Below are 127,579 nucleotides of genomic sequence, written 5' to 3' on the forward strand. Positions count from 1 at the left end.
AGAGATATTCATTTGGGATTCATTGCTACGTAAATTATACTGAAAGTACTGAATTTCACTGAGTAAAATCACAAAGTGAATGTGTGAGATATATGGAAGAAAAAGAAGACAGTGTTTTGGAGAAAAAAGAAGACTGTGTTTTGAGGAAAAAAAGGAACAAACACAAAAACAGAAGGAGCAATCAATGAGGTAGGAGGAACTCTAATCAATGTAGTTTCCTGGAAGCCAAATGAAAAAAAAACTTATAATCAAGGAAGAAGGAATGGTCAAATGTGTCCAATCCGGCTGAAAAAAGCGAAGAGCTGACCTTTGTGTTAAATAATATAAACCATTGTTCAATCCAAGGACTTGTCTGTAACTCTTACAAGAGCAGTTTTTTTTTAAATATTTTTTTATTTCTAGGACAGAGAGAGAGACAGCGCGAGCGGGGGAGGGTCAGATAGAGAGGGAGTCACAGACTGAAACAGCCTCCAGGCTCTGAGCTGGCAGTCAGCACAGAGCCCGACGCGGGGCTCGAACCCACAAACCGCGAGATCATGACCTAAGCAAAAGTCGGACGCTTAACCGACTAAGCCACCCAGGCGCCCTACAAGAGCAGTTTTGATGAGTGTAAAGTGTGATTGGAGTAAATCATTCCCAGTCTCTGTTTCAGAGCCATGTTCCCCAACCTATTTCTGTCTGCCTTGCTGTTTTCTCATTTCTGGCTTCATATCAGGTTTGATTTGGTGCTTAGTCCCTTTTGCATTGTTATAACCTGATTCCATTAAATAATGACTGTGTCTCAGCCACGTTGCCTCCAGATGCCTCAAATATAAATCCCTCCCAGCTCTCTTGGACCCAGACCCTTTCTACTCTGACATTACCCTCATGGTTTATTGCTACTGGATTTGTCGTGGCTTTAGGTTCGAGGAGAACAGACACTATTGTCAAAGAGCTTCCCACAGACTGAGGTGTTGGAAAATCTTGGTGCAGGGATCTCACCAAGCTTCTTCTTCTTTTAAAGTTTATTTACTTATTTTTAGAGAGAGAGAAAGTACTCGTGCATGTGTGCGTGTGCATGTGCGTGTGTATGTTTGAGTGGGGGAGATGCAGAAAAGGAGAGAGAAGGAGAATCCCAAACAGGCTGTGGATTGTCAGCAGGAGACCCTAAAAGGGGCTTAGGCCCACAAACCAACTGTGAGATCATGATCTGGGCCTAAATCAAGAGTTGGATGCTTAACCAACCGAGCCACCCAGGTACTCCCCGACCCCTTGACCATGCTTATTCCCTGCAACTCAATCTCTTTCATCTTTCCCAAGGCCTAGATGTAACAATTGACTCTGTCCTTCTGGGAATCTAGGACCCTTTGTGTTTTGAGCTGGCAACAAGGTCTAGTTTCTCTTAGTAGCCATGTGGCTTCCATGGAGCGTTCTACTTCCCTGGTAGCTGTCTTCCTCTGAAGTCCTTCAAAACTACTTTGGAACTTTCCCTTTCAAAACTTTTAAACAATTTAACTTTTAAAACATTTCTTTTAATCTTTATTTATTTTTGAGAGAGAGAGAGAGAGAGACAGAGAGAGAGAGCACAAGCAGGTGAGCAACAGAGAGAGAGAGGGAGACACAGAGTCAAAAGCAGGCTCCAGGCTCCAAGCTGTCATCATAGAGCCGGGTGTGGGGCTCGAATTCATGAAACTGTGAGCTCATGACCTGAGCTGAAGTCAGATGCTCAACCAACTGAGCCATCCAGCTGCCCCTGGAACTTTCTCTTTCAAAGATCACCCAAAGATATAGGAACTTCTACTAAGTTCTTGTCACCAAGAGCAGCTTTAATATTCATCTTATTTGCATTAGTATCTGACAGACTATGCTGAATGCTAGGGACATACAGGTGAAATAAGGCCAGGAGGGATTCCTAATTAATATTTGTCGTTTAAGAAACATAATAAGGAATATTGTTCAGGGACTTATATTGGCCACTACATTTGTTATGGCTCCATTCAGAACCCAAATGGGCCATGATGATGTTGGTGGTGTGATAGATCCCAGGATCTAAATTTCCTTGACAGATAGAAGAATGATAAGGATGAAAGTTTGTTGAATAATGTTTATTAAAAGATACTATCCAGAGAGAAAGTTTAAACTAATTCTCTTTGTTCATGTCCTTTAGTCCAAACATTGTGTGAGAGATTCCTGAAAATAAATACAGTAATATCTCAGAATGGCCATGGTGATTAGGTTAGGCATCCAAATAAAAACTGTATGTAGGGGTGCCTAGGTGGTTCAGTCAGTTAAGTGTCTGACTCTTGATTTCAGCTCATGTCATGATCTCTTGGTTTGCGGGTTTGAGCCTCATGTTGGGCTTTGTGCTAACAGTGTGGAACCTGCTTGGGATTCACCCTCTCTCCTCTTTCTGCCCTTCCCCTGATTGCTCTGCTCTCTCTCTCTCTCTCTCAAAACAAATAAATAAACTTAAAAAAAAACCCTGTGTGTAAAATTCCCCATTTACTTAAATTGACAATGATGAAAAATTCTGCAAGGTGTCTGTGGTAGCCAGCCTCTACTGTTGCCTCTAATGATCTTTTCCTTCTAGTATTTATTCACACTCTTGTGTCCTCCCCTCCTACACTGTGATCAATAGAAGTATGTGACTTCCAAAACTAGGTCATATAAGGCTTCCTGGCTTCTGTCTTGTTCTCTTTCTTAGGATCACTTGTTCTGGGGGAACCAGATGCCATGTTAGGAAGACACTCAAGCAGCCCTATGGAGAGACCTACACAGTCAGGGATTAAAGCCTTCTAACAACTGTCAGTAAGGAACTGAATTCTTTTGCCAGTGTGTGGGTAAGCCATCTTGGGAATGGATTCTCCAGCCCCACTAAGTCTTTCCATATCTCCAGCCCCCTCCAACGTCTTTACTGCAACTTCATGAGAGATCCTGAGCCAGAACCCTTCAGCTAAGGAGTTTCCAAATTCCTGACCTGAAGAGATTGTGTGAGATCATAAATATGTGTTGTTTTAAGCTGCTAAATTGTGGCATAATATGCTACTCAACAATTAACAATAAACACAGGGTCACGTGGAGCTTTTTGAAGGTGCTATCCGCCACTTGAGCCCTAGAGTGCTAAGAAAATCACCAACTTAGTTTGTCTCATCTCTTTACATTTAATTTAATTCCCATTTAAAAATGTTTTCAGAGTTCTGGCATTTTATCCCCTAACTTTGATATTTACAGGATTTTAGAAATAGAGCTTAGTGATTCAGCAGTTGTTCTCTCTCTCTCTCTCTCAAAATAAATAAATAAACTTAATAGAAAATCTCCATATTTTCAACTTGCAGGTGAATTCCTTATTAGGTAAAAGACCCTTTGCATTTCTATGTTATAATGTTCTCAGTTATTACCCTGTATTTCTTTTTGTCTATGTGTAATTTCATCTACTGTAATCATAATTTAATTTTGCAACATTTCTATTTCTCTATCTTGTTTGCTCCTTTTTGTATAGCCCACAATAAAGCAGGCATTTTGCAGGTGTTCTCATGATAGAAACGTATGACTGAGTCCATTAAGGTACAATTTTAGCAATAGATCTAACTTGGCTTTCATTATTCTTTTTGCTGGTAGGTGACCTATTATTAATAGATATTGAAAATGCATAAATTGTGGGGCGCCTGGGTGGCTTAGTCGGTCGAGCGTCCGACTTTCGCTTAGGTCATGATCTCGCGGTTCGTGGGTTCGAGCCCCGCGTCGGGCTCTGTGCTGACTGCCAGCTCAGAGCCTGGAGCCTACTTCAGAGTCTGTGTCTCCCTCTCTCTCTGACCCTCCCCTGCTCACGCTGTCTCTCTCTCCTAGAAATAAATAAAAATATTTTTTAAAAAGGCATAAATTGTTCAACTATTCAACTTTTTATGGAGATGTAGAACTATAGCTTTGGTCACATATCTGAACACTTTATGGGCTTAGTTAAATCTCCCCAGTAGGGTTAATTTAAAAAGCTACACAGATGAGCACCGGGTGTTATATGAAAACCAACCTGACAATAAAATATTTAAGAAAAAATAAATAAAAGTGCCAGTCACAGAAAAAAGAAAAGAATACTAACTATCTGTCACATTTTATTTCAAATACATTTCCATATTTTTTCATTTAAAAAATAAATAAAAAGCTACATAGAGTTTACATTCTTTTCTTAAACGTTTGTTTGTTTGTTTGTTTTTGAGACAGAGAGAGACAGAGCACGAGTGGGGGAGGGGCAGAAAGAGAGGGAGACACAGAATCTAAAACAGGCTCCAGGCTCTGAGCTGTCAGCACAGAACCCAATGCAGGGTTTGAACCCACGAACTGCTAGATCATGACCTGAGCAGAAGTCAGATGCTTAACCGACTGAGCCACCCAAGCACCCAAGAGTTTGCATTCTTTAAAGGAGAATGGGCTGTGTTTCAATTTCATGGTTAAATGTGATCTTGGTTTTCCTTTCTCCATAGAAACTGATGAATGGGAGGAGAAGACCTATTGTAGGCTAGACCTACTGATAGTGACATGTATCTGTTGTCTTGGTGCATCTCCTGTTCTCCATTTTATTGGCTTTACAGTAAACAGCTTGAACTAAATGACCTACATATTTAGTCTTCCTGCAGATTTCTATTCATCCTCCAACAGGGAAGTCACAAGCCCACTCCTTTTCCCCCTGAGGCTATCAAAGATGAAAGGCTTAGCTGAATCTTTGTTTCCAAAAGAATATCTAGTATTAAAGGTGATCTCTGCTTGCCTTTTATACATACCTTTGAAGTATCTTGGGTTAGTAAGTTATGAAAACCCATGAGATAGTTCCAAAAAGATCTAAACTCATTCCCAGGATGCCTGTTGTCATGAGCCAACAATAGAAGCAACACCAGAGGAGTACTCTCTGTAGGCTGGACAACATTTTAAGCACTTCACGTAATACACCTCTCTTAACCCTTAACCCTCCCCCTGACCCTATTAGCTATTGTTACCACAGTTCCAGAGTTGCCTGGTGTCTCATTCAGAGTGTTCTACATTCTCTACTCACCAGACACAGGGAAGAACATTCTTAGTCTGTCCACGGAGTCCTCAGTATGGTCTTCTTTGTTGCACCAGCTGTCCAAGCTGAACTTTGCAACCCTGCACAGTGAGAACTGAGTAAGACACACCCCATCCACAGCAAAAGGGTGACTGTGTGGCCAGAAGTCCACTCTGAGAGGTATAACGTTTTGCTTAGAAGTCATGAACTCCAGTACCCCCCACCCTCCACTGACCCCGCACATACAAATACATACAGACATGAGGCATTCACTTCAGCTGCTTCAAATAGTTTATATTAGCTTGCGTGCGACAATATCAGAAATGGAGCATATTTTAAATTTCATGGCTTTTAAAAATTCAAATACTACACCAAAAGTCAACCAAGTGGGTGAATCATTGCATAGAAGAAAGACAACAAATAATAGGTAGGGATTTGAAAAGATCAGGCTGTGGCTGGGAAAGAAAAAACAGCCAGACTTTTAGACAATCAGATGAGTTGGTAGTGCCCAGATGTAGGTTTCCTGTGAGTATTTAATTTTTCTAATTAAGGTTGTTAGGATCCATTAAGCTTTGTCCATGGAAACAGTATCCAAGATACACAACTGGTTCCAAATGGACTTGTTTCAAGCACAAAGCAGGAAGCAAGACTTCAGGATAGAACTCAGAGGCCAAAAAGTATCTCTAACGTCTAAAGGTGAGAGCGTTCTTGAATTCAAGTTCATTTGAGTTATAAAAATTCAACCACTCTGCTGGGGTGGTAGGCTGGGAAATAACATGTTATCAAATGTTATTCTGTATTGTATATAGAATAAGCATGTGCATTTATATATTACATATTGTACATAGTTATAAAGATTCACCTATTATATTTTATAGGTTGTATCCTCAAAACCCTGAAATCAAACTTTATAAGCAACTTAAAGGACTTCCAGGGGTGATTTTGACCCTACTTGTCCTTGACCTTGAGCACAGTCTTAGAAGCCCAAGCAGCCTGTGACTCCTCTGTGAATTAAATGGCCCTTCAGAGAGAAAGAAGGCCCACGGGATGGATGTCCCAAGAACTGATCCAAGTCTGATTGCTGCTAAGGTGGGGTCTCTATCTGTCAGGTCCTGGAATTCACTAGGAATAAAGAAGGAAATGATGTTAGAGTGATTCAGGAGCATTTTTGATCAGTCTGTTCTATTTTATCCAGAACACATTCTAAAGTCAGTGAGAGAATGTTTTGTGAGCTGTTGCATTAGGAGTGTGTTGTGTTGAACGAGAAATGGTTTTCTTGCCCATAAGTTTGCTTCCCTAGCCATTGAAGGCAGAGAGGATAGTTCACCAGAGTTAGCCGAAAAAAATTCTGGGCACCTACTTCTATTCTTAGAGGCTGTGTGTGTGATAACGATACAGAGACCCATTCCAGTCTTATGGAAGGGGGTATATGTTTACAGGGACTAAAATAGTAGCACATTAAAATCAGGCAGGTGCTGATTGGGGAATGCAAAACCATCTTCTCAAAGAGGCTCTGGAAGTTTTTGTTTAAATGTTTTCAGCAAAATAAGCTGTTACTAGGAAAACATGTTGTTATAAATATAAGGGTCCACAGGCTTGAAATGTATCTGGCTGATTTCTCCTTCCTTGTAACTCTGCTAAGCCTACATGCTCAGCAGTGAAAGTTGGATCTCCTCGTGCCCTTGATCACCCCTGGCTGCTGGCAGAAAATGGTCAGCTTTCTGAGCTTAAAGCAAAGTCTTTTTCTTGATTGATGACCCCTGATATTTTAGAGTATGTATTCAGACAAATCTTTGGACCCAGGAGTCTCTTGCATGATATAATGGGCCATCTTACATTCTGGGTGTGAGGGAAAAAAACACATGAAAGTGGACATAAACAGTAAAAGAAGAAACAATGTATTAGTCCAGAGAGGAATTATGGTGGTCACATAGAGTAAGAGTCACTTTGTGACAGTGTTGATGGCCGAAGGACCATAGATGGGAGGTGGACCGGGGTTCAGAGGGACATTTTGTACATAGGTACATACTTATTTCCAGGAGACTTGTCCAATTAAAATTGTCAGAGTCTCAAAGGGTTTTGTGAATCAAGAAAGATTGGAAGCATTGCCCTAGGAGATCAATTTAGTCTCAGTCTTGAAAGATTCCTTAAGTTACAGAAGGTACAGAGGAGGAAGGCTCTCTGAGGAAGTGGGAAAATGCAAGACATAAGCAAAGAAACACTCTGAGAAAAGTGCAAGGCATACTGGAAATGGCGTTAGACCTGCGTGATAGGGACAGGGAATTAATACAGAACAGTGAAGAAACTGAAGCTGGAAAATAGGTAGGAACTGAAATGGGGACAATCTTAAATGAACACTAAGGAGGCTGGACTCCCTCCTACACACCATGGAGAATCACTAGCTCCAATTCAACTGAAAAACTACTGGGCACCTGATATGTATAAAGCAGTATGTGGTATCCTGGTTTGGGGGATGAGGATGGGACAGACATATGTAAGGGAGAAAGGTTAAATTTTGCTCACAGCGTAACAGTAGTTAGCAGTAATTAACATTTATTCCCACACTTACTATGGGCCAGTCCCTGTACTAAATGCTTCAAATGGATTATCCGATTTAATCGTCAAACCCCTATTGTGGTATACCCTATTGGGGTATAAGGAAGTTACATTACTTCTCCTTAGTTACAGCTGGGAAAGGTGGAGTCATTGTTCAAACGCAGGCAGTGTAACTCCATTGTCCAAGCTCTGGAACACTCTGCTGACTGTTCTGGAATATCCTGACTGCAGCCAGAGAGGACCATCACCCCAGGCCTCTCACCAATACCAGGGTATTGGCCCTTCTCAAGACTTCCAGAGTTTACCCAGTGCTATGTGAAGTGACAAAATAAATATTGCATATTTCTATAAGCAGTCAACTGTATTTCAAGACTTGAAAAATATATAGGTGAAAATAGATATGGGTCTATTATGCATGTAAAAACAACATTAATTTTCTAATGAACATATTACATAACCTGTGTACAGAAAAGTGAACACTTATAAGCATACAGCTTGCCATACTTGCACACAGTGGAGGCATCTATGTAACTGGCACCCAGCTGAAGAAGTGGAACACTCCCAGAGTCCCCATGTGCACCTTCCCTGGCACTAGCACCTGGAGTAGCCATCATGAAGTGATGTGCAGCCGGCTTCTTTTCCTAACATTGTGATTGTAAGATTCATCTATATCGTTGCAAGTGGCAGTCGTTTATTTATGTGGCATTCTTTCTTAAAGTAAAACTTGATACCACGATGAAGTTATTTGCATTTTTAGGGACTATTCTCAAGTTTTTTGAGAATGAAGTAGAGTCTCTTCCGTTTGGTCACTTGAATGATCAAGTTTGAGCAATACAGGAGAAAGCACTAAATTTTGTGTTGAGAGAAAGGATTCTAGTCTTCCTCCACCACTCACTGCTGTGTGACCTTGGGCAAGTCACTTACATTCTCTGAACTTCATTCCCTATATTAATAAAGTAAGGAAGTGAGAGTAAAATGTCTCTTGGTCTATCCTCATATGAGAATGGGCTTAACTTAAGAAGGGTTTATGGATGAAATAAAATTTCTCTAAAATAAAATTATTTTTTCTATTACAGAAGAAAAGCATATTTGTCATAATAATTCAAACAACACCAAGCTGTCTGAAGGAAAATTTGATAATAAGTGTTCAATCTTGCCTTCCTAATACACAAAAACAATGTAGTTTGGTATCTATACATCTATACATTTTCTGTTGATACAACCTATGTTCCCTTACTGAGCTTTATGATTGCTGTTTTTTAACGGAATCATACTAATACATTTTATTCTGCAATTTTCTTTTCATGGAAATTCTTTCAAGATTGAAACATATGTTCCCGATCATTTAATGTCTGCAGAATTAATGTGTGCACAGTGTGCCATTGGTGCATGTATGGTTATCAGTCATTCCTCTACCGATTGATACTCAGGTGGTTTCCAATTTTTTTGCTATCACAACATGCTGCAATCAACATCCCTGCACATATACTATTAAACTCTAATGTTCTTATTCTGTATGATAGCTAGAAGCTCTCAGATTGTTTTGTTAAAAAAATCGCTTAGTTTGCATCTCGAAAGTTGAGTTTTGAGCAGATCTGAATGTGAGGTTTGAAGCAAGGAAAGAAGTGAGCTCTTAAACACTTCTCCTAATAGTCCAAATAGTCATGGAAAGTAGAAAGCTGAAAAATAAAATATGAAGTGAATCTTTTTTTTTTAAATGTTTTTTATTTATTTCTAGGAGAGAGAGAGACAGCGTGAGCAGCGGAGGGTCAGAGAGAGAGGGAGTCACAGACTGAAACAGGCTCCAGGCTCAGAGCTGGCAGTCANGCACAGAGCCCGACGCAAGGCTCGAACCCACGAACCGCGAGATCATGACCTAAGCGAAAGTCGAACGCTTAACCGACTAAGCCACCCAGGCGCCCCTGAAGTGAATCTTTAAAGGCTCATGTTTGAAATTGCGGAAGGCTGAAACCAGAAATGTGGGAAGGGGAAATATTTCCCAAAGGAACACTAAACAGAAACATGATTTAATGAAAAATTAAAAGACAAAAAAAAAAATTCCTGCCTAAAATCACAGAAATAAGTCATTTGTGTTATTCTGCAGACAGGCAACTGAGTTGACTGTTTATTTAAATTGGGTTCCACACTAACCTGGAGAAACTTTCCAGTAACTTTTAAAGCCTAATGAGGCATCTTCCCTGACCTGCTGTTCCAGACCCTTAGCAAACCCCCCCCCCCCCCCGCCCAGGGGATCCTGCCTCCTGCAGGCTGGGATAACCACTAGCTGACTCTGGGGAGATGGACAGAGTTATGCTATTTGAAGTGATCAGTATTACACAGAAGAAGATTTATTTCTCCTGTCACTGCTTCACTTTGATGCTGGTCTGGAAAGGATACTTTTCCCTTATCCAGTAATATCTGAAACACCAAAACCTCTCCTACTCCCTCATGAGAGAACCAGATGAAAGCTATTGTCAGGAGCCAAGGGGAAGAAGGGAAATGGGGTGGGGAAAGGGAGGGGGAAAAGGGAAAGGGTCTCCTCTGGAGACCATTGAGAGAGGAGAGGGGGAGGGCGGGAGACCAGAGGGGAGCAACTCCTTGATACCCATCCTGATTGGAAGGAAAAAGTAAGGAAGCTTTTGGCACCACCGTCTCCCTCTGGGTGCAGGCTTGAGTGTCAAAGTTTTATTTCTGGTGGTGAACTGTGTCTTCCTGTCCTTCCAAGTTTTAAGGGCACAGCTAAGGGTTTGCATCTACCATGTGCATGGCACGGATCTACAATAACGTGCTCTTCTTTGCACAAGGAGATAGCGCTACTTATTCATCCTCAGGGAACATGCTGTGTTTTATTCACAGGGATAGTTTTACACTAATGCTGCCACTCTGTTTCCTTGGACTCTGAAGTGACCAGCTGGTCCCACGTGCAGGCAGCTGGTCGGGGCTGCGGAACAGCTAATTGGCCGGCAGAGGGAATGAACCTGTGACCTCCACCTCACACGCTGAGCGCTCAGCAGAGTGTGGTGGGCTCGAGTCACTCAGGGCTGGGCGGTCAGTGCTCTAGCACTGTTAGTTGTGACAAGTCCTGTAGCTACATATCTTCACTAACCTCAATTTTTTATCCGTGAAATAGGAATAACCATTGCTCTCTCGTGGTGTTTTTGAGAGGATTAAATAAGCCAAAGCACATATTTACCTCAGGAACTAAATAAATAAACGCTTTTTAGCACCCTCCAAAAAAATAATAACGTGGCCCCTTTCCTTCGGAGGTAATTCTTAGGTGTGTCCACCCGGTCCAGGAAGCGGAACAGCCAGCCACACTCTGGTGTTAAGCAGCGGTCAACGGAAAAGCCTCCTTCATATCAGTGTGTGTGTGAATACAGAATTTACACAGCATTTAAAGGAATCAGAAAATATCTCTCTTCTACTGCACCCTAGAGAATCCTGAGAATGTCTGAGTTTGGTAAATCTTTTGTCTGACTTCTAGTTTGCATCCCCGTTTAAACCTATCTCTTTATTTCTGGTCTAGTAGTCTATATCTGCTAACGTGCTAAAGTGTTCTTCCCTTTAAATGATGTATTTGTCTATTATGTTGTGCCTTTGTTGGACACCTGAAATATAACCATATTCTTTTATCAACTAGTGGATAGCCTGGCCTTCTTTCTCAATTTCTTTCATCATGTTAAAGTTTTTCATACCATGATACATTTCACAAGACTTTTAGAGAATGCTAAGAACTTTCTCTGCAGAGATAAAAATAATGACACTGAGTCATTTCCTTTGTTGCTCTTTGAAATCCCATATAAAGTTATCTACCAAGTATACCTTGCTTGGTCTAGTAAGCATGCTTGCTTAACATGGGTTAAAGCTAGTGACATGAGTCACTGTTAATTGCTCAAGAGTTGAGATCAGGTAGGCAATCACTGAGTTCATGTGTACCAAAAAAAAAAAATGACTGTAGTCATTTTAAGGAATAAAAGGCACTATGGATACCAAATGAGTGTTTCATAGCATAGTAACATACACTGACAGAGAACCCTGAAAATGCAGAGGCCAGGCAGTTTGGGGTTCTTAATTGTGTTGACTTTCCCTTATGTTGGTCATTGTTTTCTCATTTATGAGTTTCTTTCTTTTTTTTCTTCTTCTTTTCCCCCCAAGCTTTTAATAGAGTCTGTCCTATTCTGAATTCTCTGCTTGTCTGATTTTTAAATAGAATTTGTGGTTTGAATTAAACCTTAGTTTCTGGAAACTGACTTGATTTGAAAGAGATTTTCTTACAAGTTTTTCCTACACTGGCATTCATTTAGTTAGAAAAGAGAAAAAGCTGCACAGAGAAATTGGAGGTAAGTACCTCTTTTAGGATAACCCTCTTTTGTCTCTTGGGGAACTTTCACTAGGACTGTGCTTTCTGGAAGAAGCAAGACTCTAGAAGCAGGTTTTCATAACTTCAGCCATTAAGCAATTATTCTTTAACCTACACCCAGGGCATCTGACCTTCCAATTTTGTGCTTTGCCAACTGCAGGGAGAAACTGCTGAAATATGTCGAGTTATCATGACAGACAAGGCCATATGGAAAGTGCTGGAAAATTCCTCCTTAGACTATAATTGCCTTGATGGGCAGGAATTCTGCCTTCTATTCAACTGTGGAGTGTGTATGGCCCTTAGTGCTTGAGGCAGTGTTCAGGATTTATTGTCCAAGGTTTCAAAGCAAGATTAAAATGGGGCATTGAAATTACTTGCCTGAAGCAACCAATTATATTTTATTTCATTTTATTTATAGGGTCATGTTCCTTAATCCCTGAGTATATAATGTATACACAGGTTGATAATATTTAAAAAGAAAAAGGCAGAAAGGGATATGGTTTGTTTGTGGTCACGCAGATAAAATTGCCTAATGGATGCGTTGCTTCCTTCTAATTGAGCACTTGGTGTCATGGAGAGCGAGCAGAGAGGCCAGCAAACCTCTCTCTGCAGCATAATGCTTCAGGGTAAAGTTCTTTAGCCAGACTGCTTGGGTTGGAGTCCTGCTCCGTAATTTCTTAACATCTCTATGCCTCAGCTTTCTTATCTATAAAAACTGGCCCTAACTTATCAGGTTGCTATGAGGATTAAATAAATTAATACATACACATGTAAAGGTGCTTTACAGAATGCCCCCCCCCGCGCCCCCCAGTAAGGCTATGTAACTCTTAGTTGTGATTATTATTTAACACTCTTCATTGTCATTAAAAATCTAGGAATTTGTGCCATTGGGTCTGGCTCTCCATAATCAAAAAGTTGGTTGAAAATTTAGCCGATTTTCTCTTTTCTTCTTGTTCTTTCATTCCCTTCCTCTCCCTCTGCTTCTTTCTGTTTCCTTTTCTCTTTCACTCTCCACCTAGTGCTCTGGCTTTGTATCCACACCCTGATACTTGATATTTCCAGTATCTCCTTATGTCATGTTTTTAATGGCAATGATGTGGGCAGAAGCAAGTTGTCATGGGGAGAATGGCCGTGCTGTACTCTCTGTGGCTCGAGTATGGGAAGGTAAATGCTTCAGTTATTAGGGGCTCCCACTCCATACCCACCCCCACACCTATATCCAGAGGAAGGAACATTTTTCTGTGCGGGGGTGGCATTCACGTTGGAAGGGGATGGGTGATGATGTTATTTTTGTTCCCCACAAATGTGGATGTTTAAAATAGTGCTTTATTCAATCGGTGTAAGTGACACATAGACTATGTATAGTGGTGAAACTGGGCCTGGCAGGTGATGAGGGCCAGATACAAGAAAACCAAGGGTCGTGGATCTCCACTGATAGCACCCAAGGATCTGCTCTGAGAGTGGCCAGCAGAGAACCCCCATTCGTGGGCTGCCTGGCAAATTCACTTGCACAACTACTGAATTATCTGAAATGGATGTACCTCAGAGCCAGTGAACTGGGACTTTGGCTCCATTTCCATGGGGCATGCCAGCGGGTCACATTTCCTCTCTGAACCTCCCTCCAAGCTGCACTGTACTCATGAAGGGTAAGTGTATTCGTTGTTCTTTTGTGCCTTTTGACTCCACGCCCTGCAGGTCTGGAATTCAGCCAGCGAAACCAAATCATGAGGCTCCAGCTCAGGCTATATTTAATTGAAGGTTTATTGTCTTGCCACGGTTTCAGAAGTTTAAGGAACTTTTTTTTGAGATCGAATGGATACTGTAGGAATTTGAAGCAGTGTTAATTTTGACCCCATGTGCTCCTTTTTAGTGACTACAATGAAAAGTTTATTTAAAGTGTTATGTCTGAAGTCTTTGAAAATTGCTCTTTTATATACTGCAAGTCCGCACGGTAAGGATTCTAGAAGGGTTTCTGTTTTGAAACAAACAGATTATGTTTTCTAGAGTGTCACTCTGGAGAAAGAGGGATGGCATATTTTATTCCTATGAAAAGTTTCATTACCAGAACTCATCTGATTTGAGATGGAAGAAGAAGAAAATGCATACATTTTGAGGCAAGCATAAAGCCTCCCATATGTGTAGGAGGGATTTTGAAATCTCTCTGGATTGTCCTGAATTCATTTGAAATGCAACGCGGAATTTGAATTTTGTTGAAGAACAAGGGGGGAAAGCCATTTGATCAGATTGGGGAGTGAAAGATGGCAGTGAGTAAAGACTAATTTCATACTTGCTAGACATGGCTATAATAGATTACATAGAGCATTTGGTTGATTTGAATGAGAACCCACATGCCTCCTCCACCCTCCACCTTCCCTTTTCATCGCAGAGCCTCCCTCTCTCTATCCTCAAGTGTGGTTTCAGTATGACTAGGGAATAGACACTAAAAATATTTCTGGAATGACGTGACCCACTCTCGCCCCATCCAGGAAAGGGACAAGGCTTCACAAGAAACAGCACATGCTTTCCTTTCATTTCTGGAAGTCCCTGGGTCGACCTACAGATGCTGCTCCTTCCGTGGCCGATGGCATTCAGACTCCTGGCCGCAGAGGGTGCCAGACAAACAACTGGACGGGACAGCTCCGCCACGGGAAGCCGGCCACAGTCTCGGCCGGAGCAGCAGCCCCCCGGGCCCAGCCCACCTCTGCCACCCCGGCCAGGAGCCTTCCCGCCTCCCTCAGTCCTGCCCCCGCCGCGCCCCAGGGGCTGAAGACCGCGGTGGGGCCTCCAGCCTTGGGGCCGGTCCAGGCACGTGGGGCCCTGCTCGGGGCCACTGTGCAGCCCCTCCGGGGCCAGGGAGGGGCCCGGGACGGCCCCAGCGCTCACCGCTGTCTCTTCCTGTCGCTGAAACTTAGGCAAGGGCTCCGAATGGAAGCCGCCGCTCCCAGGCCGAGTCCGCAGGCCGGACCGAAGGAGGTGGGCGACGACCGCCCGGAGAGCGGAGCTCAAGACCCGGAGCTCAGGCAGCAGCTGCGGCCGCGGCCCAAGCCCGCGGCCTGCTCGCAGCGAGCAGCCAGCTACGTGGAGCTGTGCGCCTCCGCTGCGGCCCAGGGGGGCAGCGCCGGCGCCGGGGGACTCGCCCTGGAGCGCTGCCCCGGAGATCAGGGGGCTCCGAGGAGCCCCAGGCAGGAAGCCCACGAGGAGCAGAGCCTGGGAGAGAGCGAGGCTCCGGCCCCCCCGAGGAATCCTGCTGCCTCGGAGCTCTGCAGACACCAGCTCTCCCGCACGGATGCGAGCAGCGACGGCTCCCCTTCCTCCCCTTCCTCCTCCCCGGTGGACAAAGCAGAGGAAGGTGGCCTTTCCAAGATGGAGGACACCACGACATCAACAGGGGCGCTGGCCACCTCGTCTTCGTCTTTAGGCTTTGAGAGTGACAGTGGCGAGAGCGCAGTGAGCTGCCAGCCCAGGGGGGGAGGAGGGGGGGCCAGGGCAGGCGGCGGCGGAGGGGGAGGAGGAGATGGAACAGAGTGCAGGGACATTATTGCCAAGTCTCAGGGCTGCAGGGACCCCCCCCAAAATGAGGAGGCCCACTACATCACCACCCACGAGATCCAGCTGAGTGAGGTGGAGCAGGACATGGATTTCGACGTGGGACTGGCCTCCCGCTGGGATTTCGAGGACAACAACGTGATCTACTCCTTCGTGGACTACGCTTCCTTTGGTGGCAGCGACGAGACCCCGGGGGACGTCAGCACCGCGACCGAAGAGGACGACGACAACAGCTGCTACCTCAGCACCACTCCTAGCACCCACGCCGCCCGGACCCCGAGCCCCACCAGCAGCGAGCCCGCCCGCCCCAGCGCCGACAGCAGCGGCCGCCACACCAGCAGCACGGAAGTGGGCAGTGGCCCCTCTGACAGTGACCCCACCCCCCCACCCACTGGGCCTGGCACCGCCACCCCGCGCGAGCCCTTGCACGAGCCCCCGGAGGCAGCTCCAGGGGCGGCCGCCGCCGCGAGCAGCAGCTGTGGGAGTGCAGCAGGCCAGATCCTCCTATCAATCAAGCCGACTTCCCGGGCTATAAATGAGCCTAGCAACGTGCGTGCAAAGCAAAACATTATTTATGCTGCCAAGCATGAAGGCGACATGAGCCTCCGCGTCTCTACAGCTGCTGAACACAATTCAAGTTCACTGAAGCAAGACCCGGCTGCAGCCGTGGCTCAGGACCATGCGAAGAAGTTCATCGCCGTGCCTGCCCGCCTGCAGACCCGGTGCGGGGCCATCCGGGCCAAGGAGCTGGTGGACTACTCGAGCGGGGCCTCCAGTGCCGTGAGCGAGCTGGACGATGCCGACAAGGAGGTGCGGAACCTGACCGCCCGGGCCTTCCGGAGCCTCGCCTACCCCTACTTTGAGGCCCTGAACATCAGCTCCCGGGAGTCCTCCACGCTCTCCGAGGTCGGCTTTGGGCGGTGGTCGACCTTCCTGGACTTGAAATGCGGAGGCGTTGGAGCCAGGGTGGAGCAGAGCCTCCTGCGGAGCAGCGCGGCCTCCGTGGCCGCAGGTCTGAGGAAGGGCGGTGGGGCCGGGGCGGCCGCAGACCAGCTCTACATCCAGGCCAGGAAGTCCCAGACCAAAGCCTTGGAGTTCGTGGTCAGCAAGGTCGAGGGGGAAATCAAGCATGTGGAGACCCCGCTGTGTTTCCAGAAGCAGGTGCAGACGGGCTCCCGCGTGGTCACCCTTCTCGAGCCCACGAATTGTCGCAGCGAGAGCAAAGCCAGTTCAGCCGCCGGGCCCTGCAGGACGGCCAAGGGCTGCAGCAGGGGCCCCGGGTCGGTGTGCACTGACGACGGCGCAGAGGCCTCGGAGAGCAGCAAGCCTGCCTCCCGCGCCGACGGCCCCCGCAAGAAGTCCAGGTTTGCCTCCAGTCTGCTCAAAAATGTCATCTCCAAGAAGATGCAGCGGGAGCACGAGTTCAAAATGGAGAGGGGAGAAGTCACCGACACGTCCCACCATAACCTGTCCGGCACCCCCAGGGAGGCGGCAGAGGGCCCCGCTCGGGGCGAGAAGCAGCGGGAGAGGGGCTTGCAGAGGCAGAGTTCTCGCCACTCAGAGGCCGGCTCCGAGTACACGGTGGTCAGTGTGTCCGACGCAGGCGCGGAGGGGTCCGTAGCCGAGTCTAAATCCCCAGTTTTCAAAGCCAGCGCTCCTCGGGAGAGCAGTGCAGTCTCCGGGCGAAGTTTCCCGGATGGACAGGAAGAGGTCTGCGAAATTAAAAAGAGTGCATCAGAGACCGTCAAAGGCATCTTCCTCCGGAGCCAGAACAGTGCATTCCGGTCCTGGAAAGACAAGGAGGCCGACAAGCGGGAAGAAAAAGCCCCCGTCGGGAAGCTGAAGCTTCCCAAAGGGGGCGACTGGAGGGCTGATCTTGGAGAGATCTCTGCCAGCAAGTCCACCATCATGTCTCGCCTTTTCGTCCCCAACATCCAGCAGACGCCCAAGGACAAGCAGCCAGGGAAGCAGGCTACCAAGTATCCTGCTGCCCAAGCCACCTCCACGGCAGTGATTCGGCCCAAGGCTCCCGAAATCAAGATCCGCCTGGGGAGCGTGCAGCAGCCAAGCTCGGACTTCAACATTGCCAAGCTGCTCACGCCCAAACTGGCCAGCGGCAGCGCTTCTAACCTCTTCAAGACCGCCGAGGACAACAGCAGAGCACAGCAGAAACCCTTCCGGGGAGACAACCTGGAAAAAGTGCCCCAGTTCCAGGTGAGAGACGTCAGAGACAAGTCCAAGGCCCAAGGCCCCCTCCACCAGGTGAGAGACGTCAGGAAACTAATCAAAGGGTCAGGGGATAGCAGTGACAAGGGCAGTGTTACCCCAGAGCAGGGGCTGACGGGGCCCAAACCCAGGCAGCTGGCTGCTGCAGCTGGCGGATCCAAATCCCTTTCCCCCATAGTGATTACGTGCCAGGCCGTGGTGAGCCAGAGGGAAGACGGCATGGACCGAGAGCCCAGGGAGAACACAGGCAAAGGTGGCAGCGGCAGGGTCTTGAACTCCACCTCACCAGAAGGGACCGTCTTGGTCCATAGGGCATCTGGCAGGCTGCCTGTGGCCACCATTGCCCCCAATAAGCCTGAGCAGGGGTCTTACCTGCCCGTCCTCAAGATCGTCTCCAAGGCTTCTGCTCAGAAGACCCCAGAGAAGGCCAAGGAGGAGGAGGTCAAGGAGGAAGGGAAAGCCCCGAAGCCGTCTCGGAATGCTCTGGAGAAGCTGACTGCCGCCGTGAGGTCCATGGAAGAGCTGTACAGCTTCAATAGGAACGAGTGGAAGCGCAAAAGTGACCCTTTGCCCGTGATGATGGACAGCCATGTCCTGTCGCTCATTGCCAGTGAGGAGAGGGAAGGGACTGCGGGGGCTGAGGGGGACCCGGACAAGCTGGCCAAACGACTGGGGGAGCCGGAGGAGCGGGGCGCAGGAAACAAAGGCGGTGTGGTCCTGCGTGGGGGCCCTGCCGAACGTCTGCAGCGGAGAAACTCCAACCCTAGCATGGAGAGCGTGTCTGCCCGGGCGGCCGCCTTCGAGAACCTGGCCAGGGAGAGGCCTCGATCACTCTATATCCCCCCAGTGCACAAGGATGTGGAGAGAACCCAGCCCCTGCAGCCGCTCCCCCCACTCCCCGGCAACCGCAACGTGTTCACGGTAGGTGCCAGCAGCACCCAGAAAACTGGGGGTGTCGCTGGCAAGTTCCCACAGGGGCCTTCGCCAGAGAGCCCTTCAGCAGCAAAGGGCATCAAATCACAGGGACTCCGGTCCCTCAAGATCTCTCCTGCCACGCGGGCACCTCCCGAAGAGGTGGCCAATAGGAAAGCTGGCAGCAGTTTGGACAAGAACAATAGTGACTGTGAGAATTACCTGACCATCCCCCTTAAAGGAAGCTCTGCAGCTGCAGAGCTCCAGGGCAGGCCCGGGGCAGGCAGGGAGGGGCCGCCCGCCTCCTCTGCGGCCACTCTCTGCAGCTTGCCCCCGCTCAGCGCCCGCAGCCAGGTCCCCAGTAGTCCCAAAGGCTCTCAGGTCAGCGCAACAGGCCGGCCAGCTTGGCGTACCAAACCCGACAACCCCAGGGAGACAGTAGCTGCCCCCGCAGGGCCCCAGAGCCCCGAGCATCTCCCCACCGCCATCTACCACCAGCAGCCACTGCCCTTCGCTCTGCAGGGAGCCCAGCCCCAGGTCCTCTGCTTCTCCCCACCCAGCATGCCAGCCCCAGCTCCTGCAGGCCCGGCCGCAGTCCCCACAGACCCCTTCCAGCAGCCACAGCCTCAGCAGACCCAGCGCAAGATGCTCCTGGACGTGACAACTGGTCAGTACTATCTGGTGGACACACCAGTACAGCCCATGACCCGAAGACTGTTTGACCCTGAGACAGGGCAGTATGTGGATGTGCCGATGACCTCCCAGCAGCAGGCTGTGGCTCCCATGTCCCTCCCCATGCCTCCTTTGGCCCTGAGTCCTGGGGCCTATGGACCCACCTACATGATCTACCCAGGTTTTCTGCCCACCGTGCTGCCCACCAATGCCCTGCAGCCCACGCCGATTGCTCACACTCCAGGGGGCAGCGACCTCTCCTCCATGGCGGCAGAGCCCCCCAGCAAAGAAGCAGCTGCGACATTCACTGAGGCCCCGTACTTCATGGCCTCTGGTCCGTCTCCTGCGTCCTCTTCCTCCTCGGCCGCAGCAGCCACATCCCAGCTCGTGGGGGCCAAGGGCTTCGCCCAGCTGCACGGCAAGCCTGTCATCAGCATCTCTTCACAACCCCTGGGGCCGAGGATCATTGCCCCCCCCTCCTTTGATGGCACAACCATGAGCTTTGTGGTAGAACACAGATGATGCGCAGTCACCAGAAAGCAGAATGGAGCAGCTGCTGGTGAGTGGATGTTACTCTGATAATCAGTTGTAAGGGATTAAGAACAATCCTGTTGCTTTGTGTTTGAAGTCACAGAGGAGGCGGTCTGTAGAAAGGGGCATTTGGGGAGAAGAGAACAAATCCCTACCTAAATTATTAAGGAGCTAATTTTCTTACCAAGTTTCCTCTACTTCCCACAATCCCCACAGCCAGCCTTTCCCCCTCTGACCTTTTCAAACTGCCTGAGTGTTTTTCCCACCACTGAGTAGGAGGGAAGTGAACCTTAGATCTGTCAGGTTAGCCTTTGGTAAGGATTGGCGGGGGGAAAGAAATGAAAACCCGGTGTGGATTGTGTGGAGTGAGCTTCCCTCTATTCCTGGCAGCCCCCATGACAGAAGGCATGAATATTCTGAGATCACTGGGAACAGTGGTACTCAAGTAAGAAGAATCACACTGACATGTTCTCATTTAGGAGGTTCCCTAAAATCTGTAGAAAGGCTTCTCTCCCCCATCTTCTTTCTCTTGAAATTTCTTATATAAAGGGACTCTATTTTTTAAGCTCTTGTTTTTCTGTTTTCAGATAAGTAGAGTACTTTTTTGTAGGAGGAGTTCAAGGTGTTTAACATACTTAGACGCGCGCGCGCGCACACACACACACACACACACACATGCAAACACTCGACCTCTGTGAAAAGGGGGATATTCTCCAGCTGCAGTGGCTCCTTGGATGGGCTGCTGGGTTTGATCCAGTCTGATCAGACTGAATCCACTATGCGCAGCTGCTAATTCCCGTAAGACACTCACTTTCACATCGGCATTCTGTCCCTTTGGAAAATAATTAACCTCCGCTTGCCCCTGCCCAGAAGAAATCAGATGAAGCAGATTCTTAATATGTGAATTAGTCCAAATTCAGACAGGGATCTTTGCTGTAAATACACTCCATGGAACTTGATAGGAAAAGTGAGTCTGGCTTGTCTGAACCAGGACATTTCAGGTCAAACACATCAGACAGGAACAGCGTTCATTGCAGCGCAGAGGTGTCAGCAGTGTGGGGACAAATTTGCCCCCTCATTTTCCTCTTTGCTTCAGTTTAGGATGTGTTGGCATCACATACTCTTCTAGGCCTTTCACTTTTTGGTAAGATCATCCTGAACCCAAAAGGGAGGTGGAGAGGAGAGAAGCCATTTCTCTGCCTATATGAAAGAAAGAAGCCATTTCTCTCTTTTCTGAACTGAAAAGGAACAGAGGAGCATTGCTTCTTTGTGCCATGAAAGGGACATGTTAAGTTAGGAAGTAGGATCATTGAAATAGGTTCACAGTTTCATCTTCTCACCAGCTGTGTGTTCTTGGGGATGCAAACTCTTCAGCACTCATGACACTCATGTGTCAACAATATCTATCCTTAGGGGCGCCTGGGTGGCTCACTCGGTTAAGTGTCTGACTCCTGATTTAGGGTCAGGTCATGGTCTCATGGTTCGTGAGATTGAGCCCCACATTGGACTCTGCGCTGACAGAATCCTTAGGATTCTTTCTCTCCCTTTCTCTGCCCCTCCCCCACCTCTCAAAATAAAGAAATAAACATTAAAAAAAAATATCTTGGCATGCCTGAGTGGCTTAGTTGGTTAAGCGTCCGACTTCAGCTCAGGTCATGATCTCACCATTCATGAGATCAAGACCCGTGTCAGACTCTGTGCTGACAGCTCAGATCCTGGAGTCCTTTCTCTCTGCCCATCCCCTACTAGCTCGCTCGCTCTCTCTCTCTCTCTCCCCCTCTCAAAAATAAATGAACATTAAAAAAAATTTTTTTAAATATCTACTCCATAAAATTTACCTGAATGTCAGGTGACATAATAGTATATTGCAAAGGATGAAACATTTTTCAAATTCAGAGATTGTTACTATGCATTACATTTATTAGACTTGTAGACATTAGGCCATTGTTCAAAACATCCTTGGGTCTTTCTGTAAAAATTCTCTCGTTTTCCTTGCACTCTAGAAACCGAGAACTTGAATTCTTCCTCTCTGTGCGTTTGCAACAGGCGTTTGATGATCACAAAGAGAGGGGGGTGGGGATTAAAGGTAAATAATGCCTCTTTTATTCAATGTAAAAAAAAAAAATTCAGTCTGCATATGGAAGAGGCTCAGAATTCGACTGGTAGTTTTGCAGAAAGAAAAGAGTAGCCTCTAGGCAATAATGTTTTAAGCCTCTGGACAGGTGGTGTGTTTACCTAAAGCTATTTTGGGGCAGCTAATCCTGTGAGGCCTTTGTGTGAGCCCTGGAGGTACAGAAGCCAGGGGAAGGGAGGACAGGCCCCAGAGGAGGGTACCCGGGCACACGCCTGCATAGTGTCCCTGTAGCAGCTGCCTCTGGCTTCACTCCTGCCTGCTGAGTCTGGAGAGATTAGGCATGGAGTTGTTTCCATCAGACACAGATAGAAATCATAATTTTTAGTGTTTGAGATCTGAACAGTAATTTTTTAAAAAAGGTTATCCCTTTTGAAAGCATGGTCTTTTATTTTAGTCCACAGCCCTAAAGATAGAAATGCAAAGCTGGCTGCTCGATTTAAGAAGACTTTGTCAGGAACTAACCATTAGCTTTTTGTATATAGGCAAAAACCTAATATCCAAACTCAGATGACTAATATCCTTCCAAACTCATCTTCCTGAAAGTCCTTTCCTGTACTATCAGTCAGAGCCCGACTCGGGGCTCGAACCCACAAAACGCGAGATCATGACCTGAGCCGAAATCAAGAGTCAAACCTTACCTAACTGAGCCACCCAGATGCCCTACCTTCCTAAAAGTTCTATGCCACCTTCCACAGTAAGTTAGACACATAAAAAAGAAGTGTGCTGTTCTTTTTGGTGTGTGAAAAAAATTATAAACATTGTTCAGATATATCACAAAAATTACATTGTACACATTCATCAATGGATACTCATATGGATGGTCAGGGGGAGAAGTCTTGGGAGCTGGTTTCAATTCAAGGTATCCTTTGAATTTGATTTAAAATTCAGAAATTTTCCTCCAGGTAGAGTAGGATTATGGCCCTTTTATAAAAAAAAATTTTTTAATGCTTTTTATTTATTCCTGAGAGACAGAGACAGCATGAGCAGGGGAAGGTCAGAGAGAGAGGGAGACACAGAATCCAAAACAGGCTCCAGGCTCTGAGCTGTCAGCACAGAGCCCGATGGGGGGCTTGAACCCACGCACCATGAGATCATGAGCTGAGCCGAAGTCGGACACTTAACCGACTGAGCCACCCAGGCACCCCTATGGCCCTTTTTAACTAAGACGTCACACAAAGGATTTGATCTGGTCACAGCATATCACAGAGAAGAAAAGTGGGGCTCAGAAAGAAATGGATTTGCTGAGGTCCCCAGGGAACAAGACAGCCAGGATCTGCAGAGGGGGCTCTGGGCTCTCAGCTCACAGCATGCACCCTGGGGACTAACTCTGTCTGTCCCCTGGCCAGAGGTCTGGAGCCAAGGAAGGATGGCAGAGAGGGATAATGACTCTACTGGCAGCCAGGACACCTGGGCTCTCTACTCTGTGCCTCTCAGGGACTTTTGTAAGATGAATGTTTGAACGAAATGTGCTAATTCCCTCATTCATCCAAGGAACATGAATCTCGTGTTTACGTTCCACCAGCCCCAGTGTGCTCTGCAGTGGGGCTGTCACCCCACGGGTGACCTGGTCCCACGAGCACAGATCCGTACCCGCAGAACTGCGAGACCAGGATTCAGGTCCTGTCTTACTTAACCTTTAAGATTCCTTCCAGCTCAAATAATAAGTATTTCATCATCTATTTTTAGCTGCACCGTTGTACCAAGGAGCCCAGGGAGCTTTGCTCTCTCCTCCTGTGTCTATCTGAGCACAACCAGCTCTCATTATCTCTGTCTGATTATTCAGTTATGAATGTCCCTTTAGTTTTGCTTTCACAGGTGGGTCCTTCTGCTTCTGACCTTCCTGTGGTCACTGCTGCAGCGCTCCTCAAACTTGGTCATGTCACAGCCCGGCTAAGGAGATAATGAGCAGTGTTATTTATTCTTTCCTTACTTGGTAATGATGTCACACACTGCGATAAATGGATGAGGCTGTTCCCAGCCAACGGCCCAGAGGCTAGTAGTCACGACAGGAGCCCACGCACGACACGTGCGAGGCACACCAGTTGCAAAACTTTGCTATTTCCTCCTTTCTCATTAGGAATTTTCTGTTTTAGATCTTTGTTGTTTGTTGACTTTTGATTTGAGAGTCCCTTTTCCACAGGATCTTTGATGCTTTTTCTGATGACATTATTTTTGTTTTAGTTTTCTGTTACTTGACACATGTAGCTGTATTTTTCCTTCACTGACACATGCCCTCTGCTGCTTTCTCCTGCCTGCCCACTTAGATACCATGTTTTTGTTTTAAAATTTTAATCGAGACTTGATCATAAGTACCATTTACAAGAACATTAAGATGAAGTAAATATGTAATAATAACAAAAGAAAACTTCAGTTGGCTTCGTGCCTCCTACACAGCTTTTAATGCAATTATTTTGTTTCATTGAATGTCTTCCCCCCCCCCCCCCCCAGAAGACTTGATCTATCTGTCTTCTCATTTCTGAGTGTGCTTTATGTTGCTTCTACATGTTGGTCTCTCTTTTCTTCTTACTTCTTCCAGGTTCTTTCTGCCCGCTCAGTAGGGCCCCAAACACCAGCAGCTGAAGTGGAAAGAGACAGGGGCTGGATGCAGGGACAGCTATTTCTGTAAAGTCTCCTAAGGAGTCCCTAGAGGGGTCCTCAGATGACCCAACCCTGTCTCTTGCACTGAAATTACAGGAGGAGCGAGGGGCTCAGAAGGTTAAGTGACCTTTCAAGAGTCACAGTGCCCCCCCCCGAGGGCAGAGTTGGGACTAAAACCCCAGATTATCTCATACCAGAGTCTTCTTCCAGTTTGCTTCTTTCTTGCTCTTCATTTCTCCCTCTCCTTTTCTCCTTTGGTGGTCCCAGCTGCTGGTGTCTGTCCAGTCAGTTCACTCCCCATCTCTTTCTTCCTTTACCATTGGTCTGAGAAGTTAATTTGCTTTCTGTTCTTTGCTTTTTGTCTGTTTCTGTTGTACGATTTTATTTTGTTTTATTATTTTGAATATGTATTTATTTTGAGAGAGAGAGAGAGAGAGAGAGAGAGCAGGGGAGGAGCAGAGAGGGAGAGAGGGAGCGAGAGAATCCCAAGCAGGGTCTGCGTTGTCAGCGCAGAGCCTGAAGCAGGGCTCGAACTTGAGAACCACGAGATCATGACCCGAGCTGAAATCAAGAGTCAGATGCTTAACTGACTGAGGCACCCAGGTGCCCCTGTTTGGTGATTTTATTCCCTTTTATGGTCTCTCTTTTCCCATTCACTTCCCGTTAATTTAGTTGGATGTTCTACCTTGCATCTTCCTTTCTCCTCCCCTTTTCTTTCTGTGGCTTGTTTTTATCCCCAACTGCATGGCCTGAAGGACACCCCCCTGCCTGCTCACCCACCTACACATTTCTTTGCAGCTTCGTGTAGGAGGCCAGGTGGCGGGGCTGCAGGCCATAAGCACGACATTTTCATTTGCACTTCATTCTATAATCGCATTCCTGAATCGATTCGTTCATTCCTATTTTCTCCCTAACTTTGCTGTGGCTTCGTCTGTTTTTATGTATGGCTGCTCTTTTGTTCGATTACCTTCCTAATGTCTTTGCCTTTCCTCCCTTTCTCTTTTCTTCGATTGTAGCTTCCCTCTAGCCTATAATTTGGTGCCTTCCTCCACAATTGTATTGCCTTTATGTTTTCTTCTCTACTATCTATAAAATTAATAATAAATGAAAAGTAATAGCTAACGTATACTAATCATTTTTTTTTTTTTTTGTATATCAAGACTTCATATCAGGCCTTCTGATTCTGAAAGTAAGTAGGTACTATTTTTAATTTCTGTTTACAAATGAAAAATAACTTCTCCTAGATCCACAGATCAGCTTAAATCCAGGCCCTTGGAGCTCTGCAGCCCATGCTCTTACAAATGACCCCTTGTATGCCCATTTCTTTTACTCTCTGCCCTCCAGGTCTGTTTCTGGTTGTGAATTGTCTCTCTTCGCTTATCTGGGGGAAAAGAGAAGAGAATAAGGGTAACAAATTGACCCTGAACTGTCAATGTCTAGCATATACTAAGTCTCCATGTGTGTTTTTCTTTCGATTTAAAAATTAGCTGTCCTTAGTTATTAGAGTGTCGTATGCCTCAAAGAGAATTCAAGTCAGTTTCAGAACTTCTGGGGGTGGCTCTGGCTCCCAGTGAGCAGGGAGAGGGAGGTAATTGTGGTATGTGGGGGAGGAGTGGGTATAGGTTGTCCATGTGAGAGTGGGATCCCCCCCGGATGCCAATGGATTTGTGCATTTTACTTGAAGAAGGACTGTGCGGCTTTGACTGAATAAAGGCCGAAGAGGTGCACCTTGAAGTCAGGCAGCCCTGGCTTAAATTCCGACGCTCGAATTACTTTAGAAAAGTGATTTGTCATCTCTGGGCCTCAGTTTCTTCAACTGCAAGGAAATACCTTGCAGGAGTGTTGGGAAGAATGAGTTCTAAAACCATTACAAAGGACACAGCAAACAGCTCAGGGCGCATAGTCAGAGTTCAATCTCCCTGGGAGACTAGAACCTTATAAGTGCCTCCCAGCCCCCTCATCTTTCAGGAGCCCTCACTGGAGCAGAAAATTGGTCCTCATCTACGCAGACTTCCAGGGCAACGTCAGGGGCCTGTATCTAGGATTGCTTCATATTTCCCACAACTGAAGGCAATGCCCACAGCCCCGCAGTCCCCGCTGACTTATCTCTTAGGGAGGCCAGTTGGCTGTGGGTCAGGGTATTCTAGTACCAAGGCCTTCCAGAATGTTATACAACTCTGCAGATAGCTTGCCAGCTGCATGTGGAGATTTTCCTCTCTGTCTGGGCACAGGTCTGTGTGAGCAAGGGAAAATGTGACCCAGCCTCACTGCTGAACTCTGTCATGTGTTCTTCTAAAACCATGGGAAGTCCTCCAACCCAAACTGCCCGGTGACACAGTGCAGTCACCCTCTCATCTCTACTGGCTTCTTCATGATCCTCTGACAGGTTAAACTGGTGGGTTTTCTTACTTGACCCTTACTTAACAAGAATCAGACTAACTTTATTATTTGCCACATTTCAAGTACAATTCCTCTGAAGTTAACTTAAGTAGAGCCAATGTCCTGTGAATGAATGAAAAGGTGATATCCGGACTCTGGGTCCCTAAAAATGGTCCCAGTAGATTGCATAAATAGGTTTCTCCTCTGTCTCTCAGACTGTTCTCACCACCCTGGAGTACGCCTCCCACCCACCCCACGGCTGTCCACGCCGCCTGCGCCCGCCTCCACTAACACCACCACCTTGTGTCTTCTCAGCCTGCTCAGGGAATCTTGGCAAAATCTTGCCTCACGATGGACTCAGCCTGTGTGGTTGTCAGATCCTTGGATCCTTGAATCTCATATTCCCCTTCCTGGTCTTCTATTTTCTTCTCCCTCCCTTGTAATTAGATTTTCTTTTCCAGTTGCTGCTTTGTATGTCCTGAGGTAGAAATACCTAAATTTCACAAAATGAGAAGTCTCCAAACCCACCTCGGTGTCTTTCATCCTGGAGCTCATTCCTCACTATAGAATACAAAGGAATAAAATAAACAAACATGAAGTATATGCCTATGAAATCATAATTATTCGTAAAGACTTTTTTTCCCTTATGTATTTAACACAAGTCAATTTTTAGATGACAGGATTAAAATAGCCTTGTCGAGCTACTCTGATTGCATATAATTGATTAGATAGCTGTTATCTGATACTTCTCAGAGGTTATTTTTCGCATGACAGAGTCTTCATAATCCCTAACAAATATTAACTGTAGGCCACTCTATATCTGTCTTCATAATATTATGCTCAAATATCAACTCTCAAATGTCAAAAAAAAATGTTTTTTAGGCAATGTTTTAGTAGACATACTGTATGTAGAGAGAGATCAACAGAAAAGGCTAATTTTCAGTAAGCATTTAATCTTGTGATAGAATGGATTTAACTCAGTGATAAGCTCTAATCAGTGTGTCTCATTTTAATCAAAATGCACTGTATGAAATTCTACATAATTTAGGTAGTGATTGTTCACTTATAAGAATTCTCAGTATAGGGTTTACTCACTTAACTGGATTACTAATTCATACATTTCAAATATTTCTATTTAGCTTAAATGTCATTTCTGCATGATATTTCAGGACCTCTCTATCACAGTTTTATCTCTGCTGTGGATGATTTCAATGAAACTAAACCCTTAGCTCTAAAGTCATTTTTAGCAGTTGATTGATTTAATTCAAGTTTCAAAGAGAAGCTTTTCTTTGGGTACTTTAAGAAAGTCAGTACTTTCTTTAGATGTCTGTCTAAGGAAATTCAGAAACACATTTGCCAACTACATTTTAAAATGTGATCTTCATCATTACTGATGCTGGAATTAGCCCAGTAGTCACATAAAATGTATCTTGACATTGTCTTGCTTCTTTAAAAGTGAGATTTACTTTTAGACTAACAATCTTTTCTTGACCCTGTTTGTTTATAGGAGCAAGACAGAAGATGGATTCTTCTGTAATCTGAAGGTTGCATTGTAACAGCACTAAGAATGCATCTGAAACACTTCCTCTACATGCGTTATTCTTAGTTTTTGCTTCCTATAAACCAAGTGTGTAAGTTTCTATATTTTCCTGAACAACCCTGTTAAGACAGTTTGTGTTATTTTAGTTTTACTAAGCTGATTGAATGGTTGCAGTTTTTATGGTTTCTTTTTATACTTTAATACAGAATGTAAGCTTTCTCTCCCTTCTGTACTTGTGACTAGGCAAACAATCCCCTACGTGTTTTCATCGTTCAATCAAAACATGCAACAGAATGAGATTGGTTCTGTTGTAAACCACGTCGGTGAATCAATAATCTGGATTACAAATCTCCCTATGGGTTCTCGGAATATGTGAGGATTGTTTGATATTTAAATATGATGCGTCTGCATTTTGAATCACATACGAGCCAAGCCTAGTCATTCCCTTGGTTATGTTCTACATGTTCTTTTATTGGGTTCAGCATGATTTCAAATGTGATTGTGAAAAAAAATAGTGGTTTTAACTCTTGGGCTTTGTTTTAATTTTCCCATTTGTACAACGCCGTGACACTATCTGTTGCCTTAAAATAGAATGGCTTGAAATATGGAAGAGCCAGTGACTGCATTTAAAATTAAGTTCTTAGTCTCAGAAAAGTATAAAATACCAATTTTTCCACTTGGAATCCAACCTCTGTTATGAGTGGATAGCATTTTTGTTTTTGTTTTTTTTTTGTCTTCTTCGGTGATTCCCTCTCTCCATAGTTGCATGCTCCTCTCTCATGGGTGGCTTGAAGTCTGAGGAGTGGCCTGTTTGGGGCAGTAGAGTGGAATGTCAACTGATTCAGTGGCTCTGATTCTTGCCAACCCCAGCCATACCCATAGCAGGGATTGCATCAGTTTGCATCACTTGCTCCTTATGGCTTTAAGAGATGTCAAGAATCCAAATCACAGAATCTTTCATCAACTTTCACTACTGCCTCAGCTGAAACTCAATTCTGAAGGTTATTTTAGTGAGTGTTCACAGTGAGTCCTGATGAGTTGATTGAACAGATAAATATTTAGCTTGCCATAGCTAGTAAGCATGTCAATGTATATTCAACAAAGGATACATTGGAATATCTCTTACTTTTAAAAAGAAGAACTTGAAGGTTCTCCCAGGTTCTCTTTAAGGAATCTCCTCTTATCTATTTATTTGTTCAAAGACAAGGCATCCTGGTAAAAAAAAAAAAAGTTTTAAGATCCTTATTTTGACTTTAATGATCATCAGTATTTGGTTTCTGCTTAAAATTTTGTTTTCCTGAAGCCACAGAATTTTATGCTGTTCATGACTGAAGATGTGAGTAAAAACCTAGGACTGGTTTTTGTATGATTGTAGTAATCTCATTACTTTGTAGTTAGGCTTTCCATCTCAGACTCTTAGGAAAATGACTCAAATTCACTTTTAGGGCCTTCCCTAAAGGGATCTTCCTCTAAAAAGAAATTCTGTTGAGTAGAAGAAAAGGTTTGAGAGAAGAATAGTTGGCTCTGGTCACAATTCCATCAATGGACTGCTGAGCAATGAAGTGAAGCAGTAACGTCTAGGAGACCAGAAACATGAAATATAAAACAGCCTCTGTGTATGGAAAAGATGCCCTTGTACCATACTGGGGCAAGCCTTCTTTCTTTGTCATGGAGATCTTCTCACCTGGATACAGCAGTATCACCCCAGAATTTCCTTAATTTTTCACCACTGTTACCACATCAGCCACTCCTCATTTTCAGAAGAGATTGGCTGGGTATAAGGTCACTTAGTACTAAAACAAGAAGGTAGACTCAACTTCAAAGATCTCAAACCTGTAATGCTCAAAGAAGCACATGAATTCCCAAGTACTCAAACACATCTGGCAAAACTTACACAGGATTTGGGTGGATAGTACCAGAATTGATAAGACTGTTTTAAAAACATGTGTGACTTTTAGGAGAACCCAGTGATCATACTGAGGCATCAGCTGCTTGCCAGGTCTTCAAAAAGGGAGACCTTTCCTTCCCTAGAAAATGTGGTCGAGTTCTTGCCTATGAAGAGCCTGAGAACCCCATAAGCTATTTATCATTATTTATCACTAGCAGATCTGAGCCTTAAATTCTCACACTGAATAAACTAGTACCGAAACTAGGAAAGAAAAGAGAACTTTTCCCTCATTGGTTCTATCAGAGAGGCCACATCCTCTAAGAAGCTGCCAAGGACGTAGTAAATGTCCACGTGGTTAAAATGTAACTTTAAAAATAGCATTGTATCAATACCACATTGTTTATTGATACTTTTATGGTTCTCTATTTCATCAAAAAAAAATCTCAAAAAAACAAAATCAATGCTGCTGGCCATTTACTACCTCAACTGATCTGGAGGAACGTTGTTACAGATGTGAGGTAATTCTAAATCCTCATTTTCAGTGTTTTATTATTTCTTGAGGTTGCACTGCTGTTTGAATGAAGTGATTGTGCCCTTTGTATTTCAACTGAAGTTAAGTGGAATAAAGCAAAAGTCTATGAAGCCTTTTGATCCATAAAACTATTACCCTAACAATGTGCCTTTAGCTTCTGAACTACTACCCTTTTGTGTCTTACGGACACAAAACCATTAATAAAGCATGTAGCATTTCCCGAATAGTGGCCTGAGCTGGAATCTAATGAGAGTCTGGCTTATGCCATTTCCTCTCAGGGTTACATGTGTGACTCGGTTTTCCAGAGGAACCGCAGGGCGTTGTCCACAGAAAACTTGACCCATTTCCCCTTTTCCCCTGTTGTTTAAATGATCAGGTGGAAATATGCTCCATTTGAGTTGTTTCTGGAAAACTGAACACATTTGTAACCACTATGAAAATCTTTATCCATAAGAATATATTTTCTTAGAAGCACTCACTGAAATTGCCCTCAGGATCAAATGAAGCCCAAACATGCGATTGATTAGTGATTTAATAGATAGGCTCTCTGTCTGTCTGTATATGTCTTCATACATTTATATGTCTATGGCTCTGTATATACCATTGAGTAAATAAGCTAAAACAAATAACACTTTGACATCTTTAGGACAAATCTCAAATGTTAACACACATTTCAAATTCATCTTTGTAACACTAGGAAATACCTAGTGATATAAATTTCTTTTCTCTTAATTTCAGATTTGAGTATATCATTCTTGCCTCTTAAAGAGATAATGCATTTTAATTATTTTCATACTTCATAGGAACGCAAGTCTGTGTTTGCTACAAATTGAATGCTCATGCTACCTGAAATAACACTTTGGACTGCAGGACAGTATTGATTCTTAAGTAGATTGACTATGATCTCATGATAAGTATATATATGTGCATGGGAAAACACATTCAATAATAGTCTCTGTGTTTAAAAACTATCATGGTATACATTTTCCTATGTGGTGCTTGAGGAGTTTTCATTCTACAGTTTACAAGGTGTAGGTTTGCACCCCAAATTCTCAGGGTATACTATTTTACCCAATACTTGAAAGAAAAAGGTGCCCTGTATTTTATCAGTACTGTTGAGGAGAAAAATTATGTGTAGGCTTGTTTTAGAAAACTACTTATAAAAATCAAATTCATGAAATATGTTAGGCTTTTTCATAATTTCTAAGAAGATATACATATAGATATGATATATATTTTCAAGAGACTGTTTCTATATTCTTAACTAACTTCTGGGTCCTGAGTAGACCTCACAGGTGCGTAAAATCATTAATAAAGCATGTAGCATTTGCTAAATTGTACCTTGAGCTTGAATCTAATCAGAATTGCAGACTCTGGTTCTCTGGGGGGGGAAAAAAAGCACATCCATCTGTGACACGTGTGACTACAAGACCCAGAGGAGGATTCTGAAAATTGGACTCATTCGTATGCCCCGTGTCTCAGAAGAGAACTGAACGTTCACAGCAGTATTTGTAAGCTGTTGACATTCTTGTTTCATGTTGCAACTAGAGCATATTATTAGATTTATTCCTGTTTAATTCAAAATGGTGCAGAATAAAACACACACACACACACACACACACACACACACACCCCACATCCAATTTGATTTCTTTTTTTAAGTTTCATACTTGCTTTTCAACAAGCTAGGGTTAGTACAGAGACCTTGCCAGGGCTCCCTGAATTTACCCATCCTACCTGGATCTCTTTTCCAGCGGGCAGTCCTTCTTTTTCTCCTTCTTTGAGGATGTAGGTGTCTGTATTTACATTGAAATCATATTATTGTATAGTCAAGACAGTGGTGGTTGAAAAGAATGTGAAGACTGTGGAAGTTATGTCCCAAATAGAGGAGAAGAAATTGTGTGGTGAATGGAGAAAGACATTGGATAATGCCGGATTGTGCCCCTGACGATGAAAAAAGCCAGGGGTAAATGGAAAGAATGTGAAAATTAAAACTGCTCTCAAGATAGAAATCTTGGTGGAAAAGTTCCTACCTGAGGTCTGATTCAGTTATAAAACACAGTGAGCTTGGCCGATGGGACTGTGAAGTCAGCCCAAAGCCCAACAGCTCGGAGAACTTCGCTCTCAGTGTGTTGCACACGGAGAAACCTACCAGACAAGGACTCGTGAGACTGGCCTACTTACCTTTAACTGCAGCGTTTGTAAGTGATTGTGCAATCTTGTGTAATGGTCTTTTGTTTGGACTCATTTGAAAAGAAATGTTTTGTTGTTGTTGTTTTTCCAGTAAAAGTCACTGCAAAGAAAACATGCATTGTTCGTCTCTATTTTAACTCAAAAATCAAGCTTTGGGCATTTTGATTTTCTTCTGTATCCTACCTTCACTTAACTAAAATCCTCTATCGTAATGTTTTGCATCCAGGTTCGACTGGTTTTTTTTATTGCTGCGGTATCCACAGACTTAGTGGCTTAAGACAACACAAATTTATCATCTTACAGTTCTGAAGGTCGGAGGTCTGGTATGGGTCTTTCCCGGTACCAGAGTATTTCACCTGACCACCTGAAGACATCTCACTGCTTGCATCATTAAGTAGCATTGTGAGGAGCACCTGCTGAGGTATGTGATGCTCTAGTGACACCAAAGAGCAAGCTAGGCTCTTCAGTGTCCCTGAAGGCCCATATGGAGGCCCAGGAAAGTAATTTTGCTTATCCCCTTCAAAGCATAAATACTAGAGACACGCTTTTTGGAGACCTAGTGAACAGTGAGGATCATTGCTGTAACAAGTTCTTTAAGTCAACCACTAGTCAACTGAAGTCACTATAAACCATATGATCAAAGCCCCCAAGTGATTTGAGCCCACATTCCACAAAGAGAGGTGTCCAGGATCCCTCACACATGCCCAGGGCTTGGGGGTTACGGGGCAAGGAAGAACTGAGGACAGTTACAAGCCTTATGTTTTCCTGAGTCACCTCTGGAAACCTCTTATTTGCAGTGAATTCTCAAATTCCATCCTCCATTTTGCATCAAGCGTTCACTGTGTTACTCAACGCTGCATTGCTCCCAGACACTTTAAAGCAGTACACCCACAAAATTCTGAGTAGTCCAGACTCAAAACTATATATATGGCAGGATTGGGGGAAGGTATAGAGAGCACGGGTTGGAGATCAGCAGGAGCTCCATCACATGGCAGCCAGCTGCGTTAGCAAACACCTTGAAACCAAATCAATGATATCCCCATTCTAGATCATCTCTGGTCTCTCTGGTGCTAGATGATTTCACTGGTTGTTGAGTTCATTTGTGCTTCAGCCCCTCTCCCTATTGTCACGGCCCGCTCCTTCCTTCATCTCTGCTTCCTCTGTGCCTTCGTTTTCTGGCTTAGAATCCTCTAATACCCTATAATTTCTTACACAGAGCAGTTTAGCCACCTAATGAAGCCCCACTAATGCAGACCCACTACAATACATATGCAAAAGACTCATCATCATAACCAAGTACATGCATTGCTCTAGTTGTGTATTGCTAAGTAACAGTCCACAACTGGGGCAGGCGGGGAACAGAGGGTTAGGTGTGAAGAGAACCAGGAAAACCAGAGCAGGGGCTTAAAAACCACAAAAACCATTTGCTTAGCTCATGGGTCTGTAATTTGGGCAGGGCTCAGCATGGAAGGCTTGGCTGTGTTTTACACAGCCGCTCAACTAGGGACCAGGCAATCCACCTCCAAGATGGCTTACTCACATGACTGGAAAGCTGATGTTATTGGCCAGGCATTCAGCAGTGGCCTCAGTTTCTCTTCATCTGCGCTTCACCATGGGCTGCTTGGGCTTCCTCAAAACATGGTGGCTGACTTCCAACAATGAGTATCGCAACAGACAGTAGCAGATGCTGCCAGTTCCCAAGGTCTAAATTCATACAGTGACATAACACTTGCTTTCATCATAATCTATTTGATTACAGAATCCTGATTCAATAGGCTAAAACACAGACCTCATCTCTCAACAGGAAGAATATCAAATAATTTGGGAATATGTTTTAAAGCCAATATGCTCATTAAGGTGTGTTTTTAAGCATATTTTTTTTTTAAAAAAAAGGAATTCTAAAGTCAGTTTTCAGGTTAGTGTAGGCTCAGTCAAGGATTGTAGAAAATATCTAGGATGACAGCAGCCTGTACAAGGTTTAGTGGGGAGACTTTGTGTGTGTGTGTGTGTGTGTGTGTGTGTGTGTGTGTGTTGGGCATATGTTGGAGTCTCACAGGGCAGAAATCTCTTTTGAGTTTCCAGTGTGGAGGGACTCAATGTCCTTTGGGAATGAATGAATGCCTACTATATGCCAGGTGCTCTGATTCATGAAAAGGTTAGGATTTCAGGAAGCCCTTAAATATGGGGAGAATGCCTGACATGCTGGTGAAGCTATCTGGTCTAAGCCTTGTCAAAGGCGTGGAGAATGAAAGAGGAACCTGGCTAACAGCCACAAAAAAGAGATCCATGCCAACGACCCAGCATGGGGCAGGCGGGGAATAGAGGGCTAGGTGTGAAGAGAACGGGGAAAATCAGAGTAGTAGCAAGAGACCAAAAGTGAAGAGCTATGTAGTTGTGCAGGGGGCAGGGGCTACTGAAGAGCAACAGTAGACCTGTACTAAAGAGGGTATATATGGGGAGAAGCAGCATGCCCAGAGCCCTTTGATAAGAAGTTTATACCACGGAAGTGGTGTGAAAAGATAGTCATCAAAGACAGAGCCAAAACTAATATTTCTTTTTGCCTCTTTAAGTTACGACCTTGATCAACAGATTGTCCGCAAGTGTAGTCTCCTCTGAACACTAATGTACTTCAGTACATTCTATACGGAATAAGAACAGGGTTTATTATACACCTATGTATATGCACACACGAACACACACTAGAAATTTGATATTTCAGAATAACATTATATTGCACCTATTATTATAATGTGAGAATTATACAGAGAGACTGATATATTACCTCTAGCCTGAGGATAGCATCCAAGAAATATTAACTACTACGATATACCTCTCCATTACAGTGTGTCTGCTTCGGAAAAATTCAACTTCACTGCTATAGAGGTTGCTTAAAAATACTCAAACTATTGATTGGGACATGTTCTATTTATTATAATAATGCATGTTCTTTGAAGGAAATTTAGAGAAGGTTAAGATATTTTAGAAACTGAAAAGTGGAGAAAATTTGTAATCACCCAGAGTAACCCACTACATAAACTATTTTCTAGAAATAAATACTTGTAAGTATATTTGATACTTTACATGCTCTTTTATAGTATACTTTTTTGCTTCATAAAATTATAAACCTACCTCCTATAAAAAATGTTTATTTATTTATTGGGGGGGGGGGGGGAGAAACAATGAGCAGGGGCGGGGGAGAGAGAAGGAGACAGAGAATCCCAAGCAGGCTCCACACTATCTGTGCAGAGTCCAATGCATGGCTCCAATTCATGAACCATGAGATCATGACCTGAGCAGAAATCAACAGTCAGTTGCTTAAATGACTGAACCACCCAGGCACCCCCAAACCTACCTCCTTATCTTCCCATATCCTTAGAGGAACAATTTTTAACAGCTTTATCTTATTTCCTCATGGCATTATAATATGCTTAATTAATCTTGTATTTTTAGGTACTTGGTTTTTCATAGTTTTGGGCTGTGAAAATGATGCTTCAATGAACATCTTTGAACACAATTCTTTTCAAGCATCTCTGATTATTTCCTTGAGATAAAGCCCCCTAAGTGGAATTACTGAATAAAAAGGACATGAACATTCTTAAAACTTGAGACACGTGGGATTTTGAGATGTCTCCCTACCTCCTATACCCCAGTTCTGCACCCCACCGACATGCAAACACGCTATCTACAAACTTCACATTTGAGTATTTGTTTAAAATTATCCTAAAGAGGGAGGGGTGAGAAGCTCCTAATGGTTTTCTGAAATACTTATTTCACTACAGCAACTACAGACTCTTACTTTTTCACCCTCCCTCCCTGCCCCTCCCCCTCCAGTTAGGCGAGATCAGTGGTCTTCCTATTATTTTAAGTGTCTTCTTCCTTCTCTAGAAACAAGAATCTCAAAGTGCAGTCCCCACACCAACAGCACAGGCTTCAGCTGAGAAATGCCACCTAGGAAATGTCATCTGTTTTCAGTGCAAATCCTCTGTCTACCTCAGGCCAGTAGTTGAATCTGAAATGGGGGCGGGGGAGTGGGGGGGTCACAGCATCTGTGTTTTGAGAAGCCCTCCAGATGATTCTCATGCACACAATTTTGGGAACTACTGCTCTGAACCACAGCTGACCACTTGGAAGGAAGCAAGAAGATTGCTGTCCCTGAGTCGAGAACCTTACTCTTGAACCATCATGTTAGCCTACTAGCCCCCAGCAAAATACTACTTTTCAGATCTTCATTTTTCTCAATGATTTTTTTTGTAACAGAGATAATGGATGTCTGTGTCAGGGTTTCTGTGAGCATTTAAAAAAGATAGTGCTTAAGAAATGTTGCTTTCCTTCTTTTTTGGCAAAGTTAATTCAGTCTTCTTGTTTTGCACCTTTATTTTATTTTATTCTATTATTTTTTAAATGCTTATTTATTTTTGAGAAAGAGAAAGAGACATAGCATGAGCGGAGTAGGGGCAGAGAGGAAGACACAGAGTCTGAAGCAGGCTCCAGGCTCTGAGCTGTCAGCACAGAGCCTGATGTGGGGCTTGAACTCACAAACCGTAAAATCATGACCTGAGCGTAAGTCGGATGCTCAGCCGACTGAGCCACACAGGCACCCCTATTTTATTTTAATTTGAGGGGAGTGTAAGAGTACCAGGCCATGAAAGGGGAGTAAATTGATTTGTTTCCGAGGATCTAACTGAAATCTACCTGCTACAAATGGCTCTTTGGCCACCTTGAAAGTTACAAATACCCTGACATCCATAGGGAACAGCTCAGCAGTTACTGAACATCACACGTTGCATGGAGGATTCTAAGGACTGTATATGTAGTCCTGAGCTTGAGAAGCTCTCACCCTATTTGGGAAAATAAGATATTTACAAAATGAAAGCAATTTGTTAATAACATGACACAATGCAGAAAGGCAGTCACCCAAGTTGATACGATTAATTCCCAAGTGGTGGTAAGTGTAATAAGCATACTTGGGAAGCAAGTGTCTCAGCAGCTGGCAGCTTCCATGCCCAGGAAATGTGACGGATGGGAGCTGGGCTCGCTCAGATTCCTTGGGGCAGAAAGCAGGGGGACAGATGAGAGCAGAGGAACTGAAGAAGTTAAATGTTGGTGTGCTCAGCACATGCATGCTGCACGAAGAGGAAGTGTGTTTTTCATGAAGAGCAGTGCATATGAGGCCCCAGTGAAATGTCTAACCTAAGTGTGGAGAGAGAATGGATTTCTAAGCTTAGGGACTCAGACTGGACCCTGGTTAGGTAGCAAAGTATGGTAAGCACATGCTTGAACTGTAGAAGGAGACTTTCCTGAGTGAAATCCTGGCTCCACTCTTCACCGTCTGTGATATCTTTGAAAAGTCACTGTATCTCTCTGTGCTCCATATACCAAGGGTATACAGTAATAGTTCCTACATTATAGGGTTGTTATAAGAATGAAATGATTGGATTCCTATGAAGTGCCTAGAACCGTGTATGACACCTAACAAGTGCACCTAACCTAAAATGTTTGATAATAAAGGGGGAGAGAGACTTTGGTTCGGCATAAATTGGTTACCTTTTAGAAATTGTCTACTTCCAATAAATGCTTTGTATTCACCATGTCCCTCTCGGATTTCATTAAAGAGCTAATGTCTTCTTTCTTGAGAATTATTTTAGAACACCACTGCTAAGCGTCTTTCATATCTCAATAATTTGAAAGATTCATCTTATACATCTTACTCCATGACTGTGGTTACATGGTTAATCTTCAGGCAAACTGAGTGGAAGATGTATAAATAAAGTGGGGAGGGGCACCTGGGTGGCTCAGTAGGTTGGGTGTCCAACATTGGCTCTGGTCATGATCTCACGGTTCGTGGGTTTGAGCCCCGCATTGGCTCTGTGCTGACAGCTCAGAGCCTGGAGCCTGCTTCAGATTCTGTTCTCCCTCTCTCTCTCTGCCCCTCCCCTGCTCACACTCTGTCTCTGTCTCTGTCTCTGTCTCTCTCAAAAATAAATAAAAACATTTTTAAAAAGTGGGGATAGGTACTCTAAAACAGAATGGAAGTGACTCACTTTTAGTAACAAAAAGAATCAGGTAATTTTAAAAAAGTTTTTATTTAAATTCCTGTTAGTTAACATACAGTGTACTATTAATTTCTGGTGTACAATATAGTGATTCAACACTTTTATACAACACCTGGTGCTCATCACAAGTGTACTCATTAATCTCCATTATTTATTGAACCCATTCCCCCACCCCTCTTCCTTTCCGGTAACCATCAGTTTGTTCTCTATAGTTAAGGATCTGTTTCTTGGTGTGGTTCTCTCTCTCTTTCCCACCTTTGCTCATTTGTTTTCCATCTTAAATTCCACATATGAGTGAAATCATATGATATTTTTCTTTCTCTGACTTATTTTGTTTAGCATGATACTCTCTAGCTCCATCCATGTCATTGAAAATGGCAAGGTTTTATTCTTTTTTTAAATGTTTATTTATTTTTAAAAATTTTAATAATTTATTTATTTTTGAGAGAGAGAGAGAGAGATTGAAAATGAGCAGGGGAGGGTCAGAGAGAGGGAGACACAGAATCTGAAGACAGGCTCCAGGCTCTGAGCTAGCTATCAGCACAGAGCCCGACGTGGGGCTCAAACGCACAAACTATGAGATCATGACCTGAGTCAAAGTCTCAAGCTTAACCAACTGAGCCACCCAGGCGCCCCTAATGTTTATTTATTTTTGAGAGAGAGAGACATAGAATATGAAGCAGCCTCCAGGCTCTGAGCTGTCAGCACAGAGCCCAATACGGGGCTTAGAGATCATGACCTAAGCCAAAGTCCAATGCCCAAACGACTGAGCCACCCAAGTGCCCCTAGATTTTATTCTTTTTTTTTAATGTTTTTATTTATTTCTGAGAGAGAGAGAGAGAGACAATGTGAGCAGGGGAGGGTCAGAGAGAGAGGGAGACACAGACTCTGAAGCAGGCTCAGGCTCTGAGCTAGCTGTCAGCACAGAGCACGACATGGGGCTTAAACCCACAAACTGTGAGGTCATGACCTGAGCCAAATTCGGACACTCAACTGACTGAGCCACCCAGGCGCGCCTTATTCTTTTTTATGGCTGAGTAATATTCCATTCTCTCTCTCTCTCTACATATATATATATGTATATTATATATATATATATATATATATATATATATATATAATTTATCCATTCATCAATCAATAGATACTTGGGCAGGCTTCCATAATTTGATTATTATAGATTATGCTGCTATAAGCATCAGGGTGCATGTATCCCTTTGAATTAATATCTTTGTGTTCTTTGGGTAAATACCTAGTAGTGTGATTGCTGGATCATAAGGTAGTTCTATTTTAAACTTTTTGAGAAAACTTCACGCTGTTTTCCAGGGAAGCTGCACCAGTTTGCATTCCCACTAACAGTGCAAGTCCCACTAACATTCCCCTTACTCCACCTCCTCACCGACACCTGTTGTTTCTTGTGTTGTTGATTTTAGCCATTCTGACAGGTGTGAGGTTATATTTATAAATTGTAGTTTTGATTTGCATATCCCTGATGATAAGCGATGTTGAGAATCTTTTCATGTGTCTGTTGTCCATCTATGTGTCTTCTTTAGAAAAATGTTCAGTCATGTCTTTTGCCCATTTTTCATTGGACTATTTATTTTTTGGGCATTGAGTTTTATTACTTTTTTAAAATACATTTTGGATACTAGCCCTTTATCAGATATGTCACTTGAAAATATCTTCTCCCATTCCATAGGTAGTCTTTTAGTTTTGTTGATTGTTTCCTTTGCTGTACAGAAGCTTTTTATTTTGAGTAGTCCCAATATTTATTTTTGCTTTTGTTTCTCTTGCCTCAGGAGACATATCTAGAAAGAAGTTGTTATGGCTGATGTCAAAGAGTTACTGCCAGGAATCAGGTATTTAAACCTAAAACCTATTCTGAAGAGAATACATCCAAAATTTTTTATTGAAGTAGAGTTAACATACAGTGTCATACTAGCTTCAGGTATACAATATACTGATTTAACAATTCTATACAACACGCAGTGCTCATTATATAAGTCTTAATCCCCTTCAACAATTTCATCCATCCCCCACACCCATTTACCCTCTGGTAACCACCAGTTTGTTCTCTGTATTTAAAGCCTGGTTTGTCTCTTTTTTCTTTGTTTGTTCATTTATGTGGTTTCTTAAATTCCATTCATATATGAGTGAAATCACATGGTATTTGTCTCTCTCTGACTTATTTCACTTAGCATTATACTCTCTAGGTCCATCCATGTTGTTGCAAATGACAAGATCTCATTCTGTTTTATGCCTCAGTAATAGTCCATCGTATGTATGTACCACATCTCCTTTATCCATTCATCTATCCATGGACACTTGGGTTACTTTCATAGCTTGCCTATTGTAAATAATGCTACAATAAACATAGAGGTGTGTGTATCTTTTCACATTAGTGTTTTCATTTTCTTAGGGGAGATTCCCAGTAGTAGAATTACTGGATCATACGGTAATTCTATTTTTAGTTTTTTGAGGAACTTCCATACTGTTTTCCTCAGTGGCTGTGCCAATTTGCATTCCCATCAACAGTGCACATGGGTTCCTTTTTCTCCACATCCTCAAAAACACTTGTTATGTCTTGTCTTTTTTATTCAAGCCATTCTGACAGGTGTAAAGTGATATCTCATTGTGGTTTTGACTTGCGTTTCCTTGATGATTAGGGTTGTTAAGCATCTTTTCATCTGCGCAGTGAAGGAAACTATCAACAAAATGACAAGGCAACCTACTGAATGGGAGAAGTTATTTGGAAATGACCTATCCACTAAGGAGTTAATATACAAAATATATAAAAAACTTATACAACTCAACACTAAAAGAATCCCAAATTATCCAATTTAAAAATGGGCAGAGGACCTGAATAGACATTTTTCCAAAGAAGACAAACACATGGTCAACAGAGAACAAACTTTTACATGTAATCCTAGAAGATTATGGCAGGAATCTTTCTAGTAAAAATAGAAGGATAAAAATAGCTTACAGGTTTATGTGATGTTCCAAGTCAACTGTGAATAAATTAAACTTTTATTAATAGGAGAGTAGCAAATGATTACAAATCCAGTCTAAATTAACTGTAATCCCATGATGGTAGGTAAATGGTGAATTAATGTAACACCAATGATGAACTTTTTATTGATCTAAATTTTTATATTCTTTTATAATCTCATCAAGTAGAAAATGTAATTATATAGCAAGTTCTCTGAAAATAAGAATTTTTTCTTGAATGTGTACTCAAGCTGAAGGTACACAGACACACTTCTCTTTGGTGTTGTAGGTATCGTGGATTGTAAAGGAATCTGATACCCAGCCAAAGGAAGAGGCCAATTTTTGTTGAAATTAGCTGGGATAGTGGTAAAGAAATCAGGTGGCCAAGTTCAAATTTTACCTCCTTGATGATGTTTTACGTTTCTTTCATGCTCTCTTAGGATTTTGAACCCATTTCTTTTACAACATTTATACCATTGTGCTAAAATTATTTTTAGCTGTGTGGCTTACTTCACTGAGTTTCCTGAGGTGAAGAAATCTATTCTATTTTAATTTTTTTACATCTAGTACATTTCTGGTTCCTAATAAACCCACCATGTTGTATAAGATGACTGATTAAACCAAGTGATAAATTGGAAAGAGTTATCATATAAGCTTGGGCAGGATTTTTTTCCATTTTCCCTTCACAATTCCTCTCTACCCTTTCCACCTTTATAGACAGTCTGGATCCATAGGCATTCTTGCCTCTGGCTTCTGGTTGGTATCAGCCAGTGGGTGCCGCAGTCAGGGAGAAAGAAGGCAAGGTATGGTGCTTGTTTCCCTGCCTCCCTCCAGAGGATGTGGTGAGGGCTGCTCGTGTTCCTTAATTCAAGGTCATGGCTCCACATAGTTTATGTTCTGTAGGTTCCGGTGAGCACCCTCTCCCTTGACCTGTCAGGCTTCCTGTGGTTGTGAGCCTCAGGGTGCTGCACCATCCCTTGCTGGCTTCTCTCTAACCTGCTCATATCCTTATGACACTGACTGAGCTCTTCTCAACTTACCCAGTTTGGATGTGCCATCTGTGTCACACAGTAACCCTCTTCCTGCAGGGTTTCTGACAAAGAAAGAGAAGCTGACAGTGAGGGGGGAGGTGAGTAAGAATTGGTTGAAGTTTAGACACAGGACATTCTGTTCAAGTCCTGAAGAAGGATGAGGCCTGAGGCAGGATGCAGTCTTCTGGAGTTTTCTTCCCTCTCAAAATGCTATCCATTTCACTTATGATGTGGAGTCCTCTTACTGTGGTCCCCAAGAACTCAACTGAAACTTGCTTATTTCATGTCTAGATTTGAGATTCATTCCTTGCTTCCTCATGAAAATACTTACTCTTTCCTCTCCCAGAAACCAAAAGCAAACCATTTTGGTAAAGAAAGGATCAACAAAATCTGGGATGTGGAGAAATGTGCAGGATTCATGATCAATGTACAAAAATCAACTGTATTTATGTATACCTGCAATGAACAATCCGAAAATGAAAGAAAACAATTTCATTTACAATACCATAAAAAATAATAAAACATGTGGAAAAAATTTAACAAAAGTGCAAAACTTATACCCTGAAAATTATGAAACATTGTTGAAAGAAATTAAAGATTTAAGTAAGTAGAAAGATGCCCCATGTTTATGCATCAGGAGGTTTTAACATTAAAATGTCAATATTCCTAAAACTGATACATAGGTTCAATAAAATCCATGTCAGATTCCTAGCTAGCTCTGTAGAAGTTGACAAGCTGATCCTAAAATCCATACGGAAACTCAAGGAACTCACAATAGCCAAAACAATGTTGAAAAAGAACAAAGCAGATGAACTCACACTTCCCAATTTCACAACATAGTACAAAGCAACAGTAATCAGGTGTGGTACTGGCATAAAGGTGGGTATATAGATTAATGGAATAAAACTGACAATCCAGAAATGGCCCTTTATATTTATAGTCAATCAACTTTAAGCAAGGTTGCTAAAACAACTCAATGGGAAAGAATCATCTTCCAACAAATGTTGCTGGGACAATTGGATATCCATATAGAAAGGAATAAATTTGGACCTCCTACTGCACACATACAAATATATACAAATAAACTCAAAATGGATCAAATACCTAAAGCTAAAACTGTAATTCTCTGCATGGAGAAATGCATACTTGGCAAAGAATCAGAGAGAGGTCTCTGAGTGGACAAGAGCTTCTGGTAATATCAGAGAAAGAGATGCAAGAACCACAGAGAAGGGCAATGACTCTCAAAACTTTGTAATATAGCTTCAAGCCTTGTAGCTGCTGTTTCATGTTTGTCATCTTCATAACTGCTGTCTGTATTCTTTAAGCAGCAAATTTTAAAAACCAAAGTGATCTGGAAAATGTAGTGTAGTGAATTCAGAGAGCAGATTCTGGGAAAGACCACTTATATTTGAATCCTACTTTTACCATTTTCCAGCTGAGAAAATGGCTTCAGTGGCAAAAGTTAAATGTCTTCTGTGTCCCAGTTTCTCCATCTATAATTGTAGTGTCCAATTCAGTAACAACTAGCCACATACGGCTACTAAGCACTTGAAATGTGGCTAATCTATATTGAGATGAGCTATACAGTGAATGCAAATTATATATCACGTCTCAAAGATCTAATCCTCCCCCTCCCAAATATCCCATATTTATTACATGTTGATATAATACTTTGCATAAATTAGGTTCAAATATATTATTAAAATTTATTTCACTTGTTTCTGTTTATTTTTTTAAGTCACTAGCTAGAAATTTGAAATTGGTTATGTGGCTCACATTATGTTTCTTTTTTTTTAATTTTATTTTAGGTGAAGGGAGAGGTCAGAGGAGAGAGAGTGAGAGTGGTGAGAGAGAGAGAGACAGAGACAGAGACAGAGAGAGAGAAGGAGAGAGAGAGAATGTTAAGCAGGCTCCATGTCCAGCGTGAAGCCTGATCCATGACTGGATCCCACCACCCTGGGATCACGACCTAAGCCGAAATCAAGATTTGGACATTCAACCAACTGAGCCACCCAGACACTCCTGCATCATGATTCTATTGGACAATGCTGATCCATAATGTGGAAATAATAATGCTACCTCTTAAATACAGTTATTGTGACAATTAAATAATTTAATATATATACAATGCTTACAATACCTGCTACATAACAAGCACTAAAGATATGCTAGCTGTAAAATTATTTTTGACAATGGTCAGGTTCACAGAGGCAGGGAGCAACCTGTCGAGGGCCGTCCTTTGATACGGGAACAGCAGTAGCACTTCATGGAAGAAAAGCAGCCAGGTTAAATCTCTAAGGCTTACAGGAAGAAGCTGACTGACAGGCAGAGGACTGTGCACTTCCCAGGCAGACATCTGTGCAGGGGACAAAGCTGTCTGGACACTGATGTTTGCGCAGTGAAGTTGTCAGAATTAGAGACTACGAGTGAGGCTTAGAGTTATATTTCTGGCTCCAATACGTTATTCCAAAACGTGGACGATCACTCCATCCCTCTTAAGTTTCTACCTTGTTTCATCCAGAAAGGAGTCAGTGTTTGTTCTATGCCTCAGGTTTCTTGCTTCTTTGGAGAAAGTTAGAGTTGCTAAGTACTATCCATTCTCCAAATAGGCGGCAGCGTTTGACTCGCCCGGCAGACATGCTGTCAGGAAGTCCCGTAACATGAAGGTCCAGGACACCACGGTCATCACTCTTGAGTAAGTTATTACTTTACATGTTACAGAAGCAATTGTGGTTCATTAAGCATCACATGGCTGAAGTTCTTCCCTTAGTCCATGACCTCTTTCTTTAGCTTAGTGCTTTAGGTCAATTTGCCTTTACCGTAGCATGAGTATCTTTACAGAGCACTTCTTCCAAGACCAATGCGACCACTAGTGCCGCCCCCCTCCGGGTTTTGATTCCTGTCTCTCTTCTCAGTAATGTAACAATGAAGGTGCCGGCCCTGAGCCCTATGAAGACTGGAATGAGAGCTTGTTTTCAAGTTTACAGGTTCTGACTGCGGCTATTCTCAGTGGCCCATTTTCCAAAGGGCTCTGACTGCCTATTGAAGATCTGGCCTGGCCTATAGACTGGCAGAGGCTTAGCTGTGTATGTGTCTGGGCTCAGAAAGTGGCAGAAACAGAGAAATATGGTGTCCAAAGTAATGGAAGACAAAAGCGATTCAATAGGATTTCCATATATTTATTTCATCACACATCATTTAAAATTTACAACCAGTGGTGGGCTAGCTAAACATCCATTGAGAGTGTGTGTGTGTGTGTGTGTGTGTGTGTGTGTGTGTGTGTGTTTAATGGGCAAGTGAACACCTATTATCTGCTTTGGGTTTATCGCTATCAACACATATATCTGGTTTACTAGTAGATATTTAAAAATGTTTACCATGGCTCTTGCAATTTGTACAGATAAAGACAATATTTTCTTGATTTCATATTTTAGAAGTCCAAATCCATCAGTTTCTAACAGCAATGTTAAATTCTCTCAGCCATTATGGTTTTTGTACAGACTGTATTCAAACAGACTAGAACTTCCACCACAAAAACAGTTGAATGAAAGATAAAATAATGACTAGATAAAGAGGTCCCTTATAAAGGACAGTGTCCACATTACAGTCTCAAAGAGAGACAGCACAAATAAAATCAAATGGAGTTTCTGAAATTAATATTTGTAACTCTTACGTGTTAAGTCCAGTATTTTTGCAGGGCGGAAGGCAGAAGACTAAACGGCTTTCTTCTAGCAATCTGACTGTGCAGTCAGCAGAAAGATAATGGTTTGTTTTAAATCTGTGTGCCTTCTACCTCAATACTTAGTAAGACTAACAACAAAAGAGATAAATATTCACTCTTGAGGCTGTGACAAAAGTCTTTAAAAAGCCATATCCCCTCCCCCCACTTTCTCTCAAAAAAGAAAAAAAAGTCTGGTTTTTTTTTGTTTTGTTTTGTGTTTTTCTTGATTGGGTGACATATTTGGTAGAAACAAGCCACACTTAAGGTCCTATCAAGGGTTTTATACACATTGATTGAAAATCGTTGAAACAAAATCAGGTTCTCCCGAGCATATGTGTGCTCAGTCTTGCGTTTTATAAACAATCGTTTCTTCTCAGGACGGCCCTATTCCCACTGCACAGGATTTGATGGAGGCACAAGAAAAGTAGGAATGTTGCTGAAAGTGTCACATATGTTGGCTCAGGATGAAACTATAGGGAACATACCGAATAGGCCCACATTTAATCATTGGAGGCTTTTCATAGCTTTTTACAAAAATCTTAAATACAGGTAAATATGTAAACACTGTGCTCTTAAACACTGTGCTCTCAGAGAGCAAGTACGTAGGCATGTCACATCATATCCCTTCTGGGAAGACAGATTCAAGTGAACCATCACCAATCAGTTTCAGAACCAACCACTAGAAGTACTCGCAGGCTCAGGGGCAAACACCACCTTGCACATCTCCGAGTTCTCTTGGTGGAGCGGGAATTCAGATCCCGCCATGAGGTTTTCTTTCCTTCTTCGAGACACGTAACCTCTGCCCGTGGACAGTCTTTCGTACTTGGTCTCAAATTGCCTGCATAACAACAGCAGCAATAACAGAGTTATACACATCTTAAAGTTACCTGCACCCCTCAGAGCCAAATTATTGGCTTCTGTACAATACTGTACACTTGAAGCTTCTGTTTCAAAGCAATTTGAGAAAGGACTGGAATGCCAAAGACTACCAGCTTCCTTTCCCACGAATGGGGGGATTTTTTTCTTCCCGTGTCTTTCTATACCAACAGATATACTATAGACCCCTGGAATATAGGAGTCCTGCCACACATTTTTCAAGACCGAAGGCCCAAATTCTTGTCAGCTCTCTGGAAATGCCACTGAGCTCTGCGGACCTTGCTATCTCCACCCATCATTCCAGGAGCCCCGCCTTGGGAGTGCTCCCCTGAGTAAGTAGCAAGTCCAACTGGATTTAGGCTGAGAATGCTGACAGGCATAACATTCCTAGAGCTCTGGGCCAAGTGGAATGTGGAACCAAACCAGTTAGCTGTGAGCCTGGGTTGGTGGTCACTGCATTTTGACCACAGGAAGGTTGATTTTTTTTTTCTTAATTCATGAATGGAGATTTATCTAAAAAGAAGTTAGTGTGAGTTGACAATAGCTTAGTATTCTGATTATAATCTACTATACTTTATTCTGTAAAAATATGACCTACTCATATTGTACTTCTATCATTTATGTATTCCTTATATGGGTCATGAAATGTCAGTAAAATAGAGAACGTGCTCAACTCTGGCCTATTTATTGAAGGAGATGTGGCTTGCTGTTGTAAATATACAAAATGCTTTCCTGGTTAATAACGTGTGTCAAGGAGACCTCTACAACTAACAGAAGAGTCAGTGCTAACTAGGCCCAAAGCATTCTACTTCCATGTGACAGTACTGTTACAAACGCCCGTTAGAAGAGTCAAAGGACACAGTATAAATGAGACGCTATAGGGTAGAAGAGGTGCTAGGAAACTTACGTGAACAATCATATATTATTTTGTATTTGAGACACTAAGAATTCTACTGAAAGCATTTATTCTTAAAATTCAAAATCCCAAACTCTCAAACTTGAGCCAAAACTTAAACAAGGGCAAGTTGCTATTGTACAATTACCTAAAACTTATGAATTAATTTGGGCTCTTAAACCATGATAAATGATTGCCAGCTGTTTTGTTTCACACTTTCTGCCCAGGAGACGGTGGTGAAGTTAGCTGATGGTAAGTACACACCCACTATTTTTGCTGAAACTACATGGCAACTCTTATGGTAAATCAAATCCCTTTGTTACCTTGATAAATTATTTCTGGACTAGAATACGATATTACCTCCAGAACCAAATGAACTGGTCCTTATAGTTGCCAGATATCCTAGAAATTGACTTTTTTTTTTTTAAAGCTTTATCAATTACTCTCTTACTTATGTAAAGGAAATTTATGTTTGACTGTATTTTTCTCATTTTCTTTTAACTTCCGAAATGAAATGTGCAGAACTGGGTGTAAGTTCCTGGCGAAACGGGAACTGCCCCGGGAACATTCCACGAGCGCTGCTTCTTACCTGACCGGAGCTCCATCCTTGTCCATCTGCATGCAAACTAAGAACGGGTACTGAGAAAACTGCACCGTGGAGATAAACTCCAGACCTGCTTCTGTTTCTGTGCTGATCTCCAGGCCAGCTTTCACGAAAGAGGAGTCCACAGTGATGCTGCCAGTTATTGCCAGAGCCACCCTAAAGATTTAGGTAAAAACAAAAGCAAACAAAAACACATTAATATCACATTTAACTGATCTGGACCAACAGCTATAATTTCATAAGGTCTGAACTCACCAATATGTGACGAAATGTGCTCAGAGTTCTGCTGGTAATCAGGGCCTGGCTAGTTCCAGGGATTAGGCAGTGAAGTTCTGCCCTTTCCCTGAGCCCTCCCACAGACTTCAATTCTAGATCTGGGAATGAAGTGTCTATCAGGTACTACTGTCTGATATGGGTATACCAAGAGCCAGGGTGAAAACATGCCTGGAACGTGATTCCTTCAGGAAGTCAGAAACACCTGAGGCACTTTAAAACAAAGGCGTGCCCCGGAAAGGACAAAAATGGCGGCTGCTCCGATAATTGTTTCGAGAACTGGGTAAGCAGATGGGGTTGACTGGGGAACATGGCTTGGATGATGATAAAGAGGATAAAACAATCCCAGTAGAAGGCGTTCCTCTAGGATCACTCTAATTTAATTGTAGGCTTTAAATGAAATTGTGGGAAATCACTCCACATGAAATCAGTTTACGCCTGCGTTATTTTGATAAAAGGGTACTCTGAAGGTTTGCTGTGCAAATTAAAGTCCCTGCTGCTGTTGTTGTCAGTGCAAAAGTAGGTCAGAGGTGGTATCATTTAAATCCCTGAATCCCTTATCATACCTTCTAATATCTTACACTCAACAGAGGCTTAAGAGATATTTTTTAAATGAACAAATGAAAAATTGAAGATAGATTGGCTACAGTGTGGATAATGGTAGATTCTTAGGGATACTGTGTCCTTTTTAAAAATCTAGATAATTTTTGGTGTTGCTGTTGTTGATTTGTTTTTGCAAAGAATTCAATTCAGTCAAATTTGGGGAAACTTCTATCTAGAAAATGCTTCAGAAAAAGGAGAAAGAAGACCAATTCACTGGGGAATCCTAAATTATACTGCTGATCCCTCTGATGGCCAGTTCCATTTCTCATTCTTTGGTTCCTTTTAGTGACACTGTGGGTCACCTTTCATAGTAAAAGTGCTGCCTTTTGATTGTTCTCAATTCCTTTAGCCATAGTTTTACATAAATCAAAACTTTAGTGACATTACTCCTATCTCACTTCTGCCCCACCATATTTTTAAATATCAAAAAGGGGGGCTACCTGGGTGGTTCAGTCAGTTAAGTGTCCGACTTGGTTTCAGCTCAGGCCATAATCTCACCGTTTCATGAGTTCGAGCCTTGTGCTGGGCTCTGTGCTGGCAGCATGGAGCCTGCTTGGGAGTCTCTGTCTCCCTCTCTCTCTGCCTCTCTCCCACTTGTGTTGCCTCTCTCTCAAAATAAATAAACTTAAAACAAATAAATATCAAAAAAGGCAATAATCAATTGCCCTTCCATTTTCCTTACTTCGATTCTACAACAAACAATAATTCTTTTGATTATCACACTGGTTCAGATTTACCATCTTTTACTCAAAATACACCACTGTCATTTGATTTGACACGTATATTAGAAAAACAAAAGGAGCTGAGAACATTTTGTTTAGAAAAAAATGAGTGCTAATGAAAAGACTTAAGGACTCCTACTGTTTAAGACTTAGATTCTGCACACAAGTGATCATCTCTTTTTTCTCCACTGAAGACAGCAAAAGAGGGAACATTTAAAATCCCAACAAGAGGGTCAACAACAAAGTTTGCTTCCAGGCAATATTTCCTGACAGCATTTTCAACTACTAATACAGGACACCAAGAGAAGATGAACTTCCCATCCATGGTGCATGCTGTCTGTGGATGTCTTTAAAAGTGTGATGATTGTTGGCTGAGTTGATTAGATAACTGACCTGCTTATAAGAAGCTATGGAAAGAATGAGTTCCTATGGTTTCTTCCTGCTCTATGGTTTAGTCAGTACAAATAGAAAATATAGATTTTTGAAAACTCAGAGAGCTAAACAATTCCAAAAGCATTATCTCTGCAGTTCATTGCATAGAATATAATACACGTGCTTACCGATTTTTCACTCGGGTTTTAGACTCACGATACCACAGGCTAAACTCCATTGCACCTGAAATGTCAATAGCTAGGCCACCCTGGACATCCATATTGGCCTTTAGTCCAGATTGCAGCTGAAGCTCCTAGAAGCAAAAATATCATAATAAAAATAATAAGCAAATTTAGTCTACCCCTTTCCAAAGGCATGTTCAGCCTCCTGGTACATATAATACCATCTGGGCTCTGCTAATGCTGGAGTCTTTCTCTAGGCTTGAAAACACATTATTCTAATCTTGATCACTAGAAGTAGACTGTTGATTTGCTACAGTATTTAGTCAATTAACATACTAGAGAAGTGCAGTGCCAGTTGAGACGGGTGTTTTTCAATCATTGCCTCACATTGGGAGAGGCAAAGGTTCTCAAAGTGTACTCCCCTAAGGAACAACATCAGCATACTGGGAACTTGTTAGAAATGCAAGTCCCATACCTACTGAATTAGAAACTCTGAGGATGAGCCCCAGCAATGTGGGTTTTAACAAGCCCTCATGTGATTGTGATGCATATAAATTTGAGAACTACCAGACTATGGAAAATGAAAGCATCTTCATTAGAAATCCAGCTGTGGCTTTGGGGTGGGGATAAGAAGTTGGGCCGGATGATCTCTTGTGGTCCTTCAGCACCTCTCTAGCTATGTGCTGTGTCAAATATAGGCAACTGCATCATGCTGGCAAATTAAAGGCAAAATAAAAACTGCTGGTGCAATATACAAGTTCCAGGAATTGCCTAGATAAAGCTGGGAAAGGAAGGCAAGGCAATTTAACTAAGCCTTAACACCTTGTTGTTTGACATTTGAAATGACATCAAATTAACAAACGAGTCTAACATGAACTCAAGAGCATATTCCAGAGGGACACTTCTCATTTACAAATGTAGTCCATCATAAGCAATTTTGCAGTTGTCTGAGGCCCATTGTTTTGTGTTGTTTGTCAGCGTTTAAGTCTTGCTTTCTGAGTACCTCAGCTGAGGTGATGTTGGCTGAAAAGTTCTTTAGCTGGATTGCAATCAGACTGCCTGGGGTCAGTGTTGGAAACGATAATGGCTCTGGAGAAAAGGCTCTGTATCCTTAATTTTTATATCCCTCCAAAGATCTTAGGTTCATGGTAACTGGCAGCATGACTAACTTCCTTATGTAACTGCCCTACTCAGACCAAACAAGCCATGCTTTCACCAACTCTAAATGCCATGATTTCGCTTTCTAGAAAGGATCATATTGATCTCCTTGAATTCCTTCCACTTTCCAAAAAACGTGGCAAGAAATCTCAGTCAAAGGCCTTCGCTTACAACCAGGTATATCAAAAAAGTCTCACTGTGCCATGAAGCCACTTTAAGTCTAAAACACACTTGGATGAAAGCATGAGATTCTTGACACAGAGCTCAGAACATGTTAGGAGAGAGTCCTAAGAATACTTAACAGCTACATTTAGTCTAGAATAAAATGTGGTTATAGTAGGATGCAAGGTTGTCTCGTATATCATAACTAATATGAAGGAACGCAAATCATCCTAGGAAAGCCAGAAAATTATGCCCAGACTTTAACCTATGTTTATGAATGACAGAACCAAGATATGAGAGTTCTGCATTTGCAGAGTGGTTGTGATTATTCCCAAATGAATCCTACTGTGTGCCTTGTCTTAGAAGGACTTCTTTCTCTTCCCAATTTGAAAACTATAATCTTGTTAGTCCACCCAGTCAAAAAAGGGTCTTTGATGATGAGGACTTTGGCTTTCCCATGACCATACATTAAGTAGATGTCAAAGCCACTAAATGCCATGGAAAAGAACATTTCACAGCTTTGAGACAATGTGCCTTTTATGGGGAGAGAGCATTTCCATTGTGGTATGAGTTTTAAGGAGTGCCTTGGCTTTCTGGGAAGATTCCATTTCTCTCATGCGAAGGGATCATGGAAGAACATTTATGTGTAGTCCGAGAGGAATTTTCCTGAGCCCCCATAGAAGGACAGAGTACTGAGTCCCATAGAACAAGCCATTCTTTCTTTGGGAAAGGGATTAAATCACATAGTGCAGCGGTTCTAATTTATGTCTAATAGTATGTCTTCAAACACTAAGACATACTAACAGTTTTGAGCACCTACTATGTCCCTGAAGCTCTACATTTGGTATCTTACTTAATTCCCATACTGATCTTCTGTGGTAGGCATTATATCTGAATATTAAAAAGGAGATTCAGGATTAGTGGCACACATGGAGTCAGAAAGAAACCCAGACTATCCCCAGGGAGTCTATTTCTATTACCACATATGGTTATCACAATATCATAACTCTCTTTTGTCTCCTGGTGTGCAAGAAAGCATCTTCTGAGAAATATTGTAAAAAAAAAGATCATAGGCCTATGTCCTTATTTGACCCCGAATGCATATTTATTTAAATTATTACCTATGAACTACAGGAACAAGATAGTAAAGCTTTGCATTTGTAGCTCGTGTGACTCCTTTGATCTTGTCCCTTTGGTTCCAAGGGTGTTTCTTACAGTCCAAACACTAATATTTTGACAACATATGCCCTTGCATCCATCCATTCAGGAAAATATGTTCTTTGCTGGCTAAAGAGGATCTCTGTATTAAGCTGACTTTATCAGACAGCCTTCTCTGAAGAGTAATCCAATTAGACGAAAAGAGAGAGCAAGAGTAAGCACAGAGTAATTCCATCTGCCCTGGTGGCTGTGACAGGCTATCCACTGCCAAAATTTCCTTCAATGTCAGCACTTGACCTAGAGTGGTATGTGCCTCTGAAGCTGGGATGGCATTACTGGAGTGCTCTACAGAGCCAGGGAGCCTCAAAGAGCTTATTTGTATAGTAGCCCATGATCTGCCAAATACTCCAATTTGAAATTCACAGACATTGGGTTATGTTTAATAGCTACAGGGTGATCTTTGCTTTAGAACACACGTTAGGTGCCCTTTCTTCCTGAACAGAAGATAATCTAGACCACGAGCTAGCAAACTGTGGCCTGCAGGCAAATCTGGCCCACTTGCTGTTTTTATAAATAAAATTTTGTTGGAGCACATTCATTTGTTAATATATTGCTGATGCTGTTTCCACTCTAGTGGCAGAGCTGAGTAGTTGCAACAGAGACCATATGGCCTCCAAAGCCTAAAATATTTCCTTTCTGCCCTTTACATAAAACATCTGCTGAGCCTGATCTAGATTACTGTTTTTATCAGGTTTTACACCCCAGTTCTGACCATCAGATTGTTGAGAGGTAGCTGAACACACACAGATGGTTTCGAACCGTAATTATTCCTGCACCTAAAAATGTGGACCACTTACCCAGCACTCTTCTGCCTTCTTCATGGATTCATTAAGAATTCATTGCCCCAGAATCAATACTACAATGGGTGTGTGCAATGTAAAATTGTGATATAATTTGAGAATTGTGTTTTTCATATGTGATCTTGAGGATTAAGGGATATGACAGATCCTGCTCATTGTCCTTCTTCTCTTCCTTTGTTCAGAGGGACAATGCATCCATTGAAAAACTACATTTACCAGGTTCCTTGCAGCTGGAGCTAGCCATATGAGGCAGTTTCGATCAACAACATAAAGGGCTTAGGTTATTTTCTCCATAATTTCTTTGTTTCTGTCAGCATCAGTATTTTCTCTTTTTGTCTTTTAGTTTTGTTGAGATATATGTGGCATTATTACACTCATATTATATTAAGTATGTCCTCTTTTGGCTCAACAGTGAGGAGATGTCTTCATCAGCTAAGGAAGTTGAGAGAAAACCCTGCTTACCTGTAACAAAAGGGAAAACGATAGACGGGTGGCAATACCATGAGGGCAGGTTAGAATGTGAACTCCTAGATGGGTGGAACCTAGTCTTGTGTTCTCCAAGCATTGAGCACATTCAACACATTAGGGATTCAATAAATATTAGCAGAATAAATGGATTACCTGGGAGTGATCGATCAATAGAATAAGTCCCTTCACCACACTGATAGGGTCACCAGATGCTGACAACATTTTGGACATCAAATCACTGTATCCGTTGAAAAAAGTGACAGGTCTGAGCTGAACATCAAAGAGGATGGCTGACATGCCCGCATAGGAGTCGAGGTTCTCCTCCCCCTCATCAGGAGTGGCCGCAATCAAGGCCTCCAGGCCTTGGGCTTCGATGACCACCTAAGGGAGAATGCAGATCATATTCATGATGGAATCTCCCTGGCTGATCCATAAGTGATGGTGAGGCTCCTGAGCTATTGCGAGAACTTTCTAAAACTTCAGGTATCTGCAGTAGCCAGGCAAATAAAAGCAAAACAAAACAAAAACATCTCTGTGCCTGAACATAAGGTGAATTCATTTTCTTCACTGAGTCCCCACACCCAGTGACCCATTTTGTAGAGGGAAAAAAAAAATAAGAGATTCAAATGGCAGAGGCAGAACTCAAACCCCTTCTGTGTGACTGCCAATGCCATGAGCTTTCCTTTTTGTGGGGTCATCCTCAAGACTCTTAATCCCATCAGGACTGTCATACATAATGGATCAACTGCCTGGCAAAGCCATGAAAAAGGAGATGGAGAAATGCTGGGACAATTGCCTGAGGCTATTGTTACAAGAAGATGTGGAAAACTCCAAGCCATGACTCACACACTTCTGTCAAACTTTTCTTTCTAGCTGAACGAAAAGATGATAGAAGCTCACATCAAGATCTCCACCATGCATAGGAATCTTACACATTCTCCATCTTCCACACCAGCCCCCTACCAACCGGGTGCTTGGCATTTCAGAGTGCATATCAGAAAACAGATGGTGATTCCTCAGGATAGAAGGACATAGTATTCTGACTAGAGTCCTAGCAAAGGGTGTATGATATAATATTGATAACAACTCAAGTTTGTGTTGGACTGGGCCATTTTAAAAATTTAAATGAGCTTATTTAGAAGGCTATAATTTGATATGCATAAAAACTAAACAGAAGTATATTTCATAATTAGGAAGACCTTAAAGCTTATAACCAATTTTTTTATAAAGCTAAAGAGATGGAATTCAGCCAGTTGTCACATGCCTACACTTTATTCTTTTCTCTCCTAATGGTACTAAAAAATATAGATGGGCTCTTTAGAGAGTTAAAGTTCTTATGGGGAATCAGTCTCTTTATAGACACAACCAGAGAAGAGAAGTGCCTGGGTGGCTCAGTTGGTTAAGTGTCTAACTTCAGTTCAGGTCATGATCTCACGGCTCGTGAGTTCAAGCCCCACATTGGGCTTTGTGCTGAAAGCTCAGAACTTGGAGCCTGCTTCAGATTCTCTCTCTCTCTCTCTCTCTCTCTCTCTCTCAAAAATGAATAAACATTTAAAAAATTAATAAACAACCAGAGAAGGAAGATATATTCCAGAAATAGATAAGTGAGGTTTTAACAAATATATCTATGAATAAAAATAAAATATTTTAAAAACATATCTGAAAAATATTAAAAATCACAATTCCAATTTTGTGAATACATTTGCCCTTCAAATGATGAATAGATGTTTGACGAGTCCAATAAAGCAAATTATTTAGGTTTCAAGTACATACTTGAAACTTTCTTTGGAATTATAAACCATATAGCTTCCTGCAAATGATGGAATTGTGAGCAACTTAAAACAGAAGCCACCATTAACTTATGCACTTTACTGTCTTACCATGAGCATGTTTTTTTTTTTAATTTTACTTCAGACTAATTTCTTACACACTTTATGAAGCAAAATTAATGGAAAATGAGTTACCTGGCTGCTGTGAAGATGAGACTTCCCAATGTACTGAAAGATGTTCAGGTTACTTCTCCTTAGAATGCCAGAACCGGAGTAAAGGATGTCAAGGCTGTAAGTAGACGTCGAATGAGGAGTACCTAATGAAAAAACAAAACAACCCTTGTAGTTTAGTAACAGTTCCCACAATACCAACTTGCGGAAGGGCAGAGAGGGAGAACCCCTTTTTGGGTTACATACGTTCTATGTAGCCAGTATAGGCAGAAGAGGATCCACTCTTGGAGAAACGGTCATAATTATGAGCAACCATTTCCTTCAGGACACGACGGACCATTTTGCTGCAACACGTAAAAGGAAAAAGCTGCACATTCATTGTAATGGCTGCTTTCCAAGTCAGATTTGGAAAAAAAGAAAAGAAATCCTCAGTAGAAAAAAAGAGGGGGCCAAATTTTTCCACCTGAGGAGGTGCCAGCTGGAGGGCCAGCATCAGGGTTAGGGCTTTCCCCTTCATTCCTCAGATATTTGAAATTCAGTTTGGTATCAAAATAACAGCAAGGCAAGGATGCCCGGCTATGAATGGCTTAGTCTAACTCATGGCCACACCTCAGGAGTGGAAAACACATATTCTATGAATCATAACGGTGGTATTGTTAAATAGTATATACTTTCAAGGAAAGCTGTACCAAACGGGATGGGGGAGCAGTTGCCCAATATTTCTGTAAACATTTTCCTACACTCCCTAATGTTACCAGTGGCTGATGACATATCACAGTTCATTTCCAGGAACTTGTTCTATTTATGTAGTTTTCAATTAAAGAGATATCTTAGTAAAACCCATATATGAACGATTATGTTCTCTAGAGTAAGTCTTAAATCTTGCCCTTTGCCTCTATCTTGTCTACTATCTAAGGACTGTTGAGATCTTTCCAATCTTGACTACTTAACACTAATCATATCAGGAATAATAAAATTATGACAACACCACAAAAAAATATCAAAATAATCACTAAAGAAATTGGATCTGGACCTGAGGTAGAAACTTACTGAGAGGTGGGAATGGTGACCCTCTAAGTAGCTCCCACCACCCAATATCATTAGGTCATAAGATTTTAGCCTGGAGAAGAAGGGCTGAGGACATCATTATAGCTGTCTTGAAATATTCAAAGGGCCTGAGGGTGGCTGAATGATTAGACCTGCTCTGCTTTGCTCCAGGGATTGAGGCACATGGGACCACTAGGAAGCTTTCAGTTTCCCAAAGAAGTCCTGGTGACAGTGTGAATAATGACACAAGTTCCTTTAGGGGAGGTGAGCCCCCTGCCACTGGCCAGTTACAAGCAAAGACTGGATGCCACCTGCCAGGGAGTCTCCTGGCAGATGCGCATACTGGAGAGACACCAAGCGAAGTGGGCTGTGATGTCCTTTCCAGCTCAAACCATTCTGGTCCTAAGAATCTGAACCACAGTGTTTGTGATGGCTTCCTCACCTTTCCCTGCTGCTCTCTACTCCACCGCCTCCTCTTTTACTATCCCCTCCATCACTAGGTTCACAAGACAAGGACAGAACACACACACACACACACCCCCCCAGGATCTCTTCCTCAGAGTCTCATAAAAGCAAACAAAGAAATAGAAGTCAAATCCTTTCCCTGGGAACACATGGTTGCAGAGAGACTTTGCTTCTTCCTCCCTCACTCATCTGCTCCTTCTTCTGTATCTGTCCCTGCTCTTTTCTCCTATCTACTCACTCCTCTCACACCTTTTTCCTTTTACTGGCTTTAATTTTTTTTCCTTTCTCTTTATCTATTTTCCAACACCCCCCTCCATGTCTGTTTTCCTTTTCAATTGGAAACACTCAAATTCGGCCTTTCCTAGCGATACTGCTGTGCAAATAACTCAGGGGAAATGGAAACTTTTTTTCAGCCCTCTCATTTCAGTGAGGAAGTGCAGAGAGCCCTGGGGAAGTCCCACTTTGAAGGGAGACATCAATGAATTAAGAGGAAGAGACCCAGGAACCAGAAGAAAAATGAATCCAGTAAGAGTTACTGAGACTGATGAAGTCTGCTGATCCTACTCTTCATACTTTGAATAGTCCTCAAACACGAGCCATGCCTAAGGTATTAAACTTAAGTGGTAAATTCAGTTGATCTGTGATAGATGAGGCTTCAGTGTTAGGTCACTAACATTTGGAAAGTTAACATGGAAGACCATTTGGTGAGAACTCACATCACTTTGTTGTGCTGTTTATAAAAACAGTCCTATAAAAATGTAGTTGGGTTGTAAAACATTACAAATATCTGGCAGTATATATTTAAAGACTGAGCAGGAGACTCAGAGTAACAATCATACCCCGGGTTTCAAATCCCCGTGCCAAAGTGAAGTTGTTTTATCTGGCCTGCTAAATAGTTCTCATGGGAAATTGGGCAAACTTTGGTTTTATGCAACATAAACTAGTATAATGACCACACCATTATTATCAGCCACATGTGTACCACACCAATATACAAATAAGCATGAACAGGTAGAATAAAATAAGCTTGCTTAAATAAACAGAGAGACAGGTGCACTCTATCATACCTTACAGGCATTTCAAAACGTAGGATGTCTTGAACAACAGTGAGCATGTATTTATTCATTTCTTTGGGAAGTTCCCCAATAGAGAGCAGAATGTTTTTTACTTCCATGTAGGATGGATTGTTATTTAAAATGACAGCAGCTGCAGTAGTGCGAACAGTCTTTTCATGAACTTTACGATTCTGGTGGTATATCCTGTTCAAAGTCTTCTTTACCTGTTCAAAGACATTCAAACTTAGTGCACATCTAGATTTTTTAAACTGACGTGGCAGGCATAGTTAGTGCTCTTAAAACATGTGTGTAAGACATTTCCCAGGGTTCTTTGCAATTAGGTTGGGGCCATAATTGTAGCTAATGGACTATGAACAGAATGGCTATGGGTAACTTCCCAACTGAGACAGTTAAGAGCTGGTGCGCCTTCTCCCTCTCTTTTTACTACTACTGTAGTAGACTTAGGGCCACGTTTTCCCTTACCTACGCTAGGCATAGCATGAATGAGAAATAAATTTTTGATAAGCTGAGATTTTACTCATTTGTTACTGCAGCTTATCATGGTGTTACCTAACTAATATTGACTTTTAAAGACTACTGCCACACAGCAAAAGGTCTCTGGGGAGCGATGGCTACATTAACCGATATTTCCTTACAATGGAGTCTCTCAAGATCTTCCCTTTCTCCTTTTTCGAATTAATACAAACTTCATTTTTTAGAGCAATTTTAGGTTCACAGCAAAACTGAGCTGAAAGTACAGAGAGTTCCTATATATCCCTTGCTTCCAGGCTCTACCTGCCCAACACACATACAAACCCCTCCCTCATCAACATCCTACACCATAGTGGTATGCTTGTTACATTTAATAAAACCTATATTGACACATCGTTGTCACCCAAAGTCCACAGGTTACATTAGGGACTTTTTTTTTTTTTTAACAAGGCCTTAACACCAAAGAAAACTTGCCAAAATAATGGCATTCTATGGCAACAAATAATTGCACTGGTTACTAGCACTATGTGGTATGGAGTGGGGTGGGGGTGCTCTGTACTAGGCATTTCTAAATAGTTCTTTCAATTCCACTTCCCTCTGCTTTTTTCTATTTCTCCTAAATCTAGGCCTTGTCTCAGGTATATAGGAGTTCAATGACTCACCTGAGGACAAAAAAAAAAAAACTGGGAAGGAACAGCCAGAATTTATTTGTAGGTCTGTCTGTCTCAAACACCTGTGGCCCTAGCCATCAGGCTTTACACAAAAGCAGTGGGAAGGTTCTCAGCTGCATACTGGAAATATCATTCTCAGCAGGCAGCTTATCTTGAGGCCTATAAACTTTTCTGCTCTAACAAAAGTTTAATTTAGATGGCTTCCTAAACATGCAGCTATAGGAACCAATGCAGTAATACTTCAGCCAGGATATTTCAATGTTGAAAAATTTAACAGCATCTTAAAACTTATGGAAGTAAAGATATTTCTGGAAAGAGCTTCTTTTTTTTTTTTAATATTTTTTTAAAAATTTATTTCTAGGGGAGAGAGAGAGAGACAGAGTGAGCAGGGGAGGGTCAGAGAGAGAGGGAGTCACAGACTGAAACAGGCTCCAGGCTCTGAGCTGGCAGTCAGCACAGAGCCCGACATGGGGCTCGAACCCACGAACCGCGAGATCATGACCCAAGCGAAAGTCGGACGCTTAACTGACTAAGCCACCCAGGCGCCCTGGAAAGAGTTTATTTCTTAAACTAAGAGAATGTGCTTCAGTATTTATGCTTCAGGATACAGGACATTATTCAAAATGTGAAGCTACTTCAAAAAAAGCCTTAAATTCAACTTAAGAGTTATTTTTAAATGGGAAAGAGACATCCTTAGTTTGGAAAAAAAAAATAGGATGACTCCAGAGAACTTCGCATTTGACTCCAGGTTAGGCATGCTTCTTTTCTTTTGTTTATGTTACAAATATTCTTTTACCTCATCAGTTATGAAAGAGACATCATATCTCTGGAGAGTGGTGATAGCGAGGTGGCTGACGGGCCCTTCACCAGCCTCTGCATATTTCAGAAGGAGTGGGATGCCTTCCGGGAGCAACGCATTCTTCAGAGCCAGTAGGTACATCATGATGTCCTCTTTTTTCTCTGCTTTTTCAAGTCCTCCTAGGATTAACTTCTTGGCTTCTACCACCGCCTAAAAAAACCCAAAAAACACATAGTACCTCAAACATACGTACAACCACACATTATACAAGGCTTGGACAAGGCTGGCTTCACTCTTGTACCCAAGAAAACAACCTAAAGTTTTATTTTTATTTATTTATTTTTTATTTTCTTTTTTATGATTTTTTGAGAGAGACAGAGACAGAGAGAGTGTGAGCAGGGGAGGGTCAGAGAGAGAGGGAGATACAGAATCTGAAGCAGGCTCCAGGCTCTGAGCTGTCAGCACAGAGCCTGAAGTGGGTCTTGAACCCACAAACTACGAGATCATGACCTCAGCCGAAATCGGATGCCCAACCAACTGAGCCACTCAGCTGCTTCGAAAACAACCTAAAGTTTTAGAAAGTTTTGCACTCATTGCCTGACTGAGACACACAATAAAAATGAACAGGTATACTTCATAAAGGTGTTGTTTTTCAAAAATGCATGCATTAACATATTCTTAAGAAGCAATGAGTACAATTAATAATAGATATATAGGGTATATCGGTGGCTCAGTCAGCTAAGCATTCGACTTTTGATTTCAGCTCAGGTCATGATCTCATGGCTTGCGGAATTAAGCCTGGCATTGGGCTCTATGCTGACAGCACGGAGCCGCTTGGGATTCTCTCCTTCTCCTTCTGCCCCTTCCTCACTTATGCGCACATGCTCACTAGCTCTCTCTCAAAATAAATAAACATTAAAATAATAGATATATTTACTTTTGAACACATTCTGAATGTATAAAGTCATTTTTAAAATTCCTCTGTGATTGATTACTCCTGAAACTATCCATTTATTGAATTTCTAAAGCAATAATTAGATGGCACCGAAGTGATACCACATAGCTCTTCTTAAGTAATAATTTGGTGAAAGTACTTAGAACTTAACCATAAGGTCTTGCTCTAAATGTTTAAAAAGTGCTTGTTTCCACTTGAATCGAAATTTGATTAATGCTGCCATACAGTTCAAAAAATATTTTTTGAATGCCTTCTACGTGACAGATACTTTGCTAGGTACTTTTCAAATATGTTCTTTAATCAAAAAGGCCCCTTTTCCTGACCTAGAAGAAAAAATGATTGAGTATAAGTTAATAGGTCAATGCAAAAGCAAATTAAAAATAGGGACACCTAGATTCTGGTCTTTGCCACTATGTATGCTTTAGGGGCTTCAACTGCATCTTTAAAGGTTCCTAAAATCTAATCCATCTGTAGAATTTAGAAATTCTGAAATTAAGCAGCAGGTACACGCATGTGCGTGAGCGCACACATGCACATACACACACACACACACACCAGAAGAGAGACAGAGAGAGAGACAGAAGTGGGGGAAGATATAAAAGATCTCGAAATGGAAGTAAAGACACTAAATTTCACATGTAATAAGAGAAATGCCATTTCTCAACTATCAGATTGATTAAAGGATTCAAAAGTTTGATAACATATTTTCCTATTGAGGCTATGGGGAAATAGGCATTCTCATGCATTACTGGTGGAAGCATAAAATGATACAATTCCCAAGGAAGGTAATTGGCAAAAGCCAACATATCTGCATTTTGTTCCTGCAACCCTAGCCCTGAGGCTATACCTCCAAAAATGAGAAAAACATGTGCCTAAGATTATTCATCTCAGCATTATTTGTAACAGCAAAATGATAGAAACCACCTACTGACCATAGGTGGGAGATGCTGAGGACACAGTGCAGTAGGAGAAAGATCTCTGAGAAGCAGTATGGGATGATTTCCAGGGTATATTGTTAGGAGGACAAAATAAGATACAAAAGAGTGTATATTTTGTGAAAGAATAAAGAAACAAAAATGTGTGTGTACATTTGCTTACTGTTGCAAAAAGAGGCACAGGAAGGAGAAACCAAAAACCTGACACTGGTTACATGGAGGGGGCAGGTGACAATGGGCAGAAGGGGTAAGAAAGGGAACAGGACCCTTTGAGAACGCTTTTAAAATGTAGTGTTGACTTTTGAATCACGTTATTTCACATATTCAAGAAATACAATTCAATCAGCAAGGATGGAAGATTGCTAACAGTGAATTCAAACAGAAAGGACATACATGTGTATCAAACTGCTAACAGAACTAAACAAAAAAGAATAGCAAAGACTTGATCCCAGAGACTTCTGAGGATAGAGCCCTGGCTGTCTACCTTTAGTGGAGTATATTCCAGAAACAAAAGGAAGTGTGATGAAGTCTTAAACTTTATGTAGTCTGATTTTTGTAGCAATATCAGTGCAGCAATTCCCAAAGTATTTTGTGTGTGTTTTAGGACTGAGCAAACCAATCAATAGATTGATGTTCTTGAACACCAAGATTCTCACTCTAGGAGAAGGAAGATACATTTATGGAATGGAAGGAGAGAAAGAAGCTTGTTGTACTGGCCTGGAATTAAAGACGGTAGTATGAACTCACCATATAATAAATACAAATATATGCATTTTGTCCATCTTAAAGGTCAAGATGCTATAGCAATCAAGTAATAAAAAGTAAAAGCATTTAGGGGTAAAATGCCAGATATCTGCAACTCACTCTCAAATGGTTTAATCTAAGTACAAATGAAATGAAATAAAACAGAATGAGGTGATGTTAAAAATTGGCAAGTGTAGGTACACAGATGTTTGTAGAATTGTGCTATTCTTACAACTTTTCTATAGGTTTGAATTTTTTCAAATGCAAATTTGAGGAAAAACAAAACTAGGATGCAAGGAGGTCAAAATGTATTCCAAAAACTAATAGAAAAAAAAATAGGGGCTTTGTACTCAATGAGTAAACTTGACCAGTGGCCACTAGGACCGTCACAGGTCATGCAGGAGCTTTCATGTTAGCAAGTGCTGGAAAATCTTCAGTATTCTATCAGATGGCAGGTACCATCTGGGCAGTTGTAGTATTGTATGCGCAGGAGACACCTTAAAGTTTTGCTTAGAATACACCATTTTCTTTCCATTCATATGTCTGTGATTTGGGCTAGAGATAGGTGAATATTCTATAGCAGAAAGTTGAAAGGAAAATCTGAACATTTACAACAATCCATCTGGTGACTAATTACCTTCAAAGATACGCTGTTTTAAAAGTTGCTCAAAACCATTAACAGAATTGAATGACAGTAATAGTGGATAGTTTAAGCTACCTACAAGGTACCTCCAAAGATGTGGTAAGAACTTGGCTGTTCTGTTACCAGCAAAACTTTAAATTTAATCCTTAGTTCAGTTTCCATAGACTATGCTTCTTTCTATTTTTTAAAATGTTTTATTTATTTCTGAGAGAGAGAGAGAGTAGGGGAGGGTCAGAGAGAGAGGGAGACACAGAATCTGAAACAGGCTGCAGGCTCTGAGCTAGCTGTCAGCACAGAGCCGGATGCAGGGTTTGAACCCACAAACCGAGAGATCATGACCTGAGCCGAAGTCTGATGCTTAACCGACTGAGCCACCCAGGCGCCCCTATGCTTCTTTCTAAATAAAAAAATCTGAGTATGTCATTCACCTGCCTAAAAATCGACTGTTCTCTCTTCTCTCTATGGAATGAAGGCCAGACTTGTTAGCTTCTCATTAATAAACATCCAACTGTTTTCTCTCTTCCCTTCTTTCCTGTATCTCCACTCTCATCAATCTGCCCCACAAATATGAATACTTTGTGTTCCAGCCCCACAGAATTTCTTACGTTCTCAGACAAACCAGACCCATTTAGACATTGAGCCTTTTCATCCATTGTTGTATTTTTCCTAGAATGTCCTTCATTCCATACTATTATCTCTTCACCTAAAGAGCTCTTCTATAAGAAGTTCAGATATCACTATTTTGGTGAAACTTTCCCTAGCACCCCTAAACAGAATAGTTTGCTACATATTCTGTATTCTCAGAGCACTTTGTTTATATTTCAATATTATTTTTTGTTTGTGCTTGATTAATGGAGTGGGAGTTCTTTGAGGATGGTAGAATATTTTATGCATTTTTCTATTAAAGGACTAGCATCACACCTAGCAGAGTAGATGCTCATTAAATATTGCTGAATGGATGTTTTCAGGTATGAGCTTTGTCTTTACCCGAGATATTTGATATAGGATTACTGAAGTAAATTGGCTACTCAAATAATTATGGAAATTGGAAAATATAAGAAGTCATAGTTGTTTGATGTCATAGAAATAGTACAAATTTGATCTCTGCCAGAGCTTACTAAGCTGATGCTCAAACATTTTCAATGCCACTTCTTTTTTAGTAATCTTTTTCACACATAGTTTACATTCTAGTTATGGGTTGCCTCTTTTGGAGCTATTTGGTTTCAAGAATGTTCTCCCTATTATTTTTAAGAACAAGCACTCCATAAGAAAAATAATATAGTGATGTCTTTTCTGAGATAGAAGAAAACTGCTGACTATAAGCTGGCTATATAATAAATGCGGACAGAAAAAGACTGTTTTTATATTTTTAACACTTTCAATCTATTTGCATTATAGAAAGATAGGCAATATTGGATATTAATCTATTTGGATTTTCTATATCTAGCTAAGCTTACAAAGTGAGGTTTTGGTTTTTTATGAGAAAGGTGTTAAAGTTGATAGCTTACTCTGGCAAATCAAGAAACTTTGAGCAAATGAAATTAAAAATAAAATGTAAAGTTCTCGGTAATTACAAATAACTAGATTCACACCATCAAAACTCAAAACTGCAAACCACATTTATCATAAAATTCTCCTCTCAGGGATAGCCCTAGAGTCTAATATTTTCTAAGAATAAGAACTATACCATACATACCAATGAAAGCCACAAACATAGTGGGAACTTAATAAATACATATTGGTGAGGAATTAATAGACTATTTACTCTTTAGCAAACATTTGCTGAACATTATGCATCATATATTTTTTAAGTAATTGGCGTTAACAAGGCAAAGACCCATTTATGCATGCAGCTTATGATTTCAGTGGAAAACAGAAAGAAGCAATAAATGTAACAAATAACTGAATTATATCAAGGATGTTAGATAACAATAATTGCTATGAAGTAAAGAAAGTAGAGTAGAGTAAGGGGAATTAGGAGTGCCAGTAGTGGGCAGCTCATTGAGTAAGGCATAGAATGATCTGGAACTATATAACACGTGAGACTGAGTTCACACTTACTTTGAGTTTGCAGCCTTCATTCTGACACAACTTCCTGACGAGGGCCCCAATGACGATCATAACAGTTTCTCTGATGTCATTGCTTGCAAAGGAACCTTTGAACTTACTCTATTAGCCAAACAGAGATAAAATAGTTATAAAAATATTTCAGTATTTCCAAGGGACATTTTTAGAAGTGTTTCTTTTTTTATTAATGTTTTATTTATTTTTGAGAGAGAGAGAGATAGCGTGAGCAGAGGAGGGTCAGAGGGAGAGGGAGACACAGAATCTGAAGATAGTCTCCAGGCTCTGAGCTGGCTGTGAGCACAGAGCCAAACGCAGGGCTTGAACCCACGAACCATGAGATCACGACCTGAGTCAAAGTCAGATGCTTGGCCAACTGAGCCACCCAAGCACCCCACAGAAGTGTTTCTTAAGACACAAAGTAAACAATGTCTAAGAGAAATGTTGTATGTTCCTAGATAGGAAATTCAAATTTTTGATTTGGGGATACTTATAAATTCACTACCTAACTTTGAATTGAAGAGTTTATAGAATCTCTCCTTTCCAAGTCTTCTTAACATATGAACTATGAACTCAGGAAGTCTCTGACCTCCTGAGACATTTATGGATTGGGCTCACTGGCCACTGAACAAAAAAAGAAAAAAATAAAAAGATCTGCAAATTTTTGTGTATGGATAAAGAGGGGACTCATTACTTTTTTTTTCTTTCAAAATTTATTTATTTATTTTGAGAGAGAAAGAGGAAAGACCACAAGAGGGGGAGGGGCAGGGAGAGGGAGAGACAGAATCCCAAGCAGGCTCTTTGCTGCCAGTGCAGAGCCCAATGCAGGGCTTGATCCCACAAACCGTGAGATCATGACCTGAGCTGAGATCAAGAGTCAGACGTTCAAACAATTGAGCCACCCAGGTGCCCCAGAGATTCTTTGCTTTTATCGGGTTCTTAAATGGCCTTGTTTTCCAAAAAGATTATGAGTTATTCCACTAGATCATAAGCAGACAAGTGTACATTTTGTTTTCGAATCTTGGACTCAAGAGAAGTCTAGTTTTATTTCCAATATAAATGTGTTAATATTGGAAGAATTTTACCTCTTCAATGTATTGTATATTAAGTGCCATGAAGACTTTTGAACTCAAAATAAATCTTTTAAAATCAATTTTTGAGACTGCCTGGGTGGCTCAGTCAGTGAAGCATCCAGCTTCGGCTCAGGTCATGATCTCACAGTTCTTTGATTTGAGCCCCCATTGGGCTCTGCACTGACAGTGTGGAGCCTGCTTGGGATTCTCTCCTTCCTTCTCTTTCTGCCCCTCTCCAACTCATGCTTCTTTTTTTCTCTCAAAAAAAAAAGTAAACTTTAAAAATAAATTAAAAAATAAAATAAAATCAGTTTTTGAAGCATAAGCAAGACTCATCTCTGATATTTTATCCCATGTCACGTTACATGAAAGGTGAATACAATCTTTATATTTCTATATGGTATAGTTTATGTTATTTAGAGGAATGGCAAGGAGGACGTTATGTGGAATAGTGTACTATAGTTAATGATTAATGGATAGAAAATAATCCAATTCCTGCTTAGATTCTTATGAACTTTTTAGCAGCTGACAAGCCTTATTTTCACAGTGTTCATCTGACTTACAATGAGGGCTCTCAGGAGTTCTTCATTGGGATGGGAGGCAAATCCACAGGCATAGAGAAACCTCTCCTGGAGGATAATGCTACTGTCACTTTTGAAATCCAAAAAGTCCAAAATGGCGTCTAATGAGTCTGAGGTCTGAGCGGAGGTGACAGCATCCACCAGTTGAGGCCTACGAAAATAAGAGAGTCATCAATATCAATTTTAGCATGCTTAAGGGATTATTTAAATCTCTACCATTCACAGATTCTCTATTGCTCTACGTTTCCTAAAGAAGAGAAACTTTTTATATAAACAAAAAAAAATGAATAATTCCCTCAAAAAGACCCCCTCATTTTGTTTTAAACTTCCCATTTAATTCCTCTCTCTCTAGCTCAATGTATACTCAGAATATATAAACTAACTTCACTATAATAGCCTAAGTCAAACATAATTTGGAAATTTGTGTGTCAAAATATTATACATTAGGTTCAAATTCTTTTCTCTATGACTAATATGTCAGAGTTATAGTCTCATATATTGATTCTCTTTCTCTAATTATCTTTGCAAATATATACATTTCTTAAATGCCTAATTTAACTCAGGTGCTACTAGGAAATTCTTTTAACTTTATGTCTAAGGGAGAAGATTTAGCCATTTTTTTTTTAAATAAAAAGTACCATGGTATAGTTCAATGATTATGTGTGGGCAGAATGGAACTCCTACAGGCAACTTCTAGTTAGAAATACCAGTCAACAAGAATCTTTGGTTAGTTGAGTCTGGGATGATAAAATTTCTGAAACTAGTTGTCATGCTAATGAATATATTATGTATGTAAGTATATTTCACATTGTATAAACACATTGTACATGTGTTTATTGCTTTATACTATAAAAAATGATACACTTGCACTGTATCATTTTGTTCCTAACAAAAAACCTAGTCAATGAAGCAGACACTGAGGATAATATTTATTAGGTGTCTATTATGTAAGTATTTCGCTATAAATTTTAGGTGTACAACTTTTTTTTGCTTTCATTTCTTCATCTGTAAGATGGGGCTAAAAATGGTGGTTACTTTCAAACTGTTATGGACTGCATCATCTATGCAGAGCACTTAGAATAGTGTTTGGCATGGGGTAAATACTCAATAAAAACAAACTGCTATTAACAATTACTTCATTTAATTGACTAGACATTTCTGTCAGGTTACTACTAATATCCACCTTACATATGAAGAAACAGAGTTAGGGATGTTCAAGGCCCCATAGGTGTTAAGTGCACAGCTGGAGTTGGAACTCAGGTTTTTCTGATTTGAGAGTTCTCAGGTGTCCACGATCCTGTATTTTTTAATTTTTAAAAAATGTTTACTTATTTTTGAGTGGGGTTGGGGCAGAGAGAAAAGAAGACACAGGCTCTAAAGCAGTCTATGCACTGACAGGAGTGAGCCCGACGCAGGCCTCAGACTCACGAACCGTGAGATCATGACCTGAGCCAAAGTCAGACGCTCAACCGACTGAGCCCCCCAGCGGCCCCCATGATCTTTTAAATCGGCGTTTCCCAAAGTGTCATCGATGTGGTTCTACTCCTATGAAATGCTGTCAGGAAAGGGATCTTCAAGGCTGCTTAAGTTTAGAAAATGTTTAAGGAAACTTATACCTAACATTATATGATTAAAGATGCTGAAAATTTCTGCAGCCAAGAAAACTATTTGATTTGATTTCACCCAACATTTTTCCAACTCAGTTGCTCACAGAATCCTTTCCTCTTGGCACACTTGCTAATATTCTGCAAATTACAGGATTCATACAATGGACTCTTTGGAAAATGTTACATTCTACCACCCTGACTTTCACTATCCTACAATAAATAGAAAGAATTGTTCTCTATTTTACAGATGTTGAAAGTGAAACTTGGAGAGGCTAAATGCAAACAATTTGCTCAAAGATTGTATGCTGTTGGAGGTCAAAATTACAAAGTCTTCTGATTTTAGTTCATCCTAGTATTCTTTCTATTACACTGTGCTACATGTGGTTCACATATGATAGGGCACAATATTATGTAAATACAAGTATCTCCTGCTTTTCCAAAGTTTGTGTTAGGCCACTTTGCTTTGACAGAAGACCTACACTAGTACTTGTTGCGAACTGAAAGAAACCATGAAGGGGAATTTTGCTTTTACCAAAAAAAAAAAAAAAAGTTAAAAGCAAAATTGCTTTTCCAATTTTATAATCAACTCTGGAATCTTTTCAAGTGTAAATTAGTAGGTCCAAAACCAGGGAGGCAGCACATGCATCACGGTATCAAGATGAAGCCCTGTTTGTGCCCTCCCTTACTTATGTAACAATTTAGACCTGATATACACTCATAAACACTGAAAACAAGATTATTCTGAGTCACTGTCAAACCTTGTTACTACGTTTCTGGTCAAGTAACTGTCAAATTACCATATTAAAGCATAACTCTTTGATGAGAATGCAAAACAATGCAATAATTGATTTGGAGGTTGGAGGGTGGTTAGAAGGAGTCTCTCTTGGGGCACCTACGTGGCTCAGTCCAGCACCCGAGTTCAGCTCAGGTCATGATCTCACAGTTGGTAAGTTCAAGCCCCAAATCGGGACCCATGCTGTCAGGTAGAGCCCTGTTCCGGATCATCTGTGCCCACCCCCCACCCCCGCCCCGGCCTCGCTCCTCCCCCATTCAGGTGCTCAATCTCAAAAATAAATAAAAGCATTAGAATAAATAAAAAAATAAAAAATAAAAGGAAACTTTCTTGCTTAATTGAAGCCAGTAACCAAGAAATGCCTTTCTACAGACAACCCCACACAGTATTCAGGAACTTACAAATTTTCCTTGTTTTCAGCCTTTAGGATTTGGAGGATTTCTTCTCTATTTGCAGTCCTGAGGTGCTGAATGAAGGTCAGGAAGTTTCTGACAGCATCAGCCTTGGAGAGGTTGTCAGGCTGCAGGTGTTTTCTGGCGGACTGCCAGTGCTCCGAGAGCTGTGAAAAAACATGGCTGCAGGCTCACACCCCATTCATGATTCTGAACATCCACATTGGCAAGGGATGTTCTCCCCAGAAATAAACTTTTCCTTGTATCTGACAAGCAAAAGAAGCTTTTTGTATCTTGCCTCAGTATGCCTGATTGCCACCTGAGACAAATATAGAGGCCTGCGAACCCTGTATACGATTCTTCTGCAGAGCACCATTTTTGTTGATTAGTAATTAGCTCAAAAGAACTCAGTGTTCTGGGCCAAGAAGGCCATTCCATGGTTACCCCAAGGGAATTCTATGTGTGGCGTGGCTTTGGCTACCATATTACAACTATGCAGAATTTTCATTAGCAGCAGGATATGTTGGAGGGGGAAATAAATCAAAACCGCTAAATAATTGTGACAGGTTTCTTATTTACTAGGAACTCACTGAAAATCAGTCTTTGTAATAACTTGAGCTCCCCATTCTAACTCTTTATTTTATTGTTTTTATGAAATGCAATATTTAACTATGCTGTGGTCTGTTCATTACTTATAATGTTAAGTAGAGTATTATTTAGATAAAGGTAATTCTCCTACTGTTGTTATTCTACTATGGTTTTATTTTTTTTCTTAAATAGTTTATTGTCAAGTTGGTTTACGTATAACACCTCAGTGCTCATCCCAACAAGTGCCCTTTCCAATGCCTGTCACCCCCCTTCCCCTCTCCCCCACCTCCACTAGCTATGGTTTTAAAAATAGTAAATAATTCTAATTAGTGACATAGTCTGGCTTTGAAATAAGCTAAATGACTGATTTTTCACAGTTTACCACTTTTCCCTTAGTTGTAAATAATGTGTTTAATCCCATTAGTGACCTCCAGCTCTCTAATTCTGAGATAATCAGCATGCTATCAATTTTTAAATTATTCAGTCCTTCTAATAAGCAATAGACACATATTTTCTCTTTTTCAGATTCCTCTTGGTTATCTAATCTTAAGAGGATATTCCAAAGCAAAAGTCTAGCTATATTTAGTTAAAGATTTACTGGGTCATTTCTGAGGGCAGAGAGCACACCAGTGTGAATTCAGATTTTTTTTCTTTAAAGGTTTGCAATGGTGACAGTATAGGGAAATTGGAAAAACAATTCCTCAAAGTCATAAACGCTTCCTACGATAATGAAGAAGTAATTATCAAAAATCTAAAATGGCTTATACTTTTTAATAACCATGGGAGAGAGAAATTAATATTTCACAGCATTAAAAAAGATGATTGGTTTCATTAGTCACTTTCCTACATAATTTCCATCTCTATATGACAAATTAGAAAACCACAGTAGAATACTAAATGATATATGGAAGAAAAACAAGTAAAAGAAATAACAAAATTTGAGAATTATTTTTTCTATGTTTTCCTTTAGTTCAATTTTGATAAATTTGAGAAATTAGCAAGGAATAGTGTCTTGAACTTTAAGCAGATTATGGTATTAGTTCTTGATAATTCTACTTCTCTGAACACCAATAAAATCCAAGGGAACAGAATCTTCTGGGAGCTACCAGTAGAGCAGGTGGCTCTGTTGCTCATGCTCAGAGTCTGCTCTCCTGACAAGAGGTTAAGTATTAGGAAATGCTAGACCCTGAGGTCATATCTGTAGCCATCATCACAAGTGACTCATGCAATAAATGAAATTTCTCTTTGCTGATTTTAAAATGTTATAAGATGACCTATACTTTGCCTTAGAGATGCGAGATCTCATTTCTGCCTGTAATTGTAGGGGAGGTTGGGGTATGGGGGGAAAGTGTTTCCTAATTTAGAAGAGAGCTTGGCATCCTTTTTAGTCCTCAAAGCAATACTCAGAACACTGAGCTCAGTAAAATATTTCACCTGAGGACTTATTGCTACTAAATGGCAGAACCTTCTGGATTCAGAAGTGACATGCTCTTGACACTATATACTTTCCCCTAACTTCATTAGGCCTTTTAGCCCCCTGTGCATTCACGGTACTACTATTCAGAAACTGCCCTTGCTTAAAGCATAACATTTTTAACTTGAGATGAGTCATGGTAATTATTTGTTAAATATCATTGGATTACACATCATCTCAGGTGCATATTGTTAAGATAGTGCCATTTTAATTCAGTGGTGGCTGGTAGCTCTTTATAAACTTTTTTTCAAAGAACTAACTGAAGCTTCGATTGGAGACAAAAGGAGAACAGAACTGTAAGCCATGAGTATTCCCATATCTGACCATGCTTGTGGTCAGCCTGGTTCACACTTACGGAAGGGCATCCTTTACACTTGCTCTGGTAGTCCTGTCCCACAATGGGAAGGGCCTTGTACTCTGAACCAATTGCTTTAATTATGGCTGTAACCTGCTTTCCGGACATCAGTCTGGGGCCTGCTTCAGTGGTCTTCAGCTCTAATTTCTGCCTGCACAACAAGGAAGAGAAATACCACCTTAGCAGTTTTCCTTTGAGCGAGCAAGCCTCTAATTGCCATTCTTTTGGCAAGGAATTTATTCACACTATGGAAATCCATGTCTTTCAAACTGCAATATCTCGGTAACAGAGACCCCAAGCTAAATACGAAATCTTTTTGGAGCAACAATTTTATTCAAAGATTTGAAAATTTAAGTCTGGATTTAAGAGAATACAGGGAAGAAAACTTGCCTGGATGCTGAACAAGATAGGTGATGTCACCTCTTTCAAGTTTAGCCCTGCTTTCTGAAAATAATATCATCAATACAACCACATATTATTTATTAACTAAGACAGTTAAGAAATCTTTTTTGCTAAAAATGGCTTCAACAATAATTTTGCCTTCTATAATCTTTCAGAACCATGTCTTTCTCCCACCAGGAGGTAGATAGCCTTGAGCCTGGTCAGAACTCTGTGGTTTCCCCAACTAAGACAGGGAAAAGCAGAAGTGACACTGTGTGACTTCTAAGGATAAATCTTTAAAGGAAATTCACCCTTCATCTGGAATGCCAGCAGCACATGTGCCTTCAAAGACTTGAGCTGCCATGTACAAAGTCTGGTTACCTGAAGCTGCCATTTTGAGAGGCCTCATATTGAAAAAGAGAAATGCTTGGGGAGCCTCAGTAGTTTGAGTCTTCCCACCCCAGGCACCAAATAGGTGAGGGAGCAATCTTTGAACCAGCTCTGGTCAGTGACTGTCTGCAACAAGACCCAGAATTATGAGAGAATAATAAAATGATGGTTGCTTTTTACACCACTGACTTTGGAGTGGTTTGCTATAGAGCAATGGAAACATGATAGGCCTGATAAGTAATTGAAAATATTTATTTTGCATGAGAATATATGAACATAAAATGATACAAAGTAAAATGACAAAATTCTATCCAGATGACTTCAAAAATACTTCAAGTGTTTATGGTTTGAGGCACTTCTCCCAAGATTTTGCATCCACTGACCTCTGATATTGGAGCTACTTCAGAGAAAACATTTGACAACCAATGGCATAAAATATAATACATTTAATGCTAGAAAATCTTCTTCTAAATTAAAATCTGAAAGGAACACACACTCTTAGATTTGAAAATTCTAGTTCTTAAGCCCCTGAGAACTTCTGACCAGAGAAATCTCGAATTGAAAAAACAGGCTTGAATGTGTAAATACTATAAATCAAAAATACAAAGATTCTGTCATATCACTTTACTATGGAACTTTTCACATGTTATTTAGCAACAGTAACAAAGAAAATCTCAAGGAGAGAACATGCAAATGCCACCACTTTTTAACCTTATCCTTGGAAACTTCTGACAGAAATTAGAAAATAAACTAGAACTTATCAAGTAGCTTGCATTTTTTAAATGTAAATTCTATTCAGTAAACAATTGATACAATTTTTAAATGAAATTCTATTAAATAAACAGTATTTAATATAGGCCATTATTGTAGATGATGTGAAAAAATAAAAATGAACAAGATGCAATCACAGTTTTCAAGAAGCTAACAGTCAAACCGAGGAAGTACTACACACACACACACACACACACACACACACACAACATTTATACATTTAACATATCTAACATATATATTTAAAAACCAAATATAATAATATATCAAAGAATAGGAAAGAAAATTTAAATTTCAGCATTATCTTACTTTGATACTATTTTGCCTGCAATAGTTTGTAGAGAATTCATCCGAAAAGCATGTGTCTCTTCTGCAAGCACAGCTATAACAAAGCTGTCTTCTATCTTATAGGTAGTGACAGACGTGGCTTTCGAAGTGACACCCAAGACCTAAATAAGATAGATAGATAGATAGATAGATAGATAGATATTTGTAGTTGTAACAATCAGCTTTTTATCTTTGAATCAAGTTAAACAGCAAACTGTCTATTGATGTTCAAAAGGGTTTCCCCTTAATATCTTCCCTTCACCACCCAAACTTACAACATATGAAAACAAACCTTGTCATTTGGTATTGCATGAAACAATACTCTAAACTAAAAATTATAAATGTTCCCAAATTATATTGTTACCTTATCCTTCTAGTTTAAACTAATCTTTAAAAAAAATGTAATTATTTGGATGCCTTAAAGAGAGTGATATCAATCATACCTGATTTGAGGTTGTAAATCCAGACCTCTCTATTTTGCATGAATCCAAGGCCTTAATTTTGATCACTTTGTCTTGATGAGACTGGTATGTCACTTTACAATCCCCAGAAATATCCACCTGAAAAGAAAGCAAAAATAGAATGTTTGGGATTTTCCCAGGAACCGTTTAACTTCCAGTGGGAAGTAGCCTGAAAACTAGGGTTCCTGATATGCCATGGGGGACTGCCTTTTGTCCAAGCAGACAAGATGGAAAGACAAGAAGAACTCAATGTTTCCTGCAACATGTGGGTTCTTTTCCATCTTCTTTTGTTGGGTCTTACTAGCACCTTCTTATTGTCCCAGGAATAATAAAGGATTTCCTATTTCTCTCTAAAGTCTAATGAGAATTAGACAAATGACCTAGTCATAATCAAACCTCTGGTAAAGAGGTAATTGTGTGGGAAGGGGATTTGACTTTTAACGTCGTACCTAGATGTGAGTGTATGTGTGCATGTATGGGTGTGCATGTGTTCTTTGACTAGATGTATATAACTAAAAATTCTTTAAAAACCTTTGGGATTAATTCAGTTCATTATAAGTCACATTCACAATTTGAGTGTGGGAAAATGTATGCCAGTACAGACTGGTTACCTTCTCTGAGCCTTCCCTCCAAGTCTCTGCCAGCACCACACCCAATCTTTATTCTAGCACACTAACCAATATTCCCTCGGCCCAGCCCTTCCATTAGATTTTCTTGCCCACTTGTGAGTTAGCAGAATTCAGAACAGGAAACTTAGACTCAGCTCTGCTTTTGGCTTAAAGTGTGATACTGGAGGGACCACTTATCTTCTCTTGTTTAACCTCAGTTTCTTCGTCTGTAAAACGAAGCGGGTTGTTGGTATAGACCACTGGTTCTCCAAACTGATAATGGATCCAAATTATCTGAGAAAACTGTTATAAAACAGATACTCAGGTCTTCCCTAGTCTATTGAATCAGAATCTTCTCCGTGAACCCAGGGAATCTATATCTTAAATAAGCTCCCAATGAGGTAGTGATGCACAGTGATGCCACTGACATGCCCCCCAAGGTTTTCTGCATCTCCATCATTCATTCATTCATTCTATATGTCCCCTTAGTATAATGCATTCTGATTTCCTTTACCCTATATTTGAGTGCAAATTGGGATAAATGGTAATCCATTTCACTTAACCACCCTACTCACCTTTTCTGAGCATTACCATAGTAGTAACTTTTTTACTGAATACCTACAAATAGAAATCCATACAAGCAATTTTAGTAACTATTGACAAATAATATCCTGGATCCTTAATAGTATTAGTAAGTACCTCATTGGTGGTTCCAGAGCTTAACTGCATCTGAAATAGGCTAGCCAGCCCTCTTTTGAGATTTTCTATGGCCACTGGCTCATTTTGATATGAGTAGAACTCTTTGACCTAGGGGGGAAAAAAGACAAACATAAATGAAGAAAAAATGCATCATTTATTAGATTTGGTTAAATAAGGGGCAGGAAAGTTCAGATTTTCACCCCTGTCAATCTGGGAAATAGAAATTGGTTTACTCCAAAGCCCGGATTTCTTCTTTTTGTTTCTGTGTGTAAGAAGAGGCTATTTAAATGTCTAAGAAGCCTGACCATGAGAACATGAAATTTGGGGAGACTGATAATTAAGGCTCTGAACATGATAGGAATAGCATAGGGAAGGAAAGAGTACACTGATTTCGGCTGGGATTTCTATGAAAACAAGAAGGATTGTCCAAGGAAGGGAAATCAGGGATATTCTTCTTGAACATATCAACATGTTCTCTACCTGTAACTCTGCCTGAAACAAAAGTGAACCAATGTTTGAAGTAAAAAGAAATTAGTTCTTGAAAGAGAATGAAAATTACCACATTTGACACGTATGAGTTAGCACAGCCTCTAAGGGCTATGACCATAATGCCCATGGACAAAATTCCACAGGGGTGATTTTGTTTGGCCTCCAGAGCATCTTGGCCTTGGGTATAAAAAGATAGACAAGGTTGGAGCATTTGAGGTTGAGATTGTTAGCATGGCATGGCTTGATGGAAGCACTGGTTTGAGTCTCTTTAGAAGGCAGGAAAAGAAGTTGAAACGAGGAGGGTGACCAAAATTTGGCTGAAATAGTAAACATCTTATCTTAGCTTTGTTTTATCCTTGATATTTATAGGCACAGGGGTGATAACAATGTCCATACCATTTTGATAATTTAGGTCATGTTTAAGAAACAAGAATAAAAATACAAAGAGAATTTTCTGGAACTCCTGTGTCACTTTTCACCATGTATTAACTTCAAACACATCACACAATTTAGAAATAGAGGGTGGGGGCATCTGGGGGGCTCAGTCAGTTAAGCATCCAACTCTTGATTTCAGCTCAGGTCATGATCTCATGGTTGAGGTTGAGCCTCATGTCTGACTCCATGTTAACTGTGGAGCCTGCTTAAGATTCTCCCTCTTCCTTTCTGTCTGCCCTCCCCTGCTGGCACTCTTGCACACATGTACATGCATCTGCACACTCTCTCTCTCTAAAAAATTAAAAAAAAAAAGATAGAGGATGGATATAGCTTCCCTGTAACAATTCCCAAGGTCTATGCTAATTATAGCTTGGCATTCCTACTGGAAATATCTTGAACGCCTTACTATTCTCTTTAAAACCAACCATGATTTCTCAAGTAAAACAGAACACTCAGTACTTTAGCAATGAGTTCAGTTAATGCCAATCTGAACACAGTTAAATCTATATGGAAACTCTCATACCTTAGAAGGGGATATTTTGTCTGGATTAGCCAACCAAGTGCCTCAAATCTCTATTTTTATTTTCTACATATACTCTGCCTAGTGACAAGTTTGCTAAGTATTTTATCCAGCAATCAATTTTAGTCATTACACTAAGTGAACCTATAAATGTTGGAATTGTGTTTGTCCAGGTTAAAAAGGAACTGGAATAGTGACCTCAGCGTCTGAAAATCCATGGTATCATATTCTCAAACAAATCACTGGCAATTGCTCAGATACAAGGCTGAGTTTCTGATGTTCTATTTTGTAAACTGGGTCTTCTTTCTTTTTTGAAATTATGGTGTAACTTCCTTTCCATATATTCGAGAGTATATCTCTAGATATCATGACTTTTAAAAGTTCATAAGTGGGTCGCTTGAAGCCAGATACAGTCAGAAGGACTCATTTAGGGGCAATACACATATGTGTATGGCCTGTGACTTTTTTGGCAAGTCTTAAGTACTTTAGAAAGCAAAAAGGGAACGAATAAGTGGTAAAAATACTTGTATGGTTATCATAAGTATCCTCACTTTCCTTCCAGGCTATAGAATGCACCTGAACTATTTACAAAGTTTCACCTAAAATTTCAGGCAACCTAGTTCTCTGATTTAATCTTTGAACTACACAAAAGATGAAGTACTCTTCTATCAATGGCCTGTGTGTATGGATCAAGTTTTGATCTTGACCACCAGATCTCCAAGAAAATCGTGTTCACAACTTTTTTCCCTAATAGGCTGAACAATGTAAACAGGAAGACAAAAGATTTTTTTTCATTTTTCCATTAATTTCTATCATTTCTCTAAAATTAGAAAAGTGGACAAATCTGTTTTTCCTCACTTGTATGACAGCTATCTTTGAGACCTAAATTCTGTTCTTTTAGTGAAAACCATTGCAATCAAAAGTGAAACAGCTCTGGTATCCATATTAGCTAAATGCCAACTATTAGACTTGAGCAGGCTCTCAATAATTAAAAAAAAAAAAAAAAAGAAAACAGTAAGTCAGAACTTTGTCAGAACTTTGTAGTTCAATCTGTGTGGCTGTCACAGCAATAATCTTAAATTCATTATTTCGCAACAGGAACCAAGTAAGTTTTGTTATATTCATGCCATAAAGCTGATTCATTTCATTCAGTTCTGAAATGAGCTCTGAACATCTGAGAGCATAGGACTCTTATCTAAACTCACAATCCCCATAGCTTCCTGAGAGCAACAGTGACACCAACTAGTTACAAACTAAGTCTTTAACCCAAGGAGACCAAACATAGAGAAAGATGGGTGAGTTGTGGAAAAGGAGATGCAGTGCCTCTTCCTGCCAAAGTTTGAGGGCCAATTTCACTATGGAATCAGTAGAGATTCGTCATATTTTTTTTCCTTAGAAAAAAAAATGCTTCTTACACCCCCTAATGTATATATTCTTGAAGAATAAGAGAAAGCAAAATTCCGAGTGAAATAAGTAAGGCAGAGAAGGACAAATACCATATGTTTGCACATATAGGAGGGTTAGGAGGAACTTAACGGAGGACCATGGGGGAGAAGAAGGGGGGAAATAGTGGGGGAGAGGGAGAGAGGCACACCATGAGAGACTCTTGAATGCTGAGAACAAACTGAGGACTGATGGGTGTGGGGGGGAGGAGGGAGATGGGCATGGAGGAGGGCACTTGTGGGGATGAGCACTGGGTGTTATATGGAAACCAACTTGACAATAAATTATTTGTAAAAAAAAAAAAAAAAAAGAGGGAGAGAGAAAGCAAAATTCCATTAACTGGCCAAACAGCAAAATAAACAAAAAGAATCCCAGCAAACAGACTAATCATTTTATTTAGTCTACTTAGCTGAGCTGTGTCTCTAAATACATCTTTGACCGATATCTAACACAGAGTATAGCTAGGGAATAGCACCTTGGAAAATAGACAAGTGAAGATACACTTGAAGAATTGAAGGTTGTCAAGATGTCATATGTCTTTTGGAGGTTCGGTGTGTGTAAAGGAGCCGTACTACCAGATTCAGAGAACAGATCAATGCCCCAAAACAACACAAAATAAAGGGCCAACTCGGCAACCATAAGGTTAATTTAATCAATCCCGGCAGCAAAAACCAGAAATGGAAATCTGGTAATTATCCAGTTAATTGGATTAGTATTTCAGGCCCAAAAGGATCCACGCTGTAACTTGAGGCATCTTTTGCTTGTCAGTGTTAATCAGCTTAACCAGAAAATTGTCATGTGTCCAACTTCACTTATGATCTATAGACAAAACTAGAGTCATGCCCAAACACTTATGTAGGGAGGATGAGTGGGCTTGGAAAAAGGATGATGTGCAATAAATATGCATCTGAGTGTTTTAATGGGCTCTCCTTTATCATGTAAACATGGGAGCTTAAACCAGGAGGCTCTGGAAGGACAAAAAAATACATGCTGCTGGGCATCCTTGAAATCACAGAAATTTCAGGGAGTAAAACTTAATTTGAGCCTGGGGTGGAAAATATTTTTCAATAAAACTGCCAATCGGCAGCTCAGCCTTTCCTTCCCTAATCCCTCTCAGGGTAGGGTGAGGTGATCATTTAAATAATGATCTCTCTGACAGTGATGTGGCTGAAAACTTCACATGGCTTCTTAGTCTCCAGAGTCATACTTCCCCCACCCACAACAAGTACTTTATCATATCATTGAAAGATAGCACAGTGCACTTTGACCTGAGGCTATGGTAAATCATCACAATCACAGCTCCTGTAGAATTGGCATGTTGGAGTCACTGAGATAATGATGTGGCAGCTCCATCCCAGCCTTTGAACAGTGAGGGCATTGAGTCCTTTTGTGTGTGTAACAAAAGACTTTGTACTCAACTACTACCCAAGGGGCTATAAAATGGCCGGTTGTCCTTAAGATTATAAATGCAACTAATATTTTATGGGCTCAAGCATCTTTCTACATTGGAAGGTCAGAGAGGAAAAAAGCAAACCAGTATTTCATGTTGTTGTGCCATATGAAAATCAAGTGAATTAATAGATATATTGAAGGATAAAGTAGGGATATTGCAAGTCAACAAAGAGGTGGTACTTCCCCAAATCCTTTACAACTGGAAAGCAGTATAATGTGGAGGTTTCCAGCTCAGCCTCTAAGATTAGGCCTATTTTAATCCCATCTCCACCACCTGCTAGTGTGTGACCCTCGGCAAATTTCTTTACTGCTCCTGACTTTGGTTTCCTCGTCTATTACAAGAGGGCGATATAGCACCACCTACTTCCTAGAGCTGTCATGAGGAGAAAAGAGATCATTCATGTAATGCCTTCAGCCTCTGGTGCACAGTAAGTGCTCAGTATGATTTAGGTCTGATTCAGCAAACAATGGCTCAAGCCTTTCTCAAAGTTCAACTCATTTTAGCTCCGTATAACTTCCTTTAATTTACATTCATTGAAGTCCCACTATGAGCAACACACTGAATATGCAGTTAAAGACACAGCTGCTGCTCATGAGCTAACTCTGAATGCTGACTGCAGACAAACAGAGGATTTCAACATCTGTGATAAGCACTTGAATCCTAAAGGAGTATGGGGTTTGGGAGAATGTTGGGAAAGTCTCTTAGAATACCATATCAGTCAGTACAGGGCATGGTTCTGGGTGTTTTGCGGAAGAAGGGAGTGGAAGGGCATGAAGGGGTGCATGAGGGGCTGGAATATAAAGAGGAATGGGAATTTTCTCTACCCAAACCCAAAATCTAGTAATGGACACAAATGACCAAAAGGACAGTGATAAAGGCCAGGAGTGAGTTACAAAGGGCTAAGAGGGTTCTAAAGAGGTGATTATTTCCAGTTGGCTGGAAGGGTAAGAACTTTATAAAAGAAAGGGCCTGTGAGCAATGCCTGAGGCATGGTAAGTAATTTGACAAGTGAAGAAGAGAAGCATTCTCGAGATGGGGACTCACATTTGGTTGTAGGAAAGGGGACAGCAGAAGAATTCCTGTCTACTGCTTTATGTAAAAATGGAGATCATGACTAGCAATATATCACATGTCTGAAATTTATATTATTTTACTGTATTTGTTTTCACCTTTAGAAATTTTGAATCTGGAGACATTTTGGAGATGTGTAGAGTTTTAACTATAATGGTCCCTCTCTATTTTTCTACTTTGGTAACTAAAACTAACCTTCCGTCTTTACAGATACATTTTTATGTGTGTCAATATAATATCTATGCTTTACATAAGCCCACCTACGTCATGCCTAGTAATTCACTGATCACAATTTCTTCTCAGTTCCAAACATATTAAGACCATTGCAATAGATCACAATCAAACCATAAGTAATGCACTTACAGAATTTTCTTAGCAAATTTCCAAATGAATGTTATAATGTTCATTCATGACTTTAATACATAAAATGCTTTTCAAAGTTATAGTTTTTATATAATCTCTAAGTACTTTTTAAAAAAAAATCAACTTTACCTGAGGAATGGCATGCCTTCTCAAAAACTTCAGTTTTGTGCATTAGCCAAATACTGATAGTCTCATGCATTAATATCATTTATAGAATGAAGCTAGATCATTCCATTCTTATAATTTGTCTGCTTTCCTGAATGATGTACACAATCATCTGTGATGACCTAGTGTGTTATAATATCTTTCCAATCCTTCCTAGTAAGGAATATACCTTTTAGTAGTGCCTCTCAATAAACAAATATTTGATTCTCCTGTAATGATTTTCATAAAAATAGGAAACAAATGGCTAAAAAATATAAGTGAATTCAATGCTTTGATTAACTTCTGAAGCATTCAATTTGCAACCTGTACTTATTAGTTCTTGAAAAAATTCCACTTACTATGAAAGTAGTGATATCATGATCATTTCAATGTAATAACTACGGAAGAAAAGAAAAATTTGAAGTAGGAGAAAAAAGATGTGGGACCCCCAAAATCACATTTACCTTTCCATGGATTAGATGAAGGAGCACAGGTCTTTGTAAAGCTTCCAAGTTTTCCTTTCTTATGATTTTAGGTGGATTTTTTCCTTTGAAAATGCTCTTCTCTCCTCTCTGCTGGTTCACATTTTCAACATTTACATCTTTCATCTGGAGTCATGGAAAGAAACTTATTAGAAAAACTTGCTGTCTCTATTTCCATCACAGTTTTGTAGAAAATAAAATGCTAAAGCAATAAATAGGGTTGGCCATAATTTATTCCATTATTTTTCAATTCATGATACATAGGACATAGCCATTAACTCTTAAAAGAATGTAGAAGGCATTCAAAAGTTAGGATTTTGAATTAGGTAAAAATACTGATACTTAAAGAAACCTGTGATTTCAGGTTTATAATAATCATGACTGAAAGGTGGCTCTTTTTGGTCATTGTCACTCTCCTCATTCATTTAGATTATTGCTGTCTACTTGGTCTCTTCACTTCTTTACCATTTTTTGGAAAGGAAATCCTGTCTCACTGTATTTCACTTATATATACAAAACTAAAGATGAACAGTCTGATTACTGAACAAAGAGATACATAATGTTTTCTGTAGAATACTTTACTGTTCTATTGAGAAATGGTTCAGAGAGGTGGATGATGAAGTGTTGAGCCAACCTGGAAGTCACAACAGCTATTAAAGACATCCAAAGAAGCAAAGATCACTTGTATTGCAACGACACCTCATTATAAAGTTATCAACAATTACTTATCAGTTATAGTGGAATAAATCTTGGTCCTGTGTACCTGTTTCACACCAAAGCGTAGAAAAAATAACAGACTTTACTAGAGAAATCTATTGCCTTTAGGCCTTTGAAAGCAAATATGGAGTCACCATATATTAAAACTGAAAGAGGTTCCAGAGGCCATATGATTTGACCTCCTTTCTCAACACATAAATCTAAACTATCATAATTGACCAAACACGGCCATGCAGGAGACTCTGTCTTTCCTCAGGAAGAACACAGAATGGGTTCACTTCTTCACTGGTACTTCTGTTATATGGAGGCACTCAGGAAAATTGAGAGGTGCCAATTTATATCCTCTTTCACTTAAAGTAGTCTTAATTGTTTTTCACATGACATGGATTCTAGACTCCTCACTCCCAGGACATTTCAACTGGATTCTAGTTTCATATGCCTATTAGTGAGAAATATAGACCTGGACATCATAGGATAGTTACTCACCAGTACATGCTTTCTTTCTTTTGCTTGCTTCAACAACTTAGAAAGACCAGAGTACTTTTGACTAGCAAAAACTTCAAAACTGTAGATCTACTTATTTTGGTGATAGATAACAAACTAAATGGATATATAACCAAGACCACAAAACAATTGCTCTCAAAAGATATCTTTCTCAAAGACTCTGCTGACATTTAATCTTTGCGTCTCTGGTAGAAAACACGTACCGTGATTTGGATCAGTTGGTCATCATCACCATCAGGATTCCTCCACAGTAAAACGACGTCCACATTAGATGAAATTCGGTAGCCTACACTGTCTTGGAGTTTTCCTTTGCCCCGATCCAGAAAAACTTCAGTAGAATATGTGAGTTTGTACAGACGGTCATTATTTAATGAGAGACCGGTTGTGTGACCTGCATAAAGATTGTGACACAAGTCAAGTCTCAGTTGTAAGGTACTTGTCATACCGTGGAGTGTCATACTGTCTTGCCATCAATGCATTCCTCAACCAGCGCAGTGCTGCCTGGTGGGACCTTAGTAATGTTTACTAAATGAAAGATGGTTCTATTCTCCATTTGCTAAAATCACTGACTTGAACAACAACAAAAAGAACAACAAACAAACAAACTTCCATTTCAGAGCAAACTATAGTTTGTATCCTCATCAATAATCAGATGATCTAAATAACACTCTGGTTGAACTATAGAACTTTTTGTTTTTTAAGGAAATGTCATTGCATTGCTTTTAGTTATATGAATCTGATCTCTCTTCTCCCTCCAGCTTTCAGGTAGAGGTTTAGCCAGGAATTGATTTACAAAATTAATAACAACCATTTGTAATTAATTAACATATCATTTCAGTGCAACAGATCAATGCCAAGATAACTTTAGGGGTTAGAAGGCAGTTCCTTAAATTAGATATTTTGAATATTTAAAGACCATATTATTTTCATATAACATAGATAATACACTGTAAATATAATTATATAACATTTTATTCTATAATTATATAATAGTCTTATATTATAGTTTATAAATATATAATCTACTATATATACTACTAATAAATGTAGTAATATATATTATTATATAATATATTATAGTTTATTTAATTACAGTAAATTTCTGGTACAAAGATACATTTCAAGGCTATACATATATAAATTTAAATTAGGTATTCCTGAATAAAATAATGTTTTACTACATAAAACCTTAGTACAGGCTTTAATTTAGCAGGGGCAGTTTAATGTCAAATAGTATAGTGAGCAAGAATAATTGATATATGAAGCAGTTTACACACTGTCTATTCAGCTTACCTTAGCCCAAAGAAATGTGACAGAGTTGGATCAAATCTTCCCTAGAGTAGGATCAGATCTTTCCCAGAGATGATTTGAAGTTTATGGTCATGCAAACCCTCTTTGTGTATTTTCTATCTATGGCTCTCAGGACATAGTCCAAAAAAAAATTCAGTGTACGTTTTTCCTCAGTGCTAATAGGGTTGCATTGCCTAGTGAACTATGATAAGGAACTGTAAGTTTTTCTTCCCTCAGGAAATATGCATATGGGGGAGGGCCAAGAAAGGAAGTTGAGATGAGTAGGCCAGAAGTGAGGCAGCTGAGAAAGAAAATAAAATTACTTTGCAAAGCCAAAAATTAAAATAACTTCCAAAGTCTACTACTGTCTCCATCACCTCCTATAGTGCCTCCTGCCAATAGGGAAAAAATGGTCAAAACACATCGTCTCAGGGCACCTGAGTGGCTCAGTCAGATAAACGTCTGACTTCAGCTTAGGTCATGATCTCGCAGTTGGTGAGTTCGAGCCCCATGTCAGGCTCTGTGCTTACAGCTCAGAACCTGGAGCATGCTTTGGATTCTGTGTCTCTCTCTCTAGGTCTGCCCCTCCCCCACTTGCACTTTGTCTCTCTCGAAGATAAATAAACATTAAAAAGTTTTTAAAATTAAGAAAACACATTGTCTCTTGTAAACTGTTCAATGTATTTTATGTACATTAACTTCTTTAATTCTCCCAAAACCCAGTGGGGTAGGTACCATTATTAATCTCCTTTCATAGATAAGGAAACTGAAGGGCATAGAGATTACACATTTTCCCCAAAATGACCCAGACAGTTGGTGATAGAGCCAGGATTTGAAACCAGGCTATCTGGCTCTAGAGACCATGCTCTTGCCTGTACTACATCTAAACCTTTAGGCTGAACTCTTTTCCATTCTTAGGGAGTGAGCTAGGAATTTACTCATACATCCAACAAGGATGTACTGAGCACCTGGGTGGTAGATGCTTTTCTAGGCTCTGGGGCTGTACTCATTAATAAGCAGACAAAATGTTTGCCTTTGTGGAGTTTACAGTTAAATGAGGAGGTGGGCAGTAAAAAGAATATAAGCAAATTACAAAATGTTAGAAGTGCCAATGAAGAAAAATGAAACGGGAAAGGGAATGGGAATGCTGAGGGAAAGAGCTTTGTGAGAAGGTAATATTCTGGACAACCACTTTAGGACGCATCGATATCTGCAGGAAGGGCATCCCCTCCATCTCCAAGCTTTCACCGGCCCCCACCTCCACACACATGAAGGGAATAGCAAGTTTAAAGGCCCTGAGGAGAGCTCAGTGCAGGTGTAATGAAGGAGCAGCAGGGAGGCCAAAGAGACTGGAATTCAGTGAAAGATACTACAGAAGATGAGGTCAAAAAGGAAAGTTTTGGGTGGTAAAGTTATATATTTTGACAAACCCCCAAATAAAGGGAATACGGAGACAAGAAATAGGGATCTAGAAAAGCTCGGCAAAGGGAGTGTGGCAGGGGAGTATCCAAGAGTATACATACAAAAATAGACTGTGTCTAAGCACCAAATCAGGCAGAACCTCAGGTATAAGATACAGAAGACAAAAAAAAAAAAAAAAAAAAAAGCCAGGAAAGGGGCACCTGCTTGGCTCAGTCAGTTGGAGTGTCTGGCTCTTGATTTCAGCTCAGGTCATGATCCCGGGGTCATGGGATCAAGTCCCCAATTGTGGAGAGGGATTCTTCCTGTCTCCCCTTCTGTCCCTCTCCCCTGCTGACATGCTTTCTTTCTCTCTTTCTCTCCCTCTCTCAAACAATAATAAGAAAAACTCTGAAAGAGATAAAGTCTATGACTATCACTTGCCCCTCCTACCTCAATCTCGCCCACATTTTAACTGGGGACACTGCTACAGGTTCAAACATTAGGTATCTGGCCAGGAGAGACATTTTGGCCAGAGAGACCTTCTTTTTATGATGTGTATCGAATTCCATAGAGGGCACAAAGGAAATAACACGTCTTATCTAATCCTCACAGCAATTCTGAAACGTAAGCATTATATGACAGCTGAGAAAAGCTGACTCTGCTCTCAATCCAACATAGCAGACAGAATGCAGAATTTGATGTTTACATTTACTAAGATCCAAGTTTTGTGCACTCCCTAAAGATACCTTCTGGCTAAAATAAGTTTGTAGGAAGGTACCCTCTGTTAAATTTTAAACATTGCCAAAGTATCATGTTGATCACTTTTTCCTTCTTTACCAGTCAAGAGAATGTGAAAGCAGACAATATATAAGAGATCAGAACTCGACTATGATGTGGAAGTGATAAAGCACAGGAAAGAATAGGCCTTGTTCTAGATCTTTTTCCTACCTCTTTAAAGAAGAGATAAAGCCTCAAATGATTCAAATAAGTGGCCTGTGCTATAATATTGTCCCTGTTATCCTTTCCTCTTTGATAAGTGTTTCTCGGTTCATGTTATTCAGAGATCTTGCAACACTGGGTGACGGGAGCATGTTCTATTAATACTGTTGAATTATTTCTTTCTTAGGATGCTGCTCTATAGAATATACAGAATGGCATTTTTTGAAACTGAGTCTAGACGAAACCTCTTCAACATGCTCCTTCAAAAGCATTTAAAAATTTTAAGTGACTTAAAAGCAACAACACTCTTGTTTTTGAACCTGTTAAGAAAGATCTTAAAATACACATTTTGGAACTTAGGTAAATTCAAGGTGAGATTTAAAGGCATATGCAACAGTGGTAAGGGTAAGCAATGGAATTGAGGATTCCAACAGAAAACCCTAAAACAAAAAGTAAAAGAGCAGGGTGAGGGGCAAGGGGGAAAGATTGGGAGATGATTGATGTGAATGGACTGAAAAGCGTGGGTCAGGCCAGGGACTTGAGAGCCAGACTGGAAGTAAAGGGATCGGTCAGGTTCAGATATAACAAGATCAAACAGAATGCTCATGGTTAGGCTATCAAAAGTAAAAGCACTATAAAGAAAACCTGAAGAAAGCACTGAAAATAGAGTCATACTCAGCCTATCTCTTCTAAACAGACCCTCATCTGTATTAATCTCACCCCACCTGTTCTTCAGTCCAACCTGTGCTCAACATCCACCCAGATATGGGGATTTGCCAAACAGTTGCATTTATAATTAACTGTAACATGGGTGTTGAGGTGATACGTGAGATCCTCAAAGTTATAGTGGCCTGATTTTAAAATAGAATTTCACAAGTACTTTGTTTCTTAAATATCATTACAGAGGGCAAGGAATCTATAATGAAATCATAGTACCATAATACAAAAATTTACGATATTCAGGTAGGGAGAGTGCTGTCAGGCCCTATGCCTTTAATTTATGATATTTGGCATTGGTAGCTTGTACCATGAAGCTAATGATGCTTAAGCTTTGGGCCCCTCACTTGCCCAGGCTCCTTCCAAGATCTTGGAAGGGGACCCTAGCAATATGTACACATGCCATATCTTTTCTTTTAATAACATTTGCAAAAGTAAGATATTTTTGCATTTTTTCTCAAAGATGGCTCCTAAATTGCATAAGCTTCTGGTTCTAAACCTCTGCATTTGCCACTGAGTTTGTACACAACACACTGTAGCTATCTGTCTTGTTCTAAACCCATATTTCCTATATGTCATTGCTGTGTGTGTGTGTGTGTGTGTGTGTGTGTGTGTGTGTTAGAGTCATTATAAATGCATGTATTTGAAAACATCAAGCTATCCAATTTTCTCTTTTATGGAGTAGAAAAAAATAGAAGTGTACAATTACTACCATAGTTCACTTATTTTTCTCAAAATAATAAGGGTATTAGGCTTGATATTATGGTGTATAAATCCCTATTTCAAATGCTCTACAATTTACTTGGCAGATAATAGCAAGTAAGGACTGTATTTTTAAATACTAAACACTTTAGAAACTGGTGAAAAATAGTATCTGTAGTTCAAGAAATTAAAGTGTAATTTGCTTAGGTGAAATAATTTAAATTTAGCCCTGCATTTTTTTTTTTTTTACTTCAATAACAAAGATAGTCTTTTTTTCCTCATGTGGAAATTTTCCACATGAGAAATCTTGAGACAAACTTAACTTTATGGTCAAAAGCTAGTTATCCCAAAAGGGTTTTAGAAGTTTAATGTGAATTGTTTTGTATCACTTAGGATACATAGTTATTAAAACTGGACCCATCACTTAGTTCATGCTAAGTGAGGTGTTAGATCAACTGTTTTTGACAGTGTATCCTCTTAAAAGACTCTAAAAGTGATTCTTTTTACAGCTGCAGCATTTAGAAATACAAGGAGTTTGTTTACATTCTGGTTGACTTAAAACAAGAGTCCATATTAATATATTTCATTCAATTTTTAGAAACCATCCATCATAAAATATGTTTGTTCCAAAAGGTATACAACTCATATGTATTTTTAAAAAACAACTTTATCTTAAAGTAGAAACTACAAATAGCAACGCTATTAATCCAGAGACAATAAGTCTTATTTCTTAAATCGATACCATGTAGTTTTATTTTCTTTAATTCACCACTTATGATAATCCTCACTTTTGAATGGCACTGCAATTAAATGCATGCTTTACCATTTCATTCATAATTCTTTGGCAAATCAAACGCCTTTTTCATTGAGTCTAATTCTTCTTGATGTCACATTGCTAAGCAACTAGAAGGAAATTTAAAAACTGGTTTTTTAAAATCCTCTTTTACAATTCAAATGAAGGAGCTGCATTCAGTGAGTGACCAACAGCAGCAGGTAACAATAGCTGGCATTTCTATTCTCCCTTTTAAAAATAGACCATGAATGAGACATTGAAGCCAGGAGCACATTAGTCTAAGGGACTGAAACTAAAAGGAACCTCTGTTTTCTTAATGTATGTAGGAATTTGAATTTGATTTTCATTCCAACCCAGTCATGGCTTCACAAGTATCCCAAAGTTATGTAGTTTTGAAGACGATTCAGTTAGGAACTCTTTCACTGTTCATACACACACACTTTTTCCTCTCCATGATTATAAAATTGAAGTTCAGCAAAAGGTGACACAAACTTACCTTTAACGGAGGCTGAATATGAGGAAATGAAGCAGAGAAAAAGCACAGCAAGAAGAATCATATTGTCTAGCTACCCTCTAATGCATCCAGCTGCCAGGCAGGAGTCACTGAGAAGTGGCCTCTTCGGGTGGCAGGGAGGGAGTGACCCTCCTCAGAACCTGCCTGTTTATCTTTGGGGAAAGGTCAGATTCCAAACTCCAAAATGAGGACCTAAGTTCACCAAAGAACTCACTATTAATGATTAAACTTAGCAGTTTTCAGTCTATCACTCTATTTTACTATTTTTTTTTTTTTTACTCAAGAAGGAAAATGAAGAAAATGTTCACTTTTGAGAGCTAAACCAGTCTGCCTTCCTATAAATTCAGAAGTGCTGAAGGACATTTGAGAAAAACTGGTAGTGATATACTTGTTGGTTCAATACACGATAATCATCATGTCTATATTTAAGTGCTTATCTGTACATTTGGCCATGTTATGGGGGAGGGTGGTGAGGATTCTCAAACTAAGCTAAACTTGATTGAAATTTATTGTGTCTTTTATGGTCATCTTGGAATTTTTTTTTTTAATATTTTTATTTATTTCTAGGAGAGAGAGAGACAGCGTGAGCAGTGGAGGGTCAGAGAGAGAGGGAGTCACAGACTGAAACAGGCTCCAGGCTCTGAGCTGGCAGTCAGCACAAAGCCCGACACGGGGCTCGAACCCACGAACCGCGAGATCATGACCTAAGCGAAAGTCGGACGCTTAACCGACTAAGCCACCCAGGCGCCCCCNTTCTGCTTTAGGTACTCTTATTTCTTTGGGTTGCTTTACTTTTTGGATTCTTAGCATATTAGATGCTATTCTCAAATCTTTTGTGATTTTTGGCTGTTTCCTTATACTTTTTTTTTTTAATGTTTTATTTATTTCTAGGGGAAAGAGAGAGAGACCGTGTGAGCAGGGGAGGGTCAGAGAGAGAGGGAGTCACAGACTGAAACAGGCTCCAGGCTCTGAGCTGGCAGTCAGCACAAAGCCCGACACGGGGCTCGAACCCACGAACCGCGAGATCATGACCTAAGCGAAAGTCGGACGCTTAACCGACTAAGCCACCCAGGCGCCCCCATCTTGGAATTTTTAAATATTATTCGTAAGTTGTTACTTAAAAATCACTCTGAATTTTAGAATTAAAAAAATTTTTAAGTTGTACCACCACCAACCACTTCAAATGTAATGTTAGAGTATATTGAACTTTTAATTTTGAAAACTAGATGGTTCTTTTTATATGTGAAACTAATGGGGTTGTAGCAACTCAGCACTGTCTATCATTAACATGCTAGCCTGTCAAACGAGGATATTACAGTAGACCTCTAGCTATTTCTATGATAAGAAACACTTGTCTAAGTCCTCAGACTGGCTGGCTGGAGTCCCCTATGCTTTCTGAATCTCATTTCTCAAAAGAAATTCAGAGGGGGGAATTCTAGCCCTTAGAACTTCTGCTACAGAAAATTAATTATGAAAGTTTTCTAGAATTAAAGTGAATATTCTAGTATGGCTATGACCATGCTAACTGAACTAACTCTTGTCCTTGAAAACTCCCACAAGAAAATCCAGCTATGAATAAAACCTCTTAAAATGAGGTGGTTCGGGGGGAGCATTGTGGAGATGTTTTGGGAGGGAATAAAGGGTGAAGGGCTATTTGAATGAAAATATTGTAAGGAAGTAAATATTTTAAGTATTTGAAAATACTGATAGTCATGTTTAAGTATAAAATGGGTTCTTAAATCTTCCATCCTCTTTCTCAAAACCCTTTTCTAGAATCCCAACCTTAAGCTTAATCATTTAGACAACTCAGATAAGAGACAGTCAACTTAATAAAATATAAAATTTAAAAATCTCCAAGGTTCAGCATATTACCTCTTGAAATCTATTTTTGTATAAAGAACTGAAAGATGAAAATTGTTTGTCTTTATCATTTATTGAGATTAGAATTTTATTTGCTACCTTAAGTTTCATGTATAAATAATGGCTGAATGTTTAAGCACTTTAAAGATAAAATGTTTGCTGTGATTATCACCTTAAAATTATAAATAATAAGTTTTCCTGGGGTAAACAGAAAAGGCCTTTCTTAGAAAAATATGTTTGTTGAAGAAATAAAAGTTTTTATGAATAACAGGAATTACAAATACAAGGTAATGTGGAAATGCTTTGTTGCATTACATTTAAATGGATTTCTATGTGCTCCACAATTTCTGTGTTACATAGATAGTGATATGAAGCTTTTAGACTCACACAAAACTGACATGCTTATTTATTTAAATAGAAGACTGGTTTAAATCATATGTGATTCTGTGATAACTGTTTTTAGAATTTTCATTTGAGGCTCACAGTTACATAGACCTTTAATGTTGGTGGTTAGACTATGTGATGAATGATACGTGTCTCTTTGGGTAAAGTACCATTTGCTGTCAAATGTTTACCAGAGTCCAACCAATAAAAGACACATCACTATTGCCTAATAAAATAAATGCTGTTTCATTCAAGCATTTGCTTTGGACTAGAGAGCTTCTATGAATCATGCTATTAAATAGTCATTTCAGCATAAGATGTTCAAAGAGGCCTGTTTCTGTCAGTAGTAAACAATGTCATCCTTCTATATTTTGCTTAGAACTTTTACTTACATTTGAAAGGCTTAAGATTGTTTCACCAAAAATAAAATAAGAATGCCAAACTCTTTCTGTATTCAGTGAATTCTGTATACCGAAGAAGAGGCATTCTCCTCTGTTGCTCGGTTGATCAAGTAGAGCACACATAGTAGAATATATGTGGAAGATATCTCCCCAAACATCACTTATTTTACACGGCATGTGAGGCAGGAGAGGAGCACAGCACAGTATAAAAATAACAAGAGCTATCATCTATGAAACAATTAGTATGTATAATAAATTATGCTAGGCACTGTAGATTTTTTTATAGTATGTCTCAACAATCAATTTACATCTTAGAAAAATGAGGCTTGGATTAATTTAGTAAAAATGACTTAAGAAATATGGAAAAAACAAACCCTAAAACCTAATCACTATTCTTCTTTACTTTAAAAACCTTAAAGATAGGAAGTAGAAAACTTGATTTCTTAAGGATGACAGAGAATTATTAATTGGGACTGTAACTTTAGTAAATCCATCACAATTTTGTTCAGAGGCTAACAGAGCACTTGTTTATTGTGTTTAAATGTTCCAGGCTAAACATACAGGGGGAAAAACTGATCTGTGCTAACGAGGTCAAAATCAAACAACAGATTTTAAAACAATTCTTTTGCAATGAAATTCTATTGGCAGTACATGACACTGTGGAATATCTACTATACACCTATTTTGCAGTAATAAATAAGACACTGTGACATAAAGATGAATTACTAATTCCAAAGTGCAGATGAGTTTCTGTTGAGTATCAGAGGTTGTTAGGAGTTAACTCATTTTCCAAGATTGGAAGATAAATGAACTTCACCCACTAGAGGTTGGAAGGAAATGTATTATCCTACCAGATATAGATACAGTAAGTCAGACTATATGATAGCTGTAGAGGGGGAAAAAGTCTTTATACCATTAGAACACTTTACTCTGGTCATAGAAAAAAGCATGGCATTAATGGGGAAAAAATTTAAAAGGACACTTCATGTACCCCAAAGTGGTCATAATAAAGTCTAATAGCATTTTCAATTCAGTTAGGGAATTAGAATTTTCAAGATCCTGCAAAAAATAATATTTTTAGTTTGAGAATGTTCTTACAATGTGATGATCTCCTTTATAACAAGGCAAAATTATAGCAGAGTACATAAACTATTTTCAAGGTATACTTCAAGAATTCTTTGAAAAAATAAAAACCTAAGTGCCTAACACTAAATGCCTTTCCTTAACAAGAATAAACTTGAAACTTAGGTTTGAAACATTTGAAATCTCCAAAAAGCATAGCAATTTTTCCAAAATGATGTTATTAAACAACCTTTACCTTCACCTCCACCTCCAGACACACACATATTTGACAACAACAAAATCTTTAAGGGTCAATAATAGTTACCGTAAGAGGAGTCTAACTTTACCTTATCTTTGCCCACAAAACCCCTGAATTTCTAGCATTTATTTATTTTTATTTTTTTTTAATTTCTAGCATTTAAAGGAGAGAATTGGTGACTTTCCTTTAGTAGACTACTATAAAGACAGCAAAATTTATTATTTTTTAATGTTTTTATTTATTTTTGAGAGACAGAGACAGAGCATGGGTGGGGGAGGGGCAGAGAAAGAGGAGACACAGAATCCAAAGCAGCCTCCAGGCTCTGAGCTGTTGGCACAGAACCCGACATGGGGCTTGAACTCACCGTCTGTTAGATCATGACCTGAGCCACTTAACCGACTGAGCCACCCAGGTGCCCCAAAAGACTGCAAAATTTAAATTTGGGTCATGATGATTGATTTTAATTACCAAGGCAATCCAGAGATTTCCCATGTAGCCTATACCCAGGTATTCCTATTATTATCTTACACTATTGTCACAGATTTGTTAATTTAAAAAAGTATTGATACATTATTATTAACTAAGATACATACAGACATACCTCATTTTATTGCACTTCACCTTACTGTGCTTTGAAGATCAAACGGGTGCCATTTTTCCAATAGCATTTGCTCACTTGGTGACTCGATGTCACATTTTGGTAATTTTTGCAATGTTTCAAACTTTTTCATTATTATATTTGTTATGGAGACCTGTGATCAGTGATCTTTGATGTTACTCTTGGAATTGCTTTAGAGCACCACAAGCTTTATCCATATAAGATGGAGAATTTAATAAATAAATGTGTGTGTTCTGAATGCTCCCCTGACTGGCCATTCCCCCATCTTTTCTATCTCCTTTGGCCTCCTTATGCCTTGAAATTAGGCCAGTTGATAGCCCTACAATAGCCTCTAAGTGTTCAAGTGAAAGGAAGGCTCACAAGTCTCTCACTTCAAATAAAAAGCTGGAAATGATTAAGTGTAATGAGAAAGGCAAGTTGAAGTAAAGGTAGGCTGAAAGCGAGGCCTCTGGTGCCACTTAGCCAACATGTGAATGCAAAGTTCTTCAAGGAAATTAAAAGTGTTATTTCACTGAACACATGAATGGTAAGAAAGTGAAACAGGCTTCTTGCAGATATGAAGAAAGGTTGAGTGGTCTAGATTGAAGTTCAACCCAGCCTCCACATTCCCTCATGCTAAAGCTTAATCCTGGGAAAGGCCCTAATTCTTTTCCATTCTCTGAAGGGTGAGAGAGGTGAGGAAGCTGAGAGTTTGAAGCTAACAGAAAAGTTTGAAGAAAAGTTTGAAGCTAGTAGAGGTTGGTTCATGAGGTTTAAAGAAAGGAGTCACCTCCATAACATAAAAATGCAAGGTGAAGCAGCAAGTCCTGATGTAGAAGCTGCAGCAAGTTATCCAGAAGATGCAGCTAAGATCATTTGTGAAGGTGGCTACAGTAAATAATAGATTTTCAATGTAGAAGAAACAGAAGATGCCATTTTAATCATCATCTCAAATCTTCAAAGGACAGGCTGACTGTCTTGTTAAGGGCAAATGCAGCTTGTGACTTTAGGTTGAAGCCAATGCTCATTTGCCATTCAGAAGATCCTGAGGCCCTTAAGAGTCATGTTAAAAATAAAATAAAAATAAAAAATATAGAATCATACTAAATCTACTCTGCCTGTGCTCTATCAGTGAAACAACAAAGACTGGATGATAGCACCTCTGTTTATAACATGGTATACTAAATATTTTAAACCCCCTGTTGATACCTACTGCTCAGAGGACTTCCTTTCAAAAAAGAAGGCTCATTGACAATGCACCTGGTCACCCAAGAGCTCTGATGGAGTTGTACAATGAGATTCATGTTGTTTTCATGCCCACTAACACAATATCTATTCCACAGACTATGGATCAAGAAGTAATTTCAACTTTCAAATCTTATTATTTAAGAAATGCATTTCATAAGGGGTGCCTGGGTGGCTCAGTCAGTTGAGCATCTGGCTGCAGCTCAGGTCATGATCTCGTGGTTCATGGGTTCAAACCCTGAATAAGGCCCTGGGCTGACAGCTCAGAGCCTGAAGTCTGCTTTGGGTTCTATGTCTCCCTCTCTCTCTTCCACTCTCCCACTCGCTCGCTCTCTCTCTCTCTCTCTCTCTCAAAAAAAAAATAAACATCAAAAAAAACAAAAAGAAATACATTTCATAAGGCTACAGGTGCAATAGCTCTGATGGATCTGAGCAAAGCCAATTAAAAACTTTCTGGAAAGTATTCGCCAATCTAGATGCCAGTAAGAACATTTGTGAGTCATGGGAAGAGATCAAAATATCAATATCAAAAGGAGTTTGGAAGAAGCTGATTGCAACCCTCAGGGAGTACTTTGAAGGATTAAGACCAATGAAGGAAGTAACTACAGATATGGCAGAAACAGCAAGAGTAACTAGAAGTGGAGCCTGAAGATGTATCTGGATTTGTGACTGGATTGTTGGAATGTCACGATAAAATCCTAACAGATGAACGTTGCATCTTACAGATGAGCAAAGAAAGTGGTTTCCTGAAATGGAATCTATTCCTGGTAAAGATTGTTGAAATGACAATAAAAGATTTAGAATATTACATAAACTTAGTTGATAAAGCAGCTGCAGGGATTGAGAGGACAGACTCCAATTCTGAAAGAACTGCTACTGTGGTTAAAATGCTATCAAACAATATTTGGTGTGCGTGAGTTGTGAGGCAGTATCCCATTCCAGTTTAGATTTACCTTTCCCTGATGATTGGTGATGTTGAACATCTTCTCATGTGTCTGTTAGCCATCAGTATGTTTTCTTGGAAAAAATGTCTACTCAAGTCCTCTGCTCACTTTTAAATCAGGTTTTTTTTTTATATTAATTTGTGTATGTTCTTTATATATTTTGGATGTTAACCCCTTACTGGATGTATGACTTGCAAATATCTTCACCCATTCAGTAGGTTGCCATTTCATTTTGTTGATGGTTTTCTTCACTGTTCCAAAGATTTTTAGTTCAATATAATCCCATTTGGCTTTTTTTTTTTTTTTTTTAAGCTTTTGATGCCCTAGCACCAGGAGATGGTCCAAAAAAAGTATTGCTAAGATTTATGTCTACAAGCTTTTGCCTATGTTTTCTTTTAGGAGTTCTGTGGTTTGAGGGCTTATATCCAAGCCTTTAATCTATTCTTAATTTATCTTGCATATAGTGTAAGAAAGTGGTCCAGTCTTCCCAACACCATTGATGGAAGAGACTGTCTTTTCCCCATTGAATATTTTTGCCTCCTTGGTTATAAACTAATTGACCATGCATGCAGGAGTTTATCTCTAGGCTGTATATTAAAATTCATTGATCTACATATCTGTTTTCATGTCAATACCATACTGTTTTGAATATTGTAGCTTTGTACTATAGTATCAGGTAGTGTGATACTTCTGGCTTTGTTCTCCTTTTCAAGATTGCTTTGGCTATTCAGGATCTTTTGTGGCTCCATACAAATTTTAAGATTATTTGTTCTAGTTCTGTGAAAAATGCCATTGGCATTTCAGTGGGGATTGCACTGAATCTGTAAACTGTTTGAGTAGTATGAACATTTTAATGATATTAATTCTTCCATACCATGAGCATGGCATACCATTCCATTTATTCGTGTCATCTTCAACTTCTTTCATCAATGTCTTACAGTGTTCAGAGTATAGGTCTTTCAGCTCCTTGATTAAATTTATGTCTACATATCTTATTTTTTGATACAATTACATTGAGATTTTATAAATTCCTCTTTCTGACAGTTATTAGTGCACAAAATGGAACAGGTTTCTGTATATTAATTTTGTATCCTGTAACTTTACTGAATTTATTAGTTCTAAAAGTTTTTTTGCTAAATAAAACTTTTAGGGTTTTCTATATATAGTAACATGACATCTGCAGGTTGTGACAGTTTTACTTCTTCCTTACCAATTTGGATGTCTTTTATATCTTTTTCTTGTCTGATTGCTGTGTCTAGGACTTCCAGTATTATGTTGAATAAAAGTGATGAGAGTGGCCTTCCTTATCTTCTTCCTGATCTTAGAAGGAAAGCTTTCAGTTTTTCACACTTAGTATGATGTTAGCTGTGAGTCTGTCATATGTGGCCTTTATTATATTAAGGCATGTTCCTTCTGTAGCCACTTTGTTAAGAATTTTTATCATAAGTTGATGTTGAATTTTGTCAATTCCTGCATTTATTGGGATGTTCATATGATTTTATCATTTGTTTTGCTAATATAGTATATTACATCCATTTATTCGTAGATGTTGAATTATCCTTGCATCTCTAGAATAAATTCCACTTGATCGTGAATTATGATCCTTTTAATGTATTATTGAATTTGGTTTACTAATAATTTGTTGAGAATTTTTGCATCTGTTTTGATCAGGAATATTAGCCTGTATTACCATTATTATTATTACTACTACTTATTCTTTTTCACAGTGTCTTTGGTTTTGGTATCAAGGTAATGCTGGCATCATGAGTTTGAAAGTATTCTTCCCTCTTCAATTTTTTTGGAATAATTTGAGAAGGATTGATACTAATTTCTTTAAATATTTGGTAAAGTTCAACTGTGAAGCTGCCTGGTCCTTGTGTTTTGAAGATTTTTTAAATTACTGATTTAATTTCATTACTTGTAATTGGTCTATTCAGATTTCCTATTTCTTCATGATTCAGTCTTCATATTTCTGTGAATTTATCAATTCTTCTAGGTTTTCCCATTTGTTGGTATATATTATTCTAGTAGTCTCTAAGAAAAATATTTCCTTTTCTTGTCTTATTGCACTAGCTGGGACTTCCAGTAAGATGTATATATATACATATATATACACTTTTAATATTTTTTATTCTTTTCTGAATTCTGTCACTCTTCAAATATTCTTTTCTCCAATCACTTTATCTCTCAAGGGGTTTTTTTGTTTGTTTTCTGTTGTTCTAGTTTTTTTTCCTTCTGTTTTTTGTTGTTCTAGCTTCTATCACTAAATTTTTTTTCTTGTTTTGAATCATTGGGTTATATTCTTCATATGCTTTTTTGCTACTTCACATTCTTTTATTATAATAACTTAAAAAGGATTCAGCAATAATCCTTTTGTGGCATACTTTGAAGCTAGTTATTCTTCATCTTTAAGAAAAAGAGGGGAGTCTATGGCCATACCACCCTGAACGCGCCCAATCTCGTCTGATCTTGGAAGCTAAGCAGGGTCGGGCCTGGTTAGTACTTGGATGGGAGAAAAGGAGGGGAGTATAATAGCTTTTCTAGCCTCATGGTTCTAGAGCTTCCTTTTCTCATGTTTTCATAAAATGACACTTATGTATCATTGTCATTTCTGAGCTCTGTGTCTTCTTTTATTTTGACCTTCATTTTTCTCTTCCTCTATTGTCCTTGTCCTGTTCAACTTGGATTTTACTCACAGAAATTTCTGCTTACTGTTGGGCTTTGTCCAAGAAAGGAGCTCAGCAATAAGTTTTATGAGTTCATAAGCCCTATACCCCTTCAGCATTCTCAGACTTTGCTGCTCCTCCCTTTGTTCCTCATCTTGAAATTACAGTGAGGCAGTTTGCTTCTGACCTCATACTAATCTCCCTTGCTTTTCAGTAAATACCTGTTGGTAGTTTGAGGGTCCTCCCACTGTCATGGCCTTCAGATGCTTTGTTGTCTTCCCACTGCTTCCTCTTACACAGATGCTGATACTAAATTGATGGTTTGTTCCCACCTGCTCACATTTTGAGCTTTATAAGGATTCTTTTTCATTTAGTTATGTTACTGCCATGACCTGAATTTATTGTTGTTTTGCTATCCAAGACATTCTACCTGTTTTCATGAGGAAATTCAAACTACAATGCCTCCACAGTCATCTTCCTAGAGTTTCCCTATTCACGTATTACTTGGGGAGAAGGGATATGTTTTGTTTGTTTGTTTGTTTGGTTGGTTGGTTGGTTGGTTTGTTGGTTGGTTTGATTTTTTTAGTTTCAATTTTTTTTTCTATATTTTCAAAATCAATCAAAATGCAAGTTGAAATGATTATTATAGATTGATTCTGCTTTTTAGATAGCTTTCAAGTAACTTAAAAATTAATTTGTTTTGCTTTCTTGGCCTGAAATTAACATACTCTAGAATACTCTAGAACTAACATATTCCCACACCTTCCCACTCCCAACTTGCTGAAGAATACTCTCAGACTTAATGAAATACCAGAACTAGCCTTAAAATAATGGAATTTGTGATGACTGCCCAATGTTTTCAGGTCAAACATTTTAAGGGGCTCATAGCTATATTTATTACCATTTTGTTATTGTTGTTGCAAAATTCTATCTGTAGCCCCTTTCTCACTCTACAGTATACAGTCCAACTTAACAAACTGGCTGCCAAGTCTCTGATTGTGATCCACATGTTCTGTTTAGCCTGCTCAGTATTTTAAAAATGAACAAACAAAAGAGTTGCCAACACTTAAAAACCAGATTTCACATAAAAATCCAGTTTCCTGGCTGCTCTTTAAAAATTGAGATCTGGTGTAATTAAGCCCATATTCCTACTTGGAACTTGTGCGCTAAACAGAGAATATTCTCTCCAGTTTGTGACACTTTCCTCCCAGATAGTTTCTCTCATTTGCTACCTTCCAGTCCTCATAGACATTATAGATTGGCAACACATGAACTAGTGTCTCTTTGATTTCAAGCTCTTATTTCAGCTTAAGCCACCAGATATGTGCTGATGATTTCTAAATCAGTTTCTACTTAGATATCTGGGGAGCATACTCCCCAGAACCCACATATTCAATATCAAACTATTTTTTTTCAAAATGTAATTTCCTTCCACTATTCTTTAAATGACCCAGTTAATATAATTCTATTCCTACAGCTGTCCAAATTAAAACACCCTTAGGGTTATTCTTTCATCTTTTTTCATCCTACTCACAGCTCTTCAATTATGTGCCAAATTGTGACATATCTTTGCTTTTATAGCTCCCAATATTTTAAATACCTTTTCCTTCTTTTTATCTGGAAAACCACTTACTTTCCAAGATGGAGCAAAATTATTCCATATCTAAAACTGCATCCCCTGTGTCCAGGAGCATTTAGTTGCTCCTTTCCATGTATAGCTATCTCAAGTACATTATATGTTGTACGGTATTTATTTACTCTCCCAGTAGTCTATGGATTCCTTACCAGGACAGCAATTATGACTTAGTTATCTTTGTATCAACAGTATTAAGACAAAACCATGGAACTCAATAAATGTGTCAAAAAACAAATACATGAATTTTACAAATCAATGAAAATAAGATTATTTCATTTCATGAATTTACCTTCCTGTACTTTCTAATTTACGCTTCAATCTTTGGTTAAATTGCCCTCTTCCCTACCTTTTCTTGCTGGTCTTTTTTTTTTTTGTGTGTGCTTGCATTGGATTGACAGTAGAATCATTTAAAATTTTGCAATTTTGACTGTAAAGTTAAATGGGTATATCAAAAGAAAACTTATGGACTCCACCATGACAATATGAGAGATTTTAAGGTGACTTAAAAATTGTTTTAAGTAGCTAAGGATGCCAGGTATTAACACTGAAAAAATATATAATTACTCATAAACAGAATCCTGAGGGGCACTGAACAGCTGTTGAAAAACTTGGCACATCACTATGCCAGCCTTAGTTTAATGACCTACATGTGAAGGGCTACATATCCGATTACTAATCCTTCCTCAGCTACTCTTTGCCCTGATACAGAGGCAGCTGAAAAAAGATGCCCTACTAACATCAGAAATGGATCCAGACTTTGTTGTCAATGTTGTTAAAAGATCTCTTAGATTTAAGATGAGGAAGAAACTGGGAGTGACCCACAACAGTGTTACAGCTGACATAGTTTTTCAAGTAAAATTTGAGGGTTTAAAGCAAGAATGACTTCAGTTTTGTGACTAGAAAACTCAAATTCTGAATTCAGTTTTCTATTCATTAGAACCTTTAAACATGTTCAAATATGCTTTCAAATATCAAGTATTCACTTCACAATTCTTTCCATACCAATAGGGCAGTCTTCCATTCACCATCTCAAACTTCATTATTATCTTCAAATTCTGCAATAATCCCCTATTAGAAGTGGGCCAAAAGCAAAACTAAATAGAAAATGACAGTCTATTAGATTATGTTTCAGTTCTCCCTCAGTTGACTTGGTCTATATATAGCAGAAAAGATCATATAAGGTCGCGTATTATAAACAATGAAATGCCACATGATGTTTTGCAAAACAGTATAGGAAAAATAGCTCAAGGAATGAATGGAGAGTTAAGATTTATGGCTGTAATGACAAAAAAAAGTTTAAACATTCTAGATTTAAATGCATCTTATCGGGAATTTGACTCACTCTCTAAATGTGATTTTTCATTTGAGTTGTGTGAAATTATGTGATGCAACCTTCTTCCGTACACATTATAGTTGAAGCAAGCTACGCTTTCATCTCCAGCAGAGCGTTAAGAGCTCTCCATCACTGTTTCGCATCTAAAATTTGTAACACCTCTCCTCCATCCCTATAGGAATATATAAATGAATACGAGCCCGCCAAGTATATACTCGCCTTGAAGTGGAAAAACATACACCGCTATAACTACATGCCCTCCTCCAAAATCCCTAACTCTAGACCCCGCCCAACATACACTCCCTCCCCCTTTCTTCCGCTGCGGGTCCAACATTGGCGCAGTTCGATGACGCTAAGGCGTACGCGCCGTAGCCTCCTACGCGTAGCCACCGTCCCTGCCTCTGGGAGTTGAAGTTTCCTGGGGAAGATTCGTGAGTTGTATCGAGAGCATTAAGAGAAGGCTTTGTGTTGGTGCTCTCGGTTCCCTGACAACTCCTGAGCCGGGTAAGTCTCCTGGTACTGCGGCTGGCGCTTGCCTAGCCTCTGGTCGCCTTTGGGCGCAAAAGGGGCTCTTGTAAGTGCCATCCTCAGCATCAGGGCTTCCGGGGGAGAGGGGAGTGGGGCCTTGTAAGTGGCGCCTGGACCCAGTTCCCGAAGGAAGTGATGTCAGAGAGAGCGCGTCCCCGGCGCCAAGCAGCTCCCTGATTCGCTGGCTGCAGTTTAATCCCTCCTCCAGTGCGTTCGCAGGCGGGTGGACCTGAGGGGGAGAGTCGGGTGAGGCTCTGCCCACCCCCGGTGGGGGCACCTATGGCCGAGGTTTGTTTGGGGGCCAGGGTCCGGTCCCTACTACGGAAGAGTGTGAGCTTCCAAAGAGTGAAGGGAGAGGGAAATCTGGACTCTGAATGGCTGGGAAACGAGTTGTGGTTCTGCCACTTGGTGGCTAGAGACCGTGAGCCGTCGCTTTCGCTGTTTAACTCGGCCTCCCCTCGTTTCTGCAGCGAGGGGCTGACGTGGCTGGGCGCCCTGAGATGTAGAGAGCCCAGGAGAAAGTTGCTGCGAGTGCTCTTAAGCCCCGTGGTGATGAGCCGAGGATGGTCTTTTAAGAAGACTGAGGCGTTAACCTGATTTCAGGGAGATATTTTAAGTGTTAGAATGCGGGAGTTTTTCTAGGGATAGAAAGAAGATGGAAACAGAGGGCTCTCTCACTTTTTGTTTCGGTTGTTTTGTAATTTATCTCCCGCTCGCCGTCCCAGCCAAATCGTCCCAAGGGACCTGAGAGCTGAACCAAGCGCTTTCGATACTGCACATCAGGCCGGCGCCTTTTAAAAGGGGGATTCTTTTCATTCCCTGCACCGTCCGTCATTTAACTCCACTTCGCAGTTATTCCAACATTCCTTTGTATATTCCAGGAAGGGAGGCGATGTCATAAAGCGAAGATTTTATTTAGTCCAATCAAAATCCATGAAAGTTGGTGGGTTTTTTAATTTTTTTTATTTTGGCCATGTGTGATGTGTGGAAGCTGTGCTAAGAAGTGGAAATACAGGGAAGATTGAGGTGCTTTTTTTTTTTTTTTTAACTTCTTTGTCTCGCATCAAATGGCCTTAAGTCATCTTTATCCAGTTCTTAATTTTATCGAATAACCTGAAAACCTTATTTCTGTGACTGATCCAACCTTTTACAACTTCTGTGTTAAATTTCACACAAATACATCTGTAATTGCTACAAAATATTGCCCTTACATATTTGTTGAACAAAGAAAAATGTGCTGTGAGTGTCATTTCACTCAAGGGAGGAACACAAAACTGGTGTGGAGCTTCTAAATGAGCAAAACCTTTAAAAAGTGGGTATATCTAGTAAAATGCCATATTTTGTTTACCAGCTAACCTGAACAAGCTAGTACATAGTGAAATGCTTAGTGTATGGTATAGGAAATGGGAGTTGGTACATTTATTTGTATGTAAAGTGTGATATTAGCAGTAATATACTGGATGTTAAGCTAGCATTATTACTTTTTTAAATTTTGTGCCTCTATATATCTAGCTTTTCAAAGCTTAAAAAAAAATCACTTCCTGCAGTGCATTTTCTTAACTGCGAATAGGTTTGAAAGTAATGATGATGTCGACCAGCTCATGACCTTTCCTTGTATATGATAGCCTGTTTAAAAACGTTTGTATGCAGTGATAGACCAAGTTAAAATTAACTTAGACTTCTTAGGTAGGAAAGGCAAAAGCTCCCCCTGGTGTACATGAGCTGTAAAACAGTGCTATATATTGCTTTTTAAAAATTTTCTCATTACAGAGCCATTCAACACTTGCAGGTTTTTATCAGGATAAAGAACTATCACAAAACACCATGTCACTGATGAACAGAAATATTCTCTTTTGGAATATTTTTTAAAAAAATTTTTAAATGTTTATTTTTGAGAGACAGAGCATGAGTGGGGGAGGGGCAGAGAGAGACAATCTGGAGCAGGCTCCAGCCTCTGAGCTGTCAGCACAGAGCCCGATGTAGGGCTCAAACTGATGAATGGCGAGATCATGACCTGAGCCAAAGTGGATGCTTAACCAACTGAGCCACCCAGGCACCCCCTCTTCTGGAATATTAATCATTGTTTCATGAAGAGAGCAGTTTGTCTCCTGTGGATTTTAATTGTGTTTTTAAGTTACACGTTTAGCTTACTGGGCAGGTCTAGCTTATGTTTTATCTACCATGTATTGCTTTGCATACATGCATTGCTGGCTTTTACTTAATGCACTACGTATGGAAAGGAAGTAAAATAAGTCTGGGGATTACAATATATATATACTAATTTTTTCTTCTAATTTTTTTCAGGAAGACTGAGTTTCCCCTGTCTCCTGTTTCTTAAGTTAAATGCTTATTTATTTTACAGATTTTTAGTTATTTATTGAAAAAAACTTTTTTAATGTTTAAGAGAGAGACAGTGCAAGCAGGGGAGGGTCAGATAGAGAGGGAGATACAGAATCTGAAGACAGGCTCCAGGCTGTGAGCTACCCATCAGCACAGAGCCCAACACAGGGCTCAAACCCACGAACTATGAGATCATGACCTGAGCCGAAGTTGGACGCTTAACCAACTGAGCTACCCAGTTGTCCCAATTTTACAGCTTTTTTAAAAACACTCTTTAATGAATGCACTCAAGGTTATACATTCATCTCCAGTTAATTTTTTGCTTATATTTCTCTCATCCTGTTATTCAGGTCTTTTTAATTGTTCTGACATATTTTGTCATTCTAGTTCTCTGAATTCTGAGATAGTCATGATGTCTTCTAATTCATCCATTACTTCTTGGATTCCAGGTAATCTGGAGTTTGTCTCATCTGTTGAAATTTGTGTATCTTCATTTCCTGGTTTCCAAATAGGTTCTTTTTCATGGATCCTTTTTTGCTTTTTTAATGCCTGCTTTTGTGTCCCAATTTCCTGTTTTGTTTTTATGATTTTTACTGCTCTGAACTCTGAAAGATCCCAACCAGACTTATTTATTTATTATTATTTTTTTGTGTTGTTTTTGTTGTTTTATATTTAGTTTATTGTCAAGTTGGTTTCCACATAACACCCAGTGCTCATTCCAACAAGTGCCCTCCTCCATGCCCATCATGCCCATTCCCCTCTCCTTCACCCCCTTCAACCCTCAGTTTGTTCTCAGTATTTATAAGAGTCTCCCTCCCTCTCCTTAACTATTTTTTCCCCTTCTCCTCCCCCATGGTCCTCTGTTAAGTTTCTCCTGTTCCACATATGAGTAAAAACATATGGTATCTGTCCTTCTCTGCCTGGCTTATTTCGCTCAGCATAACACCCTTGAGTTCCATCCACGTTGCTACACATGGCCAGATTTCATTCCTTCCTTCTCATTGCCATGTAGTATTCCATTGTATAAATATACCACATCTTCTTGATCCATTCGTCAGTTGATGGACATTTAGGCTCTTTCCATGATTTGGCTATTGTTGAGAGTGCTGCTGTGAACATTGGGGTACATGTGCTCCTGTGCATCAGCACTCCTGTATCCCTTGGGTAAATTCCTAGCAGTGCTATTGCTGGGTCATACGGGAGTTCTAGTGTTAATTTTTTGAGGAACCTCCACACTGTTTTCCAGAGGGGCTGCACCCATTTACATTCCCACCAACAGTGCAGGAGGGTGCTCCGTTTCTCCACATCCTCACCAGCATCTAGAGTCTCCTGATTTGTTCATTTTAGCCACTCTGACTGGCGTGAGGCGGTATCTCAGTGTGGCTTTGATTTGTATTTCCCTGATGATGAGGGACGCTGAGCATCATTTCATGTCAAGCAGACTTAAAGTCATTTTCACACTGTCCTATTATTTTCAATTTTGAAGAGTGAATTTATCTTCTGATTGTTTATTTTATTGTTTTTTCCCATCATTTCTGTTTTTTTCTAACTTTGCTTTGCTTAGTTCTCTTGAATGGAATTATCCCTTCTCTCCAAACCATCTCTTTGTCTGCTACTGATTTTGTGGTTGCTCCTACCCATGGCCCCGTTTAGTGCTTCATCCACAGCACAGCTTACATAGGTGGGTAAGAATTCTAATCCTGCAGTGTTCTTTTTTCTTTTTTAAAAAATTTGATTGGTTTTTGAGAGAGAGAGAAAGTGTGCACAGGGAAGGGGCAGAGAGAGAGAATCCCAAGCAGGCTCCACACTTACAGTAGTGTGGAGGGCTCGAACTCACGAGCCGTGAGATCATAACCTGAACCAAAGTCAGACGCTTAACTGACTGAGCCACCCAGGCACCCCCTAATCCTGTAGTATTCTAAGTTCATATGTCATTGCATGGTTTGGCCCTTGTAACCAAGAAGCTGTGTCTGCTTCCATTAGGTTTTGGCCAAGTATTAGCATGGTATAAGCCATTATTAGTCTAAATTTCATCTGTTTTCTGACTTTTTCATGAAAGAGGAGCACCATCACCAACTCTAGTTTAAGGGTTCATCTTAAGCTATGTCCTGTTTCTGTCCCACCTTCTTTAAAGCTAGGAAACCTACAGCAGACCCAGCAGGAACAATGTCTGTTCTAGTTGTTTTTGGCTTTGAGAGGGGCTATACCTTTTTTGTCTCCCCCTTTTAAACTTTATCTACTATTGTCATATATTTCATATCTACTATTGTCATATATATTGAGAGATGGGGTGCCTTAAAACATGAACTTTGGGCAACTATCTCTAGGAAGTCTGTCCCATTTTTTTTATTCAGTGGCGTAGGAATAGAACTGGAGCTATTTTTTGTGCCCTTTCAGTGACACAGTCTTCTCAGAAGCCTCCAATAGCAGGGTTGAAACAACACAGCTCTTCTATATTCTTTGGAATCCCTCATTTTCTAAATAAGATTTTGGATTTCTGGGAGAGAGTAGAGTTGGATCTGGGTTTGGATCTTAGCTCCATCATCTCATTTGTCTATTCATTCAGCAAGTATTTTGAGAACATACTCTGTCCTAGATTTGTTCTAGATGCCTTCTTTCTTAGGAATTACTTAGGAGTTTTGTCATTTGGGGCCAGTTATTTTATCTCAGTGCCTTCTTTCTTTGTAAAGTAGGCGTGATTCTGTCTACCTCACAGGATTGTTTTAAGGATTAAATTAATACATTCTTTACTTAGCACAGTAATAAATTAACAAATGTTCATTATAACCAGTTTCATTAATTTTTGAAATCCTTTGTGATATAGTCATTTATTTACTCCACACATATATAATCAGCATCTACTAAGTGCCAGGCACTGTGTTACTAATGTAATTAATGTGGCAATATAATGTTCGGTAAAAGCAGACATCATCTGTGCCCATAGGCAGTTTCCAGTGTAAAATCAAACTTGGGTTGTCATTTCTAGGAGGTACTTCCCCCAGACTAAGGATACTATTTGGTTCGTGACAGATGGAAAACTTGTGAACTCTTACTCAGATTACTAGATGCTTCTTTCCCCCTCAGTAATTTGTGACCTACCAAAATGTTAGGGCTTTTGCTGTAGCCCCTAAAGCACACATCTTAAAATTCATCTTTCAGTCAAAAGTTGGTAAACTTTGTATGTTTGCTTAGTTATCCCCATGTTTCCTGTTACAACACTGTACTTTTATTTTATTTTATTTTTTTATTTCTGAGAGAGAAAGACAGCATGAGCAGGGGAGGGTCAGAGAGAGAGGGAGACACAGAATCAGAAGCAGGGTCCAGTCTCTGAGCTAGCTGTCAGCACAGAGCCCAATGCGGGGCTCAAACCCACGAACCGTGAGATCATGACCTGAGCCGAAGTCAGACGCTTAACCGACTGAGCCACCCAGGCGCCCTACAACGTTGTACTGTTAAAGAAAGCAAAAACCATATAATAAATCTGTTTACATTATGTTCTGCAAAGGTTTAATCCTTTTCCATTATCTGAGTTGTCAGGATTTTTCTCTTAGATACTAGCTTTTCTGCACAGACTTGTTAGCTGTCTCTTTAAGTAGGAATAATCATAGAATTTTCTTTAAGGCCAATAGAACATTTGCAAGCTTCATGCTTCATCTTTGGTAGGGATAAGTAAATAAATTTGTAAGCTGTGGTGTTAGTAATCTATTAAAGAAAAGAAATCTTAGTATTCTTAGCCCTTTCCTAATCTGAAGGTAAGTTCAGTTCTAGACATAGATATAAAGATGTGGGTGGTTAATCCAATTAAAAACATTGGCCCTAAGTATTCCATGACTGATTACAGAATCATCTTATATATTTTGTTTTTTAGCCGTAACTAACATGGATATATATAGTTATATATTTACAGTGAAATATACTGAGAGGCAACCAAATTTGTTTTCTGCACTGTCCAAAGTATATAAATCTATATATAGCATAACTTTTGTCAAATATCATGTGAGTGTACATCCAGATAATGAAAGTTAACATTTCCCTTGTACTGTAGCATTAATGACAACTAAAAAAAGGCTTCCCATCTCTTTTTTAAAAATATTTTTTCTTTTGTAAAGCAGTATATTTTTATTATATAAAATATAGAAAATGCAAAAAACCATTGGTAAGAATTAAACATTTTGTGTGTATTCTTTTTAAAACAAAGTTGGACATGTATATATTGTTTTTATTTTTTTGCTTATCCATTTCCTTTTATCACTAAATAATTTTGGGAAACATGCTTAATATTCCCAGCCCATATTATAGATGAACTGTAATTTATTTACAGCCACCTTTTCCTATCATTGAAGTTGTTTCTAATACTTCATTATTAAAAATTACACTGCGGTACACATGCCCTTTTGCATTAATTTTGTGTATATTTCTGATCTATTTACAGGGATTTATTCTGAGGAAATAAATTACTGGGTCAAAGGGTATAATGACATTTTAAAGCTCTTGAATCATAGATCTGTGTACCTTCTGGAAAAATTGTGCCATGATCACAAATAGTATATGCAAACACCCCATTTCATCAAATGATCTTTGCCAATAAATGATGTTTAATTGTCTAAATTTATATTTTTATTCATTATTGATATGACTTAATTTTAATCACATCTATTGGTCTTTTTTTTTTTTACTCTGTGTGTGTGTGTGTATGTATGTAACTCACCTATTCATGTCAAAAGTTGCTTTTCAGTTTTTTCAGAGGCATCACACAATGTCTTCTGAAACACTGCCAGCATTTATTGAGTCTTCTAATGTTGAAAGAAAGCCAAGCTTAAGTGAAGAACAAGAGAAAAGCCAGAAGCCAAGAGTAGGTGAAGGGTTTGAAGCAATGTCTAAACGACAAATGAAGAAACTAATTAAACAGAAACAATGGGAAGAACAACGAGAACTGCGCAAGTATGTTTCAAAATGGATATGTATCAACCCCATTCAGGAATGTTGGAGTTTGCACAGCCCTGTGACGCATCAAAAGTATTTGTGTTAATTAACATTGGGGCTGTGCGTGTTGTTAGCCAGCACAGTCCAAGGGCTGTTAAAACTGTATATGTTTCAGTGTTGAAGGATTTACACTATAGTTTTTCTCACCTAGAGCCTACTGTGAGTAGCAGCACAGTTTCTGAAATAACTGACTTAAATAAGGGATATAGTTAGCATCCATGTCCTAGTTATAGAACAAAAATAATCACCTCAGAAAGATCAAATTTGGGCTTAACATTGATTTTGCTAGAAAGGCCATTGTAGGTTTTGGTAAGAGCAGTTAAACTGAAGCTATTGTAGAATGCCAAAATTTATTGAGGGAAGATAAACCATAGTTGATGTAGATTATAGAAAAAGCTTTATGAGTTTTTTTAAAAACAATTTTACTTTGCTTTTTTTCCCCTATATTCTATTACTGTTCCTTGAAAATTATGTAGGAGAAGAATGATAAAAGTAAATATTCATCATAGGGCTAAAATTCAGTATTTTATAAAGTCTTAGTATATAGCGTAATGCCAATAATAAGTGGATTATTAGTAGTAAGAGTTTGTGTAGAAAATATACTGTTTTTTCAAATTCATTTTCTATCTAAAGCTTTTAGATGGACTATATAAAATTGCTCATATTGGATCCACAGAAGTGGCAGTTTCATATGGTTCAAACTGCTAATTTAAAAAAATCATTGTTTCTTTGTCAATTGGAAATGTCTTGTAAATACCTGAATACACGAATAAGAATAAAAAGTTTCAATTCCTAATTTTAGACAAAAACGGAAGGAAAAACGCAAGAGAAAACAATTAGAGCGACAATGTCAACTGGAATCAAACTCAGATGGAAATGACAGAAAACGTATTCGAAGAGATGTTGTTCATAGCACACTTCGCCTTATCATTGACTGCAGTTTTGACAGCTTGATGGTATTAAAGGTATCACGAATCATTGTCAGAAAAGTTTTGTAGGTAAATCGGGAATATCACTTGGATCTAAATTTTATGTTAAAATGCATTTTTTTCTTTTTTAAATTTTTTTCTTTTTTTAAAAAAATTATTTATTTTAAGAGAGAAAGAGCAAGAGCAGAGGAGGGACAGAGAAAGAGAGGGAGAGAGAGCGTCCCAAGCAGGCTTTGTGCTGTCAGCTTAGAGCCTAACGTGGGACCCAATCCCACAACTGCAAGATCATGACCTGAGCTGAAATCAAGAGCCAGACGCTTAACCTACTGAGCCAGCCAGGCACCCCTTAAAATGCATCTTAAATAAAGTTTTTCAAGATCATGCCCCCCTAAGTTAAACTAAAGTAATAAAATTGTTCTTATTTATATGTATAGAACAGAGATGCCAACATTACAAGACTCAATAACTGCATATTAAGATTGAGGAGTGTTCTTGTTATTTGTTTAATGAGAAGAAAGAGCTGTGATTAGTGAATAAAATTATTTCTTATATAGTAGCTTGAGAAAACTGGTTGTCTGAGCAACACTAGGGAAGAGAACATGCTTTACTTACTTTCTGGACCATTAGTAAGTTACGCAAATAGCACTAGTATGGCTCTAAGAGTTTTTTCCTTTTGTTGTCTCTTAAGAAGAGTTAATGTCATCATGAATGAGCATTTTAAGTGGATACAGAATTGAAATTGGTCAAATTGGGTATTGACTTCATAGTAATTGTTTTGTTAATATGTACAGAAGTTGTATAGAAAAGATCAGAAAGGACCTGTATTTCAAGAGAAAAAAATGTACCTATCTAGTCATGTCTTCAGCTTATTCTGTTCCACTAAGATTGTGGAATGGCCATAGATGATTTTCAAAATGCTGCCTTAACAATGGCATTCTCTTGTAGGACATTAAGAAACTTCATAAGCAGATTCAACGATGTTATGCAGAAAATCGACGAGCACTGCATCCTGTGCAGGTATGTTTGAGGAATTTAAAACAGATTCTAGTTTCCTTTTATAACTTCCTTGGGAAAAGATATAGATAATCCCAATTGGCTTTTCAAGACTCTTACAGATACTTTTCTTTGAGAACACAATGCCTATTTGAGAAATGTTTTAATTTTCTACAAAACTAAAATACTTTAAACATTTTTCCACATGTCAGTCTTAGTCACACGATGCACAGTCATCGTGTTTTGTACACATTGACCTCATTCCTATGTAGCTGAATATCTTCATTAAGGGATATACATATGTTTTCATACTCGTTTCTCCTCTCTCAATTCCTTCTCTCACAGGAAGTGAGGAAACTGCCCACCTTGATGTGTCCCATGGTTCCTGTGGGGAAGTTGCTTCCATCTAAGGGATTTTGAGTCAGTGATTGTTTTGAATGGTACTTCCTGAGACTAATTGGCTGCTGTTAAGAGTAGATAGGGTCTTTTTCTTACTGAATTGTTTGAATTCCAGATGCCCTAAAAATTAACACTGGCTCACTGATGTTAAGAACCAGAAACTCTTAATCTATTTTTGGTTCGATATTTTCTTTTTATCAAGTGATAGTATTTTTATATTTTTACATTTTATATTCTTCTCACCCTTGATTAGACTTGAAATAGGTGTCAGGGTTTAGAATCAAAGAGACATTATCAAGACTTTGGACTGGTGAAAAAAACAATGTGACGAAAGAAAGTGAGTGAAAACTTGACATGGAAACAGGGAGTCTGTAGAAAAATGATCATTAAGGGAGAGTCCAAAGATAGCAGCTTGGAAAATGGGGTGAAAATGTAGATGGAATACTCCAAGTAGTGGGTCATGAGAAACATAAAACCTGTCACTTATACCAGACATTTATTCTTGTATGTTTAAAACATGTCACAAATTTATTTTTTTCTAGAATGAATATATTTTATGTTTCACTGATGATCAGATGGGTATAGAAGAGAAATAAAATATTGGACTTCAATAGTCATTTGCTGTTTCTTTCTGTGTCTACCAATCTCTTTATCAGTTTTACTTGACAAGCCATGGAGGTCAGTTGAAAAAGAACATGGATGAAAATGACAAAGGATGGATCAACTGGAAGGTGATTAAGATAATTAACATAATTCCAAGTATTTTTATGCTTAAAAATCCACATTTTTACCTGAATTCTACATAATGCCAGTAAATATAGGAGTCAACAAGTCTCCAAAAGTTGTCTATCACTGTACCCAAGTCTAATGTTACTCATGTAAGAAGCTAAAGAAACTGAAACGCCTGTTCATATCTGTTCTCATTAAATCTCACTTATTTTATTGCCAACTTTAAAACAAACTTTTTTAAAACAGGAAGAATTTTAAAGGTCTTTGTACAGTCTCTACCTAGCAAACTGACTATACATTATTTATGAGTGAAGTCATTTAAAATTTGGGAATGTACTTGCATTCTGTTTCTTCTAAATCTGTGCCATCCCATATGGTGTCCACTGTCCACATGTGGATAGTAAACTCTTGAAATGTGACTGGTCGGAATTGAGATGTGCTGTAAATGTGAAATATACATTGGACTTCAAAGTCAGTACAAAAAAGAGAATGTAAAATGCTTGCTCAAAATTAAAAAAATATATATTACATATTGAAGTGATAACATATTGGGTATATTATGTTGGGTGCAATGTATTAAAATTAATTTCAACTATTTTCACTTTTTTTAATGTGGCTACTGGAATATTTAAAATTACATCTGTGCTAGCATTTTTTTTTCCATTGGACTAAACCCTTCTCATTTGCACAGATGACTAATAGTACCAATTTCTGAGGAACCTCACCCTATTCAGAGAAGTACTAGGTTATTTCTATTTTTTTTTTCATTCTCAAAGCCAGTTTTTACTGTGAAAAACTTTCCTCTCACATTCACTGATCCCATAGTGACTGCATTTATTTTGATAATAGCCTATAGTGTGAACCATTTTCAAAAGCTTTTCTAAGTTTTAAATTGCAATATACTTACCAAGTTTTATATTCATACTTATTTTCCTAAGAAATAATGTAACTGAAATAGGTGTACTTTCACTTACTTTGTGGCTTTTTAAATTTATTATTTATATGACCAGTTTTCTAGAGAATTGTGAGTTCATTGGTCTCTGCTCAGGTCCCTCTAGGGGTCCTTAGTAAGCACAGGGATCAAATTTATAATACCATTTTCCAGAAAAGTGGCAACTTATTACTTGGAGGTTATAAATTTTAGGTGAGAAGTGTCCTTCATTTTTTTCTTTCAAAATTATTAGGTAAATGCTATCTGCATCTGAATTTGATGACGTGTCGTTCCTCAGCCCACGAATGTATTTACAAATTTGACTGCCAACTGTTGTTCAGTCTTATACTTATGACCTGATAATTTTGGTGAAGATGATTTCTAATATGTAACTTTGTAGAAACAGATGCAAGGAATTTATTAAATCTTTAAGCCGTTTCCTTTTGATGATTCATCCAGATGGAGAGGAAGTAACTGGAAAAGGCATTCTTTGGTTGGAGAACAGGTTGAGTAGATATGTGACCAAAAAAGTGCATTTGTTTTTTTGGAACAAAAATAAATTGAGAAAGCTAGGTTAGTGCCATATTCAGGCAAGCATCACTAAGTAAAGGGATTCAAGTTTCATCCTACAGGTAAAGATAAAACATTGAAAGTAGGGTTTTTGGAAAATGAGTCTGCCATTGGTGTATGGAAGTAAATCGGAGGGATCTGAGGCTAGAGACAGGGAAATAAAGGTAGGAGGCTACTTAAGTAATTGAGGTGTGAGGTGATAAGGAATTGAAGTAGTAAGTTCTCAATAAAATATTGTAAAATATTCTTTTATACTTCATATGCTTTTGGGTGGCTTTCTGAAAATAATTTCTTTCAGCCAATTTCCACAAAATCCTATTAATTAATAACATCTTTCTCCTTATGTCTTAAAGGATATCCACATCAAACCAGAGCATTTTAGTGAATTCATAAAGAAAGAAGACCTGATTTATCTTACATCAGACTCACCTAATGTACTGAAGGAATTAGATGAATCAAAGGCCTATGTGATTGGAGGGTTAGTAGATCACAACCATCAAAAGGTACTATTAAGTGTTTATTTTTGTTTTTGCTCATACTTAAAATTGATACACCAGTTTTCTTGAAAGTAGCAATAGTACTAATGATAACTGATCATTATTGAGTGCCTACCATATGTTTCAGTCACCTTTCTAGCAAAGAAAGCATTTCACACATATGACTAGTTTGGTTAATCCTCTCTATAATGCAGTGAGGTCAGTGCTATTCTCTACATTTTATAGATGAGGAACTGGAGGCATAGAAAAACTAAGTCTAAAATCAATAGCAGTAGGTGCTAAAGCAGATATCTGACACCAGACAGATTGTTCCAGAGCCCACATGCTTAAACGATGTGCCGTTATTGACAGTAGATGCTGCTACTGATCAATTTCTAGGCCACTGGTAAAACTTATAACAGTTTACTCCAAGAGGTATACCAAAATGGTAAACTTATCAGACTTTTTTAATATATAATTTTAATGGGATGTGTTTTCTCTTATATTTGTACTTTTGTCTCTTCCCACCACCTCCTTACCCTCAGTTGAATGAAAAAATTAGAAATATACTTTGTAAAAGAAAACATCATGTTCTACTTTGCCAGCTACTTGGCAGCATGCTAAATTCAGCCCAACTCCAGAAAAGACATCTTCACCAAGAGACAGATGAATACTGTCAGCAGGATAATATGAAGTAATTCATTATTCTTGTATACCATCACTCTGAGGTAGAACTGTCTGCAACGTGGGAATAGTTTATACCATCTTGTCCAGTATGGCAGCCACGTGGCTGTTAGCACATGGCCTCTGCAGAGGATGACTGAGAAACTAATCAGTTTAGACTTAGGTGGTCACAGTGGTGACCGCAGCTGGACAGTGCAGCCCTGTCGCATCACAGAGAGTTTTTATCAGAATGATTTTTACTTTTTAAATGTTTTTCTTAGTGGAAAAATTCTATTTTGTTATTTGTGTACAACCACATTTTTTCTCTGAACTACAATAATTTTGTTTTCAAAAAGCACCTACCTCAGGTGCTTTTATTTGTCCCAAAATATGCAAACTACAGGTTAAGAAACTTAGCTTTTCTTTCTACTGTACTTTATCCTTTTGGCTACTTGAGTTCTGTTTAGAACCAGGCTTTTAAGGATTTTAATTCTGAGGAGAAAATTTGTATTCAAAATTCTTTTCATTGACAGGGAAAATAAATTTATAGGCAATTTAACATTTTTTTCAGTTCAGGCTTTCATTTACTTTGTCTCTGCCATTTGTACCTCTTCTTTATTTAAGTTAATTTGTTTATTTTGAGAGAGATAGGGAGTGGCAGAAGTGCAGAGAGAGAGAATCCCAAGCAGGCCCTGCACTCTGAGTGCAGAGCCCAATAAGGAGGTCAAACTCACAAACTCATGAGTTCATGATGTGAGCTGAAATCAAGAGTCGGGTGCTTAACCAGCTGAGCCACCCAGGTGCCCCACTGTTTGTGCCCCTTAATGTTATGTAATTGAAACAAAGTTTTATGTCTGTATCTTTTACATTCACAGAGTGATGGAGCTTCTCTAGAAATTCAGTTTGTGTATTTTAAACTGAAGAGAAAGGCAGTGTGGAAGCGTGAAAAACTATTTGAGTCAGGAAGCATGGAACACGTTTCTCCTATGGCTCTGCCACTGAGGAGCTTTGTGATGGGCAGGGAATATGATGTCTTTGGTTTCCTCGTTTGTAAAGTGGTTAAAGCAAATGCCCCAAACATTCTGACTATACTTATTGTCAAAAGAACGTTTCCAAATTAGCAGTTAAACACACACACACACACACACACACACACACACACACACACACACACTTCATCAAATAATGTTCTCTGAACTAAAGTCTTTTCTAAAAAGTACTTATTTTGTTGTAGACTTTAAGTTATAATAACCTAATGTTCTAGTCCAAGTTATAGTATCTCTGTTTTAGGGACTCACATATAAACAAGCCTCAGATCATGGGATTGATCATGCACAACTCCCCCTTGGAAATTTTGTGAAGATGAATAGTAGAAAAGTTTTGGCAGTTAATCATGGTAAGATATAAGGGAATTATGAAAATATACCTGAGTAGACCATTGAAGAATAACATTACCTTTGGATGAGTAGAAAATATGCACCTTGCTGGAGACAAAGTTGTAAAATTTAATAATTTATAATTTGTTTGAATATAGAAATAGTACATGCATATTGTAGAAAAATAGGGAAATGTAGAAAAGTAGAAAGAAAAATAAACTAGAATTTCACTCCCCAGAGATACTTAGTATTAATTTTTTGGTGTATTTCCTTCCAGTTCTTTTCCTATGCATATATAATATTTATTACATAATTGGATTTTTACTCTGTTGCATAAAATGTTATAAATTTGAGGTGTTTCCTGCCCCACATTTATATTTTTCTATGTCGTCGAATCATTGTTAATGGCTATATTACATTCCGTAATCTGAATATACAATAATGTAACCATTCTCTTGTTGATTTTTTTTCCTTTTTCCTTTTGTAAGTAACATCATAGTAGGTAGTCTTAGAGCTGAGTCTTTGCCTAGAGTTTTGCTTTTTTTGAGATTTGTTTAGTAGAGATTTTTGTTAGTATACAACTATTTATTGGGCTCTTTTTATGTGCTAAACACTTCTCTACAGCAGTCTCTAGGGAATTATAGAAATGAACTTCTTGATTTAAGGAATGAACTTCTTTTAAGACCTTTGATAGATAGTGGAAATTACTTTTCCATAAAGTAGTGCAAACTAAGCCCTTCAACATTATATTAAAGTAAGAGTAACTAGAAGACCGTATTTATATTCTTTACCTCTATATAAAAAAAAAAAGAAAAAAAAAAGCATGTAGGTTACTCCCAAGAGTGAGTGACTAAAGGAAAGACAAAAAAACTTAGATTAATGCTAACCTTTTTTGTTGTTTCTAGTTTTTACATTAGTACATAAAGGATAAAGAAATGAAAGGGATTAAGAGTAGGAAGGAAATGAAAATGGTGCCCTGCCTTTTGATTATAATTGACAGAAGATAATGGTAGATCTTTGAGTGCTCATGAACTGAATTGAGGAAAAGCTAGAGAAGACCTAACAGGCCCGAGAGCTTTGGGGCAAGGAAGTGATCCCAACAAAGTAGTTATTAGGACATTTTAACACTCTTATCACAAAAGCAAAGTATTTAAAGTACAGTATGCAACATTGTGATGCACCTGGCTAAGAAATGTATGGAGTTTGTCTTTGTTGCAGTGTTTGAGATTATTCTGGAATATCTGGAAACCAGAGACTGGCAAGAAGCATTTTTTACTATCTTACCCCAGCGGAAAGGAGCTGTTCCCACAGACAAAGCCTGTGAAAGTTCTTCTCACGACAAGAAATCTGCCAGTGTTGAAGGTGGATTAGACAATGAGTCTAGTGACGAGGAAGATAGCAGAAATGAACTAGATTCACAACATGAAGAAGAAAAGCAGGATAAAGAAAATAGCAATGAATCTGCAGTAAACTATACACCACACTAATGTCATCTGTTGTTTTTTGTTTTGTTTTTTTGTTTTTATAGTTTAAGGAAAACTTAGGGGAAAATGAGGTGCTTCATAGAATACTCTAATTGGAAGAAAGTTTTATTTCCTCATTTCTGTTGAGAATTTTTAAAATGTTTTTTAGAGCTAAATGATAAAAAGTCCTTATAAGAAAGCATTTTTGGTTTTGCATAAAATTTAAATGTTTAAATTTTTAAATAGTTTTCTAAGCCTCAAATAACATTTTCTTGAGAATTTTACTTTTTTTGGTAAACCTTCATTCTCTTTTATTTACTGGATTATATTCTTTAAAATGTGCCTTCAGACCTGTCAGTTCTATTTTTTTTATGTTTATATCAAGTGTCTTTCTGATTTATTGTCTACTTATTTGTGGAGATAGATATTTATAAATCTCCTGTAAATCTATCAAAATGTTCTGCTTGGGAGGTTATCTTCTATTTGCATCTCTTTTAACTCAGTTACTTCAAAGGAATACAGTGATTTTAGGAAGAAGTATTAGATTGATAAACTTGACAGTTTATCTCTTTTGGACTATGGAGTGCCTCCTCTGTGATGCCTTTTTGTGATTCTAAAACAATCACTGAAGAGTTAAGAATCTCTTTAATATGTTTTCTTAATTTCAGTAATGGTGGTAAATTATTTCAATTGAAAATTTTAATTTTTGGGGCTAGATTATTTTAAAAGGCTGTTGAGTATCAATTTTGTCTTATATTTTAAAGGAAATAGCTCTTAGCTATCCTTCCCTTCTATGTGTATTTTTATTAAAAATATGTTGTTGGTTCTTAAAGTGAAACAAGTTAACTTTACATATACATCTGTCTGCTAGCATATAATATGCAATCGAATGTAACTATGTTTCTATATATGAGCATGTATGAAAAAAATATAATTCTATGTATATATATTTATCCATAGTCATGTATGATTCTTAGTTATTAATGATAACAGGACTGAGTTGCCAAATATTCATATTAATTGCATGAATGGTTGTGTTGAACAACTCTAAGTAGAAAGTGCAAAAATCTGTAACTGAAAATTTGTGTGAGGATATTGGCAAGGGAAGATGGGGCTGAAAGGAGATTTTTTGTTTTCTACCAGCAAATGTAGAATAGTTATGTTCAAAGTAGTGATTGTTCTTTGTCCAGCTAAAGTAAGATTTCAGAAGCCTTTACTGAGTTTGGATAAATTAAGTTTCTATTCTTTTTATTCATTGGCATCTCGAATTACATACATGTTTGGTAGAAAGTTCATTGGATTTAGTATTGATGTTTACTATCCCTTGCTTTTGGTTGCTTTATTTTAGTAATCTGTTATGTCATCCATTTAAAATAAGGTCTGTGAACAAGGTGTGTAAATAAAGCAAAGCCCCTACTATTCTAGAAGAGCAAAGCTGTGTCTTAAGTTGTATTTTTCAAAGGCTCAAGTTTTCCTGAGTAAATATGGTTTAGTAGCATGAAATCCAGTTGACTCTTGATACGTGAGAGGCACCAACCCCCTTGCACAGTTGAAAATCCGTTCAACTTTGCCCCAAAACTTAACCTATTGTTGACTAGAAGTCTTACTGATAACAGTGTATTAACACAGATTTTACATGTTATATGTATTATATACTATATTCTTAAAATATAGTGAGCTAGAGAAAAGAAAATGTTAAAATCATAAGAGAAAATGCATTTACAGTACTGTCCTATATAAAAACAATTCACATGTAAGTGGACCCATGCAGCTCAAACCCGTATTGTTCAAGGGTCAACTGTATTATGCCTTTTACTTAAATTATTTGATACGGAACGAGGCATAGGTTAATTCTGAAAGGGGAAAAATCACTGCAGGCACTATGTAACTTAATCTTCAGTAATTATGAAAGCCCTGCATTAGTTTCCTAGGGCTAGGGCTGCCATAACAAATTATCACGAACTGAGTGACTCAAGACAACAGACACTTTTTTCTTACAGTTCTGGAGGCAAAAACCATAGAGTCAAGGTGGGTCATATTCCCTCTGGAGGCTGCAGGGAAGAATCCTTCCTAGCCTCTTCTTGGCTTTGGGTGGTTCCCAGCAATCTTTACTCTTCTTACAGCTGCATCCCTCCAGTGTCTGCTTTGTCATCACGTGGCTTCTAGCCTCAGTCTTCTTTGCTGTGTCTGTATCCCTCTTATAAGGGTACAAATCATTGGATTAGTGCTCATCTTAATCCAGTATGACCTCATCTTAACTTGATTACATTTGCAAAGAACCTGTTTCCAAATAAGGTCAAACCCAAAGGTACAGGATGCTGGGACTTGAACATATCTTTTGAGTAGACACAGTTTTATCCTTGCAAGTCCATATCTTAGGCTGTTGATGACGAAGAGGAGATAAAACCTTCTATTTAAGAAGGGTAAGATTATAATTAGAAATAAGTAATTGCTGAGATATTTAAAAACCTTTTTAAAATAATAGTAATCTCTCTTAATGTATTATTTTCTCTCAGCATTGTTTTGGCTTATGGAGGTGCCTTATTTAAAACTTCAGTAATATTGAAGTTTTAATACTAGAAAATAATAAAGGTGGGACATTCAGTTAGTACTTAAATAAACACAGCAAAAGAAGACCTGTCTCCTAAAATAATAAAATCTTCTCTCACCTCTTTAAAAACCTGCAGCCTTAATAAACCAAGCTCATCCTTAAAGGAAGGAACATTCTTCAGATTGATTCTCCAGAAATCAGTGTATTGCCATCGTGGAGCATTTGAAAATACTTGAGATTGGAAAAGAAAAAAGGAAGCAATTCTGAAGGAATATTAAGGTGAAAGAACAATGATGAAAGTCATCAATTACTGCCAATTACAAAGGAAAGTAAAAGATCATTTCATTTTATAGATGAAGAGGGTCACACACGATACAGGTTAAACCGCAAGAATTGTCCATAGAGCACTGAGGACATGTACAGACAACAGTTGTAAAAAGAAAGTTGAAAAGAGAAAAGAGAAAGCAGAGATTAGAATTAATGACAGCAGGGACCTATGGTGCTCATTAAACTTTGATCTCAACTGGCCTAGAGATGTTTATCTGTTTTTCTAGCTCCTAGCCAGACACATAGAGTAACATTTCATAAATGCAAAGGGGAGAACAGGTGTCAGAATGAAGAAGTAATACAGTCAGTAGGAAGAGTAGGCTTACATTTTGGCACTGCCACCTGTTGTGACTGTGGGCAACTTACTGAACTTGGGCAACTTAATGAACCTCGGTTAGTCTTTGTGTCCTCATTTGTGAAATAGGAATGTTATCCCATTTATCCTATTTCTTAGAGTTGAGCAATCAATGGGTTTGAAACCAAGCAGCAGCTAACTTCATAATCTTTCTCATATTGACATTTCTTCATTTCTTGCCTTGTTTCCCTTGTCTTTCATTCTTGTTAGACATTGCCTGCCCCACTGCCCCCAAATAATATAGAAGTCTTTGTTTCAGACTCTGCTTTCTAAGGAACCCAGACGTAGAGAAGATTTTTTTTTTTAATTTTTGTTTAATGTTTAGTAATTTTTGAGACTGAGAGAGACAGAACGTGAGTGGGAAAGGGGCAGAGAGAGAAGGGGATACAGAATCTGAAACAGGCTCTGGCTGATAGCCCAACACAGGACTCGAACCCACAAACCTCGAGATCATGCCCTGAGCCGATGTCGGACACTTAACCGACTAAGCCACCCAAGTGCCCCAGAAAAGATTCTTTTAATATCAACTTCCTAAATTATCAGAATGTATACCTATTAGATAAGATACGGATATTGCAGATCATTAAGTGAAACATTTTAAAAAGCAATGAACACAGTGCAAACATAAAACAGTAACTACACAAAACCAAGTCTATCCGCAAATATAAATGTCTAAAATCACCCAAATTGGATTTAAAAAACCTAAATATATTTGTATTTAAATAATGTTGCTCAGCAGTGTTGAAAATAAAAGATCAGAGAAAGGCATACTGGGCTAATAACTTTTTAAAAAGTCACAGTTTGAACTTTGGATTAAGTTCAACACATTACCATTAAAGAACAGAAAGCCATGTTGTAATGTTCAAGAATGCAATCCTTAGTGAAGATTTGACAGTTATGAATATGCACTAAGTAGCATAGTATTAAAATTCATTGTGAAAAGACTTTGAGAATTATGTGAAATAGTAAGAAAACACATTAGTATAAGGAGACTTTAACTCATGTTTTCCAACTCACGATAACTCAAGTGGACGAAAGATAAATATATGTGATATGTAAATGCTATAATTAATAAACTTGTAATTGATATATATCAAGTCCTATAGGTGGAAAGTAGTTTTCCAGTGCCCATGGAATGATCATAGAAGTATTTATATATTAGGGCACCAAAGAAATTAAGTTCCAAATGTAAGAAATAAGCAACTTCTCTGATAATATATTACATTAGGAAATAAAATTGTGAGATGAAATGAATACTTTAGCACCCAGTACCTTTGTCTTCAGTGTTAGATGGTCCTTATTGTAAAAATTAGTGTTAGAGATAAAGTTAGTCATGACTTCATTATAAAATTTTAAACTGTTTACACGTCACTTCAAAATATATGAATCAAAATGGACAAATTACAAAGACCAACAAAACTACAAAATATACTCTAATAGTTGGAAAATTTTATTACACATCTTTGTAATTTATAAATGAAGCACAAAGAAAAATTAGGGTATGTAAAATTTGAACAGCACAAATAACACATTTGTTCTGATAGATATATCTATAAATTTGTGTCCGCAAATATAAATGTCAATTTATATTTTAAAATTCTCATTCTTTTCAAGTCTTGTGGGATATTTATGAAATTGACCATAAGCTAGCCCTCAAAACTACCCCCAAGAAAATAAAATGATTAAGTCATCTTAAAAAGAAAAGAAAAGGACTGGTCATTTTTACAGATCATATCATCTGACCACAGTGCAATTAAATCATTTAAAAATATAACAAGTTTGAAAACACTGTGTGTTTGGGAATTAAAAAGAAAAACCTAAAACTAAACAACTTGGTCACAGAAGAAAGTGAAAATTAGAAGATATTAGAAAATATTTAAAAGTAAATGCAACTATGGATTAAAAGTTGTGGAATGTAACTAAAGCAACATTTAGAGGAAAATTTATAGCCTAAGATGCTTAAGGTAGAAAAAGGAAGGCTAGCATTATTAAGCAATGCATTTAACAAATTAAAAGAAGGACTGAAGCATAAATTCAAAGTTGAAAGAAATAAAGATAGCAGCAATAAATAAACACAGTAAAGAGGCTCCAGGCAAAAATTGCCCCTGCAAAGATTAACCACTGGCAAAATTGAACCAAAAAAATGTTAAGGAGAGAGAGAATACACATATAAAGAAATTAATAATGGAGATATTGGAAACATGGATATTGCAAAATACTTCATGTTAATGCATTTGAAAGTTTATATGAATAACTAATTTCTAAATTAAAACTACCAAAATAACCTAAACAAAAACTAAAGCCCCAAAGAATTTTTTTTTTTTGTTTTCAGTTTTTAATTTAAATCCTAGTTAGTTAACATATATTGCAAGATTAGTTTCAGGTGTAGAATTTCATGATTCATCACTTACATATAACACCCAGTGCTCATTACAAGAGCCTCCTTAATACCCACCATCCATTTAGCTTTTTCCTTGCCCATCTCCCTCCATCAACCCTGTTTGTTCTCTACAGTTAAGAGTCTCTTATGGTTTGCTTCCCTCTCTCTCTTTTTTTCCCTTCCCCTATGTTCATCTGTTTTAAAACTCTAGAGAATTTTTTAACTCAAACTGAGGTAGTATTTCATTTTTAAACGATTTTATTTTTTAATTTTTTTCCTTCTAAATATAATTTAGTGTCAAGTTAGCTAGCATACAGCGTATACAGTGTACACTTGGTTTCAGAAGTAGATTCCCACAATTCATTGCTTACATACAACACCCAGTGCTCATCCCAACAAGTGCTCTTCTCAATGCCCATCACCCATTTTTGCCTCCTCCCTAACCCCCATCAACCCTCAGTTTGTTCTCTGTATTTAAGAGTGTCTTACAGTTTGCCTTCCTCTCTATTTCAAGTTGTATTTTCCTCTTCCCTTCACCCATGGTCTTCTGTTGTTTCTCAGATTCCACATATGAGTGAAAACATATGTCATCTCTCTTTCTCTGACTGACTTATTTCACTTAGCATAGTACCCTCCAGGTCCAACCATGTTGTTGCAAATGGCCAGATTTCATTCTTTCTCATTGCCAAATACTATTCCATTGTATATATAAAACTACATCTTTATCCATTTGTCAGTTGATGGACATTTAGGCTCTTTCCATAATTTGGCTATTGTTGAAAGTGCTGCTATAAACATTGGGGTAAACATGTGTTCCTATGAATCAGCACCCTGGAATAGTATTTTAAAATCTAGGCCCAAATGTTTTAAGGGCATATCTGTGAGACATACGAAAAGTAAAGTATTCATCTTTTTTTCTTAAGTTTATTTATTTATTTTGAAAAAGAGAGAATGTGAGCAAGAGAGGGGCAGAGAGAGAGAGAGAAAGAGAATTCTAAGCAGGCTTTGGGCCAACAGCACAGAGCCCAACATGGGACTCAATCCCACAAATCGTGAGATCATGACCTGAGCCACAATAAGAGTCAGATGCTTAACCAACTGAACCACCCAGGCACCTCAGTAAATTGGTCATCTTACAAACTTTGTAGATAATTAAAAATGAGGGAATGCTCACACTATGAAGCTTGTTAACAGTGCTGTTCATGTCATAGATTTTCCCATCTATGGGATCCAGGGGTAAAGGAATATAAGTGACCTCTGGAAGTTGGAAAAGCCAAAGTGTGGGAGCCCGGCAGTGACCACAGGAAAGCGTGGTTAGGGACGCGGGGATGTGCCTGCACACGGGGCTCCCTGCCTGGGCAAAGCATGCCTGCAAACACGATGCTCTGCCAGGAGGCCTGCACACAATATCCAAGTTTAATGGTCCGCTCGCAAACGAGGGAACATGCCCTCCTTAGAATTAAGGAGGAGGCTGGAATTGTGACCAGGCCTCTTAGTAAACATGTTGTGGTCGCTTCCTCCCTTTGCTCCCCCCTGTCCTTGAAATGTGTTTGGCTACTTGCTCTTAATTGGTAAAGGAATGCATCTTGTAGATTTCAGTTTGTATCCAGTTACCGGGTATAAAATAAACCGCAAGAGGGGCTTGCGTAGAATTGTTCCTGCGGCCGGAGTTGTGTCTGTGTCTGTCTTTTGTGTGTGTCTTGT

General features: G+C 39.3%; 3 protein-coding genes and 1 long non-coding RNA gene across 8 annotated transcripts; 3 read left to right on the forward strand and 1 right to left on the reverse strand.

Moving 5' to 3' along the window:
• The first annotated feature begins 5,037 nt into the window (after positions 1 to 5,037).
• LOC120220782 lies at positions 5,038 to 6,103 on the forward strand. Its single transcript, XR_005525658.1, has 3 exons — positions 5,038 to 5,133; positions 5,603 to 5,710; positions 5,893 to 6,103. It is a non-coding gene; the product is annotated as an uncharacterized LOC120220782 (long non-coding RNA).
• Positions 6,104 to 14,447: 8,344 nt separating this feature from the next.
• CUNH4orf54 (chromosome unknown C4orf54 homolog) lies at positions 14,448 to 19,808 on the forward strand. The gene has a single exon (XM_039217952.1). The coding sequence runs from the start codon at positions 14,448 to 14,450 to the stop codon at positions 19,806 to 19,808; it is 5,361 nt and encodes a 1,786-aa protein (XP_039073883.1).
• A 26,515-nt stretch (positions 19,809 to 46,323) lies between these two features.
• Positions 46,324 to 91,537, reverse strand: LOC120220779 (microsomal triglyceride transfer protein). The gene is made up of 18 exons (XM_039217948.1): positions 91,477 to 91,537; positions 85,342 to 85,529; positions 83,900 to 84,043; positions 77,518 to 77,625; positions 76,193 to 76,309; positions 75,732 to 75,871; positions 73,881 to 74,031; positions 71,473 to 71,630; positions 68,654 to 68,822; positions 67,015 to 67,122; positions 61,674 to 61,886; positions 59,727 to 59,938; positions 57,394 to 57,491; positions 57,172 to 57,293; positions 55,361 to 55,588; positions 51,408 to 51,532; positions 49,235 to 49,405; positions 46,324 to 47,712 (listed from the first exon to the last, which is right to left on the reverse strand). The coding sequence occupies exons 1-18, from the start codon at positions 91,535 to 91,537 to the stop codon at positions 47,541 to 47,543; spliced, it is 2,685 nt and encodes an 894-aa protein (XP_039073879.1). The 3' UTR covers positions 46,324 to 47,540.
• A 12,736-nt stretch (positions 91,538 to 104,273) lies between these two features.
• On the forward strand, positions 104,274 to 120,515 carry TRMT10A (tRNA methyltransferase 10A). 5 transcript variants are annotated; one of them, XM_039217939.1, is made up of 8 exons: positions 104,274 to 104,386; positions 111,475 to 111,691; positions 112,536 to 112,698; positions 113,608 to 113,679; positions 114,711 to 114,785; positions 116,638 to 116,787; positions 118,714 to 118,819; positions 120,018 to 120,515. In XM_039217939.1, exons 2-8 carry the CDS (start codon positions 111,507 to 111,509, stop codon positions 120,284 to 120,286), a joined length of 1,020 nt encoding a protein of 339 aa, XP_039073870.1. In that variant the 5' UTR covers positions 104,274 to 104,386; positions 111,475 to 111,506; the 3' UTR covers positions 120,287 to 120,515. The 5 variants fall into 5 exon arrangements, with proteins under 5 accessions (XP_039073870.1, XP_039073869.1, XP_039073873.1 ...); XM_039217938.1 differs by having other exon boundaries at positions 111,486 to 111,691; XM_039217942.1 differs by lacking the exon at positions 104,274 to 104,386 and adding an exon at positions 104,692 to 105,436 and having other exon boundaries at positions 111,486 to 111,691.
• Positions 120,516 to 127,579: the final 7,064 nt, after the last annotated feature.

This window comes from Hyaena hyaena, unplaced genomic scaffold (assembly GCF_003009895.1).
Source record: "Hyaena hyaena isolate Hyena2069 unplaced genomic scaffold, ASM300989v1 scaffold_722, whole genome shotgun sequence".
Taxonomy (NCBI): Eukaryota; Metazoa; Chordata; class Mammalia; order Carnivora; family Hyaenidae; genus Hyaena; species Hyaena hyaena.

What these genes read in the sequence shown, in the direction of transcription:
- LOC120220779 (XM_039217948.1), bottom strand. Translation starts at nt 91,537, where the DNA reads ATGATTCTTCTTGCTGTGCTTTTTCTCTGCTTCATTTCCTCATATTCA. An exon ending in TTCATCTAATCCATGGAAAG is followed by an intron (nt 77,626 to 83,899) that starts GTAAATGTGATT and finishes TTTCCCCCCTAG; the next exon opens with GTCAAAGAGTTCTACTCATA. An exon ending in AACTCCTGAGAGCCCTCATT is followed by an intron (nt 67,123 to 68,653) that starts GTAAGTCAGATG and finishes TTTGGCTAATAG; the next exon opens with AGTAAGTTCAAAGGTTCCTT.
- TRMT10A (XM_039217939.1), top strand. Translation starts at nt 111,507, where the DNA reads ATGTCTTCTGAAACACTGCCAGCATTTATTGAGTCTTCTAATGTTGAA. An exon ending in GAGCACTGCATCCTGTGCAG is followed by an intron (nt 113,680 to 114,710) that starts GTATGTTTGAGG and finishes TCTCTTTATCAG; the next exon opens with TTTTACTTGACAAGCCATGG. An exon ending in AGTTTTGGCAGTTAATCATG is followed by an intron (nt 118,820 to 120,017) that starts GTAAGATATAAG and finishes TCTTTGTTGCAG; the next exon opens with TGTTTGAGATTATTCTGGAA.
- CUNH4orf54 (XM_039217952.1), top strand. Translation starts at nt 14,448, where the DNA reads ATGCTTTCCTTTCATTTCTGGAAGTCCCTGGGTCGACCTACAGATGCT.